The sequence below is a fragment of the Vulpes lagopus genome, chromosome 2 (genome assembly GCF_018345385.1).
Source record: "Vulpes lagopus strain Blue_001 chromosome 2, ASM1834538v1, whole genome shotgun sequence".
In the NCBI taxonomy this organism is placed as follows: domain Eukaryota; kingdom Metazoa; phylum Chordata; class Mammalia; order Carnivora; family Canidae; genus Vulpes; species Vulpes lagopus.
The window spans coordinates 59,687,323-59,809,218 of record NC_054825.1 but is presented as its reverse complement, the minus strand read 5'-3'; the positions used below and the strand labels follow the sequence as shown (position 1 = coordinate 59,809,218).

The following is a 121,896-nucleotide window of genomic DNA, read 5'->3' as shown; positions in this document are numbered from 1 at the left end:
TAATACAAGCACGTATAGAAGTCAAGTACAACATAACCAGCAGCACCACATAGATTCTCATCTTTTCTCAAGTCACAACTATAGGGAAAAAATATGTATTCAAGGTGAATTGACATATTGAAATAAAAAGCACCATGGCCTTTCCAATCTTGCCATATTTGTATCTCAAAAAAATGGAGTGTATCAGGCAAGATACAGGAAAGCAATAGATGGCTCATTCAGCCTTGAATAAAGACCAATTTTTAAAGACATGCACAGAGCATAGAGAACCACGGGGTTATATACTGCCCCTAGACCTGAAGTTGCAAGAGGAAAGAGTCTGTTATAGACTGAATGTTTGTGTTCCCCCAAAATTCATAGCATTGAAATTCTAACATCCCATATAATATCAAAGGATGGGATCTTTGGGAAGTAATTAGGTCATGAGGGTGGAGTCCTCATGAATGGAATTGGTGCCTTTATAAAAGGGACCCCAGAGAGCTCTCTCACCTTTTTTTCCATCACATGAGGGTACAGCAGGAAGTCAGCAGTCTACAACCAGGGAGTGGGTTCTCACCAGACACCAAATCTGTCAGCACCCTGATCTCAGACTTCCAGCCCCGAGACCTGTAAGAAACAAATTTTTTTAATAGTTTTTTTTGTTTTTTTTTTAAAGATTTTTATTTATTTATTCATAGAGACAGAGAGAATGAGAGGCAGAGACACAGGCAGAGGGAGAGGCAGGCTCCATGCAGACAGCCCGACGTGGGACTCGATCCAGGGTCTCCAGGATCACGCCCTGGGCTGCAGGCGGCGTTAAACTGCTGCGCCACTGGGCCTGCCCAAGAAATAAATTTCTGTTATTTATTGGCCACCTTGTCTGCAGCATTTTGTTACTGCATCCCAAACAGACTAAGAGCGACTATGGAAACCTGGAGACAGTTATGTAGAGAGGATGCCTTCCAGGAGCTGTGACCTTTGGTTGAGGGGTGATGCTAGCTCATGACAACCTCACAGGTAGTGAAGGGGAAAGAGGTGACCTCACACTCTGCCCTCCTTTCATTTTCCTGCCCGTTCACTGAATCCACCTGGAAGTTAGAAGACGAGGACCTGTGTTGTAGTCCTCACAGGACAACCTTCCATGGTGCAGAACAGTGGAGAGTCCATCATGGAGCAAATGAGAGATATCCAGTGTAGCAAGTAAAAAATCAGCAACACCCAGTGCAGTGAGAGATCATGGAGATTGTAGGTCAAAGTGTTTTAGTGCTACTGAATGCTTTAATGCTCACAGGTTGAGTGTATTCGTTCTTTTTAAAGATGGTCAAGGGATCCGTGGGTGGATCAGAGGCTTGGCGCCTGCCTTCAGCCCAGGGCATGATCCTGGAGTCCTGGGATGGAGTCCCGCATCGGGCTCCCGCATGGAGCCTGCTTCTCCCTCTGCCTATGTCTCTGCCTCTTTCTCTCTCTCTCTCTCTCTCTCTCTCTCTCTCTCTGTGTGTCTCTCATGAATACATAAATAAAATCTTTAAAAAAATAAAAAAATAAAAATAAATTTAAAAAAATAAAGATGATCAATAGGGTCTGCTCTGTAGACTCGGCGGCATTTTATTCAGGTTCACATGGAGCATCATACAGTGGGAGAAGTAGAAGGCACCTTAGAGATCTCGATGGACATTTCTCATTTCATAGATGAGGAAACTTAGAGAAATGAAACAAATTCCTCCAAAGTCACATGTCCAGAAACTTGCATAACCAGGTGGCACACTCAAATCTAATGATGCCCAATGCAGGGCTTCTTCCACATTCTGCAGCTAAAATCCTTGCTGCACACAAATTATGCTCATTACAAAGTGCCAGACTGTAATGTGGCAGTGGTCTCAATCTTGAGCATCCCTCTGCCTTGGTTTTATTTTTCTCTTCATTTTTGAAAATTTACCTGAAAGGCTGCATTTCAAAGATACTTTTCCTAAAAATAACTAAAAGATATGCAGGAGGAAATTAGCATAATGTATTTTATCTATAATTTACAGTGTGTAATCTAAAAATGTACAACAAAGCAATGCTAGTAGTGCAGAGAAAATTCCCCTGGGATATTTGGTTCCATTTAAAAACACCTCAGTATGGGGGGATGTGGGAGCAGCAGCCTGTGACACACTTCCATCAGGGCAAAATGTTATTCTAGTGATTCACAGCAAGAGGCCTGACAAACACTTTGAGTCGATATAAAGGTTCTTGCCATCAGGATAAAATGAGAATTGCAGTGGGTGGTCCCATTCAAGCCTCATGTCTCCTACTTCTGTCCTGGCTTAGGTGGTTGCCCTGGAAACAGTAGGGTGGCAAACGAAACCATTTGGAACAACTTTTAGGAAGCCGTATGCATGAAGGCCTAATTTTTATTTGCTGCTGCCTTTTTTCCCTTCTTAAAGGGTAACTTTTCCAAGGCTATCATTCCCCGAGAGGGTGTACTCTTTGGACTACCTTGGAAGTTGATTCATTCTAAAGTTTTTGGCAAGGTCCAGTTGGAGGGCTGGCCAGAGTCTGGCAGATAGCAGGGGGAAAGGGGCTTTATTTCTCATTATTCAGCTCTGGATCCCAACACAGATGGTCCTGATCTCCTCCTCCCCCACCTAAGAATTTTTCTAAAATGACACCCAAGTTTTTCTTGGCAGAAGTTATCATTCCTGGCAAACAGTTCACTGCAGCTCTAATTATGATGACAGCTTTAATGGAGAAGATAATCATATTAAATGGTTCTTATTCAATTCCATGTGATGAATTAGTGATTACCATGAAATGTGTTAAGCAGCCAAAAGTCAGGGGAAAGGATAATGCACTGAGCTACAAGTTGAGGTTCGAGGGATTCCAAAACTTGTGGGAGGTAGGACAAAATGACCTTTAAAGACGAGACGCTGACATTGTCTCTTGTGGCTCATATACAAAGAAAAAAAAATGCTTTTTCCTGATGTGTCTGTTAAAGAAAAAAAATCATACTGACACTTGTTAAAATGGTAAAGAAGACTTTATGCAAGACTATTGCAATAGGAGCTGACTCTATTGCAATGAGAGAGATCGATTAACCTCCCAATGCAACAAAGACAAGTGGGTATTTACTAGCCAATGTGCAGAGGAAGAGGTCAGTGGATGGGAAACCACTAACAGGAGATACCAAGAGTACAGGGATTCATTTTTAACAGGATTCCTGCAAAAGGCTGGTCATGGACCTACACATCAACAATGAGGGATGAGGGACTTGACCAGGCACGGGGTGGGGTGGGGGGGCGTGGTGATTAGGTATCAATGGTGGGGATACTCTTGCTAAACTTACTGAGCAGGATTTTTTTTAAACTGAGATAGGCACACCAAAGACAGGACAGGGCCAAGACTGATGCCTGAGAATCTTTGTCAGTCCCACCTCCTGCTCAAGGAAAGGAGAGACCTTCTTTCCTCTGAACAATTTAAGTCCATTTCTTTGTCAGTCTCCTTTTGTTATTAAGGACCAGCTGAACCATCTGTTAGGACTTGGTAGTAGAGGATATTTACTGGATAGTGCAAATAATAAGGCATTCAATGCCGGAAATTTCTATGAAAAGAAAAAGAAAAAGAAAGATTAGGTTGAAGCAGACTATAAACCCAGTTTCTGAGTCCAGAGGGCAGCCAGTTGAGAAGCTTTCACAATGCTGTACTTGAAGCACCTTTAGGTAGTGAAGTGAAGGTAATGGTTGAAATCTGGTAGATTTCCTAGACTGTAGTTTGAATATCTCCAGTGGTGGTATAATATTAGGGTTGTGGTTATTTCCCAGAACAGAACATGGAAAATGTGTAACTTTCCATAAACTTCCTGAATGGCCTACACAGCAGCAGCTCCAACCTTAAAGGCTTCCCCATCTTCCAGCATCAGCTTGCAGGACAAGCTAGGATCCCAATAAAGATCCAGGTAGTCGGGTTTTTGTTCTCAGTGGCACCAAGTTAGGCAAGTGGGAGAAAAACTGGAAACATTCATTTGGACAGTTGGATGGCCAGATATTGGAGAAAATTAGAAGACTTGAGTATTTGGGAGGGACTGACCAAATGTGCAAGTTGGCAGGATTCAGTCCAATCTGTAAGTATATAACAAAACCTCAAAGACAGTGACCAGGACTAGAGTCTGATAGTTCACAAAGGTGTGCTATAGTTTTTCACTGCACCATAAAAGTTTCCTCTATATTCACCCTTTTTTTTCAAAGTTAACCAAAGTAAGATATTCTTGTTTACAAAATGAGTCTGATCACATTAGATTTGACCTATTACTTATATAAGTGCAGCAAGAATAGTAGTAACTGGCCACATAGACCTTTGAAAGTTTGCTTTGCTGGAATTTTTCATAAGGAATCTCAAATTAGACTTTTAAAAGCCTCTCAAGGCTAGGAAGCCAAGTCAAGAATTTGCCACCAGATTTCACTGGCAGTATCTACAGATTTGGGTGCATTTCTCTGTTTTCCAGGCCCCCAAAATATCCTGTTTCTTGGGCCTGCCAGGAAGTAACTGTCCTTCCTCACCTACAATGCTGGGAACTTTGTCAGCCATACCCGTCCAGTTTTCCCAAAAGGGCTTTGTAAGCATTAGCTCCATAAAGTCAATCTTAGTTCCTTAAACTATTTGGTCAGAACGGATTCTATGCACATCAGTCTGAAATATGACATTCCACTCAAAGCCTCAGTTATATAACCAATGTTTCCAATTATGTCTTGTGCAAGGAGGACAGATTCTTATTGAACTTATGCAAATAATTATATCGTCATGAAAATAAGAATACTCAGTAAGAGTTTCTGAATTCTAGAGGAATCAGGCAGAGAGAAAAGATAAATGTTTCATTTCTGTTTATAATAAGTGTTACCTACTAAATTGTTGTGAATTATAGCTTAAAAGAAAGGGAAAAGGGGCAAGCTTCCGAACAAAAACTATAATCCTCCTTCATCTGTTCATTCAGTGTTATGTAATTAATTCTTGTTCTGCTTGGTCTTGGGTTAGCAGTCTGATGAGCCCATCAAACTTTCCACCAGAGTTCTAGGATACTTGCTCAGTCAAATGATGTGGTTTCAAAGTAACTTAAGCAATGCCATCAGAACCTTATCTCCCAGAAACCTTTCCTAGTACTTTCCATGGATCTCTTTCCATTCCTTTCTGTTGAAGATGAAGAACTCTGGCCTATAGCTGATTGCAAGTGCTTTCTGAGAAGAACCAAAGTAAAACAAAAACTGTCTATTAATGACAAAAGATTTTAAATGGTTAAAGATCTGAGTAGAATTCTTATAAAAAGGATGCAATTGACAAGGGAATTCGGTTATTTCTGTGGTATAGAACATTTACAATGATAACTAGAATTATAACTGGTAACATTATGCTAGAACATATCATGGACAATGAGGGTATTGACAAACCTCATACGATTTCTGAAATATTTGTACTGGTAATATTTTATCCATACAAATATAACCTAGAGAAGGTTAAAGTATCTTTTCTTTCAAAATACTTTTCATGCAACTGAACATATCAAATAAATGTAATTGATTTTTGGCATCTCTCTTTTTCAAAATAAGAAAAAATCCTCTAAGATTTTTTTCTGAGAAATCTCAAGGTCAGTTCGAGATCAAGATTTCATTTAGGGTTTTTTTTTTTAATAATAAATTTATTTTTTATTGGTGTTCAATTTACCAATACAGAATAACACCCAGTGCTCATCCTGTCAAGTGCCCCCCTCAGTGCCCGTCACCCATTCACCCCCACCCCCCGCCCTCCTCACCTTCCACCACCCCTAGTTCGTTTCCAAGAGTTAGGAGTCTTTATGTTCTGTCTCCCTTTCTGATATTTCCCACACATTTCTTCTCCCTTCCCTTATATTCCCTTTCACTATTATTTATATTCCCCATCATCTAGGGTTTGATTCTAGGAGGACAAAACTGTCCAAAAGGTCAAAGGATTTGCATACTATGATCCCATACTACTGCAAACAATACTTAGCTACCTATTTAATCAAAGTTATAATAAAAGAGTTCAAAAGTAAATACAGGACAGAACATAACCGTAAAATTTTTTAAAAGTTCTTTCGGAAATGAGAAGACTTGGATGCCTGGGAGGCTCAATCAGATAAACATCTGACTTTGGCTCAGGTCATGATCTCAGGGTCCTGGAATGGAGCCCACTCAGTTGGGAGTCTACTTCTGCCTCTATCTCTCCCCCAGCACACACACTTCAACCCCCAAACCTGCTCATGTATATGTGTGTATATACATGCACACTCTCTCTCAAATAAAATAGAAAAAAAAAAGGAAGTAAAAAAAAAAAAGAAAAAAAAGGAACTAAGAAGACTTGGTTCTCTTAATTAAGTATATGATAAAGGTTAACATAAAGCACAGGAAATTATTCTGATAAGACACAGAATTATAGGAATTCTTCTAGGAGAAATACCTAAAAGGTAAAAACAAAAACAAATAAACCAAAAAATCCCACCAAAACCTTTTACAATCTCTTAATAAGAGCAGACCAATAAACCAAGAAAGCCTTGTTATTTCAACAGAGAGAAAAACAAACTCTAGCTCTGTATCAGTGTACTTTTAATATTAAAATGCATTTTCAGGGACACCTGGGTCGCTCAGTGGTTGAGCATCTGCCTTTGGCTCAGGGTATGATCCCAGGGTCCTGGGATCAAGTCCTGCATTAGGATCCCCCCAGGGAGCCTGCTTCTCCCTCTGCCTATGTCTCTGCCTCTCTCTCTCTGTGCCTCTCATGAATAAATGAATAAATATCTTTTTTTAAAAAAAAATGCATTTTCAGAGACCTTATAAACAAGCCTATCCAATCAGCCAGCCTTGACCACATTAGATAAAATTCCTTTTCCAAGATTTCTTTCCCAAAAGCCTTCTAGGGCTTTTTTTTTTTTTTAAGATTTTATTTATTTATTTATTCATAGACACAGAGAGAGAGAGAGGAGACACAGGCAGAGAGAGAAGCAGGCACCATGCAGACAGCCCAACACAGGACTCGATCCAGATTCTCCAGGATCACGCCCCAAGCTGGAAGCGGCACTAAACTGCTGCGCCACCAGGGCTGCCCTCTAGGGCTTTTTATATCCATTCGGTATCCATCCTGCATATACTGTATACTTTTCTTTATTAAAAATACATTCTACTTCCTTGCATACTTTTCTTGCAAAGTTATTTCATTTCACCCTTATTGTTTCTAGTAGCTTCATTTACAAATATTGATTATACTTTATAATCATTAAAAACCCTTTTTAACAGACAAAACTACAAAGTAGACAATTGCAAACTGTCTCTCATGTTTCAGCATTCTATAACAGTCTAGCAAATTTTATGAATATACCATCTCACAATTTTTTAAGTCTATGCTTCCTGATAGTATTTTTCAACGTGTCGAAAAAGATGTTATTAACAGACTCAAATATAGTTAGCCTCACTCTATCATATAAAAATAAGAGGCCAAAGATATATAAACTGAAACTTGTGCTTAGTAATCTAATGTTTAATAGTTTCTCTTAGAAAAGATCTCAATATTTAATGAATATCTCTAACATCAGATATTCTAAGATTGGGAGTTATAAAAAACAAAAGATTGTCTTTAGGCAGATATATCACAACATTAAACAAAGCTAGTCCTCGTCTCAAGTTATTTCCCTGTTAACTATTTTAAAAACACATGCATGTTAGGCGAGTATCCAAAGGAAAAAAAAAAGAAAGAAAAGAAATAAAGAAATCACAAAAGCAAAGAAACCTAAAAATGGTTAAATACCAAATGTATACTTGTATTATACTTAATACTGAAGACATAGCTGCTGTTTTAAAACAGTATTAAATTAGTCTTATTTACCAAAGATTTTCCCAAACCACATAACCTTGAAAAACATTTGGGTTAGTTTCTATATTTCTGGGAGATTTAGGAATATTTCATTTATATAAGCACTTACTTACCTCTAAGCCAATTTATGAATCTCTTTCACAAGATTTTATAATTTTTTTGGTAATACCATCTAGAGGTAGAAAAATATCACACATACAAAACATATATATACAAATATAACTATGTAAACATACAGAAGCAAATAGAGATCTTGTTGCTTTCATTCTAAAATTGTAGGCACGAGTCTGGTAAACACCGCAATAAAAAACTCATTGGTTTATATAAAATAACTGGCTCTTGTTTTTGCTCCACGTTATATTTTTATCCCAAATTGTTTTTCTGACAGATGCAACAAGTTAAGGTTACCTGCTCAATTGACAGTTAATGCTTTTTATAAATACTTCTGGAGGAAATTTTTAAGATTTTGTTTTGCCCTGCATGTAGTTTCTCTGGGTGGTCCCTGAGTCTCTTGAGAGCCCCCAATGGAGGATGGAGGACCTAAGTTTAAAGTTTAAGTGACTACAAGAAACTGAGAGGCTGGAATGGGAAAGAGAAAGTCTTGCAGAGGTGGACAGAGAGATGGAGGAAGTAGGGGCTTGAAGGCAGTCCAATCAACGGAATCAAAGGAATGGAGGATTGAAGGTGGTAAAAGGATGGCGGAATGGAAACAATGCTGAGAGATAAGTCTTAGAGGAACCAGTTTGGGGAAATCATTGAAGTTCCCAATTATCCTAAGTAAAAGTATTCCAACAAGAAAGCAAGTAGAGAGCTAGTGCCAGGATGGTGGAACATATAGTTAACACGGGTATAAGAAAGGGGTTTGAGTCTACTGAGAAGCTCTCTTGTTCTTAACCCATGATACCTTGCTAACAAAGAAGCCTGGGACTTTAACCCAGCCTCCATATGCCTGGGACTCTCACCCATTTTCTAGTGTAGAGGCCTCCAAAAGAGTCAGGAATTTGTTACTTCAAGAGTCAGTGAGTACGGACACCTGGGTGGTTCAGTGGTTGAGTGTCTGCCTTTGGCTCAGGGCCCAGGGATCAAGTCCTGCAATGGACTCCCTGTGGAGAGCCTGCTTCTCCCTCTGCCTATGTCTCTGCCTCTTTCTCTGTGTCTCTCATGAATAAATAAATAAAATCTTAAAAAAAAAAAAAGAGAGTCAGGGAGTAAATTCCTACTCAGAAAGATCCCAGAGGACATCCATCCAGAAAGATGCTTGCTTATGCAGTCACTTTCCAACCAAATGGAGTCCCACTTTCCATCCTGGGACTCTATCCTAGCTTCAAAGAGTATACTCAGAATCTTAAGAATCAAAATCTGCCCTTACCATGCTTTAACAGTCTGTTATCCAGAGCATTGGGTCAGGAGTTGGACTCACCAGTGGATCTCTAATCAGTCAGGAGTGAAACAGTCTTCAGAAGCATACACTTGGGGTCCTGGATGAGAGGTTCCAGGAGTCCGATGATGAATTTAATCCTGTCTGAGTCACGACATCATAACTGTTAAAGAAAAGAATTATTCAGACACTTATTAAAATGGCAAGCAAGGGGCATCTGTGTGGCTCAGTCAGTGATTCTTGATCTTGGCTCAGGTCTTGATCCCAGGGTCATAAGTTCAAGCCCCACATTGAGCTCCCCACTGGGCATGAAGCCTACTCAAAAAATAAAAAAGACGGGCAGCCCAGGTGGCTCAGTGGTTGGGCATCTGCCTTTGGCCCAGGGCGTGATCCTGGAGACCCGGGATTGAGTCCCACGTCGGGCTCCCTGCATGGAGCCTGCTTCTCCCTCTGTCTGTGTCTCTGCCTCTCTGTGTATGTGTGTCTCTCATGAATAAATAAATAAATAAAAATTTAAACAAAAGAAAAAGAAATAAAAAGGAATATATTGGCAAGGAAGACTTTATTCAGGACAATTACAATAAGAGCACTGTAGTAGGGGAGAGATTACAGCAAAGGCAGCAGGGGAGTTTTAGCCAATAGGCAGAGTGAATGTGTCAGCAAATGTAGAATTACTAAGAGGAGATTCAAGGGTAAGGGGACTCTTACTAAACCAACTTAAGGGAGACCTGGTTGGCTCAGTGGTTGAGCGTCTTCCTTTGGCTCAGTCATGATCCCAGGGTCCTGGGATCAAGTCCCACATTGAGCTCCCCCCAGGGAGCCTGCTTCTCCCTCTGCCTATGTCTCTGCCTCTCTCTGTGTGTCTCTCGTGAATAAATAAATAAAATCTTAAAAACAAAAACAACATAATAGCATTTTTGCTAACACTGGGATAGACAGGCCAAAGACAGGATGGGGGTCAAGGTGGAGACCTAGCAGAGAAGAGGGCTCAGAGGAGCCTGACAGGACTATGGTTAAAGAGAGAGTATATCACGTTCACCACTAACACACATACTTTTACAGACAGTAACCCAGATACGGAAAGGTGAAAATGGAAAGGAAGGAAGGAAAGAAGGAAGAAAAAGTTTATAAAATTGCCTTCTGAGGGACACCTAGGTGGCTCAGCAGTTGAGCATCTGCCTTCGGCTCAGGGTGTGATCCTGGAGACCCAGGATCGAGTCCCACATCGGGCTCCCTGCATGGAGGCTCTCTGCCTCTCTCTCTCCATGTTTCTCATGAATAAATAAATAAAATCTTTAAAAAAAAAAAACTTTAAAATTGCCTTCTGAACTCAGACTATTTTGAGTGCTACCCCATATTTGTTTGTGGATGAGAAATTTGATCTTTTGCAATAGCCAAAAGATAGTTAGAGCCAAGTCTTTAAAAATAAGGAGGGGATCAAATTGAGTAACAGTGTTACAACTATAAAGCAATGAGCTGGCATTTCTTGTGAGGTTTACAAGTAGGATGACCAAACTCAACCCATTTTGCCTGGCACTCTCCCAGTTTTAGGAGTGAAATCTCCTTCAGTTCTAGGTAACCCAGGAAAGTTGACACAAGGCTACTCAGTTTTAAAACCCAAAGTCCCACATCCTGGGAAACCCTTCAGTCCCAGGAAAACAGATGGTTGATCACCCTATGTGTAAAGAGAGCTCTGAAGGTACTTCAAATAAGAAGTTCCTAAAGCATTTGAGTCATGGCACACGACAAACTAAAGGTTTGGCTTTCAATATAAGGAGTGTTTAAAAAAAAAAAAGCCTCATTTGTTTAGTCACACATTATGTAGGAAAATAAATATTCACCCTGACTCCTATTTAGCTAGAAGTATATTTATTTAGCTACCTTAATTCAAATAAAAGCCCAAATACCTCTCCAGAAACGTTTGGCTAAAGAAAACTTGTTTACCAAATGAAGATACTTGTGTATAATTGTGCATGTTTTCTTTTTAAATTAATGTATCTCTTTATGTTTTGTTGTAAAATTCTTGCTAGAAAAAAAAAAGACATTCAAACTTGCTATTCATTCATCTGTATGGTACAGTATTGTAGCTGCTACGTATGGTAACCAAAGTGTGTGTACATGTATGTGGTTTTCCATGGGGAAGCAACATTCTTTCCCCTTATTGTCTGCAAACTCTATCTGTACTTTGACTCATTTTCCCAAGGGGTGTGTTGTTCCTGTAGAAGGATTTTCTGGGGGGGCTGAGGGCGCTAGAAATGGATAAAGAGGATTAGATGACAGCAAAATCTTGCTCTGTTGTTGCTGTTCTGCTCGGATTAGTCAACAACACCTTACGATGACATAGGTTTATCCTTCTAAAATCTATTTTATAAGCTTTTTTATATGGTTTCCCACTTATGGGAGGACTTTTCTCCCTAACCATGGAAGCCAGGAAACCTGGGAGGGGACATGGTAGCTGGGACCCTGGGATTTGTCTGAGTCTCCCTGGAGCTGAAGAGGAAGAAATTCAAGAGGAAGCAACTTAGGGAGAGGCTAAATTAAAAACCACTTAATGCCAAAGTATCTAAATATGAGGAAATACTGGGAAACCCACTGACAATAAGGAGGTCAGAAATAGAGTATACAGGTAGAAACTAAAAGAAATTAAGGTAGCTAACCAGGCCTTGTTCTTCTTCTACTTTGCACTCTAGACTTCATTGTCCAGTGTGGGTGGCTAAAAAGACTTACATGTTCCGGTTCTGAGTCTGGGTGGGGGAAGTTCCTGTGTTTGGTTCTCTAACTTGCATCACTACTCATGGTCAAAATACCAGAGTTGGGATCCCTGGGTGGCGCAGCGGTTCGGTGCCTGCCTTTGGCCCAGGGCGCGATCCTGGAGACCCGGGATCGAATCCCACATCAGGCTCCCGGTGCATGGAGCCTGCTTCTCCCTCTGCCTGTGTCTCTGCCTCTCCCTCTCTCTCTCTCTCTCTCTGTGACTATCATAAATTTAAAAAAAAAAAATACCAGAGCTGGCTGTGGTACCGCTGGGAATCCAAAACCTTTCATAAAATTCTTGGGTCTTCCAACTCAGTTGTCAGGGTAAATTGATGGCATTCTGGGTTGAGGGCAGAGTGTCAATGAGCTGGGCTAGTGGAGCTGGTGGAAAGAGACTTCATCTCTCCTTTTACTAAGAAAGGAGCAACCAGAAGACAGCTATGACAACTTCACATCATTGCGGTAACTAATTTTTGACTCTTTCCTTCATGGTGAAAGAACTGTACTAGAGTGTAGGTCCTCTTAGACTTTATTTCACTTAAGCCTTGGACCCCTCTAACCTATTCAAAGGCTTTGCACTTTCCATCACTTACTCTCTTTAGGCTTTCCATACTTCCTTTATATGCTCCTGTTGGCATATAAAAATGCTAGAATATCTCCCACCTTAAAAAAAAAAAAACAAAAAACCTGTCCTCCCCTGAATCTATGCCCTCCTCCGTCTACCTCCTCCCCCTGCTCAGATCCACCTCCATCACCATTCCTAAAATTAGTGGTCAATGCTGAATGTCTCCACTTGCTCACTTCAGTCTCTTTTCATCGTTCTCCATTCATTTTCTTCTCTACAGCTCTACTGAAGCCCTTATTCTCAGGATCACCAATGAGCTCCATCCCTCTAAATCCACTGAGCCATTCCCAGTCCTTCCCTCACTGGATCTCTCAGCAGCATTTGACTCAGTAGACCACCCGGCTTCTGAGTGGGGAAGCCTTCCTCCTACATTCCTGCTTGGCTTCTTCCTAGTCTGCTGGCTCCTTCCACTTATTCCTGATTTTTAAATTTGTCTAAACCTCTCCTGTTCTTTAAATACACTCACTCACAGTTTGGAGGAGATTTATCCAGTCCTATGGCTTTCATTTCTATCTCCCTGTCAATAATTCCCAGATCTATATATTCTCCCGTCCTGACGTTTCCCCTGAGCTCCAGACTTAACAAATACATCATGCCACCTTCTTGACATTTCCATTAGATGTCTAATTAGAATTTCAAGTTGAACATTTTTTTAAAATAGAACTTGATCTTATCTCCCAAACCTGTTTCTCCCACAGTGTTCTCCACTGCAGCTATTGGCTTTACCATTCATCCATGCTATGGTCTGAATGTGTCCCCGTGAAAAATCATATGTCAAATCCTAATCCCCAAAAGTGATGGTTTTGGGGGTAGAGCCTTTAGGAGGTACTTAAGAACACTCATGAATGGGATTAGTGCCTTTATAAAAGAGCTTCAGAGAGATCCCTAACCCCTTCCACCATGTGAGGAAACAGTGAGAAGGCGCTGGCTATGAACCAGTAAGAGGCCCTTACCAGAAGGTGACAATGCTGGCGCCATGACCCAGACTACCAGCCTCCTGAACTCTGAGCAATAAATTCTTGTTGTGTAGAGATACTAATTCTGTAGTATTTTGTTACAGAATCCTGAATGGAGTAAGAAACCTCAGAATGTAAATTTAAAGCCCATTTTTAAAAAATAAAGCCCATTTTTAACCACTTTATTCTTCTTACACCTAGATATACTAAAAATCCAATTATTGGGCCCCTATCTGTACCTGATGGCCAGGACTGGGTGTCCTCAAAATTCCCATCCAGATGATTTCCAGGATTGGTGCTGTGGTCTATATTCATGGTTCTATCCTTTCCAGGACTGGGTATGAAATAGTAAACCTAAAGCACTTGAAAAGATGATACTCATGCAAACTGAGTCTCTGCACTTATCTTAGCTACTCTAGTCTCTATGACAAGTAATCTTCATTCCCAAAAAGGATGAACATTTGAATTTTTCCAAAAGCCAATTTTCCAGGAAAGGAGCCCCAAGAGGGTGGAGGCATGAGGGCTGGGTCCTCTGGGGTCTAATGTTTCTCATCTGAATAGCTGCAGACATTCATATAGATTGGGCTGAGTCAGGTAGGCTAGTGGAAGGTTGGAGGAATTATGCAAGGCTTATTGGAAAGCTGGATCTGCCTCTGAGAATGAAAAAAAGCCTTCTTTCCTTTTGACAGTGTCAGTTATTCTAACTGCCAAGGAAAAGAAGTATGTAATTAATTTTGTAATAAATTCAGGAATTGCTAAATATATGTAATGAACAATGTGGGTTCTTACTCTAGGACATGAACATGTGAATCACAATGCAGATGTCTTGGCTGTACAGAACACAACCCAGAAATTCCTCCATTTTCTTGAACATGTACTTCTCAGGGTTGGCCTGCAGGTGGAGATGTAGCCCACAGAGGCACTACATGTTACAGTACGGCAAGGGACTGATGGGATGTTAGATCCAGATAAATAATTAGCATATTGCCCAAATAGATCTTGCCTCCTTGATTCCAGATGTGATTCATTCAGCACTAGTAGATGAGTAAGGCACTGCACAGGCAAAATGACACCATAATCTGACAGACTGAGCTTCTCCCATTGTTCTCAAAGCTCTTGGACCAGTATGCAGAAGTATCTACAACCTTCTCCATGTCCAGGTAGGTAATAAGAGAAAAACTGCCTTCTGGATAGCCCCCAATGAACTGCCCATGTGAAGTTGCTAGTACCTTTGAAGAAAGGACATGTGTCTATGAGTAAAGTGGCCAATTCTCTCATAATGCTGGTCCCTATGTTCAAAACAGCAGGTTAGCATCCTCCCTCCTCTTCCTGCCACATATTCCACCTCTGCTAAAGCTTGTGAACAGAATTGTTGCCTGCAACTGGCTTGGCAGGAAGGCAAACATATTTGGAGTAGAATTACAAATTCACTCACTCTGCCCTTAGATGTGCAAAGAAAATGAAGCTTCTTTATTTCCTTGTAATACATCTGCTCATCCACAGGGAACTATGAAAAAGAATCCTAAATTTATCTCATTCAGTTAAATTTAGTTCAGTTCAATAATACCAATAACTCCTGTATGTGAATTCTCTTTCATTTCTTTAAGTAAAATGGTCTTTCAAATTTTCTCTTCATCTCTTTGTGTCCTTCAAGATAACATCTGTGTGTATTGGGCTCCGTAAGAGTTTTGATGACCCGTGGTAGCAGAGATAGTATCATCTGGATCTTCACTGGTGAATAGTGGAGTGCCTGGATTTTCTGTTCCCTGGACTGGTGACCACTAAGGTATAGTTTTTCTGGTGTGGCTTTCTAAAATGAAGTACTATCTATCTCTGAAATCTGTGGTTCTAAGGGCTTCTCAAAGTTCCTATTCAGCTACGCTTTTGTTTTGACCAGAGCCCTGTGATGTACTTCTGTGCTCTCAAAACACAGGGAACTTACTGGATCCATTGTACACCAGGTCATGTGGGCCCAGGAGGGATGGCTCAAGCTTATCTGTCAACTCACCTCCCACTACACCTCCTCACTATCGGTCCTTGCCTAGACTCTGACCTTTGACCTTGTTTCTTCTTTGTCTTCCTTATTTCTTCCATAATCCTTTAAAACTGGAAGGGGCAGTCTTTAGACAATTCATTCATCCATGTAAGATTTCCCTTCTAGAAATGAGACTCATGGCTTAGCTTTCATTGGTAGGAAGGATATCTTCTCAATACTTGAGAAAAAAAACACTGTGCTTTGAGTTCCTCTATCTAGTTGTAGATATGCCTTATATCTGAATTTTATTTTATTTTATTTTTAAAGATTTTATTTTATTTATTCATGAGAGACAGAGCGAGAGAGAGGCAGAGACACAGGCAGAGGGAGAAGCAGGCTCCATGCAGGGAGCCGGATGTGGGACTCGATCCCAGATCTCCAGGATCAGGCCCTGGGCTGAAGGCGGCGCTAAACCACTGAGCCACCAGGGCTGCCAACATCTGAATTTTAAAAATCCTTTCTGGACAAAGCCTAATTTTAAGTCCTGATGTGCAGTCAGTACAAAATATAATCAAAGTTTCAAAGGTCAGAAATTATTTTTTCTATAGCTACACTGTCCAGTTTGGTAGTCAGTGGCCCCACATGGCTATTTAAAATAATTCAAATTGGGGCACCTGGGTGACTCAGTGGTTGAGTTTCTGCCTTTGGTTCAGGTCATAATCCCAGGGTCCTGGAATCAAGTCCAACATCGGGTTCCCCACGGGGAACCTGCTTCTCCCTCTGCCTATGTCTCTGCCTCTCTCTGTTTGTCTCTCATGAATAAATAAATAAATAAAACCCTTAAAAATAAATAAATTAATTAATTAGTTAATTAATTAATTAAAAATTAAAATTTAGAAATTTCAGGTCCTCATGCTAGCCACATAGCAAGTTCTCAGTAGCCACATGTGGCTGGTGCCCACTACCCTGGACAGCAAGAATATAGAACATTAACATTCTTGTTAATGTAATGGAAGGTCTATTGGACGGCTATTCTAGAGGTGTACCTACCTCCCTTTCCTGAAGCACTAAAATACTTTATGGAGAAGGAAGCTTCCCATAATGTAAGCTCTGCAGGATATGGTACTACACCTAAAAATACTTCTTTTAATAATTACTCCTAATTAATACTTGTTGCCCTGGACTCCTAAGAAGCTGGGTTAGTCAATAAGCACCAGTCCACTTCTCTGAGAGCCTGATGTTCTCTGTTTTTCCTAAGAAGAGGGATACATAGTTTTTGGAGCCTAGTACAAAATTGAAACGTTTAAATTTTATTCAAAAGTTGTTTTAAAATGTCAAGATAGCAGTAGCAGAGTATTAATGCAATTACTGATTTTTTTGAGTGAGGAGCCAGTATAACTGCATTGGTCTTATACCTAGGAAGCTGGCTTTGTTCCAAGATAATCATGCCTAAAAAAGAAATCAAGGCAGCCCTTTGGGCTCACTAGGGAATTTGCTCATGAGTGGCAATGCCAGGAACCACTGCTGGCCAAACTCAGATGTTAACTCAGACAGCTGCCCAGGGAATGCCTGTGACTGGAGGGAGCCACCTAGCCAAAAAGAAGCGACAGGATATAAGGGCCCCAACATGTTATATTGGAAAGCCCAATGCTGGAAGGTCTGGGCATGTCAACTGCTTCCAGGTGGGTATGTTTCCAACAAAACCAGGGCTGTGCGCAGCCAGGAAGGCTGAGATTTGTCACAGCCATCACTTTAGAAACTACTGGAAGACAAGGGAAAGGTCACACACCCAGAAACTTCAGCTTTCCTACCTGGACTATTGGTGTATGATATCCAAGGGCTTGTGCACAGGGCAGCGGGGTGGGTTCCCTGCCTCAATCTGAGAGACAAGGGGATTTGAGGAAAGGCCAGAACAGTCACTTAGAAATTCAAAATGAATCATCAATGCCAAGGAGTAAGATGGGGGAAAAAAATAATAATCTACTTGTAAGTTGGCTAAGCAGAAGCTGAGGAAAACAGACAAAAACTAAAAGATCTGAGGTGGAAGGTGAGACTTGGAACCTATAAACATTCTGTAAGATAAGTAAATTAACTACCACAGCTTTTTAGAGTGTAGCAGATTGATACCTACATGGAAATGCTGGTTAAAATTCAATAAATTTTTTAACAAACAGCTGAGGCCAAAAGGGGGGGAGAAGGATTCAGAATAAAAAGAAAAAACAAAACCATAGTGGGTTCAGTGTGAGTTGACCCTCTGATGTACTTGATCGTCTAAATAGTTCTTGTTCAGGGTTTTATTCAGGTGTCCTTGTCTGTCATATTGACCCCCGGCCTTGGGCAAAGAAGACCTGGCCCTTAGCCCAGCCCAGGCCCTTGGCCACCTTCCCTATTCAAGTTCAGAAACTGAATAAAGGAGCTCCTTGAGCTTCCTGAAACATAGATTCTGGGGACCCAAGTACTGTCCTTGAAGGAAGACCCTTGAAGTATGGAAAGATAAATTGAAAAGTCCAACCACTCAGCTTGGCAAAGTAGTATGGAAGCTTGTGGTTTAATTCTCATGCATGACTTTTTTTTTTTCCATACAGGACTTTTTAATTTTAATCCTAATCCTAGGAAAATAGCAAAGTTCTAGTAGAGAGGAAAATACATTTTAAAACTAAATCAACCAAGGGACTCCTGGGTGGCTCAGTCAGTGTAGCATTCAACTCTTGGTTTCTGCTCAGGTCATGATCTCAGGGTCATGAGATGAGCCTTGCCTCAGGCTCTGCTTTCAGTGCAGAATCGGCTTGGGATTCTCTCCCTTTCCCTCTGCCCTCCTTCCTCACACTACCCCCTTGTGAATGCTCTCTCGCTCTCAAATAAATAAATAAAGTCTTAAAAAAAAAAAAAAACTAGATCAATCTAATAGAAAGTAGAAAAGGAAAAAAAAAAACAAAATTAAAGAATGGTAAACAGAAAACAACATAATGATAGCACAAAGTCCAAATAGGTCAATAATCAAAGTACATATAAATATTAATATATTGAATTTGCCTACTAAAAGAGATTTTCATAAGGGCTTTTAAAAATTCAACTATGTACTTCTTATTAATAAATACACTTAAAACATGATGATGAAAAAAAGGGATGATGGAGAGGTCATTATGCTGAATAACATACTAAAATTTAACAAAAATTTAAAAAATAATATCAAAATCAATTTTTAAACTTTAAGGCAAAAGGAGGGTTATTATATAAAGATACAAGGAGAAATAGAATAGTTCACATTGAAGAAATAGTAATTTGGAACCTCAAATGTGTGTGTGTGTGTAAATCAATATTATAGTTGTAGAAGACATAAACAACATAAGTAATCCTACACCCAAAGTTCAAAATATACATTATTTCTAGCACGTGTGAAACATTCATAAAAATTTACTATAATATGTCAAAAAGCAAATTTCAAATGAATACTAATGACCCAAAATCATATAAAACATGTTCTCTGATAACAATGAGATAAAATTTTAAATCAATATAATACTTAAACTGCCCTACTCATGTTAGAAGCTTCCAAATAATTATTAAGCAAGGGAGAAAAAGTAATGAAAATTACCAAATGTTTAGCACTGTCCAGACACTTAAAATGCTAGTGCCAAAATGTATGTTATGCAATTTAAGCAGTATTTAGTAAGAAATTCAGACCTTTAAATGCATATAATAGAAGAGAAGGAAGCATATACCTCAAAAAGTTAACTACAGAGAATGCAGAAGAAAAGAAATAACAAAAGGAAGAGAGGGATCCCTGGGTGGCGCAGCGGTTTGGCGCCTGCCTTTGGCCCAGGGCGTGATCCGGGAGACCCGAGATCGAATCCCACGTCAGGCTCCCGGTGCATGGAGCCTGCTTCTCCCTCTGCCTGTGTCTCTGCCTCTCTCTCTCTCTCTCTCTCTGTGACTATCATAAATAAATAAAAAAAATAAAAAAAAAAAAAACAAAAGGAAGAGAAACAGATGAAAGGGGAGAATGAATAAGGAATCGAATGACTCAAAAGCTAGTTCTTTCTGAAGGTTAATAAAATAGGCAAACTTGGCAAAATTGATTGATGGAAAAAGAGAAAAAAAAAGTAGGGGGAAAGGGCCAGGACTACAAAGAGAGTCAAAGTTTTTAAAAGCCCTAGAAAATACAGTGAATATCATTACACAAAAAAATTGATGATTTAATGAAATGGACAGCTCTTTAGAGATATACAAATCACAAAATTGATTTGAAAAAGAAATGGCAATCCATATATTTATTTACGCCCATTAAATAATTGAATCTGTAATTTTTTTAATAATAAATTTATTTTTTATTGGTGTTCAATTTACCAACATACAGAATAACACCCAGTGCTCATCCCGTCAAGTGCCCCCCTCAGTGCCCGTCACCCATTCACCCCCACCCCCCTGAATCTGTAATTTAAAAAAATTGTACCCATTAAGTATGTCTCCTCAGGCTAGAGAAACAAAAGCAAAAATTAACTATTGGATTATTCCAAAATAAAAAGCTTTTGTACCATCAACAAAACAAAAGGGCAACCTACTTAATGGGAGAAGATATTTGCAAATGATATAGCCGACAAGGAGTTAATATCCAAATATATGAAGAACTTATACAACTTAACACCAAAAAAACCCAAATAATCCAATTAAAAATGGGCAGAGAACCTGAATAGACATTTCTCCAAAGAAGACACACAGAGAGCCAAAAGATACATGAAAAGATGCTTGACATCACTCATTATCAGGGAAATGTAAATCAAAGCCACAATGAGATATCACCTCATACCTGTCAAAATGGCTGAAATCCAAAACACAAGAAACAAGTATTAGTGAGGACACGGAGAAAAAGGAACACTTCTGCCCTGTTGGTAGAAATGCAAACTGGTGCAGCCCATGTGGAAAATAGTATGGAGGTTCCTCAAGACACTAAAAATAGAAATACCATCTGATCCAGTAATTCTCCTATTGAGTACCCAAAGAAAATGAAAATATTAATTCAAAAAAGTATATATGAGCCCCTATGTTCCTGGAAGCACCATTTACAATAGCCAAGATATGGAAGCAAACCAAGTATCAATTGATAGATGGATGGATAAAGAAGATGAGGTATATACATATGATGGAATGTTACTCAGCTGTAAAGAATGAAATCATGCCATTTGCAACAACATGGAAGGACTCCGAGGGTATTATGCTAGTGAAGTCAGTCAGACAGAGAAAGACAAATACCATATGATTTCACTTGTATGTAGAATATAAAAAAATGAAACAAAGGAATAAACAAACAGGGACTCCTAGGTGGCTCAGCCACTGAGCCATCATGCCCTGCCTTTGGACTCAGGTCATGATCCTGGGGTCCTGGGATTGAGTCCCACATCAGGCTCCCTGCAGGGGACCTGCTTCTCCTTCTGCCTATGTCTCTGCCTCTTTCTCTGTGTCTCTCATGAATAAATAAATAAAATCTTAAAAACAAACAAACATAAGCAGAAACAGACCCATAAATACAAAGAGAATACAATGAATACAATACAAAGAGAACAACCTGATGGTTGCCAGAGAGGAGGGGGGTAGAAGGATGGGCAAAATGAGTGAAGGGGGGTGGGAAGTATAGGCTTCCAGTTATGGAATGAATAAGTCATGGGGATGACAGCATACAGAATGTAATCACTGGTATTATAATAGTGTTGTATGGTAAGAAACAGTAGCTACATGGGTTGAACATAGCATAACATATGAAGTTGTTGAATCACTATATTGTACACCTGAAACTAATATAACATTTTATGTCAACTATACATCAATTTTAAAAAAAAGCTATACCCATTAAAAAAGCACTATGCCAACCAAGTATTTACCCACATAGGTGAGTTCAACCAAATCTTCAAAATTTATTTCCTGTATCATACAGACATTTTCAATGAAAGGATAGAAGAGATCCTTGCTTCATTGTATGAGAGAAGTATATTTTTGATACCCAAATTGTGCAAAGACAATATTAAAAAAGAAAATATTTAGTTATTCTCACTCTTGAACACATGTGCATGAATATTTTTAAATATTATCTTACTAAATTAAGTAATGCATTTATAACACATCATAATAAATAAGGCACAAAGCAAATATAATAAGATTAATTGTAGAATCTAGGTGGTTGATATATGGGTGTTCACTGTGCAGGCCAACTGTTCTAGTTTAAACTTTTTCATTTGAAAACCTTAGGAAAAGTAAGAAATCAAATCTTTGTACATCTACAACCTCTAAAAGTATATAATGACAGAATTCCAAAGATGGCTAAAAGAAATCTATCAATAGAATTCATCTCATCGGTATGGATGAGCAATTATAAAAGTACAGTTTATGGGGGCACTTAGGAGGCTTAGTCAGTTAAACATCTGACTCTTGGTTCACTCAGGTCACAATCTCAGGCTCATGAGAGCAAGCCCCCGGTTGGGGGGGTGGTCCAAGCTCAGCAGGGAGTCTGCTTGGGATTCTCTCTCTCTGGCCCTGCCCCCATGCGCTCGCTCTCGCTCTCTCTCTCTCTCTCTCTCTCTGTCTTTTAAATAAATAAATAAACAAATAAATAAATACTTTTAAAAGTGCAATTTATGGAAAAAACTACTGGCAAGCTGGGAATGGACTACAACCTCATTATCCTGGTGAAGAGTGTTATAGGATTGGGCTTGGCTATTAGTGGCAAAAAAAAACCCTCCAAAATATACAGAATTTTACTTCTCATGTAAAAGACTAGTTAGATGTTCCAGAGCCAAATTCCTTCTATCATTTTGTTATGTGTTATGTAGTCTTTATTTCTAAGATTACTTCAAGTCCAAAATGTTGCTCCCATTCCAATCATCACATCTGCATTCCAGGCTACAGGAAGTAGAAAGGGGGAAAGTGCTCCCCTTTAGGATAGACTGAAATTTGCAAACTTACATTCCCATGGTAGAAACTAAGTTATGTGCCCTCATGTAGTTGAAGGTGGCTGGGAAATGCAGGCATTTTCTTGGCAGACATATCTTCAGATAAAATTGAAAGATTCTGGGGCACCTGGGTGGCTCAGTCAATTAACCAGCTGATTCTTTAATTTCAGTTCAGGTCATGATCTCAGGTTTGTGAGACAGAGCCCCACATCACTCTATGTGCTAGGCTTGGAGCCTCCTTAAGATTCTCTCTAGGGATGCCTGGGTGGCTCAATGGTTGAACGCCTGCCTTCAGCCCAGGGTGTGATCCTGGAGTCCCAGGAGTCCCACATTGGGCTCCCTGCATGGAGCCTGCTTCTCTCTCTGCCTGTGTCTCTGCCTCTCTCTGTGTGTGTCTCTCATGAATAAATAAATAAAATCTTTAAAAAAAAGATTCTCTTTTTTTCAGCCCTCAGCCCTTCTCTCTTTAAAAAGAAAGAAGAAAGAAAGAAAGAAAGAAAGAAAGGAAGGAAGGAAGGAAGGAAGGAAGGAAGGAAGGAAGGAAGGAAGGAAGAAAGAAAGAAAGAAAGAAAGAAAGAAAGAAAGAAAGAAAGAAAGATTGTACTTAAGAAAATAGAGAGAACCAACCAAAACTGAGGGAGTTGGCAGTCTCTTCTATATGTATCTATCAGAAACCCCTAGAAAATATTTTACTTAGTGGTAAAACATTAGACATGTGCTCTTTAGAGTCAAGAGCAAGTCAAGGATACCTGTTATCACAACTTCCCTTAAACACTGTATAGAGTCTTAGCCAGTATGACACTTTAAAAAAGAAGGAGAAGGAAAAGGAGAAGGAGAAGGAGAAGGAAAGAAAATTTCTCATATTTGCAGACCATGGGATTATTTTCATAGAAATTGCAAAAGAATTGATAAGTAAGTAATTCAAACAAATAGGAGAATTCAGCACTCTGGATATATTTAGAGTGTAAAAGAAAAAATAATATACTTATGTATATTTATATAAAATGTCTCATTTACAGTAGATACCTAGGCAAAAATCCAAGGAAATATATTCAAGACTATTTGGTAAAATTAAAAAACATTACGTAAAAGATGCACTGGATAAGTGATAAGCTGAACTGTTCATTCACGTGGCAGGGAAAACAACACCTGAGATTCCCACCTTAGTTCTTTGGCATTTAGCAGAAATGGAAAGGAGTATATGCAAGATGAGGAATCAAACAAAGAACTACCCCTAGACCCATATAGTACCAAGGCCTAGTGTTGGACCCAAGGCACTTGCAAATGGTCCCAGAACAGGGCCAGTCTGTTCCACAGTCACTAGGGCAGTTCTAGAAGCCAGCAGGGTGTTGATGCCAGCACATGCCTCCCCACACACACTCTGAGAGCATTTCTCAGATGGCCCTGCTGGAGCCACCTCCCACCATCACCCTGAGGTAATGCTGAGAGCACCCATTAGGAGCAACTGAACCCTCAGAGCCTCTCAGGTAGCTATGGGGACAGGCTGCCCAGGTTCACTCGGGACAGCTATTTGTAGCTCATTTCTTAAACCTCTGCCAAGGGTGGGAGATGGGGCTGCAGGTGATGCCCTGGGCTGATCATGCCAGAAACTGACACTAAATACCCCTCTCCAGAGTAAAAAAGGGATAAAGGAAAATTAGGACGTTGACTATAAATCTGATAAAATAAAAGAAGAAAATAATGAAAAAAGAAAAAAATGAATATTTTTATTTTAGTTTCATAATAAATATAATACATAGCTTGATAAAAAAAATTTATTAGTGGCAAAAAAACCTCCAAAATATACAGAATTTTACTTCTGAAGGATTGAAAGATATTATTGTGTAAATCCAGCAGCTCTCCCCATGAATTTATAATAGATCTATGAATCATTATAATTCCAATCAGAATCCCAACAAGACTTTCCATGGAATTTAACAATCCTACCCTAAAGTTCATGTGGAAAGTAAAAGAAACAAAACTGCAAAGAAATTTTTGAAAAAGGAAACTAAGTGGATATTTGCCCTAATAGGCTAATTATAATGCCACAGTTATTTAAATAGTGCAGTATTGAGACAAGGATATAAAAACAGGCCAAATGAGCATAATGAAAAAAATAAGTCAATACCGACCTATACATATATGGAAACTTGGAATGGTTCAGAGATGGCTTTACATGTCAGCAGGGAATGGTGACCATTAGATAAACGGTGCCAAGAGAACCAGTCATAGCCAGTGCATATCCTGGGAGGAGGGAGTATTTAGATCTCTACTTCATACCATAATAAAAATACAGCTCACACGGATTAAAAATTTTAATGTATGGGGGAAAATCTTAAAAGTTATAAAGAAAGTATAAGAGAATGTCTTCATTACATTTCTTTGGATTTCCTAAAAAAAAAAACTAAAAGCACAAATGATTACAGCAAGAATTTCAATACATTAAAATATAAAACTGCATTAGACAAAAGACACCATAAATAGTAAAAATGCAAGCCACAGACTAGGAGAAATTAATTATAATACAAACTATTATCTGTATTAGTATCCAGAATATAAAATAATCCCTACTACTCAATAAGGAAAAACAAGTAATATGGTAGAAAAATTGTCAAAGTTTTCGATAATTATTTATAGAGTCTACTGAATAGCCAAAAAAGAAAGAAAAGATACCTTCAGAAATAAATGCAAATTAAAACCACAATGAGGTACTATTTCATCCCTATCAGCTTGGCAACATTTTAGAAGTCTGAGAAGCCCAAGTGTTGGTAAGAATGTAGCAACAACAATAACAATAACAGCAAAGAAAGCAAACAATCAAGAAACAAAGAAAAAGAGAAAAAAAAGGAAGCAAGAAAAAAAGTAAGATGAAAGAAAGAAAGAAGGAAAGAGAAAAAAAGAAAGAAAGAAAGAGAAAAGAAAAGGAAAGGAAAGAAAGAAAAGAAAAGAAAAGAAAGAAGAGAAAGAAAACAAAAGAAAGAGAGAGAGAAAGAAAAAAACTTCTAAATGTGGTTGGTGTGAATGTGCATTGCTAAAAGCCACACTGGTGAATAATGTTGCAATATCATATGAAGTTGGTATGCACATGCACTGTGACCTAGAATTCTCCTTGTGGATATACATCCTAAAAAATTCACATACGTGTGCCCAGAGAGACATGAAAGAGAATGTTCATTGTAGCATTGTATTTATTAAACAAAACTTGAAAACAAACTAAAAAATTCACATACGTGTGCCCAGAGAGACATGAAAGAGAATGTTCATTGTAGCATTGTATTTATTAAACAAAACTTGAAAACAAACTAAATGTTCAAAAACACAATTGTGGATAAATTGTGGTGCCAGAGTCTCACAATGAAATACTAAATACAAACATAGTAAATATATGACAACCAGGCAGGAAGGATACATGCTAATTGGGGGATAGTGATTACCTTTGGGCAGAGAGCAACAGAACTGGGCAATGGGGCTGTGGTTAAAATATATCTGTATTGTTAAAACAAAAAAACCCTAAAGCCATTATGGCAAGATGTCAACATCAGTTGAATCTGTTAAGAACAATGAGGCTGGCCATATGTACAGACTATAAGGAATGATTTCCAAGGCATACTGTTAAGGAAAAAAAAGTAAGCTGTGGAGGAATATGACAAGTAGACTACCATTTGTGTAAAAACGAAAAAGGAGGGTCATCTTGTGTTGAATATTTCTGAATGATATAAAATAAATGGATAATGATGATCTCTAAAGGGGGAGGAAGCTGGGGCCTGGGGTCAGGAGTGGAAAAGAGACCTGTTTTATGTACCTTTTCCTACTCTTGGGCTGCTTTTATCACTCGCATTTGTTTCTCAAAAGTAAAACACTAAAGCATTTTTAATTAAAATTACTTGTACCCCAACAATGCATTTAGAGCCAAAATTACTGTTTTGAGGAATATTTTGCATCAAAATATAAGTGTATCCTTATGTTTGCCATCTTACCAAATGACTGATTTTTCCGAAGAGTTCTTAATGAGTTCCTTATGCTCAGGCACACAGAAACGTACACCCTGCCTGCTGCATCTGCCTTAACTGTGCATCTATTTATATGGTATGACAGATACTTTCCCTAATAAATCTTACCATTTCCCCTGCTAAGGAACTAAGTGCTGACTGAATGGTTGATGACACATGGGAGTTATTCCTACATTTTCCACACACAGTAAGACAAATCAATGCAATACCCCCTTCTTCTGTTAGAAACCCTAAGAGCTTTGGGGCATGTCAGAAAGGGTGGGGGCATACAATGAATCCATGGTTTCTAGACTTTCCTATGAGAAACAGACTGAGGCCTGAGGCAGTTTGAGAGCAAAAGCAGGATCTGGAGTTCCGACTCCCGTGAGCTAATTTACAATCAAGAGAGCTCCAACCCTGCTAGATCTAGAACTCAACTATTACTTCCAACAGTGAGTGAACTTCCCTCTATTTTGCTTTGAGCATCTTACGCATTAGTTTGTTTAAAGGCTAAGGACCTCAGCTGAATAGAATGGTGATTTTCAAACCTTTTATCATAGGACCACTTTAGGAAACAAAAGTGATCCTCACTGCCTTCTGTTATCCCCAGCTAGACCCCCAGAGCCCCACACCCCACCTGGTATAAAGTACAAGGTTCGGATTTATACCACTTTACAGGTATCCAGGAGGCAGGAGAGAGATTCAGGGTAATAGGGAAAAACAGGAAAAAGGCTCATAGTCATCTCTTTTTCATGTCTTTCATTTCACAACTTCTTCCTTCCCATGCCTGCTGGTGTGCTCCCTTGCCTTGTTCCAGAGCCAAAAGACAGGTCAACTTCACTGCTTCTTAGCCAAGTTGGCAGAGGTTGTGGCAGCAGGGTGGTAACTCTGCCCGATGTTCTCAAGCTGCACTTGGGACATGTCCAACAGCAAAGTCACTCAGTAAACAGTTCTCTGTATTCTCTTTTCCTTGAGTTGGCTGGAATATCTAGGACCTGGTACCACCCACTCTTTAATTTGAGACAAGCCCACAAACCAGAAACTTCACAGATCACCCTATCCCAAAGCAGTCTTTTGCTAGATACAAAACACCATCTAGAAAATCATTGATATGCTACATAATTTTAATTCCAAGCCCTATTGATGTCCTTGTCAAGGTTTAGTTTTTCTATTTTTAGTAATATTTCCTGTACATCATTCATTCAATATTTAAGAACCTTACTAAATGTCTATTTTGTGCCTAGTTTTGTACCAGGGTTGAGTGGGGTAAAGGAGAGGAACAGATATCACATATAACAGTTCCTTATTTTAAGCTTACAGAGTGACTGGAGAGAGAAAAGTCAATATGAAACAAAGAATAACTCAAGACAAAATATCTTTAAACACCAAAAGCAAGGAATAAATATCAGAGACTCGGAGAGATTAGGAACAGCTTTAAGAAAGATGTTGGGCTGGAGCTGGGTTTTTAAGGAGGGGTGGAAGGTTGGGGAGGGTTTTCTCGGTGTGACATAGTAGCAAAGACCACAGAGGCTGGTTTCAGCAGAGCAGATTGTGGGACTGTCAGAGACCAGTCTAATAAAGCAACTCTGAAACCCAGTCAACAGGTAAACAAACAAACAAAACCAAGGGGCAAAGATAGATTAATAAGTTACCTAAGTATTAGTATTTTGCTACATAGAGAGACTCCTAGAGATCAAAGGGACCTCGTGAATTATATCATCCACCTTCTGCTTCATTTTACAGATGAGAACATGGGATTAGAGAGGTGAGGTGATTTCACCATATCAGGTAACAAATTAGTGCCAGAGCGGAAACTCAACTCCAGAGCTTCTGACTCCCAACACATCACACTCTGGTTCAAACCTCAGACTATTATGCTCAGATGACTCCAGGCCAATTGGGACAAGTGACATACTAACAGTAACAATGTAAGTTCCAAAAGGGAGGATGAGGGATAAAGCTCATTTTCTACACAGATACTTGGGATAGTTCTAAATTTTTCTTTTCTTGAATTGCAGTATGTATTGCGTCATGTTTTACCTCCTTTGCTTCACATCCAAAGTCTTCCACAACATGGCCCTGCCTGCCTTTCTGACCTTATTTCCCAACACTTTCCACTCTACAGCCTCTACTCTAGCCAGATATGATCATCCACAGTCCCCAGCTCTCACCTGGCTCATTCTCCCCTCTGGGGCATTGCTCCTATCATTTCCCCCTTCTCTAAGAACGTTTCCCTTTTCAACATTGACATAAAAGCCAGGGTTCAGTTAGGATCTTCAGCTGCTTTGAGTCTTCTCTACACTCCAACTTAGTAAAATGCAACCCAGTTCATTTCAATAAAATTTTATGGAGGACCTGCTGTATGCCAGGAACTCTTATGAGGCACCCAGGATTCCAAACTAAGTAAGGGCTGGGTACTGCCCACTAGAGGGAGAATGCAGACAGACATTGGGAGCAAATCATCACCACCCAGAATCATAAAAACAAGTACAAAAGACAGAGACAGGGTCGAAAGGGAAGAGACCGTATTGAGAGAGTGATGTCTAAGCTAGGTTAATGGGTGACTGGGAGTTTGTCAGAGCTAAATTGGGAGAAGAGAAAGGAAAGGACTGTTCTTTTTTTTTTTTTAAGAATTTTATTTATTTATTCATGAGAGACACACAGAGAGAGGCAGAGACACAGGCAGAGGGAGAAGCAGGCTGCCTGCAATAAGCCTAATGCAGCACTTGATCCCAGGACCTGGGGATCACGACCTGAGCCAAAGACAGACACTCAACCACTGAGCCACCCAGGCATCCTAGGAAAAGACTGTTCTATGCAGAGAAGACTACCTATGGAGAGTCATAGTATTTGGTAACTTTTTGTTTTGTTTACTAAACTAGCTTTGGAGTTGGTACCAGGATTGGTTTGCTTTCAAAAATAGCACGCAAGTAGACGAGCAAGGGGAGAAAATGGCAAGAGAGTGGTCTGGGCTTCTCACCAGACTACAGAGGCTGGACTGAATCTATCAATGCTAAAGAGCTACTGACGACATTTTACGTGTCAAGTATTAGGCTGAGTGGTTCCAAGGAATGTTGGCCCTACCTTATATTCAATTAATCAAATAAAGCTAAATTAAGGAAAGTTCTGGAAACAGACCCTGCAGAATGAATAAAATGTCAACAGACTGAAATGGAGGGGAAGTCATTACACCAATAGTTGAAACAGCAAAGCTGTCATTTAATTGTTACCTTATTGTTCTAAGTTCTGTTGATTTATTTTCTCCTGAGACATATTACCTAAATTCTTCAAGGACAGGGATTATTTTCAAGTTTTCTTTTAATAGCTGCAAGTACCTAACACATCTCTGGATACCCAGTGGGAGTTTAGTCAATTATCAATGACCTTTGGGATGTGGAAAAAAAAAAAAAGAAGAAGAAGGAGAAGAAGAGAAAAGAAAACCCCTCATATTTGTTCATGACAGAAGCTTGTGTTTATTCCTAAATCTGTTGCTAGGAATGAAAATTCATAAGGTTTTATAAATCCATAATTTGAAATGAAGATGGTGTGTATAATTGGAAGCTTATGGTTGTCTAATAAAGGACAGAAGATTCCAATTAAAGCCAAAATTCCATCTCTAAGCAGCGTTTCTCACTGTGTGGGCATCCCAACTGCTAAGTTTGTTTAATAGATCAAATTAAATGGATGACTGGTTTTGAAGGGCATCTTAGGGATTTGGTGCTTAGCTTTCCTTTGGTGCATGTGTCCCTAAGCTCACTACTGACAGAAGTATTCAGTTTTATTATTGGAAAGTCAAACCACTTTTAGATATTGAGGAGAGTGATAATATGATACAAACACTTCTTGAAGGACTATATATGCATGTCATTTACTTCTTCTTTAAGTAAAAAAAAAGGCAATAATTTCACCAATTCTCTTTTTTTGCTCCAAATCTTATCAGGCTCTGGAAAATATTCTGCCAAAAATATTTGTTTAGGTGTAAAGTAATTTTTGTTCCATAAAAATAAATGTTCTTTTTATGTGTTCAACGGTGCTCATATTGCATTACATATGTTATTTTTAACTCATAAGTGGTGAGATGCTGTCATGCAGGGATGATATTCAAAATAGTTAACAATGGTACAGCATGTACACCAGTCATCGAGAATGGACCCCTGAGCAAGCTGGATGGATGCCAGCTGGTCTCCAGACCTGCATATACAAGCTCCATCTCAGTCCTGGTGTAGTAGACTTTTAAGCTACTTTTGTCCATGCATTTCCCTTCTGATAATAGTCATGCATTCTCCTTTGAAGAACTGCCCTACCCCATTCCAAGTGATCTTGAAGGAACCGGCCATGATGGGACTCTACCTTCCCATGCCCACAAGGCAGGGACTGACGATCCAGATTTAGCCAGTCAAAATATCCCATTCTCTTTTTTTTTTTTTTTCCAAGATCTTATTTGAGAGAAAGAGCACAGTAGGGGGAGGGGTAGAGGGAGGTGAAGAAGCAGGCTCACCACTGAACAGGGAGCCCAATGCAGGGCTCAATCCCAGGACTCCAAGATCATCACCTGAGCTGAAGGCAGATACTTAACTGACTGAGCCAACCCAGGGCCCCAAAATATCCCATTCTTTCACCACAGTAATTAATTAAGAAATGGGTACATGACCCGGTTTAGGCCACGTAGAGTCCTCCCCAGTACTTTTCCTCTGGATGTAATTGGGATGATTCTCCCTACTTTGGAGATTGCTAAACTTGAAGGAATTGAGCTTAAGGCAACTGGAGGCCACATTGCCTTCAGAGACGAGAAATCCTACTGAAGAATGAAACCAAGAAGAAATAAGTGATCCTGAGAAAGGAACACAGAGTCCTGACATTATTTGAACCTCTGGAACCAGCCATGCCTACAGCCACATACAATCTCCTGGACTTCCCATTAACTCAAAGAAATATTTTCTCTTTATCTTTCTCTCTTTCTCTTTCCTTCTTCCATCCTTCCCTCCTTCCTTCCTTTCTTTTCTTTTGCTTAAACTAAATTGGATTGAATTGTTTTCCCTTGTATTCAAATAAGTACTGATTAATAATTATGGCCACATAACATAATTCTATGTAATTTCCATCACACGATGCTGATGAAATCTTGAACTTAATTGAAAACTCTGCTTTTTATTGGATTGTCCTAAGGCTCCAAACCAATATATTATGCAACTAGAAGTCATCATGGGTCCTTAATCAGGGGAATAACAAAGTAAAAATGGTGCTTTAGAAAAGTTTGCCTGCCAGAGATGTGTGGAAATAATCAAAACAACATATGCTTATACATGCTTATACATGCATTAGGAAATATATATACATTATATATATATATATATATAACATATATATGCTTAATTTTCAAAGATGCCAGGTGCCACGTTTTATGTTAGCATAACTGAAAAGAACTATTATTGCCCATACCTTAAGGATGCTTAGAAATTATTATACACTTTGCTTTTTATTATTTGGGGCACTGAATCATGGGTTAACATCATTTACTTATCCTATAAGCAGATATTAGGAAGGGAAGTTGCTATGTGTCAGTGGCTCTAGGGATAAAAAGATGAATTAGACAATTTCTCTGCCCTCCAGGAATTCACATTCCGGTGAGAGAAGCAAAAGTGTAAATAGATAAATAGTGTAACAGTTGGCAGGACTGGAACCCTTCCTTCTGCTGGAAGTCTCCTGTTCACTGGCATTATTAGCTGAGGACTATATGCATGGAGTAGAACAGGTGTACACAGCTCCATAAAAGCAGCTCAATGAATCATGTGGCCCTGGGTTTTCTTGCATTTCAGACAAAAGTCAGATTGCTTTTTTTTATGTAAAGAACTTTCTGGAAATCCCTGGGTGGCTCAGAGCTTTGGCACCTGCCTTGGGCCCAGGGTGTGATCCTGGAGTCCCAGGATCAAGTCCTACATCCGGTTCCCCGCATGGAGCCTGCTTCTCCCTCTGCCTATGTCTCTGCCTCTCTCTCTCTCACACATGAATAAATAAATAAAATCTTAAAAAAAAAAAAAAGAACTTTCTCACAGGAAAAACAAAGAGGTATTCCATGGTTGTTGAATGTGGTCTTAACTCTCTTTACAAGGGCAGGTATATTTAGGAAGTCACTTTGGTTGATTTATCCTGCAAATTGTAAATTAAATTTAAAATTTAAAAAGTTTACTTATGAACAAAATTCTTGAGAACACAGAGAGGGCACTCACTAAATTTACATTTTCAATCATCAAGCCTCTATTTATTTGGAGCCACTCCTTCCTTAAAGCTATGCAGTTAGACCTTTAGAGTGGATTCTGTTACAAGAAATTCCTCCAGGCTGTCTCATTTTCCTCAATTCCTCACTGGAATTTCACAATAACTTAACACATAGCTAGAATTCACTACAAATTCCTAGGAGTTAGAACACAAAAAGACACTGACAACAATTTATTTCACCTTTTTTCTTATTCAAGTTTCTGTATCTTTCTGTGTGTTGTTTGCTTCAGTGGATGATTGGTGTGTTTGAAAACAAGAAAAAAAAGTCTTTATTCTTTTTCCCTTTCTATTTTAACTGGCTCTTTAATTCTCCATGTAGACTTTCAAACTAAATGTAATCTAAAAGGGCCTGGTTGTTACTTCCAGAGTAACTCTTAAAAGGGGAGAAATATTCATTGTGCTAGATTTCTTATTAGAAAGGATTTAGTGCCTGAGTTCCAAATTAAATGATTTGGGAACTTAAAACCTCTTTAGAAATTACCGAGTCTGTGTTGGAAAAACTGGACAGCTACATGCAAAAGAATGAAACTGGGCCACTTTCTTACATGATACACAAAAATAAACTAAAATGGATTAAAGACTTAAATATAAGACTTGAAACAATGAAACTCCTGGAAGAAAACATAGGCAGTGGTTTTAGCAATATATTTTTGGATGTCTCCTCAGGCCAAGGGTAACAAAGCAAAAATAAACAAATGGGACTACATCAAACTAAAAAGCTTTTGAACAGCAAAGGAAACCATCAACAAGACAAAAAGGCAGCCTATGGGGCACCTGGATGGCTCAGTCTGTTAAGCATCTGCCTTGGGGTCAGGTCTTGATCCCAGAGTACCTGGATTGAGCCCTGCTTCTGGCTTCCTGCTCAACAGGGAGTCTGCTTCTCCCTCTCCCTCTGCTCCTCTTCTTGTTCGTGCTCCCTCTCTTTCTTGCTCATTCTCTCTCTCAAATAAAATAAAATCTTTTTTTTCTTAAATGCAACCTATTGAATGGGAGAAGATACTTAGAAATGATGTATTGAATAAGGGATTGATAGTAATACAACTCAATACCCCCCAAATCCAAATAACCTGATTAAAACATGGGCAGAGGACCTGAACAGACATTTGTCCAAAGAAGTCATATATATGGCAAATAGACACATGAAAATATGCTCAACATTACTCATCATCAGGAAAATGTAAATCAAGCCACAGTGAGATATCACTTCCCACATTTCGAATGGCTATTGTCAAAAAGACTAGAAATAAGTGTCAGTGAGGATGTGGAGAAAAGGGAACACTTGTGCACTCTTAGTGGGAATGAAAATTGGTGCAGCCACCATAAAAAACAGTATGGGGGTTCTCATAAAATTAAAAATAGCAATACTATACAATACAGCAATTCCACTTCTGTGTTATTTATCCAAAGAAAACAAAAACACTAACTCAAAAAGATATATGCATCCCTATGTTCATTGAACCTTTATTTACAATAGCCAAGATATGCAAGCAAACTGGATTTCTACTGACAGATTAATGGGTAAAGAAGAAGTGGTAATATATGTACAATGGAATATTTCTCAGCCACAAAAAAGAATGAAATCTTGCCATTTGTGAGAACAAAGTTGGACCTACAGCATATTATGCTAAGTGAAATAAGTCAGACAGAGAAAGACAAATACATATGATTTCCCTCATATATGGAATCTAGAAAACAAAACATGGAATACTATTCAGTCATCAGAAAGGATGAACACCTACCATTTACATTGATGTGGATGGAACTGGAGGATATTATGCTAAGCGAAATAAGTCAATCAGAGAAAGACAACAGTCATATGGTTTCACTCATATATGGAATATAAGAAATAGTGCAAGGGACCATAAGAGAAGGAGGGGAAACTGAATGAGGAAAAACTAGAGAGGAAGACAAATAATGAGAGACCCTTAACTCTAGGAAACAAACTGAGGGTTGCTGAAGGGGAGCCAGGTGGGGGGATGGAGTAACTGGGTGATGGGCATTAAGGATGGCACGTGATATGATGGGCATTGCATGTTTTACTATATGTTGACAAATTGAATTTAAATTTTAAAAAATAAAAAATGAAACAAAACAGAAATGGACTCACAGATACAGGGAACAAACTGGTACTTGCCAAAGGGGAAGAGGGTAGGGAAACGACTAAAATAGGTAAAGGGGATTTAGAGGTATGAATTTACAGTTATAAAGTAAATAAGTCACAAGAATGTATGTGCAGCATATGAAACAGTCAATAATATTACAAGTTTGTACAGTAACAGATGGTAACTAGACCTAACCAAGCGATCACTTCACAGTGTAAAAAATATCAAATCACTGTTATACATCTAAAACTAATATGTCAATTATAATTCAATAAAGAAATCATTTTATCTAAAAAAAAAAAAAAAGAAGTAATGCTATAAGTCCAAATTCCTCACTCTATAAATATTCAAACAGGTTAAATTACTTGGTTAATTCAGAGAGCCAGTAAGGGTCACAGCCAAAACTAGAACCCAGATCTCAACAAGATGTCAACATTGTTGGAAAGTTCCCTACCCATTTCTCATAACTATTACAGATCCTCAAAACTGTTTTCATGAATCTTATACAACTACTTCCCCATCACTCGGGTCCTTACTTCACAGAAAATTAAAAGCTACTGAGTTTGACTCCAGTTTCCAGTTTTAAACTTTCTTATATCTCATCTCAAAGGAACATTATCATTACTTTTCAAGGGGAAATCCTACCATTTGTCATCTGTATCACAGTGAGTCCCTTACTTTCTGAGATCCTATTTTGTTCATTATTTCTTCTAACATATATGGGAATCCTTTCTCCGTTAACTCCTTTTAGCACATAAATATGCTCAAGGACTTGCATTTATAACGACGCTATATTCCATTCCAGAACCATTCTTTCTTTCCTTTTCATCATAACCAAGCACATTTTTAAAAACTGTTCTTAAACAGTTCCTATATATTCTTAGTTCTTACTCCTTCAGCTTCAAAGATAAGACTTTTTGATACTATCATTCAACTGAAAGTATTTGGGCAAAAACCATATATGCCTTTTAAAGACATTTCAATTTCATCCTTTTGAGAATTCTCTTCTCTTTTGACCACCTTATTCCCATCTTAATACTGGGTTTGTTAGTTTTTCCCTTTCCTCTCATTCATTCCTTAATTACTGATGCTTCCTAGCATTCTGTTCTCAGCACCCTTTCTTTCTCATTTTGTACTTTCTCTGGACAAGTCCCACTTATATCCATGCCCAAGTCTGACACGCAAATTTGTATAATGTAAAAAAAATATTTAAGTTTTCAATGTTGATAAAATTAATTTTATTAGAATATTGTTTACTTACTTAAATATAAAAATAAGTATAAATTTCTTATTTTTATAGCTCTTAACAAGTTTACAACCAAATCATTATAAAATAAATTCAAACAAAGCTAAAAATAAACTCCTAAGTTGAAATAAACATTAATTTATGTGGATGGTTATGGGTTTTTTTTTTTTTTTTGAAGCTAAACTGTCAACTCAGAATGTGAATATGGGGCTGGCTGCTGATAGCATACATTCTTTTTAATTTAATTTAACTGTGTACCATGTGATGATTCAGTTCTCCCACCACTGTTCTCTATTCATGCTACTATGAAACCTTCATTCATATGAGTGAGCGCACAATGATACCATTTCATCTTCACTTGACGTGATTGCATCATTTACATAGTAAGCCGGGCTCTGTGATACTTGGCACAAGCAAGATTATAAACATAAATACAAATGCAGACACTGAAGTAAGTTGGCAACACTATTAATAAAGTAGTCATCCAGAGGATCCAGATTATTGTTAAAGGAAAGCATGAATATAATCATTAATATAAAAATCTATTTAGCAAACACATAAGCCTCTGAAAATATATTTGATGGATTCCAGGGTTCTGACATTATCAATTTTATGAACCCTGTATCTATATCTGTAGTCCAAAACCCTCTCCTGAGCCTCTGTCCTGTATATGCAACTGCCTACCAAAAATTTCTCTACCTACATAACCTATAATCACCTCAGAGACATGTCCAAACTGAACTTGTTATCATTCCCCACGCACACACCCACCTTAACCTGTATTCCCAATCTTAGTTAATGACATCATCACCTACCCAGTTACTTAAACCAAAAACTCATACTAGTTTCCTTCCTCTGCCTTACCTCCTACATCCAATTGTTACAGATACTACTTACTAAACTTCCTTCAAATCAGTGGTCATTTTACTTTTGACTCAGAAATCCTACTCAAAAATATCCCCAAGAAATAGGAGATCCCTGGGTGGCTCAGTGGTCTGGCGCCTGCCTTCAGCTCAGGGTGTGATCCTGGAGTCCCAGGATCGAGTCCCACATCGGGCTCCCTGTGTGGAGCCTGCTTCTCCCTCTGCCTGTGTCTCTGCCTCTCTCTCTCTCTCTCTGTGTCTCTCATGAATAAATAAAATCTTTAAAAAACAAAAAAAAACCACGAAAATATCCCCAAGAAATAATAAAAATATTAATAAAGCAACAAATAAACAAGGAGGAAAGATGTTCACTTCACTATTATACTTAATTAAAAAATTAATGAAATAAAAAAGAAAATTGGCATGACAATTTAAGAATAAGGGAAAAATTAAGCTAAATTTGGTAGGGGATATCTTTATTTAGAAATAATATAAAATTCTAGTTCTTGGTAGACTACCTATCAAATTTCTTTTTAAATGCCCAGTGCATGGGGAGCCTGGGAGGCACAATCAGTTGAGCATCTGCCTTCAGTTCAGGTCATGATGGTGGAATCCTGGGATTGAGCCCTGCATCTGGCTCCCTGATCAGTAAGGAGCCTGCTTCTCCTTCTCCCGCTGCCCCTCCCCGCTGCTTATGCCCCCCCCTCTCTTCTCTCTCTCTCTCTCTCTCTCTCAAATAAATAAATAAATCTTTTTTTAAAAAATTGGGGCACCTAGGTGATTCAGTTGGTTAAGCGTCTGCCTTCGACTAAAGTCATGATCCCAGGGTCCTGGAATCAGGTCCCAACATTGGGCTTCTTCCTCAGCAGAGAGCCTGCTTCTCCCTCTCCCTCTGTGGTTCCCTCTACTTGTGCTCTCTTGCTTTCTGTCAAATAAAAAAATAAAATCTTAAAAAAAAAAAAAACAAATAAATGCCCAGTGCAAAACACCTTAAAAATGCTAGTTAGGGGTGCCTGGGTGGCTCAGTCTTTTGGGGTTCTGCCTTTGGCTCAAGTCATGATCCTGGAGTCCTAGGATCAAGCCCCACACTGGGCTCCCTGCTCAGTGGGGAGCCTGCTTCTCCCTCTGCCCCTCCCCCAGTTCATGCTCTCTCACTCTCACTTACTCTCTCTCAAACAAACAAATAAATAATCTTTAAAAGCCTTTCTTTATGCTAGTTAAATGTTTTAAATTTTATTTATTTATTTATTTATTTATTTATTTATTTATTTATTTATGATAGAGAGAGAGAGAGGCAGAAACACAGGCAGAGCGAAAAGCAGGCTCCATGCCAGGAGCCTGACGTGGGACTTGATCCCAGGGCTCCAGGATCGCGCCCTGGGCCAAAGGCAGGCGCTAAACCGCTGAGCCACCCAGGGATCCCCAATTTTAAAAATTCTTTTACACCCTTGATTGACTTACTGATTTATCAAGAATGCAAGAGAGATCCTCAGAAGCCAAAATAAAGAAGAAGGAGATCATAAATCCAAAGAGATATAAGAGATCTGAAGCCAGCTATCTGTCATTTTTGGTGGCCTAGAGTTTTAGTTTTAAAAGGCATTGAGGGGGGATCCCTGGGTGGCGCAGTGGTTTGGCGCCTGCCTTTGGCCCAGGGCGCGATCCTGGAGACCCGGGATCCGAATCCCACGTCGGGCTCCCGGTGCATGGAGCATGCTTCTCCTCCCTCTGCCTGTGTCTCTGCCTCTCTCTCTCTCTCTGTGACTATCATAAATAAAATAAAATTAAAAAAAAAAAAAAAAAGAACTGAAAAGGCATTGAGGGATCCCTGGTGGCGCAATGGTTTGGCGCTTGCCTTTGGCCCAGGCACGATCCTGGAGACCCGGATCAAATCCCACATCAGGCTCCCCGTGCATGGAGCCTGCTTCAGAGAGCCTGCTTCTCCCTCTCCCTCTGTGGTTCCCTCTACTTGTGCTCTCTTGCTTTCTGTCAAATAAAAAAATAAAATCTTTAAAAAACAAAAAACAAATAATTGCCCAGTGCAAAACACCTTAAAAATGCTAGTTAGGGGTGCTGGGTGGCTCAGTCTTTTGGGGTTCTGCCTTTGGCTCAAGTCATGATCCTGGAGTCTAGGATCAAGCCCACACTGGGCTCCCTGCTCAGTGGGGAGCTGCTTCTCCCTCTGCCCCTCCCCCAGTTCATGCTCTCTCACTTCACTTAATCTCTCTCAAACAAACAAATAAATAATCTTTAAAAGCCTTTCTTTATGCTAGTTAAATGTTTTAAATTTTATTTATTTATTTATTTATTTATTATTTATTTATTTATTTATTTATGATAGAGAGAGAGAGAGGCAGAAGAAACACAGGCAGAGCGAAAAGCAGGCTCCATGCCAGGAGCCTGACGTGGACTTGATCCCAGGGCTCCAGGATCGCGCCCTGGGCCAAAGGCAGGCGCTAAACCGCTGAGCCACCCAGGGATCCCCAATTTTAAAAATTCTTTTACACCCTTGATTGACTTACTGATTTATCAAGAATGCAAGAGAGATCCTCAGAAGCCAAATAAAGAAGAAGGAGATCATAAATCCAAGAGATATAAGAGATCTGAAGCCAGCTATCTGTCATTTTTGGTGGCCTAGAGTTTTAGTTTTAAAAGGCATTGAGGGGGGATCCCTGGGTGGCGCAATGGTTTGGCGCTTGCCTTTGGCCCAGGGCGCGATCCTGGAGACCCGGGATCGAATCCCACGTCGGGCTCCCGGTGCATGGAGCATGCTTCTCCTCCCTCTGCCTGTGTCTCTGCCTCTCTCTCTCTCTCTCTCTGTGACTATCATAAATAAATAAAATAAAATAAAATTAAAAAAAAAAAAAAGAACTGTAAAAGGCATTGAGGGATCCCTGGGTGGCGCAATGGTTTGGCGCTTGCCTTTGGTTCAGGTCATGATGGTGGAATCCTGGGATTGAGCCCTGCATCTGGCTCCCTGATCAGTAAGGAGCCTGCTTCTCCTTCTCCCGCTGCCCCTCCCCGCTGCTTATGCCCCCCCCCTCTCCTTCTCTCTCTCTCTCTCTCTCTCTCAAATAAATAAATAAATCTTTTTTTAAAAAATTGGGGCACCTAGGTGATTCAGTTGGTTAAGCGTCTGCCTTCGACTAAAGTCATGATCCCAGGGTCCTGGAATCAGGTCCCAACATTGGGCTTCTTCCTCAGCAGAGAGCCTGCTTCTCCCTCTCCCTCTGTGGTTCCCTCTACTTGTGCTCTCTTGCTTTCTGTCAAATAAAAAAATAAAATCTTAAAAAAAAAACAAACAAATAAATGCCCAGTGCAAAACACCTTAAAAATGCTAGTTAGGGGTGCCTGGGTGGCTCAGTCTTTTGGGGTTCTGCCTTTGGCTCAAGTCATGATCCTGGAGTCCTAGGATCAAGCCCCACACTGGGCTCCCTGCTCAGTGGGGAGCCTGCTTCTCCCTCTGCCCCTCCCCCAGTTCATGCTCTCTCACTCTCACTCTCTCTCAAACAAACAAATAAATAATCTTTAAAAGCCTTTCTTTATGCTAGTTAAATGTTTTAAATTTTATTTATTTATTTATTTATTTATTTATTTATTTATTTATTTATTATAGATAGAGAGAGAGGCAGAAACACAGGCAGAGCGAAAAGCAGGCTCCATGCCAGGAGCCTGACGTGGGACTTGATCCCAGGGCTCCAGGATCGCGCCCTGGGCCAAAGGCAGGCGCTAAACCGCTGAGCCACCCAGGGATCCCCAATTTTAAAAAATCTTTTACACCCTTGATTGACTTACTGATTTATCAAGAATGCAAGAGAGATCCTCAGAAGCCAAAATAAAGAAGAAGGAGATCATAAATCCAAAGAGATATAAGAGATCTGAAGCCAGCTATCTGTCATTTTTGGTGGCCTAGAGTTTTAGTTTTAAAAGGCATTGAGGGGGGATCCCTGGGTGGCGCAGTGGTTTGGCGCCTGCCTTTGGCCCAGGGCGCGATCCTGGAGACCCGGGATCGAATCCCACGTCGGGCTCCCGGTGCATGGAGCATGCTTCTCCTCCCTCTGCCTGTGTCTCTGCCTCTCTCTCTCTCTCTCTGTGACTATCATAAATAAAATAAAATTAAAAAAAAAAAAAAAAAAAAAAGAACTGTAAAAGGCATTGAGGGATCCCTGGGTGGCGCAATGGTTTGGCGCTTGCCTTTGGCCCAGGGCACGATCCTGGAGACCCGGGATCGAATCCCACATCAGGCTCCCGGTGCATGGAGCCTGCTTCTCCCTCTGCCTATGTCTCTGCCTCTCTCTCTCTCTCTCTCTGTGACTATCATAAATAAATAAAAATTAAAAAGTAAATAAATAAAAGGCATTGAACACGGCAAACAAGAGATAATGTAGGCCCAAGGAAAGCAGGATATTATTTTGGACTTTGCACATATCAAGAATCTGCAAAAGCCATATCCTCAGTGAGTAAATTAGAAAACAATCTATCCTACACTCTTGGTTTCAGGTTCAGGTTATGATCTCAGGGTTTTGGGACTGAGCCCCATGTGGGGTCCATGCTCAGCAAGGAGTCTGCTTAGGATTCTCTCTTCTTCCTCTACCCCTCCCGCCCTTTCTCTCTCTCAAATAAATAAATTTTTTTAAAAATAACTAATACAGCTAATAAACTAATTCAACAAGTTACAGGGTATAAGATTAACACTCAAAATCACTTATGTTGCTTTTTACCAGCAGTAAACAATCCAAAAAGGAAATTAAGAAAACTATTCCATTTATAATAGCATCGAAAAACAAAAATAGCTCAGAATACCTTAACCAAGGAGATGAGAGACTTGTACACTGTTAAGTATAAAAAATTACTGAAAAAAATTAAAGAGCTAAATAAATGAAAGATACTCTGTGTTCAAGAATTAGAAAACAATATTGCTATATGGCAATACTACCCAGAGTGATCTACAGAGTCATTGAAATTCCAAAGGCCTTTTTTTTTTTTTTTGCAAAAACAGAAAGCCAATCTTCAAGTTCATGTAGAACTAAAAGGAGCTCTGAATAGCCAAAACCATCTGGAAAAAGAACAAAGATGGAGGCCTCATTCTTCCTGGTTAAGTAATCAAAGCAAGGTTTTACTGACATGAGAATAGGCTGATAGAGCAACAGAATGAAACTAGGAGTCCAGAAGTAAACCTATATATCTGTAGGCAATTGACTGTCCAAAAGAGTGTCAATACTATTCAATGGAGAAAGAAGTCTTTTCAATTAATGGTACTGGGACAAATGAATATCTGTATATAAAAGAATGCAGTTGGACTTCTGACTCACAGCACATAGAAAAATTAACTCAAAATGGATCAAAGACCTAAATGTAAGAACTAAAACTGAAAAAATTTAGGAGAAATCAAAGGGGTATATCTTTATGTACTCAGACAATGGATTCTTAGATGTGCCATTAAATGTATGAGCAACAGGGCAGCCCAGGTGGCTCAGCAGTTTAGCACTGCCTTCAGCCCAGGGCGTGATCCTAGAGACCCAGGATCGAGTCCCACATCGGGTTCCCTGCATGGAGCCTCCTTCTCCCTCTGCCTTTGTCTCTGCCTTTCTCTCTCTCCTCTCTGTGTATTCTCATAAATAATAAAATAAAATAAAATAAATAAAATAAAATAAAATAGTATGAGCAACAGAAGACAAACTAGATAAACTTGACTTCATCAAATTAAAACTTTTGCAAATAAAAGAGCATTATTAAATAAGTAAAAAGACAACCTCAGAATGGAAAAACACTTTCAAATTGTATCTGACAAGAATACAGTGTCTCGAGGGGCACCTAGGTGGCTCAGTGCTTGAGTGTCTGCTTTCAGCTAGGGGCATGATCCCCCTCCCAATTGGGCTCCCCGCAGGGAGCCTGCATCTCCCTCTGCCTATGTCTCTGCCTCTCTCTGTGTGTCTCTCATTAATAAATAAATAAAATCTTAAAAAAAAAAAAGAATACAGTGCCTCGAATATAGACAACTCAAAGAGAGAAAAAACCCAATTTAAAAGTGCACAAAGGACTTGAATAGACATTTCTGTTAAAAAGAATATACAAATGATAAACAAGCACATGAAGAAGTGCTCTACATCATTAGTCAGTAGGGAAATGCAAATGAAAACCACAATGAGCTACCACTTCACACCCACTGGACTATCACAATAAAACAAAAGCACAAAATAAAAAGTATTGATGAGGATGAGGAGAAATTGGAATTCCTATATATTGCTAGGGAAATGTAAAATGGTGCCACTGCTGTGGAAATAGTTCACTAGTTCCTAAAAAATTAAACATTTCATTACCATATGATTCAGCAATTCCAGTCCCATGTATATATCCAAAAGAATTGAAAACAGGGACTCAGACACTTATATACTGATGTCAATACTCATTACAGCATTACTCATAATAGCCAAAATGTGGAAACAGTCCAAATGTCCATCAACAGATGAATGGAAAAACAAAATATGGTGTATATATATTACTCAGCCATAAAAATGAATGAGGTACTGATACATGCTACAATATGGTTGAACTTCAAAAATATTATGCTAAGTGGCAGAAGCCAGACACAAAATGTCATATAGTGCATGATCCCATTTTTATGAACTATCTGTAATAGGTAAATTCATAGAGACAAAAAACAGATTGGTGGTTCCAGAGCTAAAAAGAGGGAGAAATGGGGAATGACTGCTCGATAGGTCCTGGGTTTTCTTTTGGGGTGATGAAAATGTTTTGGAATTAGATAAAGGTTGTGGTTATACAATATTGTGACTGTACTAAATGCCATTGAATTATACACTCTAAAATGGTTAATTTTATACAATGAGTTTCAATTTTAAAAAGATGTATAAATTCATACATACTCATATAGAAATAGAGAAAGCAGGGGATCCCTGGGTGGCTCAGTGGTTTGGTGCCTGCCTTTGGCCCAGGGTGTGATCCTGGAGTCCTGGGATTGAGCCCCACGTTAGGCTCCCTGTGTGGAGCCTGCTTCCCCCTCTGCCTGTGTTTCTACCTTTCTCTCTCTCTCTCTCTCTCTCTCTCTCTCTCTGTCTCTCATGAATAAATAAATAAAATCTTAAATTTAAAAAAAACAGAGAAAGCAAAATGTGACATAATGGTAACAATTTGTGAAAGTAAATAAAAGATGTAGGGATGTTTGTTGAATTATTCTTTTTTAAAAAGATTATTTATTTATTTGAGACAGAGAGACAGATAGTGAGAGAGAGTGTGAGATGAGAGGAGAAGCAGGCTTCCCACTGAGCCTGATGCAGGGCTTGATCCCAGGACCCTGGGATCATGATCTGAGTTGAAGGCAGATGCCTAACCTGACTGAGCCACCCAGGTGCCCCTGTTGAATTATTCTTTCAAATTGTATGTAGGAGTCTCTTCTCAAAATAAAATATTGGGAGCACTTGTACAAACAATAACTTAGCTTCAAAATATAGAATGCAAAAATTGACAAAATCACAAGGAGAAATTGGCAAATCCACCATCAAAGTGAGAGATTTTAATAAACTCTCCTAATTATTGATAAAAAAAATTAGTAAAAGATAAAGAATATTTGAACGAATTTGATTAATAGACATGTAAAAAACATTGCATCCAACATCTGCAAAAATATAACCTTTTAAATATATATTGTTTATGAAAATTGAGTGTGTATTAGGAGATAAAGTCTCAACATATTCTGATGAATCAGTATCATACAGAACACATCCTGACTACAAAGCTAGTATTCATAAACAAATAACAAAAAATATATTTTAAAAAAATCTACATTTAAAAATTTCAAAACACATTTCTAAAGTATTCATGGAATAAAGAAAAATATGATGAAAGAAAAAATGGAGCTGATAACGAAAACAGTACTGATATCAAAACTTGCAGAACTAGAGGAAATATATAACCATATCTTAGAAAAAAGAAAAGCTGAAAATTATTGACTTAGTTGAAAATAATGAAACATAAAAAGAGCAAGAGAATCAAGATATTCAAAGTGAGAAAATAATATAAATTAGTGAAACAGAAAACAAATATATATGAAAGAGCTTCAATAAAGGAAAAGATTGCTTTTGACCACACCAATAAAATTGTCAAAACTCTGGCAAGATTGATCAGAGAAAAGGGAGATACAAGTTAAAGTGCTGTAAATAAGGGAATATAACTACACATAAATTAAAAGCCTAAGAATATTTAGAAATTATTTATGCTAATAAGTTCGAACAAAGAGGACAAATTCTTAGAAATCAGACTTAAGAAAAAATGAAATAAAAGTAGAAAACCCTAAATGATACTACAACCAACACAGAAGTTAAATATCTTGATTATGTCAAGTCTTTTCATACATAGATGGACAGACACACACACACACACACACACACACACATACCATACAATACATTACACATTAGGCCCAAATGGTTTTACCAGCAAATTCTACTGGGAAGAGTTAATTTCAATTTAATCAAACTTTTCCAGAGAATTCATAGAAAGTAAGCACTCCTTAATTATAATAATAGCAGAATTTTAGTGCCAAATTCAAGCAAAGATATTTACGAGAAAGAAAATTTCAGATCAATCTCACTCACACAAATGCAACAATCATAAATAAAGTATTGGCAATTCAGGGGCGCCTGGCTGGCTCAGTTGGTAGAGCATGCAATTCTTGATCTTAGGGTTGTGAGATTGAACCCCGTTGTCGGGTGTAGAGGTTGCTTAAAAATAAAATCTTTAAATAAATTTTTAAAAATAAAGTATTAGCAGTCCAAACCTAGAATCATTCTTAAAAAGCAATTCATCTTAAATAAGTCAGCTCTCCAGTCCAAACAGCCTTGATTTGTAGTTGTTTGCTGATTTCCATGGTGTAAATACTATAGTCTTGGCTAATTTCAAGCTGTCAGTGCAGCTGCCAGTGTGACTTCACTGAATTCAGAACTGAGGAGAGATCATAACAGTTTCTCTGAATTACATGAGCTGGCTCCTATATACCATTGACATGACTCATGTACCATGATGCAGAATACCAATGTATAAAGAAAATCAAGCTGGGATAATTGACTATCCAAATTTTTTTTATTACATTGAATCTCCACCTCATACCAAACGGAATCAATTCCAGATGGATTATGGACTTAAATATGAAATGCAAACTTTAACATATTTAGAATACAGGAAAACATCTTTCTGAACTTGAAGTCAGACATTATTTCTATAAGACATAAAATCACTGTCAATAATGGGAAAGATTTGTGTCTTATTATTAAAATTATTAAATTTTGTTCATCAAAATACACAAGCAAGAGAGTAAAAATACTCACTACTGGGTGAAGTGTGAAAATTCTCATTTGGAGATTTTTTTCCCCTGATACAAATACAATTGGATGCCATTGTCTTCTGCCTCACTAGAGTCCTTGCCTTAACGACTCTTTCTGATGTTTTGTAGCTTTAGTCTTTCTGCTGGCTTTTTTCCAAAACACTTCCCTATCTCTCTTCTTCACAGCCAAGCTTATTGAAAGATTAATATACATTTATATTCTCCAGTTCTCACCCTCACTTCTCACACTCTCATTTCTCAACCCAATTCTTAATCCAGCATTTTCATCTCATTTCCAGTTTACTGATTTCTTGGTTGACACAACTTTCTCTAAGGTGACCTGATAATATGAAACTCAGTGAATGCTTTTCAGTGTTCAACTAACTGCCACTCCTCAGAAGTATTCAATAATGTTGACTACTCCCTTCTTGAAATCAGTTCCTCCCTTTGCTTCTGCAGTAGTACTCATCCTTATTTCTCATTTCTTCTTCTAAATATTCTCTGCAGATCTTCCACTCTTTTTGCTTCTTCCTACCTCCTACCAAATTTAACTAGCCTTTTTTTAAAAAAAGATTTTATTTATTTATTCATGAGAGACAGAGAGAGGGAGAGGCAGAGACATAGGCAGAGGGAGAAGCAGGCTCCATGCAGGGAGCCTGATGTGGGACTTGATCCTGGGACTCCAGGATCACATCCTGAGCTGAAGGCAGGCGCTTAACCGCTGAGCCACCCAGGTGTCCCAACTAGCTTTTTAAAATATATAAAAAAAAGGGGATGTCTGGGTGGCTCATCAGTTGAACGTCTGCCTTTGACTCAGAGCATGATCCCAGGGTCCTGGGATCGAGTCCTGCACTGGGCATCCCACCGGTAACCTACTTCTCACTCTGCTTATGTCTCTGCCTCTCTCTATGTCTCTCATGAATGAATAAAATAAAATCCTAAAAAAAATCAATAAAAATAAAAATAAAAGGAACACCTGGGTGGCTCACCGGTATCATTAGAACAATTCTAGAACATTTAGGAAAACATAAAGAATTAAAATTGCCACTAATGCTAATATCCAAAGATGATAATAATTATTAACATTTTAATTAGTATATACCATCAGGTTTTTTCTAGGAATATAATATTTATTTTCACAAAACGGTAACTACCATACATAATTGTCCTTTTATCACTTAATAAAATGTACATTCTTTCATATCAGTATAGATTAATATTGCTACTTTAATTATCAATAGCCAACATTCATTGAGATTTTACTGAGGGTACTGTGATAAACTCTTCATGTATATTTATTCTTCACACTACAACCTTGTAAGATAGAAGTTCTATTACTATATTTATTTTACAGATGAGAAAACTAAGGCTTTGAAAATTTAAGTAAATAGTCCATGATCTAATACTGGTGCATCCCTAGTAAGAGTTACCCACGATTTGACCTCCAGCTGTTTAACTCCAGAGGTGGAGCTCTTTTCACTATCTATAAAGCTTTATCAACCAAACTAATTTCATTTGTGAGTAACAGGATGCCCAACTAAAATAAAATTAAACAATGAAAAAGTCTTGAATTAGATAGTTTTAAAGCTAGATATAACACTCAACAATGCAAAGGTTTGGGTTGGCATTTCTATGATTCTCAGCTTTCCCTCAGAATCAAAAGATAGCTATATAGTTCCAAGCACCACATTCTTACATTCTCACATGAAATATCCAAAGATAAGAACAGATGGGCAGGGTTCTCTCTTCTTGTAAGTGTTTTTATCAGGATGATAAACCTTCCCAAAAGCTCCAAGAACAAGTTCAGTGTCTTATTGACCAGAAATAGCTCATTTGTTGACCTCTAAACAAAACACAGTGATAAGATCACCATTGTCTTCACAATTCACTCCTCACATTACACCCACTTTCCCTGAGTATTATTATCTCAATATCTGAGGTAAAATGGCAGTCTCATTAACAAGGGAGAAGAGAAAAGTGATGACCATTAGGGTAGCAACTAATATGATGCCAAGAGCCACTTAAAATGTTATGTATGTTTTACATGATTTAATTAAGAAATCCCATGTTGAAGGATATTTCGTTGTTGCTAATTTTACACTATTATAAAGAAAGCTGCAATGAACAGATGCTTTTTAATTTTTCCTTAAGAGAAATTCCAAGAAATAGAATTTCTGTATCAAAGCAAATATTCTAAGGTTAAACATATGTATATACATTGCCAAATCACTCTCCAAAATATTTAAGCAAATACATGCTCTCCCCAGGAGAGTATGAGAGCATCCATTTCTTCACACTTTTAAAAACATTAATTGGCTTTAAATATTTGAAAATATTATTTAAAATTGTATGCATTTTTCTTTTAAAACTTAGTTTTTAAGTTACAAAAGTAAAAGCTGCTTTTTGACAAAAGTTTAACATCCAAATATGTAAAAAGGAAACATTCCCCCAACCACATCCCCAACTGCCACTGTCTCATTCTTCATGGTAATCACTGTTAACAATTTTTTTAACTCTACAATTGCAGGGACTTTATCTACTTGTTCTCTACTGGGTCTCTAGTTAATGGCCCAGCCCCTAGTATATACTGTATTTAATAAATGTTTATTTTTGTAAATGTCATCATACCTGCCGTTTTTCCTGAAAGTTGACCTTTTCACTCAACAGCATATCGTAAATGTCTTTTTATTCTTTGTACATATAGGTGTGCTTCATTTTAAAAATATGAATGTTTTTCCATTGCATGAATATAACATAATTTATAAACCCCTAGTAAAATTATTTCAATTTTTCACTATTATAAGCACCACTGGAATGAATATCCTTGGAAGTATATTTTTATTTTGTGGTACAAATATTTCTAAAGGATAAGGTCCTATAACAGATTCAAGGTCAAAAAATATGTGCCAAATTGCTTTCCAAAAGATTACACCAATTTACAATATGTTTTCCTATTCTCAAGCCAGCATTTAATACCTTAAATATTTTTACCTTTTTCTGCACTGAGTTGGTAAAATTATATCTTAGGATTTGAAATTTAAGCATGACCTCTTAGCCAGTGGTTTAACAATTTCTTACAATCATTAGCCATTTTCATCTTATCTGTAAATTGCCCCTTTAAATCCTTTACCTATTTTCCTCTTTTTTAATATTTCTTTATTTCAGGGGCACCTGAGTAGCTCAGTGGCTGAATAAATCTTTAAAAAGACTTATTTAGGGATCCCTGGGTGGCGCAGCGGTTTAGCGCCTGTCTTTGGCCCAGGGCGCGATCCTGGAGACCCGGGATCGAGTCCCACGTCGGGCTCCCGGTGGGTGCATGGAGCCTGCTTCTTCCTCTGCCTGTGTCTCTGCCTCTCTCTCTCTCTCTGTGACTATCATAAATAAATAAATAAATAAAAAATTAAAAAAAAAAAATAAAATAAAATAAAAAGACTTATTTAGGGGGATCCCTGGGTGGCTCAGCGGTTTCGCGCCTGCCTTTGGCCCAGGGCGCGATCCTGGAGTCCCAGGATCGAATCCCGCGTTGGGCTCCCGGCATGGAGCCTGCTTCTCCCTCTGCCTGTGTCTCTGCCTCTCTCTCAATCTCTCTCTCTATGTCTATCATAAATAAAAATAATCTTTAAAAAAATAAATAAAAAGATTTATTTATTTGAGAGAGAGAGAGTACACATGAGTGGGAGGAGCAGAGGGGGTGAGACAGAGAATCTCAAACAGACTCTACAAAGAGCTGGGCATGGGGTTCAATCTCAGAACCCTGAGATCATGACCTGAGCTGAAACCAAGTGTTGGACACTTCACCAGCACCACTACCCAGTTGCCCCCTATTTTCCTATTTTTTAATTTTTTCTTATTTATCTGAAGGAATTGTTGATATAGTATAGTTACTTTTTTCTAATCTATCCATTTATATTTTAAAGATTTTATTTATTTATTCATGACAGACACAGAGAGAGAGAGGCAGAGACACAGGCAGAGGGAAAAGCAGGCTCCATGCAGGGAGCCCGACGTGGGACTTGATCCCTAGACCCGGGATCACTCCCTGAGCCAAAGGTAGGCGCCCAACCACTGAGCTACCCAGGCATCCTTCTGCTATATATTTTGAAATATTTTCTCCCCAATTTGTTTTTGTTCTTCAATATTGTTTGTGGTATCGTTATCATACATGAATTTCAAATTCAAATCTTTTATTGGTAGAGTATCAGGGTGGCTTAACTATTGGAGTGTCATAACATGATATTTTGCTGTCTTGTATGGCAAAGCCCTCCTCAACACCCATTTAAAAATGTCTTCACTTTTTGCATTTACTTTTTGCAATTTAACTCACAAAATTTTCCTAAAAACTGTTTCTTTTCCTTTTCAAAATTTTGTGAATGAACCACCATGTCAAATCACCCAATTCAAACACTTTTAATTCTTTCTTCTCTCTCCACAGGAGTCTACCTCTTAAAAATTTCTCATATCTTTCCCCTTTCACTGTTCCCACAGTCATGGCTTTAGTTCAGGCCTTTTTACTGCTGAACTGAATTTCTGTAATAAGCTCTCAACAATCTCCAAATCTTCAGTCTCACCCTCATCCAATCTATTCTCTACAATGTATCAGAAATACTTTTATTTAGGGATGCTTGGCTGGCTAATTTGGTAGACCATTCAGAGAACTCAATGTGAGACTCGATCCTGGGACTCCAGTATCACGCCCTGGGCTAAAGGCAGTGCTAAACCGCTGAGCCACTCGGGCTGCCCAAGAACATATGAACCTTAATCTCAGAATTATAAATTCAAGGTCCACATTGGGTGCAGAGATTACTTCAAAATAAAATCTTTATTAAAAAAAAAAAGAAATACTTTTCTTTAAAAAAAAAAAAAAGACCTAAATATATTATTACATTTGAAATTCCTCAGAGTGGAGCTTGGACCTTTTAGTCTGTCATAGCAATGTCTACCTATTACTTTGGTCTCCTCTCTACCCATTTTCTCCATAATTTCTTGCTGATTCTCTTACCAGTCCCTATGAATCTTTCCTCTATCTAGAATCTTTTCCTTTGCTTTTTCATCTAGTCATTTCTTACTCCTCTAAAAACTCAACTCAAGGTTCACCCTCCCCCAGAAACATCCATTTGTGATACCAGAGCATCTAGTACATATATCTGTCATAATATGTATCAAACCAATCTTTATATGAATGTTCTTAACAGTCTTATTCATAATAATCCCAAACAACCTAAATATCCAACAATAACAAAATTAGTAAATAAGTTATGGTTTATTCATGCATGAGAATGCTAAATATCAATAAATAAAAACAAATTATTGATACATGGAACAACATGGATAAATTACATCAATATTGAGTAGAGAAAGACAGACACAAAAGAGTACCTAGTGAAGCATCCCACTAGGTATACTGGAAAACCTAATAAATTACAAGTCATTCGGTCAAGTACACAGAAGAACCACACCTCTGAAGTAGGGAATAATTAGCTATAAATTAAGCACTACTTCAATTTACACAACAAATCTTAAAATCAAAACTAGAAAGGATCAAGTTATTTCAGTTACTTAACTATGTTCAAGAACAAAATTTAAGGGCAGCCCGAGTGGCTCAGCAGTTTAATGCTGCCTTTGGCCCAGGTTGTGATCCTGGAGGCCCGGGATCGAGTCCCATGTTGGGCTCCCTGCATGGAGCCTGCTTCTCCCTCTGAGTCTCTCAAGAATGAATAAATAAAATCTTAAAAAAAAGAACAAAATGTAAGAATATTTATAGGATTATAAAAATATCCAGCATCTAGTTACCATAAAATTCACAATGTCCAGGTTCCAATCAAAACTTGTCAGACGCGAAATATAGCAGGAAAAAAAGCCAGCCCATAACAATGAGAAAATTCAATCAATCAAAACCAACCCAGAACTGAGAGAGATGAAAGAATTAGTAGACAAAGACATAAAAACCATATGCCACATGTTCAATATCCAGTAAAGACATGGAAGATATGAAAAAGACCCACTAAAACTTTTAGAGATGAAAACTATAATATGGGGATCCCTGGGTGGCTTAGCAGTTTAGCACCTGCCTTCGGCCCAGGATGTGGTCCTGGAGTCCCGGGATTGAGTCCCGCATGGGGCTCCCTGCATGAAGCCTGCTTCTCCCTCTGCCTGTGTCTCTGCCTCTCTCTCTGTCTCTCTCTCCAACAAATAAATAAAATCTTTAAAAAAAGAAAACTATAGTACTTGAAAAATACACTAGGTGGTATTAACAGCAATTTTGAAATTATAGAAGAAAAATTAGCGAATTTAGAGTTATAACAATGGAAACTACCCAGAACCAAAAATGAAAAATAATTTTAGCAGTGGAAACAAAAGTAAAAATAAACTATTGGGACTTCATAAAAATAAAAAGCTACTGCACAGAAAAGGGAACAATCAACAAAACTAAAAGACAACCTACAGAATGGGAGAAGATGTTTCAAATGACATGTCTGATGAAGGGTTAATATTCAAAATCTATAAAGAACTGATACAACTCAACACCCAAAAAACAAATAATACATTTCAAAAATGAGCAGAAGATATTAATGGACATTTTTCCAAAAAAGACATACAGGGGGACAACAAACACATGAAAAGATGTTCAACATCACTCATCATCAGGGAAATACAAATCAGAACTACAATGAGATACCACCTCACACCAGTCAGAATGGTTAAAATTTACAACACAGGAAACAACAGGTGTTGGCACCTGTTACTGTTGGTAGGAATGCAAACTGGTATGGTCACTCTGGAAAACAGTATGAAGGTTCCTCAAAAAGCTTAAAATAGAACTACCCTACCATCCAGCAATTGCAGTAGTAGGTATTTACCCAAAAAAGGCTACAAAAATACTGATTCAAAATGATGCATGTATCCCAATGTTTATTGCCACATTATCAAGAATAGCCAAATTATGGAAAGAGCCCAATATTCATTGAGTGGATAAATAAGATGTGGCATATATATATATACACAATGGAATATTACTCAGCCATAAAAAAGACAAAATCTTGCCATTTGCAATAACAGGGATAGAGCTAGAGAATATTATGGTAAGCGAAATAAATGAGGCAGAGAAAAACAGATACTATATGATTTCACTCATATGTGTGTAGATTTAAGAAACAAATGAACACGAGGACTGGTAGAAGAGAGGCAAACCAAGAAACAGACTCTTGAGAACAAACTGACGGTTAATGGAGGGGAGATGTGGGGGTGGGTGGGTTAAAAAGGTGATGGTTATTAAGGAGAACACTTGTGATGAGCATCATGTGTTATATGTAAGTGATGAATCACTAAATTCTACACCTGAAATTAATATTGCACTGTATGCTAACTAGATTTAATTAAAATAAAAACTTGGAGGAAAAAATAAGATAAGTTTAAAAATTAGCAGAACATAAGGGACCTATAGGATAACTTCAAGGGACTAATGAATGTGTAATCGGAGGCCTTAAAAGAAGGAGAAGGTGATAGGAAAAACCGTTGAAGAAATAAAAGTCTAAAATACTTCAAAACTGATGAAAATCATAAACCCAAATATTAAAGATGCTTAACCAATCCCAATGTAAGAAACATGAGGGGCACCTGGCTGGCTCAGAGAGTATGTCACTCCTGATCTTGGGCCATGAGTTCTAGCTCCATGTTGGGTGTGGAGCCTACTTTAAAAAATAATAAAATATTTTTTTTTAATTGTAGAGACTCTTGAAGCCTTAAAAAAAGAAATGAAAAAAATTATATTGTGACACATCATAATTAAATTGCTCAAAATCAGTGAAAAAGAGAAAATACAAAAAGTAGGAGAGGGAAAAAAGACACAGGCAAGAATAACAGCAGATTTCTTTTCAAATAATGCAATAGAAAAGACAGTGATGCAACATTTAAAATAGTAAAAGGAAAAACTATCAACATCTAATTCTATACCTACAAAAATATCTCTCAAAAACAAAAGCTAAATACAGACTTTTCAAACATCCAAGAACTGAAAACATTCCTCATGAGCACTCCTATGCTATAAAAGAAATGTTAGAGGTCCTTAAGGCAGAAGAAAAATGATGCCAGATGGAAATATAGATCTACACAAGAGTACAGAACAATGGAAACTATAATTCCTTGAATAAATACATAAAAATTTAATCTATAAATCTCTTTAAAAGATAACAATTTAAATAAAAATAATAGGGATGCCTGCATGGCTCGGTGGTTAAGCATCTGCCTTTGGGTGTGATCCTAGGGTCCCAGGATCGAGTCCCGCATCAGACTCCCCACATAGAGCCTACTTCTCCCTCTGCCTGTGTCTCTGCTTCTCTCTCTCTCTCTCTCTCTGTCTCTCATGAATAAATAAATAAAATCTTTTTAATAAATAAATGAATCAATTAACAATGTATTGGGGATTTATGTAAAAATGTGACAACAGCAGTTATATAAGGCTTTTATATTATACATCAAGTGGTATAATAACACTTAAGGGTAGATGAAAGAAATGTATACCATAAACCTACAGCATTTTAAAAAAAGAGTTGTAACTTAAAATAACATTAAATGTAAATAATCTAAACACACCCAATCAAAAGACAGAAATTGTCAGATTGGAAAAAAAGCAAGAAAATTATATGATTTCTGTAAGAAGTGTATACATATATATATTTTATTTTATTTTATTTTATTTTATTTTATTTTATTTTATTTTATTTTATTTTATTTTATTTATTCACTAGAGACAGAGAGAGAGGCAGAGCAGGCTCCATGTGGGGACCCTCATGGGGGATTTGATCCCAGGATCCTGGGATCAGGATCTGATCCAAAGGCAGACACTCAACCACTGAGCCACCCAAGTGTTCCACATATACATTTTTTTCTTTGAGTACAGCTGACACATGTTACAATAATTTCACAGCTTAGTGATTTGACAAGTTTATACATTATGCTATATTCACAAGTATAGCTAGCATGTATCCCATTACATTGTTATTACAATATCATTGACTGAATTCCTTATGTTCTGCTTTTTATTCCTATGATTAATTCATTCCATAACTGGAGGCCTGTATCTCCCCCTCCCCTTCACTCATTTTGCCCAACCCCCATCCTCTGTCAACCATCAGTTTGTTCCTTATATTTACTGTTCTGATTCTGCCTTTTTGTTATTTTAATTCCATTTATAAGTAAAACCATAATGGTACTTGTCTTCCACAGTCTGACTTATTTCCCCTCACATAATACCCTCTAGGTCCATCCATATTATCTCAGATGACATAATCTCAACCTTTTTTGTGACTATGTAATATTCCATTATGTATATATACTGCATTTTCCTTATTCATTTGTCTACTGATGGACACTTGGTGCTTCCATGTCTTGGCTACTGTAAATAATGCTGCAATGAGCATAGGGGTGCATACTTTTTTTGTTAGTGCTTTCATTTTGCCTGACTAAATACTCAATAGTGGAATTACTGTATGATATGGTATTTCTATTTTTTATCTTTTGAGGAACCTCAAAAAATTAGTTTTCCACAGTTTTCTACAGTGGCTGCACTAATTTACATTCCCAACAGTGCACAAGGGTTCCTTTTATTCCATATCCTTGCTAACACTTTGTTTCTTGCTTTCCTGATTTTAGTCATTCTACAGGCATGAGGTGATATCTCATCATGGTTTTGATTTGCATTTTCCTGTTGAGTATGTTGAACATTTTCTTATGTGTCTGTTGGCCATCCATATATCTTCTTTGGAAAACATCTATTTAGGTCCTCTGCTCATTTTTTTTTCAGGTTCTCTGCTCATTTTTAAATTGGATTTTTTTTTTTTTTTTGGTGTTAAGTTGTATGAATTCTTTATATATTTTGGATACTCCTTATTGAACACATCACTTGAGAATATCTTTCAGTAAGTTGTCTTTTGTTTTGTTGATGGTTTCTTTCACTGTGCAAAGGCTTTTTATTTTGATGTTGTTGCAATAGTTTGTCTTTGCTTTTGTTTCCCTTGTCTTAGGAAACATATCTAGAAAAATGATGCTACAGTCAATGTCAGAGAAATTACTGCCTGTGTTCTCTTCTATGAATTTTATGGTTTCAGGTCTCACATTTAGGTCTTTCATTCATTTTGAGTTTATTTGTGTGTTATGATGTTGGGAAGTAGTCCAGTTTCATTCTTTTACATGTAACTGTCTAGTTTTCCCAGCACCATCTATTGAAGACTTTTTTCCATTGTACATTCTTGTCTCCTTTGTCATATATTATTTGACCATACAAATGTGGGCTCATTTCTGGTGTTTCTATCTGTTCTACTGATGTACGTGTCTATTTTTATGCCTGTACCATACTGTTTTGATTACCACAGCTTTGTAGTATATCTTGAAATCTGGAATTGTGAGACCACCAGCTTTGTTCTTCTTTCTCTGGATTGTGTTGGTTATTCAGGATCTTCTGTGGTCCCACAGAAATTTTAGTATTATTTGTTCTATTTTTGTGAAAAATGCTCTTGATATTTTGATAGAAATGGCACTGAATCTGTAGATTGGATAATATGGACATTTTAACAATATTAATTCTTCCAATCCATGACCTTGGGATATCTTTCCATTTATTTGTGTTTTCTTCAGTATTTTCATTAGTGTTTTATACTTTTCAGAGTACAGGTCTTTCACCTCTTTGGTTAAGCTTATTCCAAGGTATTTTATTCTTTTTGCTGTAATTGTAAATGGTGTTGTTTTTTAACTTCTCTTTCTGCAATTTCATTGTTAGTGTATAGAAATGCTACTAATTTCTAATATTAATTTTGTATTTTGCTATTTTACTGCATTTTTTTGTTCTAGTACTTAGGATTTTCTACATATAGTATCATGTCATCTGTGAATAATGACAGTTTAACTTCTTTATCAAAATAGATGCCTTTTATTTCTTTTTCTTGTCTGATTGGTGTGGCTAGGACTTCTAGTACTATGTTGAATGAAAGGTGTGAGAGTAGACGACCTTGTCTTGTTCCTGACTTAAGAGGGAAGTTTCTCGGTTTTTCACCAATGAGAATGGTGTTACATATGGATTTTTCTTATATGGCCTTTAATATGATGAGGCCTTATTATGTTCCCTTTAACTCCATTTTGTTGAGACTTTTTATCATGCATGTAGATTGAAAAACATCAATTGGTTAAAACCTTAAAAATGGGAAAAATAGGGACACCTGGGTGGCTCAGCAGTTGAGCATCTCCCTTTGGCTGAGGGTGTGATCCTGGGGTCCCAGGATCAAGTCTTGCATTGGGCTTCCTGCATGGAAGCCTGCTTCTCCCTCTGCCTTTGTCTCTGCCTCTCTGTCTCTGTGTCACTCATGAATAAATAAATAAAATCTTTTTAAAAAATGGAAAAAATATGTTAATATTAATATAAGAAAGAATAACATAACATTAATAATTAGCAAAGTAGATTTCACAGCCAAGAATGCTATCAGAGATTTTAAAGGATCATTTCATAATGATAAAGAGGTAAATTAATCAAGAAGATAACAATCTAAAAACATTTATTTGCTGGGACGCCTTTGGCTCAAGGTGTGATCCCATGATCCTGGGATCAAGTCCCACATCAGGCTCCAGCGACTGGGAGCCTGCTTCTCCCTCTGCCTATGTCTCTTCCTATCTTTCTGTGCCTCTCATGAATAAATAAATAAAATCTTTAAAAAAAAACATTTATTTGCCTAATAAGAGAGCTTTGAAATACATGAAGCAAAAAACAATAGAACTACAAAGAAAAAATAGGAAATCCACAATTCTAGTAAAATATTTCAATAATGCTTTCACAATAATTAATAGCACAGGTAGGCAGTAAATTAGTAATTACATAGACTTTACAAACACTATCAATCAAATTGACTAACATATATAGAACACTCCATCCAACAATATAGAATACACATTCTTTTCAAGTACCTTTGGAAGGTTTTACTAAGGTACATCATATTGTGTGCCATAAAACAAGTCTTAATAACAACATTCAAATTATACAAAGTATGTTTTCAACCTACAGAGAAATTAAATTAGAAATCAATAATAGAAAGATCTCTGGAAAATCCTCAAATATTTAGACACCAAATAAAACACAAGTAACAGATGGATTAAAGCAGTAATACAAAGAATATCAGAAATCATTTTGCAGTGAATGAAAGGGAAAACAAGCAATTAAAACTTTTTGATACTTACTAAAGTAGCATTTAACAGGAAATTTATGGCCTTAATGGCTACATTAGAAGAAAGATCTCAAATTAATGACTTTGGCTTTTACCTTAAGAAACTAGAAAAAAAGGGCACATTAAACCCAACATAAACAAAAGAAATAATAAATATCAGAGCAGAAATCAAGGAAATAAAAAACAAAAACTATGGGACAGAGGGAGAGAATCTCAAGCAGACTACCTGCTGAGCACAGAGCCCAGGGCTGGATTCCACCACCTCAAGATCATGACCTGAGCCAAAATCAAGAATGGGACACTTAACTGAATGAGTCACCCAAATGTCCCATAAATAAATAAATCTTAAAAAAAAAAAACCCTCAGCAAACTAGGAATAAATGGGACCTTCCTTGACCTTATAAAGGGTATCTACAAAAATACACAGCTAGCATGATACTTAAAGTTTTCAAAAAAAAATGTCTTTCCCTAAGATTGGGAAAAAACAAGGATGTCTGCTCTCACTATCTCTACTAAACATTATACTGGGGGTTACAGCCAATGAAATAATGCAAGAAGAAAACATTAATGACATCCAGACAGGAAAGAAGAATTAAAACTGTCAATATTAAAAAAAAAAACCTGTCAATATTTGCAGGCATGGTTGTCTATGTGGAAAACCCTAAGAAATCCACCAAAAAAAAAAAAAAAGGCTACTAAAACTAATAAGTGGATTTGTGACTTTAGCAAACTTGCAGGATATAAGATTAATATATAAAAATCAATTGTATTTCTCTCTATGCTAGTAAATGAACAATTGGAAATAAAATATTAAAATAATATTTATAATAGCACCAAAAATATGAAACATTTAGGAATAAATCCAACAAAAGATATGAAAGATTTATACATTGGCAACTCCAAAACACTTCTGAGACTAATTAATGAAAATCCAAATAAATGAAGATATATACTTTGTGTTTCAGAAGGTTCAATATTGTGAATATGGCAATTCTCTCCAATTTGAGCTATAGAGCCAATGAAACCTCAGTAGGCCTCTTTCTTTCTTCTTTCTTTCTTTCTCTTTCTTTCTTTCTTTCTTTCTTTCTTTCTTTCTTCTTTTTTTTCCTTCCTTCCTTCTTTTCCTTCCTTCCTTCCATCTTTCACTCCTTCCTTCCTTCCTTCCTTCTAGAATTTGGAAAGTTAATTATAAATTTTATATGGCAATAGAAAGGGCATACAATGACCAAAACAATCTTGTAAAAGAACAAATTTGGGAGCTAATGCTACCTGATTTCAACACATTATTTGGAATCAATACAGTGTGGTATTAGAGTGAAGATGACAGAGAAATATTGCAACAGAATAGAGTCCAGAAATAGAACCATACACACATATATGAATCACTGATTTTTTAACAAAGGACAAAAGCAATTCAGTAGAGAAAAGATACTGTTTTCAACAATGAGGCCAGGAGATAGGAGAAGAAAATTTACAGAGAGCTTCTCAGGGAATGTTTGGGCTATATAAAAATTTAGAACTTGGGTATGGAAAAGATAACCTTAACTAAAAGATAAAACAACAGGTCTTCTGAAGAAAAATTATATTTATAGGAAAAGGATTAAATTCCATAATCAAAAAAATAAATAATAAATAAATTCCATAATCTATCAAGAGTTCCTGCAAATTAGTAAGTAACTCTTTTCACCATTAAATATTCTTTACTCTCTTGTCAAATTGTTAGTTGACCATATATGAACAGGTCTATTTCTGGACTTTTGATTCTGTTCCAGTGGTCTATTGTCTGTTATCATACCAGTACCATATTGTATTTTTGTTTTGTTTAGGGGTTTTGGTTTTTTTATTTTTGAGAGAGAGTGAGTGGGTGTGGGGAAGGGGCAGGAGAGAGAATCTTAAGGAGGTTCCATGCCCACTGTGAAGGCCACCATGGGGCTCCATCTCACAACCCTGAGATCATGACCTGAGCCAAAATCAAGAGTCAGACATTTAACCAACTGAACTATCCAGGCACCCCCAGTACCAGACTGTTTCAAACTATAGCTTTGTAGTATAGTTTGAAATCAGGAAGTATGATGCCTCATGCTTTGTTTTTCTTTCTTGAGATTGCTTTAGCTACTCAAGGTCTTTTGTGGTTCCATATGAACTTTGGAATATTATTCAGCCATAAGAAATGAGAAAATCCTACCATTCAAAGCAACATGGATGAAACCTGACGGCATTATTCTAGGTGAAATAAATCAAACAGAAAATGACAAATACTGGATGATCTCAGTTATATGTGGCATCTTAAAAAATCAAGCTCACAGAAACAGAGAATGGATTAGTGGTTTCAAGGTGCAGGGAGAGAGGTAGTGGGGGCAGAGAATGGATGAAGGTTAAAGGTACAAACTTCCAGTTATAAAATGAATAAATTGTGGGGATATAATATACAGATGATGACTATAATTAACAATACTGGATTACATATTTGAAAGTCCCTAAGAAAGCAGGCTTTTTAAAGTTCTTACCACAAAACAAACTGTAGCTTTACAAAGTGATAGATGTGTTAACTAATCTTATTTTGTCAATCACTCTGTAATACATACATATATGAAATCACTACATTGTACATCTTAAACTTACACAATGCTATACTGCCAATTATCTTCAATAAAGCTGGAAACAATAAATGAAAAGAAGTTGTTTAACATCATTAATGATTAAAGAAACACAAATTTTTCCCACAATCTTATTATTGAACCTAGAAAAGGTTGACAATAGTTCCACAAATCCAGGCCAGTTTTCCAGTATGCCCTTGGAAGTAGGGTGTCCCTTCTCTAGGCACAGAAAAGATATCAAAACATGATAAACTTATTCTGTAAACATCTATCTATAGGACCTTGAGAAGAGTATATCAGAGTTGAGCAGTGGGTTTCCGTACTCAACTCTTGCCAATAAGAGAAATAAAGAAGATCCTCCCTCAGTCCTTGCCAACTCTAATATATCTTCTCAGATTGGCTTAAAGACATATTTTCTCTTAATTCAAGGGAAGATAATTCATCCTTCTGAAGTGGCCTCTCAGTGACAAACGCTATACCATACACCTTGCATTAACCATTTCATTTCACTTCTATCACAAGACTACAAAGTTTATATAGATAAGAAAATTGAAGCTCAGAGAATCTAAGTAACAATATACTTCTGTATTCATGTTCTTTCTACAGCATTGGAAAGAATCAGTAAGGTTTTCTCTGATAATATGCAAATCAGAATATGACAAAGGCTCTGAAGAACACCCAAATGGTTAAAATTATAATAATTAGTAGAACTTCCACATGAAATACTGAAAACAACTTTAAGTTGCATATTTCTATGTTAGGCCCTGATATTTATGATATTGTGTGTTGCAATTTTTAAGCAATACAAACAAACAAACACTGGTCTTGGAGACAGACCCGATCTCAAATCTCAGTTCTGTTGCTTCCTGATGGAATCCTCAACAAGAACCTGATTTGCCATGCTGCACCCTGACTTCATGGTGTTCTAATTGTATGCTATCCAAAATGCCATCATTTGACCTGCTTTAAAGCTAGGTATTTTATGACAGTCTTCCTGACAGATGGTGAACTGGACATCTGGATGGTATGTCATCCATCTGGATGGATGGTAGGACAATTACTTTGTGTCACCGATAGTACCCAAATAATTACTTGTACCTAAGAGTTTTACTATACATATTTATTAGATGAATATCTTATTATAAACAAAAACAGGAAAGCATGGCAATACTAAGAGTTGGCAAAAAAATATAGGAAGGCAAATTTGTCAATGATTAATAAAAGAAGTGCTATAAAGAATAAGACTCCAATGCCCCCCCTTCCACATCCTACTCCATGCTTCCTCCACCTATACCTTGTTCCCTTGATTTTCTTTGAATCCTCTGAATTGAGAGGAACTACTTAAGAATAGGGACCATGTTTTATTCGTCTTTGAATTCTCAGAAATAGGATAGTATAATGCTCAATAGAAGACTGTTGAAGTGAACTGAATGGTAATTTTGAGAAGGAAGAGATCATTGTAGACAGATTATTCATCTCAAGAGGCAAAGTTACAGTTTTAACTTATTTTCAGTTGCAATTCCTCTATAACTAGGGAAATTCTATACCAAAGACTGTAAAAAAGCACATCATAAAACGTGGCTCAGTCCATCTGAGTCCTGTTTCAATTTTAGCACAGAATGTGTTGAACTTCAGCATTCTTGATTCACACCTTTCTAATGCAAATACATCAAACTTTCAATTATTTGAGGTTGAATTATCAAATTTGTAGATTAGCAAGGCTTTTTGCTTCTTCTACTCCCTCTGCTACATAGTCCTTTGGGCGCCTTCCTCTTTCCTTGTGCATGAATGGCAGTGGGATTAACTCATTATGAATAAAGGAAACATCTGTGATGCTTAAATGGTGGTAAGGAATGCATAGAAATCCAATACCACCTGTATGTAGCTCTATTACTGGTCATAAATTGTATTGAGAAAAAGCTGTCACAGTATTCAAAATTCAAAGGATATTTCTTGAAGTAGTTCATCAGAGAACATTTTTTCCTCATATCAACCAAAGAACTAGCTAAATGAGGCATTTTATTTACAATAATAAAAAATCTTATACTAATTCAAATCACTGGCAGTGTCTACAGACATACAACGGAAAGTGGATGTCACATCACTGAAAGATTTGGTCAGTCAGGTTTATCCCAGCTTGTCTGTGCTTTTCATTTAGTGGCAGGAAATCTATTAGACCCTATCACTTAGTAGTCAATTAATTTAATGCTTTGGTTCTATTCAAAAACTTTGCTTTGATCCAGTTGTAATCAACATATAAAAGTAAGAAAAAGCAGTCCTGTTTATAAATTCTGAGCATTTTAATGCCTGGCAAATGTGATTTATTCTGTATTTTCCTACTTATATTTTCTATCACTATTAACACTTCACATAGGTATAAATATAAGCTTACATGCTCACAAACACACACAACACCCAGCTGAGTGCCAACACTTTTGGAAAGGAAAAAAAGAGACCTGTATAGGGGAACCAATGTGTAAAGCTTCAATGTGTGTATATTACCTGGTGAGTACACATATTTACATAAATATGAAAAATAAAACATGAAAGGAGTAAGGAAAAGAAATAAAGTTCAAGTGATTGAATGGCAGGCTTCAGCACTACCATGTATGGTTACATAGATTGTCAACTGCACAATCTCAAACTCAAGGATAGCAAGCACTCTGACTACAAGGTGTATGGTGTCCTCTGGAGTTGTGCAACATGGTAGTCTTGGTGGGATTTTTCCTTTCTTTGGGATATAAACATTTGGGTTTATAATAAGAACTAGGCGGTAATTACAGCTTCGGATCACAATTAATCTACTGGCATGCTTGGAAGTAACTTATTTACTCACAAGGGGATAGACAAAGAGGAAAACTAGAAAGGATTGGAAAAAGTATCTATATGGAGGTATCAAGGATAAAATAACAATAGCCAGAAATATTTTGAACATTTGCTACGTGCCAGGAATGGATCAGAGGACTTTGTATATACTACTCTTTTAATCCCTACAGTCATCACAGAAGCAGGCACTATTATTATCCACATTTCAGAGATAAGAGAATTGAAGTCCAGAGATGTTAAATAACCTGCCCGAGACCACATAGCAGTAAGTGAGGTAGAAGTAGCAAAGCAAGAGCTGACTCCTCTCCTTCACAAAATTGTGACTATCAGTTGAAAATCAATTGAAGGCTCCTCTCATTTATTTATTTATTTATTTATTTATTTATTTATTTATTTATTTCTACAGATTTTGTTTATTTAAGAGAGAGAGAGAGCACAAGCAGGGAGCAGCAGCAGAGGCAGAGGGAGAGAGAGAAGCAGGCTCCCCGCGTCGGAGGGAGCCCAATGCAGGGCTCCATGCAAGGCTCAATCCCAGGACCCCAGGATCATGACCTGAGCTGAAGGCAGACACTTAATCAACTGAGCCACCCAGACACTCCACATCTCCTTTCATTTAAATCTCTACTTGCTCTTGCTAAAATAAATGTTTTATGGGGAAAAGCAGTCCCTTAACAAGACTCTCTGTCAGGGTGCCTGGGTGGCTCAGTGGGTTAAGGGTCTCCTTTCAGCTCAGATCAATGTCTCAGGGAGCCCGCTTCTCCCTCTCCCCTCTACTCCCCTTTACTGCTCCAGCCCTGTCCTTCCCGTCTCTCTTAAATAAATAAATAAAATTTAAAAAAAAAAAAAAAGACCCTCTGTCTGCAATCATAAAATCAGATTTAAGAATAGGGAAAAAAATAAGTTCCAAATAAATGCTGACAAAATGATAATTCTTTAAAATAAGCCACAAAATCGAAATATAAAATGCCAAGGGTTACATTTATATTTAGCACAAAGGCTGAAGGATAAGTATTCTTAACTGATCAGTTAGCGTGTTGTGGAAACTTCTGGCTTTTGGAATGAATAAATAGAAATGTTAGGAGAAGATGAGGAAACATCACAGAGGCACTGATAAAAAAGGGGGGGAGGGGAGCAGTAAATAAACACAGCAGTCACAAGAGCCTCTACAGCGAAAGGAAATGGGAGTGGGGGTGGGGGCACAGTTACTAATACATAGCACAGGAGGCCTGAAATATTTCTCAAGTGAGTCATTAGCCTTTGTATATCTAATTGATTCCTTGTTTCATAACTTCCAAGTATTTGAATTTCTGCACATCCAATTTATTACACAGAATCATATTCACGTTGAAATGACTTCAACTTTGTATGAAATTTAAATTTGAAAAACCAACTTAAAGAAATTATGACTTCAAATATAAGAAGAAATTATAATAATTAATCTCTATAAACTATTTGTTTCAACTGTCCCATCCCAATGCAGCTATGTTAAATTATTTGAGCAACTGAAATATTTAGAGCTACAAAGGAAAAATGTAAAGGTAAAGTAATATTTGTAAAATGGCCACTAATCAAGCTCTGTCCTGCAGACTACAGGCAAACAGACTATTCTCCAGGTCGTCAAAACGACCCATTTTCTGAGCATGTTTAGAGCTTGCAGAGATCTTCATTTATACCAAAATGTCAGGATTAGAAGACGAAATAATATTTTCAAAATGATCTGTGATGTACATTGTTTTGTCAAATATCTAATCAAGTGGGGGAAACGTGTCAAAGTCAAGAAATGTTAACTTGGCTACAATGGGTAGGATACAGACCTGGCCACCCACTCACCAGCTGCAGGAAATGAATTTAAAGTAAGTTGGTCATCTGCCTCAGGATAAAAAGCAACTGCCAAATATTTTATCCCAATTTGTCAGCCCTGCTCTATTCTAGTGAATTCCATCAATCCAAGGCCAGTCCCACTGTTTGTTCTCTCCAGAACAACAAGCTTAACCAATAGGTTTATTTAAGTCATCTGGTGAATTCTTTTAAATTAAGCCTTGTTTCTAGTGCCACTTGCATTTTGCTTGCATTTATGTAAGCTTCTGCTGCAGCTGCTTGAGAAGAAAAGGAAAGGTGGCTCTTGTGGAGCAGTGAGAAGAGAATACATTTTTAAACTTGCCTTTCTTTCTCCTAAAATTAGGACCTAGCATATGGAATATCCAGCAGGAGGGACAGGCTTGCTGTTTTTCATACCTGCCACCGAGATGTTTGACATTTTGACTTGCTAAGGGAATAAGACTTTTGAAGCCATTACTGCGGGTGTACATGTGCTTGTGCAAGTGCATGTGTGTGTGTGTGTGTGTGGTGCGTGCTCATGGGCATGCTAAGGACCATCTCAGAGCTCTCTCAGAGGAGAAAGTGCAAGAGACAGAAGCAAAGTTATACAACTGAGAAAAACTAAATACTAGAAAAGAGAGTGCATTTGCATGTGTTTCATACTATTGAAGAACTATTTCAAATCCCACTAGTGTTAGGGAATAAGAAATTACTTTGTGTCTTAAAGAATTCCAGGAATTACACTTTATAATACAATAAGAATACTCTCCAAATATTGTTTGAAGACCCCAATTTAAAATTCACTGCAGGGGATCCCTGGGTGGCTCAGTGGTTTAGTGCCTGCCTTTGGCCCAGGGCCTGATCCTGAAGACCTGGGATTGAGTCCCACATTGGGCTCCCTGCATGGAGCCTGCTCCTCCCTCTGGCTGTGTCTGTGCCTCTCTCTCTCTCTCTCATGAATAAATAAATAAAATCTTAAAAAAAAGTAAAGTTCACTGCAATAACTTCCTCCATCGTCTGAAAGGCAACTATTAAATCAGCATTTTACAAACATTAATAAACACAGTGCATCATGCATTATTTTAGGCAATAAAGGAATTTAAAGAAAAAAAGTGGAGTTTCAAATTCAAAAGAAATTGAGTAAATATAATACACTAACCTTAGATATGGGCAGTGAGGGAGACAAAAGAGTCTCAGGTTTGATGCATAGGTGAATGGTAGAGTCATTAATGATGTCTGATAAAGACTACTACTTGCTTACCTAATATCCACTCCTTGCTTACCTTAATATCCACTCTACCTATTTTCCTACATAATTGACCCCATACAGCATTAAAAGTGGCAACATGACCAGCTAAAAACCATATGAAAACTATATTTTCGGGCAGCCATGGTGGCTCAGTGGTTTAGCGCCGCCTTGAGCCCGGGGCCTGATCCTGGAGACCCGGGATTGAGTCCCACATCGGGCTCCCTGCATGGAGCCTACTTCTCTCTCTGCCTCTCTCTCTCTCTGTGTCTCTCATAAATAAATAAATAAATAAATAAATAAATAAATAAATAAATAAATAAAATCTTTAAAAAAAAAGAAAATTATATTTTCCTGTTTCCACTATATCTAATAAGATATAATGACATAAAACAAAAGCAGACACCTTTGGGTGGAGCATCCAATATGTCCCATGCAAAGTACATTGACCCTGCAGGGTGACCACATTTTTTTCTTGGCCTTCCTTCTCTCTGCCTGGGATGTGATGGTTGAGGCACAAGCAGCTAGTTTGTGATCATGAAGTAACTTGAAGATACACATTTCATGCTAAGGATGGTAAAACAAAAAGATGGAATCCTGAAATTGGTGAGTCACTAAGTTAGCCCTGGTTGCCTAATTCTGGAGTTTTATTTTTGACAGAAAAATAAATGTTTATCTTACTTAAGCTTATTCCAGGTCTCTCTTATTAGTCACTAATCCTCATTCATATCCCAGGATAGAGAATCAAGTTGCTTGGGGCTTTTTGGTAGGTGGCAGGGTTAGGAGAAAGTTTAGTTTTGAATGTGTTGTATGTGAGGTGCTCACTGCTGGAATGCCCAGACATCACTTGGAAACACAAGGTAGAGACAGAGACTTGGGAGTGCTCCAAGTGGGGAGGCTAATATCCACAGCTTATCATTTCCAGCCAGTGGTTCTTTATTTTCTTCAGATTGTCACTATGGTAAGGACTTTCTAATTTTTTATTTCTGAGCATTTAACTTGCACTTTACCTTGAATGCAAAAAAGGCAATCTTCATTTTGCATAGCCATGCAGAACCTCAAAAATGAGCAGGCAAGCTGAAACTGTGCAAAGTGATCTTCATAATCAATGAAAAAAATTGATTGCTTCATGAACTTTAAAATTTTTGTCAAAACACTAAACTCTCTTGTCTATACAAGTATAGAGGAATGAAAAAATAATAAAGCTATCATTTACTTAGTAAATTGAAATTTAAGGCATCAGGAACATTGAGAATTAAAGTGTTTTATTTGTTTTTCTTAAAGGAGAGCTTTGTTTTCTAATTTTTGAAAAGATTTTATTTATTAGAGAGAGAAAGTGAATGAGAGAGAGAGAGAGAAAAAGAGTGGGAGGAGAGGCAGAGGAAGAAGCAAAATCCCTGCAGAGCAGGGAGCCCGGTGCAGGACTTGATCCCAGGGATCATGATCCAAGCTGAAGGCAGACACTTAACGAACTGAGCCACGCAGGTGTCTTGTTTCTTTGTTAAATGCATCAAGAGTAACCTAAACACTACTTGCCTTATTTATTTATTTATTCATTCATTCATTCATTCATTCATTCATGAGAGACACAGAGAGAGGCAGAGACACAGGCAGAGGGAGAAGCAGACTCCCTGAAAGGAACCCAAAATCTTGATGTGGGACTTGATCCCGGACCCCAGGATCATGCCCTGAGCCAAAAGCAGACGCTAATCCGCTGAGCCACCTAGGGATCCCCACTTGCCTTCTTATTGTGTAATTTACAATAGGAAGTAAGGATCTTGTGTTTGCCCTCATGAATGGTTATACTCTTCCCTAAATTTGGATTAACATCCAACATTTTATCCTTGACATTTGTGTTGTGAAATATCTCCAAAAGTTCTATTAACTTCAGAAGTTCTTGGGTTTTGTGTCTGTGTGTGTGTGTGTGTGCGTGTGTGTGTGTTTCTGTGTGTTACTTCTGGGATATCTTCACCCTTTTTTCACAACCACTTTCCTTCTCTACGTTGGTAACTTCTCCTTCACAAAGTTCTTCTAGCTGTGCTTCTAGGGTTTTTCAAGTGGTAGCAGTGCCAACATTCCCACCGTCAGCTATTTCTTCTATAATTCCGTTTATGTTCAACGTGAATTTCACTTCCCGCAGTGTGATTTTTGGGTTATTTGCAGTACTGTTGGCCAATTCCCTCTTTTGATTATCCATTTTTATAAAATGTCATGTGAATTTATCACTGGGAGACAAGATTGCAACACAATTACACACTTTTGCTGTGTGTGTATAAAATGAATAACAGATGCAGAGTGACCCATCACTGACAGACTCTGAAAGAAGTGATTCAATTGGTCACTGATCATAACATGCACGTGTTATTTATGTAGTGATTTGTGGACTGAAGACTCAGCAACAAAGTTTGTAATTATGCAATTACCAAACTCAACCAAATCATAGTAACTGAAATGTGAACTGTGATGTTATAGGGCTGGATTATTTAACTAAACCATGGTAACCAGAAACCATGCATGTCAGAACCATGCAAAGCAAGACCTGTGTGTAATCCAGCTGAGGGCTGGTGAGCAAAATCTAGATGTGTCTCTGCAATATTCATTCTCTTACTTTCATATCTCTTCTTTCTCCCACGTGTCTATGCAATATTCATTCTCTTACTTTCATATCTCTTCTTTCTCCCCACTTTTTAGCCATTTCATTTCTATTAGTATCACCTCTGGAGAGTGATGAGGATAATTTTCAAGGCATCTTAAATCAGTCAGTTTTGCTACTGATAATTTTGGTTAAATAGCTGAGCTAAAATGGGGGTTTAAAATTATCCTCAATCATATATTTTCTGTCCTGTTCTCATATCCTATAACCATGGTCGGCTGAATTAACATTGCTATAATAATGTTCTGTCATAAAGGGCTTTTACCATAACAAATTCTGCTTGCTCAACATCCTGCCAATCAGAATTATCTTTCTATTCATTCATTCGGTAAGTATGTGCTAGGCACTATACCTTGTGCTTGGAATACTTTGCATCAGTGAATAAAACAGGCAATAATCCTTGCCCCTGTAATGCTTACATTTTAGTTGATAGTTGTGAAGGGCTGGAGCATGAGGCAATAATAATGAAGCCTGCTACCATGCTGCCATGTTGTCAAGCTATGATGATATTATAAATAAGAAGATACAGATATTCAAGTATACGTTTTTTCTTAACATTTTATTTACTTATTCCAGAGAGAGAGGCAGAGACACAGGCAGGGAGAGAAGCAGGCTCCGTACAGGAGCCTGATGTGGGATTCCATCCCGGGACTCCAGGATCACGCCCTCGGCCAAAGGCACACACCCAACCACTGAGCCACCCAGGCGTCCCCAAGTATACGTTTTTAAAAAAGGATTAACAATTTTGGCCAGGTCATCAAAATTAATATCAGTAACAAAGTGACATTATGGACATCATGTAGTTTATTTCTTTTTTCTTTTTTTAAAGAACTTTTTTTTTTTTTTTTAAGAAGGAGAGAAAAAGGGGAGAAGAAGAGAGAGAGAGAGAAGAATCTTAAGCAGGCTCCATGCCCAGCACGGAGCCTGATGCAGGCTCAATCTCACATCCCAGAGATCATGACCTGAACAGAAATCAAGAGTCAGATGCTTAACCAACTAAGCTACTCAAGTGCCCCTAACATCATGTATCTTAGATAGGATGTCCTTAAATGGGCATAATATCACTATGTGATATTATGGTCAAATATGTGTGACTTTAATCCAATCATGGTGAAATATTAGAAAAATTCCAAATAATGGGCATTCTATGCAAAAGGAATCCTCCAAAAATGTCAATATCATAAATCCTGAAGGTTTTTTAAATATCAATTTTAGGGCTCTTTATTGCCAAGAATTGTTTTACCAATATTTGAAAGATACTATGTCAGCTATCAATTTATTGCCTCTCAGCTCTAAATTCACCCTTAATTCACTCTCTGCCACATCTTCCCCTTACAGTGAGCACAACTAAAATTTATCAGTAGAGACTGTGGGAAGGAATATTGCAGAAAGAAGAGGGTTTCTCCTCCTGGTTCCTGATTGTTGCATTTTGCTTTTTCTAGTTTCTGCTGTATCATCTATTAATGGTGCAGGTATGTGGGGAGGAACTTCTGGCTCTGCTCCAACTGTGCAACCAAAGTGCACAGTCCCTCAGCAATCTCGTAGACCCTGGCTCAGGCCCAGGCCCACTGGCCAGTGGGCCTCAATTCTCCTTAAGCCTGGCAGCCTTGGCTCACCTTGCACTGCTGAAGGAGACCAGGCAGGATGTTCTTGCAGCAGCCTAAGCAAGATATAATGACATCTTTTAACTAGGGCTATTGAATAGAGATGATGAGAAATGGTTGGTTCCAGATACAATTTGGGATTAGAGCCAATAAAATTTACTGATTGATTGAATGTGGGATGTGGATTTGAGTGAGAAGTCTAGATACTTGTACCAAACAATAGGATAAATGATAGAAGCACAACTTATTGAGAATGAAAAGATTTAAGGAGGTCCATATTTGGGAAATGGGGAAGGCAGATGGAAATCAATTTTTCTATTTTAACCATGTTTAATCTGACTGAAATAACTATTAGACATACAAATAAAGATATTGAATAAGCAGTTCAATATACTAGCCTAGAACTCAGGAAAGAAAACAAGGTTGAAGATATACATTAGAATCATCAGCATATAGATGGTTTATTAAGCCATGGCTTAGAATAAGATAACATGAAGTCTAGATAGAGAATAGAAAGAAGGGGAAAGAAAGAAGAAGGCAACAGAGGGGAGAGGAAGGGAGAGGGTTTTGGCAGAAATATAGAGTTAAGCCTGGGAGAGAGAGTAAATGAACCATTGGCTGTTTGTCATGGTGTTTTGGTAAGAAACTTTCTAAGGGTATCAGTATAAACAAAACCAGTTTAACACTAATATTAGCTCTAGACCTCTGAGGGCTCCTTTTTTCAAATCTTATTGATTGCACTAATATCTTCTCTTCCTTCAAACCAATCATCGCACTATTATACTAAAACACTTGGAACTGTACTTTCCTCCATTTATTTCAGCTATTGGTGTGTCAGCAAATTGGAAAGCACTGATGGGAACTGATGACATTTGAAACATTTTTATTTTCAGGCATTTATACCATTTTTATTACCATTTGAATACCAGGTCTTGCTCCAACAAACTCAATTTTACCTGAACATTAAGTAAATGCAAATCAGCCTGGGAATCGTGAGAATGGATAGGGTTAGGGTTCTCATGGTTGTGACGTTCTTGGCTAAAGCTGAGCTCTATACGATATCACTTGCCCTACCTTGCTTCTCTGAACACTAAGCATACATTAATTGAATTCCTTGCCTTGCTCTGGCTTCTTCATATTATTTATCACTACCTGACATCCTGTTATGTAACTTATTTCCTTATCTGTTTACCGTCTGTCCACCCTCATTCCCATGTAGAATGAAAATTCCACAAAGTCACAGACTTTGTTTTATTCATTCCTGCCCTAGATTCTGTCCTTGGACCAGTGGCACATAATGTGTGCCCAATATTTGTTGAATAAATGAACTTATCAGAAATTAGCTTGGGTTAAAATAGAAAAAAATTGTGTAAAAATGAGCTCACTTCCTCCTCAAAATTAAAGGAGCTATATTATATAATGAATAAAACTATGGTAAAAAAAAAATACACAAAGTACACGAATGTTTGGACAAGTCCTTTTTTTTAAAATTATTTATTTATTTATTTATTTATTTATTTATTTATTTATTCATGAGAGACACAGAGAGAGCGAGAGAGAGGCAGAGACACAGGCAGAGGGAGAAGTAGGCTCCATGCAGGGAGCCCAACGTGGGACTCGATCCCGGGTCTCCAGGATCATGCTGAAGGCAGAGCTAAACCGCTGAGCCACCCGGGCTGAAGGCAGAGCTAAACCACAGAGCCACCCGGGCTGCTCCTGAGCCACCCAGGCTGCCCTGTTAGGACAAGTTCTAACAAAGTTTTTTAAAAGATAGTAGGCACATCAGGAGTCTTCTTTCAGTTAGCGGGTTACTCAGGCCTTGGTCATTCATACTCTCTGAAACTGGACAGTGTGAAAGGGATTTGTCTCTTTTTTTGTTTATATTTGTGTGAGACCAGCAAAAGAGAACAAACATAGTGGGGGAACATCTGAAGGTTGGCTTTAGAGGCACCAGATTAGGAGCTACACAGACATCTCAGAGCCATCATTCATTCATCCATTCATTATATACCTCTCTCTTTCTCCCTCTCCCATTCTCTCCTGTGTTCTGGTTCTCCTCAACCCACTAAAATACCCACCCCAATCCTAATTTGCCTTCAAAACAGTATGCCTGGACAGCACAGGTGGCTCAGTGGTTTAGCACTGCCTTAGGCCCAGGGCGTGATCCTGGACCTGGGATCGAGTCCCACGTCAGGCTCCCTGCATGGAGCCCGCTTCTCCCTCTGCCTGTGTCTCTGCCTCTCTCTCTCTCTCTCTGTCTCTCATGAATAAATAAATAGAATCTTTAAAAAAAAAAAACAGTATACCTTTTCCAGATCAGATGATCTAACCAATACACCAAATTCTGAAGTCTATTAAGCATATTGACTTATTGTCTGTTGTGCACATTGCCCTTTTTTCCCCTAATATTCTGTCTTTTGACTTTGTTTAATTGGCTCCAGCACAGAGATTAGTACTACATAACATGTTAGTTCCTGTTTCTCCCTTAAGACACACCTAGATTAAGGGGCACCTGGATGGCCCAGTTGGTCAAGTGTCTGACTCTTGATTTTGGCTCTGGTCATGATCTCAGGGTTGTGAGGTCCAGTCCAGCATCAGGCTCTGTGCTGGGCATGGAGCCTGCTTGAGATTCTCTCTTTCTCCGTCTACATCTCCATCTCTAAAATAAGTAAATAAAATCTTAAAAAAAAAAAAAAAAGACATATAGATTAGACATCTTCTTCAGACCCAGCTCAGTACTAGGCACTGGAGATACAAAAATTAACAACACAATCTTTCCTTCAATGGGTTGATACTCCTGCCAGGATGATTGCCCTGCTAGTGCTGATGCAAATGAAGTTATTGTGGTTTTACCTCCTGAGCCTTCCTTCCTTCCTTCCTTCCTTCCCTGTCTCCTGGATCCAGGGGAAAGTAGAGGCTTGTTCACTTCTGTCAATTCTCATAAATATTAGCATAGTTTTCTAAATTTTATAATTACATTATTGTACAGTTTGTATTGACCATAGATTTTGTGTACAGATACCTTCAAGGGTTGAATATATAACTTCTTTTTCAAAAAGACTGAAAGTCTGACTACAATCCTGTCACAGTGGCCTGGTTTCAGTTTTTGGAACATTCCAAGCTTCTTCTTCAAAGCCTTATTAATGTTCTTAGTATGAGCCTCTCTGCCTGGAATGCTGTCCTCTTGGCTCTTAGGCACAGTCAGATTCTCCAATATGAAGCCATCATATCCATTCTACATAACAGCAACTGCTACCACTATTTGTTTCCTTTGTGACATTTAACATTATTTATAGTTATTTTGATTACTTGCTTTTATGTTTACTGTTTTCTTCACTAAACTATGAGTCAAATCTTTTCATGTTCATAGCTATATTCCTAATGTATAGCAGAGTATCCGGCCCATAATAGTTGAGTAAATATTTGTCAAATGACTGGTTAAGTAATGAGGAAGACAGCAAAAAAGGGGAGGAAAGATAAAAAAAAAATAGACCTGCACAATTCTCAATTATCTTGCTCTTCTTCTGAAGTCTTGAAGGGTCTACTATTACTCTTCAAAACCCTTTTCTTGTATATCTCCTAAAATAATGTATTTAAGTAATACATGCCCTCATACATGTTTAAGTTGATATCTGTAATTTTATGTTTAAATAAATGCAAACAATAAATGTTCTATGTATTATAAATTGTAGCATTTAAAATAAATTTATTATACAATATTCTTTGAAATGTATCCAATGGGACATAAATACAATAAAGATCTGATATCTACCACTACCCATTTTTTTTATAATTTTTTTAAATTTTTATTTATTTTTGATAGTCAGAGAGAGAGAGAGGCAGAGACACAGGCAGAGGGAGAAGCAGGCAGAGGGAGAAGCAGGCTCCATGCACCGGGAGCCCGACGTGGGACTCGATCCCGGGTCTCCAGGATCGCGCCCTGGGCCAAAGGCAGGCACCAAACCACTGCGCCACCCAGGGATCCCTACCACTACCCATTTTTAAAAGACACAAAGATTCAGACATACCACTCCTACACATCAGATGGAAAGTAGTATAGAGGGCCCCCACAAGACATATACAAATGTATTCACAGCAACTTTAATCCATAATAACCAAAAACTGAAGAAAAACCAACTGTTCCTTAGCAATAGAAAGGCTAAGTAAATTATGGTACATACATACATACATATATATATACACTGGGATATTATGTAGCAATGATTTTCCAACTCTTTGGTCTCAGGACTTCTTTATACTCCTAAAATTTATTGATAACACCAGATTTTAAAAATCTATTAGGGCATTTCTATCAACATGTGTCATGTTAAAAATTAGGACTGAGAAATTTTTTATTTTATTTTTTATTTTTTTTATTTTTTATTTTTATGTTTATTTTTTTATTTTTGAGAATTTTTTAAAATGTTTATTAACCTATCTTTAAAATAACAATAATGACATGGATAAACCCTGAAGAAGTTATGCTAAGTGAAAGCAGTCAGACACACACACACACAAATATTGTATGATTTCACTTATAGGAGGTACCTAGAATAGTCAAATTCACAGAGACAGAAAAGAAAATGGTGGTTGCCAAGGGCTTGGAAGAAGGGCAAACGGAGAGTTTTTAATGTGTAAAGAGTTATAGTTTGGGAACAGAAAAAATTCTACAGAATAGTGGTGACAATTGCATAACAATGTGAATATACTTAAGGTTACTTACCTACACATCTAAAAGTAGTTAAAATGGTGAATTTTGTTATGTATATCTTACCAAATTAAAAATAACAATAACAAAACCATTACATGTTAAGGTGCATATTTTTATGTATGACTATATCTTCTAAATAACATTAGTAAGAAGTAGTAGTATTATTTTTAAATATTGGCAAACCTTTTAACAGTCTGGCTTATAGAAGATAATTGGATTTAATATCAGCTTCTATTTCAATCTTTCACAAAGTTCTTGTGTTCTTTTGTTGAAGTATATGAAGAAAATCTGGCCTTGCAAAAATATATAGCAGAAAAGAGATTATTTTAATAGTCTTTTCAGAAAATTCTGTCTTCTTTAATATTACATCAAAACTTGATAAGTGGTAGTTTTTTAAAATACTGGTTCACTGGGAATCCCTGGGTGGCTCGGCGGTTTAGCGCCTGCCTTTGGCCCAGGGTGCGATTCTGGAGTCCCGGGATCGAGTCCCGCGTCAGGCTCCCAGCATGGAGCCTGCTTCTCCCTCCTCCTGTGTCTCTGCCTCTCTCTCTCTCTCTGTTTGTCATAAATAAATAAATAAATAAATCTTTAAAAAAATACTGGTTCACTAATATATGCAGATCTTCAAAATACTCACACACTGTATGTCAGAAAAATCACATTTGTTAATATCACCATCAATCTCAACAGAAAACTTGTGACTGGGGAGCCCTGGTGGTGCAGTGGTTTAGTGCCGCCTACAGCCCAGGGTTTGATCCTGGGGACCCTGGATGGAGTCTCACATCGGGCTTCCTGCATGGAGTCTGCTTCTCCCTCTGCCTGTGCCTCTGCCCCCCCCCCCCCGTATCTCTATTTAAACCAAGAGTTTAAAACAAATTGGCTGTCAATATAGATCCCACAGACATTAGAAGAATAATAAGACAATACTATAAACAATATTATGACAACAATTTCAACAACAATTTCAACAACAAGATGAAAGAGACAAATATCTTGAAATTTAACATATACCAAATCTTGAAATTTAACATACACCAAAATAGGCACAAAGAAAAGCAGAAAATCTAAACAAACCTACGTCCAATAAACAAATTTTTATGAAAAACCTTACCCCAAAGAAAACTTCAAGGTCAGACAGTTTCACCGGTGAAAACACCTAAGTTACACACATGATTTTCAGATAAGAGTGGAGGAAAGAATACTATCCAACTCATTTTATAAGCCCAATAGTTATGGGCTGAATTGTGTCCCACTCCTCCTCAAAAACTCATATGTTGAAGTCTCAACTCTTAGTATTTCAGAATATAACCACATTTGGAAATAAGGTCTTTATTATGGTGATTAAAACAATACTGTTAGAATCTTAATCTAATATGACTAGTGTCCCTATAAGAGGAGAAAGATTCATCAGGGGCATGAGATTGCACAGAGAAAGGCCATGTGAAGACACACTAAGAAGACTGCCATCTACAAGCCAAGGATAGAGGCCTTAAGAGAAACCAAACCTGGGATCCCTGGGTGGCGCAGCGGTTTGGCGCCTGCCTTTGGCCCAGGGCACGATCCTGGAGATCCGGGATCGAATCCCACGTCGGGCTCCCGGTGCATGGAGCCTGCTTCTCCTTCTGCCTATGTCTCTGCCTCTCTCTCTCTCTCTGTGTGTGTGTGTGACTATCATAAATAAATTTAAAAAAATTAAAAAAAAAAAAAAAGAGAAACCAAACCTGTCAACAACTTGATCTTGGACTTAAAGTATCCACAACTGTGAAAAAATAAGTTCTGTTGTTTCAGCCCAGTCCATGATATTTTGTCACAGAAGCCTTATGAGACACCAACATAAGCTAAATATCAAAACCTGACAAAGATGGTATAAAAAAAATTACAGACTAAGATCCTTCATGGAGATAGAAGCAAAATCCTTAACAAAACACTAGCAAAACAAATGTAGCAAATCACCATACATAAAAAGAATAACATTTCAAGATTCAATAAGATTTATCTGAGAAATGCAAGATTAGTTTAAGAATTTAAAGCCAATCAATGTAATTCACTATCACAATGTAATTCACTAAAAAAGAAAACCAAAATGATCATGTCAATAGATACAAAAAATGCATTTGCTACAATCCAACATTCATTCCTGATAAAAACTTTTAACAAAGCAGAAATAGTAGAGAACTTCCTTAAAGGAACAAAGGGCATCTATAAAACACCTACAGCAATAAATAAATAAATAAATAAATAAATAAATAAATAAATAAACAAACAAATAAAACATCTACAGCATAATTAGCGGTACAGACTAAAGTGTTTTCCCCTAAATGGGAACAAAACAAACATGCCATTATCACTACTTGTATTCAACATTATACCAGAAGTCCTAGTCACTGTAAAAGGAAAAAGAAAAGGAAATAAATGTCGTTAAGATAAAAAAACAAAGGGGTGACTTCATGGCTCAGTTGGTTGAGTATATGCCTTTGACTGAGATCATGATCTCAGGGTCCTGGAATGGAGCTCCTGTCAGGCTCCCTGCTCCATGGGGAGCCTGCTTCTCAATCTCCTTCCCCCCCCCACCCCCCGCCATGTTCTGTCTCTCTGTCTCTGTTGCTATCTCTGTATATCTAAAATAAATAAATAAAATATAAAAACAAAAAATCAAAAAGGAAGAATATTGTCCCTATATGCAAATTACTTGATTATTAATGTAAAAAATCCCAATGAATCTAGAAAACAATCATTAGAAACCATAAGTAAATTTAGCAAGGTCACAGGATACAGGGTTCATATATAAGAATCTGTTTAAAGCAAGCATTAGGGCAGCCTGGGTGGCTCAGCACTTTAGCGCTGCCTTCAGCCCAGGGCCTGATCCTGGAGACCAGGGATCGAGTCCCATGTGGGGCTCCCTGCATGGAGCCTTCTTCTCCCTCTGCCTGTGTCCTGCCTCTCTCTCTCTTTCCCTCCCTGCGTCTCTCACGAATAAATAAATAAAATCTTTTTTAAAAATTTTTAAAAAAGCAAACATTAAACATATATCATTATATACTAACAGCAAACTATTATAAAATGTAATTCAAAAATCCACTGTTTACAGTAGCACACACAAAAAAATAAAATAATTATGAATAAATCTAACAAAGGATCCTTTTTAAAACATTTTATTTATTTACTCATGAGAGTCACAGAGAGAGAGACAGAGACATAGGCAGAGAGAGAAGCAGGCTTCTCACAGGGATCATGCCCTGAGCTAAAGGCAGATAGACGCTCAACCGCTGAGCCACCCAGGCATCCCTAACAAAAGATCTTTATATTAGAAACTATAAAAGATAGTTGAAAGAAATTAAAGAATACCTACATAGAGAAATATACTATGTTCATGGATCAGAGAATTCAATATTAACATAACAATTCTCCTGATACTGTGGTATTATTAAAGGATAGATATATAGATCAATGAAATTGAATACAAAGTCTAGAAAGAGACCAATAAATATATAGTCAATTTGACAAAAGTGCCAAGGTGATTCAAAGGAGAAAGAGTCATTTTGGCAATAAGTATTGCTGTAGAAATTGGACACTGGACAGCCATATTACGAAACAAACAAACAAAAAAGGACTATTGATCCTAAAGTCATGCCTTATGCATAAATTAAGTTGAATTGGGTCATAGTCCTACTCATAAAATCTAAAACTATAAAACTTTTGGAAAAGAACTTTAGAGAACATATTTGTGTCCTCAAGGTAGGCAAAGATATTTCAGAGAAGACACAAAAAGTATGGACTTAAAGGGAAAAAAATTCCATGCTCAAGTGTCAGCAGTTTTAACCATCATTGTTTTTCCATCACAAATTAAAACATCAGTGCACAGAAAAAGGCAGATAAATAAAATCCTAAAGTATTATTCCAACCATTGTGACTCATGGACCCCCCCTAAAAATTCTCAGGCAATCCCCCCACAAGGATTCTCAGACCACACTTTGAGAATAGCTATTTTGCGGTAATTAAAACGAATGAACTGTGATGTATGCAACAATGGATGCATCATACAGACATAAAGTTGAACAAAAGAAGCCTGACACAAAGGAGAGCCTACTGTATAATTCAATTTATACAACGTGCAAGAACAGGCTAAAGTACTCTATGGCATGAGAAGTCAGAATAATGGTTATCTCTGGGATGGGGAAAGGAGATTAAGAAAGTTCATAGTGGGAAAGGGGATCATCTGTATCTTTTTTTTAAGATCTTATTTATTTATTAATGAGAGACACAGAGTGAGAGGGAAAGAGAGAGGCAGAGACACAGGCCGAGGGAGAAGCAGGCTCCATGCAGGGACCCCAACATGGGACTCGATTCTGTGTCTCCAGGATCATGCCCTGGACTGAAGGCAGCGCTAAACAGCTGAGCCACCCGGGCTGCCCTATATCTTGATTTAAGTGGTGGTTTGTATATTTTTTACTGCATGGATGTTATACCTCAATAAAAATATAAAAAGAATTTTATAAATAAGTTCTTAGTCTTTAACAGTTTTATATATTTTCCCCCTTGAATTTATATTTCAATTCTTTTTCCCTTAAGAATATTATTCTAATGAAATATGTTTCTATATTTAAGTCTTTTACTAAGCATACTTTACCAACTAAACACAAAAAAACCATAGGCATATTCTCAAGACAGTCAATTTTAGGCAAGAAGCCATAATGAAGCTGAGAATCTGAGAATTCTAGCTTGAGGATGATGGACCATAACATTGTTTTGGCATTTCATACCTTTATTGTTAAATACCTTTCATTCCATACTGGCTTATTTCACTAGAAAGTTTCTTAAAGGCAGGGGTGCATCTTGGATCTTCCATAGCCCAGAATCTGACACATAGTAGGTGGCTCACTGATTCATTTTTTCATTCATTCACGCAACAAAAATTTCTTCAACATTTTATTTATGTTTAAGGCTTGCTAGTCTCTCTGCCTGTAATGATGAGTGCTCAATAGGTTCCCATTGATAATTATCAGCTACATTTCAGAAACAGTGTAATTCTCTTTTCTCCCAAATTCCAAGTATAGGTGCACTACCTGTCTTATTAACCCTGTTGTAAAAATGAGGACACGAAGGCACTGAGATTAATTAACTGACTCGCTTAGGGTCATGCATTTCATCATGAGTCAACTGAAGATTGAAATCCTTACAGGTTCTTTTCTGGACTGAGGTGCTAAGGGAATTCATTCAGATTGACTAGAGTTCATATTTCATTTAAATGCTCTAATTTCATTTCTGCTACATCCACCTTCTTTGACTTGTATTTTAGGACCTGCAGTCTGAATTGGTTTACTTCTACTTCAGTCTCTGTCAAGATAAATTAGACACTGAGGGTCCTTGACACCACCTGAAGTAGAAGTGCTATTAGTTGAAAATACATAAGCAGTTTTATATTTCAACATAGTATAGAAATTCTTTGCAAAACCTCTTTTCTACTAAAAATGAAAGTGGGCATAATAAACATAGGTGAATTTTGAAAATGTTTAAAAAATTAAAATTTGATTTTACTATACATCCTCAGGTAAGCATTGCCAAAGGAAGGCAGATTAATAGTAAATATTTTTATCTCCTGTCAATGCATCTAGAAGCCATTCTGTTGAATAAGATCTGGCAGGTTCCTGACTGTGAAGAGAGATAGGGTAACAACTCCAATGATACATAAACTTGTATCAGATACAGCCTCTATTTTTGCTGTAATCATCCATCCATAGCCTAGTCTACTCAGCTGACAAGACAAGTTATTAATAAAATGTACTATACCACAAGTGCATTGCCCTACATGGTGTTTATCTTGTTGGAAAGTGTAATTGTCTGAAACAATGGCCTCTGTGAAAAGATATGTTATGAGCTGTGTAAAGATCAAAATAATTTCAACTAATAGTGGGAGCTGTTTGTGAAGAATTAAAACATAGATTATGCTGCATAGAGTTAATAGCTCAGCCTTGCCTTTAAGGTCCCTGTGAGATAGCCTTGAATTTCATGCCATATCTTGTGAAGAAACAAAGATCCTCCACCAGAATGTAAACTAATCCAAGGCAGAGAATTCTGACTTATTCATCAACGTCTCCCTAGCACATAGTGTAGTCCTTGAAAAAAAAATCAACATTTAATGCATGCTGAGAAAAAAAAATGAATGAATATGAGTAAAGAAATGGAAAAAGTTCCAGGTCCAAGCCAAGCCAATACCAGTTTTCCACCAGGTTGTGGAAAAGTAGAGTGGGATCCAGACTCCTAGAGACTAGTATTAGTGGAAAGGGTGAGGGTAAAATGGAAGCAGTCTGAAGTCAAGCAGCTGAGGATACCACATGGCATTCCCATAGTGCTGGGGCAGATAGAGAAACCCTAGGTATAGAAAAAGGTAAAGCTTGTCCTTGGTCTCTACCTCTCCTGCCCCAGCCCGACTGGATAGGATCTGAACAAGTTCTTGGCATCTTTCAATCTAGATTCTTCTGGCACAACAAAAGTAGCTTCAGATCTCTTATTATCACTGGTGGAAGGCTAGGTCGGGACAGCCTGCAGGTAACAGCATGTGGCTTAGGGACCACTGTGAGGAGCCAAGACAATTGGCAAGGTCTTAGGGAGGTAGATGGAGTGCCAGATCCTCAAATAGAGCTGCATTACCTCTCCACTGAGATAGTAAAAAAAAAAAAAAAAAAAAGAATACGAAGGAAGATAGAAAAACTTAAGACATGATGAAGGAGAGCAGATACAGAAATATTTTGAAGTTGAGGAAAGGATAGTTGAAGGAACCTGCTGAGGCCTAAACCACAGCCACTTTCTCTTGTATTTTTCTGAGGCAAATTTGATGTTTGGATTATATCCTCCCACAAGCTCACAGAAAGTGATTTCTCTCCCCACCATGAGGGGTAAAGTATGTTTGGCATCATCCTTTTTTTTTTTTTTTTTAACAAGCAGTTAGTTTAGGATGTGTATGTGACACAAGGGGACTGCCCAGTGGGACTCAGTTCTGTTAGAGGCCTCTAGAAAGGGCTATCCTTCCTTTATTATGAGAAAGAGAGAGACAAAGAAAGACAGAAGGAGGTGGGAGACAACATCCCCCTCTTTGCGCGATGCCCTTACTGCATCAGATGCCAAAAATACAGGAGCTATGGTGCCGCCTTGAAGGGAGATGGGAGGAGAGAGTATCATCTGAGGATGGCAGAGCAGAAAGAAGAAATTCCCCTGGGTCCTCAATAACATCCTTGAGTTACTCAATTAACCAACAGAGGAACCACTTTCCTTCAAACCTCCTATTTTATGAGATAACAAGTTCCTTATCTTTCAAAAGCCACCATGAATCAAGTTTTCTGTTGCTTGCACTTCTGTCGATAGCTTGATCTTTTCTTGTAAAGGTGAGTGTGTGTGTTTGAATGTGAAATATGGGATGTGAAGGCCTGAAAATGATATTTCAGCTTTCTCTATAGCCTTTCTTCATCCTCTTCCTCACCCCCCATCCCTTCCCCCATCCCTTCCTACTGGACTCGGAGGAGGGCTAGGAGACACCAGACTGGATGCAGAAGGACCTCCCTTTTTATCAAGACTTAGTCTTTCCTAGCTGAAGCTCAGTGTTGTGCTCCTTCTTCACTAAGGACATGTTCTGTCCCAGGAAGCTCCTCAGTCACTCCAGGAAACAAGCTTGGGGGCACGGGGGCATCAGTTCCACAGATGTACCCAGAGATATCTGAATCCCAAGCCACAGCTTAGGCTCAAATGAGGAGCCCCAACGCCAGCATCATTCTGTATCTATAGCTAGCAATTGTTCGTGGCCCTTGAACACAAGAGGAGAATAAAAATGGCCAAGACTTAGGGATGGGAATTGGCACAGACATGGGAGAAGGTCTGAGAATGCAGGAAATAGCATGGTTTTACCAGATTATAAGTCTTCTGAAGACCACTTAGCACCCAGCACAGAACACCACAGCTACAGAGTTGGTCTCCCCACACATGTATTAAATTTTTTTTTTAATTTTTATTTATTTATAATAGTCACATAGAGAGAGAGAGAGGCAGAGACACAGGCAGAGGGAGAAGCAGGCTCCATGCACCGGGAGCCTGACGTGGGATTCGATCCCGGGTCTCCAGGATCGCGCCCTGGGCCAAAGGCAGGCGCCAAACCGCTGCGCCACCCAGGGATCCCCACACATGTATTAAATTTAATTGAAATGACCCGTTGGCAGGCTGAAGGTCAAATGGCTTCCTTTCACAGAGTCTTCTGCTCAGAGAATGCCTTTCAACCACCACCACCACCACCACCTTCCCCCCAAAACAAAACCTTCAATGTCTTCACCTCTGTTATCTAAGTCTATGTTTTATAATATACTTGGAGACAGGCAGCAGCAAGAATAGTTTTAACTTACCAGGAGGAAACGAAGACACAAAGAGATGATTTGAGTTGGCCACGGTCCCAGAGGGCATCCGTGGCAGAGCTAGGATGGTCTCTAAGTCCCTGGGGGCTCTCAGGCCATTGTTCTGATGTCCCTGTGTGTAATTGTTTTGATAGCAATTTCCCTGGTTCTCTCTCACTAGCCTGCTAATCACGCATGTCAATCACATTCAGGACGGCCACAGGCCTAAGGGTCAGCCACGGTCTCAGGAGGACGTAATTCAAAAGGAAAAACAAGACACAATAGCGCACTTTCTCCTTCAAGCATGTAAGTCAGCTGTGGCCTCATAAGTCTGGCCGAGTGTGCAGGACAGAGGGTTGCTTTTGCTTTTTGTTTTTTTTGTTGTTGTTGTTGTTGTTGTTGTTTTGGTCTCTTCCCGATGGAGAGAGGATGTATGGAGGGCTCTGAACCACAGCAGAAAACCCAGTGAGAGATCCACCAGGGTTAAGATCCTCTTACTAGAGAACACTCAAGGAGCCTGCAGGAGACTCAGGAGGGACGTCCTCTTCCCTCCTCCTCAGGGGGTCTCCGTAGCCTCGCCCCATCTGTTGGGCAAGCCTGGACGCACATGCTAGCCGCCCTTCCCCTACAGCCCACTCGGCCTGCTTTTCCTCATTTCGCTTTCACTTTAGAGAGCAGCAGCTGCGGCCCAGGAGACGGCGGGGTCCGGGCCTGGACGTGGCGGGGGCCGCGAGGCGAGGCGCGGCGAGGCGCGGCGAGGCGCGGCGCGCGTGCGGCCCACAGGGCGCGGCGCGCAGGGGAGCGTGCGCGGGGCGGAGGCTGCTCGCGTGAGGCGCGGGGCCTGGAATGTGCGTGTGCGCGGCCCTCGAGCACCGCCCGCGCGGCGCCGATTGGCCGGGGGCGCGCGGCGGGGGAAGCCCTTGGCTAATCTCCTGCCACTCAGCCCGCTCGACGTCGGCGCCGGGGCCGCGGCGCGGCGCGGCGCGCGGAAGGACAAATAGTCCCCGCGGCGGCGCCGCGCGCCCCTCCACAGCTCTGCTCGCCCCGCCCGGGGCTGCCGGGGCCCCGGAGGCCCCGGGCGGCGGGGGAGGGGCGGTCTCCGCGGCTGCTCGACCCCCCGCTCCCCTCCTGGCGGCCCGATGAGTGGATGGCGCTCCCTCGGGAAAAGTAATTGGATTCCCGGCTCCCTGCAGCCCGGATCAGCGGAAATCGGAGGCTGAGCCTGCAGGTTGCCGGGGGTGGGTGGGGGAGAAGAGAGGCCGGGGAGCAGCCGCCTGAGGAGGAAACTTGGTGAAAGCCGCGCTCTGCCCTGACGTGTCGGCGCGCTCGTTCCTGCGCAGGCCGCGGCAGAGACCTGGGCGGTGAGGAAGCGTCCACGGAGATTACCCCTGGTGCCCCTTCCCTCCCGGCAGGTGACTCTTGCCCCTCCAAGTTGTCATCATTCTGAAATTCACCTGGTTGCTGATCTCCGGGAAGAGAAATAATCTGGAGCGTTTGAGTCTTTGAGCCACCACCAGCCTCGTTTTTCTCTCAGAGCTCTCCTTGGAGCTAATGGAGGAAGAGCCCTGTCTGGGATTGGAGATCACTCTTGTTAACCGGGTCACTCCGGAGAAAATTACCTTCTCGCCAAAATCATCCAGGAAAGCCTCTGAGGCCCTTGCTTCAGCAGGAGCGAACTTCCCTAAATTCTCTTTCCTCTGGGGAGATGGAGCAGAAGTGGGAGACTTCAGCAGAGTTTTTTGGCTTAAAGGAGAGGAACGTGCTAGGAATTTAAGTGACCAACTCGTCCCTCTTGCGATTGTTCTTTCATCTTACTGTACTTCTTCACTCATTCATCTTCAAACAAGCTTTTATTGGGGGCTTTCTATGTGCCATTCTCTGTTGTATTCACCAAGGACACATCCGTGAATAAAACAAGTCCTTGCACTCATGGAATCTCGTTATACTTCAGACAGTAGATGGACAAACAAATAGATATACAGTATATTGTCTTGGAGTGATGAATGCCATCAGGACAAATAGCAGAAGGACAGACAGATACAGGCGAGAGTAGCATGGTTTTTAATACTTCAGGTAAATTGATCGAGAAAGGCCTCTTTGATGAAGTTAGGTTCAAATGGTGGCCTGAATGAAATGAGAGAGAAAGCCAAGCAAATGCCAGAGGGAGAGGAACTTTCCAGGCAGAGAAAAGAACAAGTGAAAGGCTTTCAGTGTTGGGTGAGCTTTAATTAGTGGGAAGCAAGGAAGCCAACATGAATGCTATGCAATGAGCAGGAAAACAGTTGGAGATGGTCTTTCTGACTTCCTTCTTCCTCTGTTCCCATCTAACGTGTCAGAATAATCATTCTAAATCTTCACCTTTAGTTCATCTCTCTTTGTGCATCAGTAGTTTCATGGCTATATTTTCTATTCCATTCCATTTAAATTCTTTTGACTGATAGTCAAGCTCTTGCCCCAGCCTAGTTCCATCTTAACCTGTGAACCATATTTCAATCTACTCCTTTAGTTCTAGTTAAGTCTGTCTCAAGTATATTCATGTTCATTTATTCTTACGTATTTTTGTTTACGCATATCTCCTCACACAACTTAGTATTGATTCAGTAAGGATGTAGGGACATAAAATCCAACTCACATTGGCTTAAATAGAAGAAGGAATTTATTGGCTCACATAAGTGAATAGTTCGAGATAGTTTTGTTAGACATCGCTTGGCTGAAGAGTTCAAATTATGTCATCAAGATGTGGATCCTTCCTGATATGTTACCTCTTTTCTCTGCTGTTGGCTTCATTCTCAAGCTCCACAAATGAAAAACCAGCAACTCTAGGTCACACTATCCTCACTACCAGCAAAGGTCAAGAGCCCATTCCTAAACCAATCACTGTTGCCAGAGAAAGAGATGCTCAGGTTGGCCTGGACTGATTGACAAGCCTATCCCAAAAGTTGAGTCTATCAGTAACACATGAATGGCACAAGAAGGTGATTTTAGGAAAAGAGTGTGGTCATAAGAGGAACGGTGGATATGTCTTGGATAATGAAACACACCCCTGTTCTTCTCCTGATGTCCTGAAACATTCTTCCACTACAATGCCTTCAAAAATGTTTATGCCTAGTCAATGCAATAATATTATTTGCTACCAAAAATATACTCACTTCCTCCCCAAAGAGAGATGATCCAAATTCTCATGTAGTTACTGAAGATAACTCCCGAGTCCAGGACAGCAGGATGATAAGCATGTTTCTCTATTATACAGTAGTATGTTTCCTCAAGGTCTAGTAACCTAAAGCTACAAGATAAAATTAGCTACAAAATACTTAATACATAATGACAGAAAAGAACAACTACAACAGAAACTCATATTCAGAAAAATGACTAATGGCAAACACATAGTGGTCTTTGATTCATAGCATATATCATGCTGGACAGAAACACCAAGGCTTCTTACCATGAGAAAGGAGAAAGTTCTTTGATCAACACATCTGGCTGCCATATGTTCAACTATTGGAGAATCTCTCATCCATTGTTCCTCCATGCCATATCTGTAATGGACAGTTGGGAGTATAATCCTTCTAGGGACCATACCTCTTCAACATTCTGCTTCCTGATATAGTGGGGGTTGAAAAAAAGCTTGTTACTACAGAGATAATTAGCTTTTACCACCAAATAGCTGAGATCCTCTTCTGTTATGTAGAATTGTTGCTACGAAGTAGCTGCATAGGCAAGGACTACATTTCCCAAGTTCCCCTATTAATCTTGGTAAATTTGTGCAATTAATTATCTCCTTAGGAATATTAGTGGAAGTGGCGTGAATCACTTCTTGCCAATGCGGTTAAGAACTAGGTATGCCTTCTATGGTTTCTTTTTCTTCCTCTGGCTACACTGAAAGGACTCTAGGACCCTAGAGGATAGTCATAAGAGAGCCATGAGATGAAAGGAGTCTAGGTAGCTGAATGACCTTGTAAAATGCCACTTGATGATCAGAAATACTGATATTGGATTTTACAGCAGTGAAAAATAAACATCGGTAGTGTTAAGCCAATCAAACTTTGCATTATGTGTTACAGCAGTTAGTAATAAGGCTAATTAACTGGCCTTTATTCTTCAGACTTAGGATTTCTCTCACCATACAATTTATCTATTTATTTTTTAAGTAGGCTCTATGCCCAGTGTGAGGCTTGAACTCATGACCCTGAGGCCAAGAGTCCCACACTCTACAGACAGAGCCAGCCAGGTGCCACAATTTTCTTTACTTCCTACTAAGCTTCCAGTCTGTTTGCATCTAGCCAATTTTATGGGGGGAAAAAACTTCCAAAGCTGGATGTTATCTTAAGCTTCAGTCTTTGCACCCAGATTCTAATACAGGTATTTTTATCTTTCTGTAATTGACCTTGGTATACTCCTCACTTATGGCCTTCATTTTGGTTTCTGCCTGAGAATGAGTTGAAACAATAGCTACTGAAAAAAATAAAATGAAAAAAAAAAAAAAAAAAGAATAGCTACTAATTTTGCAGGGAGGGACATGGGCATAGTAGTGGTGCCAGAGGGAATAGAATTGGATAATTATTACCTTTCTAAGCAGGCAGGAATTGCTTGAGAGAGGCCTGGGTGTGTTCAGACTTCTCCCAAGTGCCAGTCTTTTCCACTTGCCTTCATTGGCATTAAAATTCTCTTGAGGCTTTTCCAACCCTAATGGCTCTAGATTATTGAAATTTCTGTCATATTTGACTGCAGCCTTTAGCAAAAATGGTCATTTATATCAAAGCAGTATTTTTTCCCCTCTCAGGTTTAGATAAATCAAATTCAATCCTAAACTTGAGTCTCTCTTGTAGGACCTAACTGAAAGCCAACATGCCAACATATAATAATTGGTGTACTCTAGTATCTGACCTTTTAGTAATATTTTTTTTGCATTTCATACTTGTTAGGCACGTTTCAAATTCTAGTATACAACAGGTGCCCTTTGCTATTGAATTCCCAGTCTAGTATAAATGAGGCCTCATCTGAATCAACTGATTCAACATTTTAAGATCTTTCACTTACTAATCCCCACTTCTGGTACCAATTTGTGAATTGTTAAAGCTATTTTAGTTGCAGGTGACAAGATAAAAAACACAAACTGACTTATACAAAAAGGAATATATTGGCTATTGGCTCACATAACTAAGGAACTAGTGATATATTTAGCTTAAGGCATAGCTTGATCCAAGGGCTTAAGCAATGTCATTAGAATTCTATTTTGTTTCATCTCTTGGCTCTGTCTTCTGTGTTGGCTTCATTCTCAGGCTCCATATGGTGGCTCCTGGCAGCTCCAGTTCACATAATCCTTACTGTTAGCAATCTCAGTGGAAGAGTACATGCCTTTTTCCCAGAAGTGCCAGCAATAATCTCCTTATATTTTATTGGCTTTGATTAGGGCATGTGACCAGAAGAATGATTACTCAGGTTAAAAGCGGAGTCCAGTCTCCCAAAAGACGTTAACTGAGAGTAATAGAGGAAAACAGTGTATGGTTATCAAAAGGGTGAATGCTGAGTGGCAAAAAAACCAATGTCTCTCATTAGATACCAATGTGTAGTGATCCCTAATTGCTTCACATGTGTTGGTTTTATCTCCTTCACTGGACTATAAGTCTCTCTGGAGCAGGATCATGTATTATATGTCTTAACGGTGCCAGCCCAGCAGGCAGTCCTTAGATACTGGCTGATTGATTGCCTCTTCGTGTAACACTAAAGATGGCACACCAAAGAGGGTAAAAAGAGCTTAATAAAAGAATGATTTATAGAGATGTGGGAAGGGTTAAGGGAACCAACTAGCAATGGTAAAACACTTAACTGGTAACAATAAGACTTAAGCCTGAAGGAGCAAGGGAAAGGAACTTTTAAGAGTTGTGTTTAGAAGGGGATGTCTGACAAACGCTGAGACTATAAATAGAGAAATGCAGCCACTGCCAAATGTGGCCCAGGAGGGGACTGGGGAGTAAACACTTTTCCTCTTTTACCCGACTCTCCAAACTTCTTTTGGTACCTCCCATTGGCCAAACTCAACCAGAAGCTATAGGGCTTGAATGATATAGTCTGTAGAGATCAGCCTCCAGTATAGAACAAGGCAGATAGGATGAAAATGGATCTGGAGGAGCAAGTGGAAAATAACCAGGACATCCTTGTTATGTTCCTTAGAGCAACCCTCAATAAAAACTATTACTGTTTTGAGAATGTTAACCATATAGCCTGATTTACCAAGAAAATATAATTTTATCTTTTCCAATACATTTTTAAACATATAACTAATGTAGTTTAATTTTTATAGTATTTTAAGGCTTTAACATTCATGAATTAATAAAGCATGAAAAATCTTTTGTTAGCCTATGTAGTTAAAAAGCTATCATTATTGAATTGATATGGAATTCCTCAAGAATATTGTACCTGGTAATCCATCAGAAAGCTGGATAGAACTTGTCAAATAGTGACAAATTTGATAAATGTTGATGATTTGAAGAATGATTAAATGAATAAATTAGAGCATTTAGAGCCTATTCTAAGTGGGAAACTAGATAGGCTTTCCTTGTTAAATGTTGAAGCTAACTATATAACATATACCAATCCTGTCTCTTAAAGTCTGACTCTGGCTTCTTAGCTGTTGATCAAGTTCTTATCTCATAGAAGAGGGAACTGCAATAAATTTTGTCAACCTTTAGAAGTAAGAAGTTTTATAATTAACTGTCATGCTAATAAACTCACTATAAAGTCCATTTTAGTTAAGGACTATCATTTTTTTTCATCTAAAACTGGGTTTTCCTCATGAAATTGTCATTTAAATGTAATAAAAATAAATATGTTTGCTTCAGTACATAAACTGGCATTATAAAATATCAGTCCAAACTGTTTCTTTAACAGATTTTAGTTAAGCCAAAAATGCACACTTCTATTCTTTGGCAATCTCATGTATGTAGGCCTTGAACAGTTTTCAAAATGTTTTCATATGAATCACCATTTATTCATACAACAAATAGTATTGAGTGCCTACTATGTGCCACACATAATCTCTGCCCTAGAATTTAGAGTATAGAGCATTGTTTCTCAAGCCTTAATGAGAATATAAATCACCTGAGAATCTTATGAAACTGCAGGTTCTAAGTCTGAGATGGGACCCAAGACCACATTTCTAACTAGATTTTGGGTGATGCTGCTGGTCCAGGAACAACATTTTGAGTAGCAAGAACCTAATAGGCTCTTTAATTCTCACAACAACTTTGTAAGAAATTAACAGTGTCTTTTTATTTTATTATCTTGAGTTCTTGTACTATGTACAAAGCACTGTGCTATTAATGCTTCAATAAAGATAACAGCTCAAATGAACAAAGGCCTTTTGGAAACTCACCATATAGAAGGGAAAAAACTAGTGTAACAGATAATTATGAATGTGTGGTTCTATATATATGAAATACCCAGGAAAGGTAAATCTATAAATACAGAAGATAACTTAGTGGTGGGAATGGGCATTGACTGTAAATAATCATGAAGGATCTTACCGGGGTTATGCAAATGTTTTAAAAATTGGTTATAGTAATGACTACATAACTCGATAAATTTACTAAAAATCATTGAATTGCATATACTCAAAAAGGGATGAATGTGTTAATATATAAACTATACCTCAATAAAATTGTAAAAAAAAACAATTATAATGAAAAATGCAATAATACACATGTAGTCTTAATTTCTTTTATTTTTAAATTCCCTTTCATAGGCAAGAAAATGGAACTCACAGGGGTTAAGTGATTTGCTCAAAGTGACATAACTAGTTAATTACAGAGTTAGCATATAAATCTAGTTCTCTTAAACCAAGACTAGTCATTGTCAGAAACCTCATCACCAGAAAAGGCATGGAGATGTATGCCAGGAAATAGATACTCTTCCATCAAGAGGAGGTTGTACCTCTCACAGAATTGTCTTCACCCTGTGTGGCAGAGATCATCCTGAGTGGTGACCTAAGTGGAATTTCATACGCGTACTGCAATTGATGCGCTGTGCAAGCCAGCTATCTTCTGGCAGACCCTTTGGCTTCATCAGGGTTCTTAGATTCAAGCAATGAAAATCAATTCTGACTAATTTAGTAGTAAAGACAGTGGCCAACTCACAGAATTATTATGGGGGTTGAGAACCAAGCTCAGAGCTGTGCAGACAAGAACAATACCCAAAGTCATGCTGCAGAGACAAGCATGGTGAGAAGACTGCTATCACTGATCCTGCTAAGCACACTCAACTATCTGCCCCTTTCTTCCACCACTGTCGCTGCCCTGGGAATTTGATTTGGCCATAACTGCACTGTTGCATGAGAATTGATAGCTATCATTGCTTCCTCGTGTTTCTAGTTCTCTATTCAAGGCCATGCAGGTGATTCTGATTGGCCAAAGGCAGGTTTTGTACCTGAATCCAGGCTGCAAAGGCAGGTGGTAAAGTATTTGACAACTTCTCTCAGTTTCTAGATAGTGAGAATGGGGCTTCACTTTCTTCCAAGAGTCACATATCAGTGAATTCCCTAAGGTAAGAGAGTTCAGATGCTGGGCCACCAAAACAAAAACAACCAAGGGCAAAAGACGTCCATGATAGCCTTGCACAAATTATGGTTCATGGAATAACAACATCAATACAAAGCAGCAGGTTGTTAGAAATGCAGAATCTCAGGTCCTATTTTAGATCTGCAGAATCAAGATCTGTTTTCTAACAAGTAGCCAAGGTAATTTGTATGCACATTAAAGTTTTAGAAGTGTTGTTGTGCATTATACAACATGTACTTCTTTTTCATTTTCAAAGATCAGTCACCATTAGGCTCTATTTATCCACAGGGTTGCCAGATTGAATGCAGGATGCCCAATTAAATCTGAATTTTAGATCAAGAACAAATCATCTTTAGAATAAATATGTTCCATGAAATATTTGGTACATATTTATACTAAAAAAGCATTCCTTGTAGGGGCACTTTTTGCTCAGTGGTTGGGTGTTTGCCTTCAGCTCAGGTTGTGATCCTGGGGTCCTGGGATCGAGTCCTGCATCAGGTTCCCCGCAGGGAGCCTGCTTCTCCCTCCACTTCTCCCTCTGCCTATGTCTCTGCCTCTCTCTGCCTCTCACGAGTAAATAATATCTTTAAAAAAATTATTCCTAGTATACTTGAAATTCAAATATAACAGTATTTATTTGGCAATCATAATCATCACAAAAGTCTTTTACCACAATGTTCAAAAATTAGCAGAAAGAAAGAACATTATTGTTATTGCGTATAGGAAAGTATTTACACCAGTTTTCTATCTTGCCATGGTAGGCTCTAAGTATCCTGAGATCAGAACATCAAAATTCTATAAAGTTTCAAACCCACTTTGAGTTCTCCTTATAAGCATTTAATGCTTAAGATTCCCCCCCTATAATATGAAGGTGAATGTTCTGTTAACCCTGAATATTAACTGTTCTGTAGGGTGAGTTAATTTTTTTATCACACCTATGAATTGCAACTAACTTCATATAATGAGTTTTGACCAATAGCACCTTTATCCCACAGAACCTGACCACATGAACTGAGTAAATAAAGGCAATGAGTGATGACATCACCATTGGCTTCCCTCTGAAAACTGCTATTATAATTTCATTTTCTTCCTAAAGGAAAGAGCTTTCAAACATTCTGCCTCAGAAAGAGGCAGATCATATCATCTACCAATTGAAATTAGAAGCATCCCATTCAAAAATTAAAGAAAACTTTTAGTATTCCAAGATGTATACCAATTGTATTTATTGGAAGATGTTTTAAGTCACTTTAACATTTTAGCCAGTCCAAATATTTCCAATCAGCCAAATAGGGAATTTGGGGTGATTGGGATATGGTGACTCTCTTTTTATAACCTTTTGCATAATTATCAGTGAGCCAGCCAATACAGTTTATCAACAAAAATCTTCCATTTATCATACTCTCATCAAGCCTTACCTTATCCTCTTGCCTAGTAATTAAGTGTCCAGGGACTGTGAAAGGGATTGCAGTTCCAAGAAGTAGAATATCCTTAGGGGGTGATGAGTGTTAGGGACTAAAATAAATAGTGTTCCCCCACAGTGATTTTATATTATATTTGCGGCTACCTTTTAATTAATTGTTTGCAAACTCCACCCTAGAGTTAGATATATATAATAGCTGAATGATATGTCATGATTTATAGGCCTGGCCATAAATATACCTATTGATTAGCCTTTCTTTAAACAATAAATAATAGAAAAAAACATTTAGGGGCAGCCCAGGTGGCTTTAACAAATCAATTGAATGAGAAGTAGGGGGATGTCATAGATTAAAATATTTAACACATTACACAATTCGCTCTATGGATCTTATTTGGATCTCATTTTTTAAAAAAGATTTATTTATTTATTTGAGAGAGAGAATGGGGTTGGGGGCAGAGGGAGGGGGAATCTCAAGCAGACTCTCTGTTGAATGCAAAGCCCAAGACAGGGCTTGATACCAAGATCAGGAGATCATGACCTATGCCAAAATCAAGAATCAGATGCTTAACTGACTAAACCACCCAAGTGCCCCAAATTTGGGTCTCAATTTAAACAGATCAACTACAGGTTGGCCCTTGAACAACATCGGTTTGAACTGTGGGGGTTCACTTATATAAGTGGAATTTTTTTGAATAAATACTGTATATGTATTTTTCCTAATAACATTTTCTTTTCTCTAGCTTGCTTTATTATAGTGTACAATATATAATACCTATAATGTACAAAATATGTGTTGGTCTACTGTCTTGGGTTATCAGTAAGACTTCCAGTCAACAGTAAGCTCCTAGTAGTTAAGTTTTGGGGGAGTCAAAGTAAAGGTAGATTTTCAACTATGTGCAAGTTGGCACTCCTAAACTCCACAGTATTCGAGTTTCAACTATATGATTAAAAAATTCATGAGACAATTGGGGTAAATTTTATTTGAAATCATTATGTTGAAGAGATATCTACATTTCCATGCTCATTGTAGCATTATTCACAATATTCATCTACATTCAGTTACTTTCTGAATATTTTATGATATTAAAGCATTTTTATAAACACTGGAGATGTGTTGATGATTTTGTCATTATAGTTCAAAGAAGCATTTTATTTTTTTATATATAAGCATTTTGAATGATTTGTGGATGACCCTATTTAATGTTTGCTTCAAATTCATCTGGAGGTGGGGATGCTTGAATAATTGTTGAAACCACATGGTAGGTTCAAGGGCACTGATTATACTATTCTATCTACCTTTGTAGATGTTTGAAAATGTCTATTAAATAATTAGGTTTTAAAATGGTGTTTAGAGTATGATCTGAATTTTGAGTTTGTCATATAAATGCAGATAATTAGTTCCCATTTGAACATATGTCCTCACCCACTCCCACTTTCTTACCCATTACCAGATCATCCCAATGTTTCCAATAGTTCTTTATGTCCTCTATACATAACCTATCTGCAAATCAGTTTAGTTCTATAGACAGAGCAAAAACAAACATACAGGGATCCCTGGTGGCGCAGCAGTTTGGCGCCTGCCTTTGGCCCGGGGCGTGATCCTGGAGACCCGGGATCAAGTCCCACGTCGGGCTCCCGGTGCATAGAGCCTGCTTCTCCCTCTGCCTGTGTCTCTGCCGCTCTCACTCTCTCTCTCTGTGTGTGTGTGTGTAACTATCATTAAAAAAAAAAACAAAAACATACAGATGATGTTACTGATGAGCCAGTTGCATTCTTTATTCCTTCCTGGGACCAATACTTTTTGAGATGGTCAGGAATAGAAGACTGATCTGTAGTGAAGAGACCCCGTCTTCTCCAAGAGAAGTTAACGGATCCTTTGGGGATGAGCTTATGATTTTGATCTCATTATAATTGTGAGCTTCATTCAGGTGTAACTGACGGTCACACAAGTCAATACAGGAGTACTTTGGGAGAGCCAACTTAGAGAGTTTTTACTTATAGATTAGTGCTTCTGTTCCTACAGAGCTCATCAAAAAACAAATCAGAGCACTTTTGATTCAACAAATGAATGTAATGAAGCTGTGTTTCTAAGAAAACCACATTATCGGGTTAAAAGAGAAATGAAATACTAATCCACTTGTTCAAATAAAAATGTTGAAGAAAATGGAAGTGTATTCTAGATGATTATTAATGCTTTCATTTTCACTTTCTTTAATCCTAGCCTAGTCATATCTAAAGACTAAATACAACCCTAAAATAAATAAAGAATACTTATATCTTTGCCAGTTTTAATCCCATCAAACATAGCTTATTAAAAATAAAGTAAAATCAAGATAGAAATAGAAATTAGAAATAGAGTTGGAAAAGAGGAGCCAAAGACTTGGGGAATAATGAGCCAGTCCCATCTAGTATTTTCCTCAGGTTTCATTCCCAACTCTGGAAGAAGTAAAAGATGTTTAAAATATTCAATGGCATTCTTTTATCATGCTACTGAATATAGTTTGAAAGCTTAAGGTGATATGTTTAAAGATTAGAAACAATAAAAAAATCCTGTAGGCTTATAATGCAAATGAAACAGGAAAAATTATAGTAAGATATTTTGGATTTAGAGAAGAATGTGCCAATCACCAAAATTTAATGTTTAATTGCATAAAAATGCTGGTGAAGTGAAATTAGAAATTCAACAGATGGTCCTAAAATAAAATATTTCTGCAGTATATGAGAACAATTGTTCTCTAACTCCTCTCAAATGAAAGTGCAGATAATTAAGTGCAATCTAAATCATCCAATCCAAGTCAATCAATTCATTTTATCAAACACTCAGGGGAATGAACTCAAGACAAGGCAACTTTCACTGGAAGTACAATTTCTCATTTAATTAATAAACAATTACTGAGGGATTACTAGGGTTAGACAGAAGATACAGTTATTAATAAGAAAAGGAGACTCTAGCCTTTTCCTCTGAAGAGTCCTTAGTTGAGAGAAACTAATGGCACATATACCTAAGACCTTGAGAATATTGACTATGCATTCTCCTGATTTTTTCATAAATGTTAAAATAAGCAGGCCATTTATCATACTAGATTGAATTTGCCTAAGATACCAATGACTTATAAGAAAAAATTCATAGGATCTGACACGTGGTGAAAGCTGAACTTGGCATCTCACCTCTTCCTGGACTTTTCACCAGCAATAACATTTGCTTTTAGCAACCATTTCAAAACAGTTTATGAATCCACACTATTCCTTTCAGCATTGTTCTACCTTGCTAAGTACATTTTCCCAGTGGTCTTTATCTTTTCAAAGTAAATACACACTGGCAATTCATTTCATATTCATCTTTATTGTCCTGAGGCATTAAAGACCTCATAGAATCACCATTCTAGGGTGCTGTTTCTCCAACTTTAGTGTACAACAGAATCACAGAAAGGACTTGTGAAAAATAGATTGGTAGCCCTACCCTCAGGGTTTCTAAGGATGGAGTCCAAGCATTTGCATTTCTAATGAACTGCGAGGAGAACCTGAGGCTACTGGTCCAAGGACCACACTTTGTTGTTGTTGTTTTATTTTTTTCCTCTCTTTCTATTTTAAGTAATCTCTATACCCAACATGGGGCTCAAACTCACCACCCTGAGATCAAAAGTCATGGTGCTCTACTGACTGAGCCAGCTGGGTGCCTCTGGGACCACACTTTGAAAACCACTCTTCTGGGATCCCTGGGTGGCACAGCGGTTTAGCGCCTGTCTTTGGCCCAGGGCGCGATCCTGGAGACCCGGGATGGAATCCCACATCGGGCATCCCGGTGCATGGAGCCTGCTTCTCCCTCTGCCTGTGTCTCTGCCTCTCTCTCTCTCTCTCACTGTGTGCCTATCATAAATAAATAAAAATTAAAAAAGAAAACCACTCTTCTAAGTGCTATGTGTCTGTGCTTATTTTCAGAAGTTAGAGAGCTGAGGTTACAAGAAGAGTTGAGGAAGCCAAAAAAGAATTTTCTTACTCCTGTGAATATTTCAGGCCTGGCTCTGTATGTTCATGTATTTAAGGCCAATGTTTTCCTTTCTGGAGGGTTCTAATACCGAATGTCTTTTTAAGTCAGGTAGCTCCGAACACACATGTGCTCATATAATAGGATGGAAGTCAGCTTACATATTTAGAGGGATGTGCAAGCTACAATCACAGGTTAATGGTTAATTATTTCCAAAATAGATAATGAGATAAAAAACAGAGAACAGAGAATTCTTCCTATAACACATGTAATAAGTGACTCCTTACTCCTACAGAGTAAAACTTCTACATACTAAAAACCTAAGTACGAGAGGGCTGTACATAATTATAATAGAGAAGGAACGGCTCTTCTTAAAATAGTTGTTGAGAGTGTTATCAACTTCAAACACCAGGTTGTCTTTCCAGGTGATAAAAAATGAGCTTGTCACTGATAGTAACAGAATCTTTTAAAATCTTAACCTCTAGGGCAGCCCGGGTGGCTCAGTGGTTTAGCGCCTGCCTTCAGCCCAGGGTGTGATCCTGGAGACCTGGGATCGAGTCCCATATCGGGCTCCCTGCATGGAGCCTGCTTCTCCCTCTGCCTGTGTCTCTGCCACTCTTTCTCTCTGTGTCTCTTATGAATAAATAAATAAAATCTTAAAAAAAAAATCTTAACCTCTAAATTTAGATTTCTCCCGATTATCCTCATTTTCTTTCATCTCCTACTTGTCTTTCTTGATTATTGAGCATTTGTTCTTTAATACAGTGAACTGAATGAAAGAATTAAGTAATTTAATATAGATATCTAATTCAGAGCATTGCATTCAACAAATGATTGGGAATAATCCTATAGCCAACTGGAAAAAAAAAGCTGAATCCCTACCACACTCCTTACATCAAAGTAAATTCTTTTTTTTTTTTCAAAGTAAATTCTAATAGGTTGAAGATTTAAACACAAATAAGTTAAACTACTAGTCCTAGAAAAGAATTATGAGTGAATTTTATTTTATTTTTATAATCACAAAGGGAGATAGACATTCCTAAGTATGATATACACCTCAGATGCCCATACAAGATGAATACATTGACTACATAAATGTGGAATGTCTTCAGTCCCTGTTGGTAGTATACATCAGTTTTCAAACTTTTATTCCAAGCAAAGTTTAAATGGGTAGAGTATAATAAATAGTCTGATGTTTGTCAGCTTTCCCAAGACAGTTCCATTAGTTGGTCTAGTTTCTGGACACCTCCTCTTCAAATACACGGCAAAGACACATTCCAAAACAGGCATTTGGTGTTTGTGATGCTTTCCTCATTGTAGTGAATAAATGACATTTGATGTAAAAGGTATGTATATTGAATTTAACTATATTCAAAAGAGAATATAATACTTAAGATTCTTTGCTAAAAGTTCAGAGGACACTAATATATATATATATATTTTAGATTTTATTTATTTATTCATGAGAGAGAGAGAGAGAGGCGCAGAGGTACAGGCAGAGAGAGAAGCAGGCTCCATGCAGGGAGCCTAATGTGGTACTTGATCCCGGGACTCCAGGATCACACCCTGAGCCAAAGGCAGACTCAACTACTCAACTACTGAGCCACCCAGGCATCCCAGAGGACACTAATATTTTCAAAATGCTTTAGAAATGCTGAAAAAATAGAAAGTAAAAATTGTATGTGTTTTTGCAGGTGATGCCTCTGTGTATTCTTTTTTTTTCTTTCTAAGATTTATTTGTATATTTGAAAGGCAGGGGAGAGGTGAGAGGCTGAGGGAGACAGAATCTCAGACTCTGCACTGAGAGCAGAACCTATCTTGGGACTCAATCCCCAGGACCCACAGATCACGGTCTGAGCTGAAACTAAGAGTTGGACACCCAAGCACTCTGATTCCCCTGTGTGTTCTATTTGACCCAGTTAGGCATATCTCTTTATCCCTAACTCACATTGACTGAAACCAGAGAAAAGCAGTATTTGGTTTAACAATGATTAATATAAAGCTTATTTTAAAGAAACTCCTGGGGGAGCCTGGCTGGCTCAGCCCGAGGAGCATGCTCTTGATCTCAGGGCTGTAAGTTTAACTTCGAGCTGGGTGTAGAGACTGCTTAAAAATAAAAAATTGTAAAAAAAAAAAAAAGACACTTCCAAATCACTAATTCATTTAGCAAATATTTTTTCTTTGAAATATTTGAAGGCCTTGTTCCACTGCCCTCTAGCTTCCAGTATTGTTGTTAAACAGTTGTTGAACGCCATTTGAGTGTTAGTCCTTGGTATTTGTCCTGTTTAATATTTTCTCTGGAAGCTTTAAGGTCTACTTTTGTCTTCTGTGTGCTCAAACTTCTTGATCACAGGCTTTGGTATAGATCTATTTTTACCCATTGTGGTAGGCTCTTGGTGAACCCATTTAATTTGGTAATTCATGTATTTCGGTTCTGGAAATTTTTCTTAGATTGTTTCATAGATGACTATCCCCATACACCCCCTTAAGCCCCCCATCACATTTTGGAGGTCTTATGATTTGGATTTTGAATTTCTTGAACTAGCCCTTTCTTTTTGTTCTGCATTCTAGGGAATTTTCTCAACTTTTTCTTCCAATCCTTTTATGAAGTTTATACTCTCCTATTTTCAAGTTTAAATGTCTAAATGTCTCACATGATAGTGGGTTCCCTTAAGTAATCTGATAATCCTTGGTCATCCACTCAGATTTAAGAATAAGGCAATAAACTGACTGCTGTGATTCTGAGTATACAGATGGGGATTTGTCAGTTGTAAATATATCTTAGAGTAATTTCTTCAGGCTCATAGTTAGGGAACTTCCCACATTAGTATCTTCAGGTCTTTCCTTTTGGGGTGATCAGAGTCCATTTAGAAGGATCTTCTAAAAAAAAAAAAAAAAAAAAAAAAAGAAGGATCTTCTAATCTTCTCCTTGGAAGTTGAAAGCCTAGCTGCTCTGAATCTGGGAACCAAGTTGGTAAACTTATCTGGAGGTCTCAGCATCCAATACACAAATGTTGACTTAATTCTCTTACCCCTGAGATACATCCTGTTTCATCATATGCAGAGAATAAGTTTGCAGTATTTTTACCTCGGTAGGAGAGAGGCATTTGTTTGCCTCACTGCATGGAATTGGGAAGGGAATCTGGGGATCTGATTGCTTCTTAAACAGACTGATAACCAACCCTCCTTATAGTATTATATCCTTTCCTCACTTCAAGAGAAAACTGAAATTGGCTAGTTATGAGTCTTTTGGTGACACTTCAGTATATATAGGTCTGACTATTGATTTACCTCATTGTCCCCTTAAGATTCAGTTTCAATAGTCTGCTACATCTTTTATCATTTTTCTGCTTTTCCAGCTAACAGCCTCCTCAAATTTTGTTGCCATTGTCTCATCTTTGGATTCCCATGATTTCAATACTTAAAAAGTCATTTTATGTTATGACATGATTTACTTTAACATGAGAATGGAAAAGTGGGAGCAAAGATAGATGAAGAATCCATAATTTTTAAAGGTGGGTGATTAAGTACACAGAGGTTCTTAACAATACCTTTTTTTATACTTGAAGCTTTCTATAATAAAAATATTTTTTAAAAATCCCTTTACTGTTTTCTTAGTGTGATATTAGGAAGGAGAAAACTTTAGAACAAGTGTTAAGCTGCCATCTCTACCTAGAAGCACAGAACTATTCATTTTTCAATAATTATTTAGCGAGCATCAACTATGTACAAGGCATTGTGCCAAGATACATACAGGAATATGGGAAAGAATTATTTTACTTGGTTGACTATACTAAGTTTTAAAAAATTAAAATCTGTGGCTACCTAGGTTTGATGTTTTAGAGTGTTTGACAGTATTTTTTTTTCCCTTTTCTGGCTCTGAATTTGTCTTGATTTTGGTATAAATGTATACTTTTATGAAATATGAAAGAAAGCATCCTAAAGGGGAAAAAGGCATTGATATAAGATGGACCATTAGAGGATATCTCAAGTCTGAAAATAGCATTCATACAAGCCATTTAATGGCTTAAGCAATAAATTACAGTAACAAGGAATAGAGAACTCTTTTTACCAATGAACAGAGAGAAAAGGTAAAATTCTCCAACGGATTCTTACAAGAGAATAGAATAGAATGAAGAAAGTGAACTTTTGATGACTAGTAGAATATGGTTTATAATCCAGTGGAAAATCTTGGCTTTTAGTTCATCAGTGATCAAAGTGTCATGAACTGAAGGTAATACTTACAAAACTAATTGTTACATAAAACTGTTCCCTTTAGTCCCAAGAAGATAGCTGTGGAAAAGAAAGTAAGAACTCCTAGCTGCTCTCCTGTGGACTCCAAGGGAGTGCATTACCCTTCAAACTTGGTTCTAGTTAGATTTTGCTACAAGGCCACTCACTCCATCTAGATAGCAACTTGCCATTTGACTTGATTAGTGCTTTTCTCTTTCCTCCTCCTTTTCCTTCTATGAACTTTCTAGAATACTTCCTTCTAAATCAAGGGCCAAGTTCAAGCCAATCTCTCAAGGAAGCAAAGCCCACTGCCTTGGTTACCTTTTCTTTTCTTTTCTTTCTTTCTTTCTTTCTTTCTTTCTTTTTTTTTTTGGTTACCTTTTCTTTTGACTGTAAAGGTTTCTCTGGGCAACACAGATCTCCCTCATAAAATTGTGTACGCGTTTTTGAGTGTAGCGTTGGGGCCCTTAGAAAGTGGGAACTGAAACTTTGTTGACAGAATTGTTGAGTCTGCCCAGTGGCAGGCTAAGGTGAATGGACAGGGAAATAAAGTATATCAGACTATAACATTCTTGAGGCAGGATGGGTTTGAGATTTTCTGTTCCTTGCAGCATTCAGCACCAACTGTACATGTTAGAAATGTTCATTACATTTCAATATTGATTGGTATTAATTTACACTACAGATACAGTACTCTAAATTATCACTGAGTTTGTATCATTAGTTGTTTTTCCCTGAGCTTTTCAATAAAGCCTTCTGGCTTCCTAGCAAGGTCAGCAAAGGCCTAGAAATTAGTTACAAGAGACACAAAACTGTGATTTTTATATTCTGCCTTCCATATATGTTGGAGTATTACAGGAAAAATCCATTGGTGGGAATAATATTCCTTTATCAAAAATGATACATGCAAAAACTACATAACATGAAAAACAAATTCATGTTATAATGTCAAATGATGGGTGGATTTAATTCTAGCCTCCCTTTTCTGAGCATAATGTTAGGTGCATGGTACAGACAGACACATGGCAATCCTACTGCTCAAGGAGTATATAATGAGAAAATAAAGTATAAGACAGTTTGGGCCATAACAGATGTGAAAAACTTCAGTCATTTCTTCAAGGGAGAGAGGGAGCCCCCATGGCTGAGGGTTTGGGAAGATAGCTATTTCTTCTTCTGAATTAGTTATAGAAGAAGAAACTAGTTCTCCTTCCCCTCCTTTTTTTTTTTTTGAAAACACCATGAATCCTTCAGGTGGGCTTACATTCTCCTTTTCCCAATATTTCTCTTCAGTTTTACCACTGAGTGATGGAATTTTATCCTCAGAAGGGGCTCTAAAAGTTCTAGTCAGACTTCCCATCTAATGTTTAGTATGTCTTTGCTACAAAAAATGGCCATTGGGTATATTAGTTAGAACACACTAGATTACAAATAGAAAACTCTAATCCTATTGGTTTCATCAATGAAGGTAGATCTGGGTTCGGAGGCATTTCATCAGAGTCTCAAAAACATCATCAGAGATCACCTCTCTCTCTCTCTTTTTTTTTTTTAAAGATTTTATTCATTTATTCATGAGAAACAGAGAAAGGGGGGGGGGGTGCGCAGAGACACAGGCAGAGGGAGAAGCAGGCTCCATGCAGGGAATCCAATGTGGGACTCGATCTGGGGTCTCCAGGATCATACCCTGGATCGAAGGCGGCACCAAATCGCTGAACCACGGGGGCAGCCCACAGATCATATCTCTGCTTTCTGCATGCCTGCTTTATTTAACCGAGCTGGACCTTTTGCTTGGAAGACAGCTGCCCACACAATCCAGGGGCTCCTTAATTTTTTTTTTTCATACAACATTTTGGTGATATTCCTTCAGTTTTTATTGTTGTTATGCTTCCTGATTTTTGGAATACATGCAGAAAGAGAAGGTTGCCGATGAACTTCTCTTGGAATACGTGAAATAGACAAAAACTTCCCCAAAAGGCCACAGTAAAATTGCTCCTCTCATTGTCCCAAATTGTGTCATGCCCACTGCCAACCAGTGACTGTGGCAGGGATGGGACTATGGCTGCTTTTTTTAGGTTGGCATTATGCTAATTTGCTTATATTGGAACCATATGCTCCATCATGCAGCCAGGGCAGGGATGTGACGGCTAAAAACAAGGGGAGGGGGGTGTTAACCTAGATAAGGGAGAGTGGGTAATGGAGAAGCAACCACAGGATTTGGCACAAGGTCCAAGGTGTGCCCATTGACAACCATGGGAACCCCCAGCCCCAAGCAAGAGTTGCCTTCTCCCTCTGGACAGCTTGGGTTGCAATAAAGCACAACTGCAAATTTGCAGCTGAATCTCCCTCCTTGCTTCCATGCAAGTCTGGGCTTCGCTGACTCCTTCTGGCCTTGTTGTTGCCGTCAAGGCGTTGGCTGCTTCCTTCAGTTCGTTACCTTGGACGTGTCTTCTAAGTTTCTTCTGCCTGGCCCTTTACTGCTCTTTACAGCGCTCACCGAGCCACTGGCTTAAACAGTGGCTGCCACTGGAGAAAACCTCACTTCCATCCCCAAACTGAAAGGAATTGAAGTTTAGTTATTTCTTCGGGCCAAGTTCGGAACTTGGGCCAAGACAGTGGCTGTGCAAGCAAACCTCCCTGGGCCATCCCTACAAAATGAAGGCACTGGCTTGATCCGTTTCCGAGAGCTCGTCCCGCTGTCCAAGTCGGTGGCCCCGAACGGGAAGGGCTCGCGTGGGAAGAGGTGACTGCGGATGGCGGCGGGCTCGTGCGAGTGGCGTGTCTGGGCGGCCGGAGCCCACACCGCTTTGTGTAGTCGCAGGCGGCGGTGGGCCCCTTCTCCCGCGTTCCGCTCCGCACCGAAGGCGACCGCTGCACCGACTCGGGCGCGGACCCAGGCGGCTCGGCCTCCCCTCCCCGCGCGCGCATCTTCCGCGCCCAGCGCGGCGCAGCCTGTTGGGCCGGGACGTCCGGGCCCGAGCCGACCCGACCCGACCCGACCTGACCCGGCGGGCGGCGGGCGGCGGGCGGCGGGCGGCGGGCGGCGCGGCTCGCTCGGGACCCGCGGCTTCCAGGGCTCTGCGGCCTCGGGCTGGGCGGCCCGGGCAGCGGATCCAGATGCGCCCGCAGCTGCGCCCGCCCCGCGCCGCTCCGCTCCGCTCCGCTCCGCCGCCCGAGGCAGAAGCGGGACCGGCCGGAGGAGGCGCCACGGCGCCCGCGGCCCTGCGCCCTCGCCGGGCGGCCCGGCCCTACTTCGCGGGGCGCCTCCGCGCGTCCCCCGCCCCTCCCCGGCGGCCGCGACTCCGTCCCGCCTCACCCCACCGCGGGCTTTGTCCACCGGCCGCGCGGCGGCCCCTCCCCGTTCCCGCCGGCTCCTCCCCGCCCCCTCCGCCGGCCCCACTTCCTCGGCGCAGGCGGCGGGAGCGGCCCGGGGACGAGGGGGTTAACCCGGGGCTCTTCCCGGCGCGGAGGGATCCGGAGCCGAGCCGAGCGCGGTGCTGAGGCCGCCTCAGCGAAAAAAATGTCCGCCTGAGGAGACCCACAAGTTCTATTCGGGGGGACCGCCAGCCCGCCCCGGGAGGAAGGGGCGGCCAGGCCCGAGAGCCGCCTCCCCCGCCCGGATCCGAGCGCTCGCGCGGGGCAAAGTGAGCCTCGCCGCCGGGAGGTGTGAGGGGAAGCCCGAGCCCGCTCTCCCGGCCGAAGTGAACTTTAATCGGGGAGGTTGGATGCGGAGACGGGCGGCAGGTAATTGCGGCGGGGCGGGCGGGAGGGGCGCGCGCCGGCGGCGCGGGGGGCCGGGGGGGCGTCCCCGGCCCGCGCCCCAACTCCGCGCCCCTTTGTACGGGGGCGAGCCCGGGGTCCCTCCAACTTGGGGCGCGGAGTGGGGGCGGAGGCGAGAGTCGCGGGCGGCCAGGCCCGCGGGCGGCGCGCTCGGCCTGCGCGGGGCCCCCTCGGCTCTGGGCGCCGGCGCCCGGGCGCGCGGGGGAGCAGGCAGCCTCGGCCGCCGCGCGGGGCTCATTGTTCGGCAGGTCCGGGGCTGGCCGGCCGCAGGCAGGGCAGCAAAAGTGGGAGGAGGCCGAGCCGGCGGCGGAGGGCGCCGGGCAAGCGCCACACGAGTTGTTGGGGTTTGTATTTTCTTTTTAAAAACGCCCCTCGGGCGCGCGGGGGTTGCTTCCCGGCCCCCCGGGGCCCGCTGGGGACGTCCGGGCGGCGGCGGCGGCGGCGGCCGCGGGCCTGCGAGCGGCGCGTTCCCTGCAACTTGTCAGTTCTATTGTTGCCGAGCCAGTGAGTCACTTCGCATCTCCCCCCCTCGTCGCCGCTCCGCTCGCTGGACGCCCAGTCGCCCCCTCACCCCGCCCCTCGAGACCCCCGCCCGGCCGGGCGCCGCCGCGCCCCCCCGCCCCGGCCCCGGCCCCGGCCCCCGCCCCCGGCCCGGGCTCCGGCCCCGGCCCCGGCCCCGGCCCCGGCCCCGGCGGCCGCGCAGGGGTGGGGGCGCCGGGGAGGGGGCAGGGTTGGGCTCGGAAACTTGCGGGAGAGAGGCGGCGAGTTGCGGGAGCCGCGGCGACGCTCGCGGGCCGCGCGGAGGGAGGGACGCGTGGATCCGCCGCCCCGGCGCGGTGCTGGGCTCTCCTGCCCCCTGCCCGCGCGGCGGAGGGAGCTCCCGCGCCGGCCCTGCGCCCCCACGCATCCCCTCACACACTTTGGGCCTCGGTGGTCTCCCTGAGCCTGTTTCCTCTGCTCTAGGACCTGCTAGAAGTGGCCGAAGATGAATCCCCAGCAGCAGCGCATGGCCGCTATAGGGACCGACAAGGAGCTGAGCGACCTGCTGGACTTCAGTGCGGTAGGAGAGCTTTCCGCGGCATCTCGGGGTTCTGCTGAGGTTTACCAAAAACAAAAAAAAGAAAAAAAAAAAAGAAAGAGAAATAGGAAAAGGGGGGGGGGGGGGCGGAAAGCGACGTGGAGACTAGGCTGCGTGAACTCCATCTGCTTTGAGCAGTAGTTCTCAGGGCTGGAGTCCAGCTCCCCCAAGTTGGACACCTGAACTTTGATGTAATGTCTAGACTTGCAGATTTAAAACTTTAATGCCAGAGGGGTCATTTGATTTAACCAGTTAAAAGGAGAACAATGTAACCATGAGCTTGGGTTGAGTCACCCTCTGACCCTGATGATTGTTAGGGATTTTGAACTTTGTATGAAAAAAAATTTTTTCCTCCCCCCCCCGGACTCCCCATTTCCCTCCCTAAGATGTGATAGAATTTATAATACCTGAAAGATGTCAGTTAGGGGAAAGCCAGTTAAAGGCTAGAATTTTCAGCCTTTTTGGCTGGACACTGTACATGTAATTTTATGCGTGTAAATGTGTGTGTGTACATACATAAGTGTCTGCATGTTTATGAATCTCTTACCATGGGACATAATTGAATGACTTAAAAATAGCTGAAACCGAGGGCCTACTGTCTTTATCTCCAGTGAGTTGAATTCCTTTATTAACTGTTGTTAAGAGGAACGACCAATACCTACTTTATAAAACTGGGCTATAATGGATCCTTACTCTATGTAGTAGTTTCATTGAATGTAATTCTGACTGAACTGAATGGTAATGTAAATGTAATGAGATCTGTCTTAGATAATTGAAGACCATGGACAAAAATTTACAGTTTAAACTTAATGGTCTTAGACTTTCTCATGAAAGTGACTGCGTTTTGAGAGCAGAATATAGCAACTATTTTCAGGTAGCTTTAGGATATAGTATATTAGGTTTTCTGGGTCTGAATGTGTATCTTCAATTTTACCATCACTTCCTTCTGAAATACAGTAACTGATGACTCTCGGTGGACTTTTGTTTACAAGGAGTCTAGGAGAATTTCAGGACTAACAAATGCATTTGGGTTATTTTGTAGATGTTTTCTCCACCTGTTAATAGTGGGAAAACCAGACCAACGACACTGGGAAGCAGTCAGTTCAGTGGATCAGGTAAGATGATATTTAAAATCGGAAACTCGTATTTTGGTGATGTGATACGTTTTGGTAGAAAAATAGAAAGTATTTTAATATCTTCATGCCATTCTGTAGTGTCCATTTCAAATTAGAAGCAAAAGCAAGGCTCAAATGAGGACTGTTGCTTTCAGGATCCATTGATATTTCTGAGAATTTAAGCATTGATTTAAAATTTTTCTGTTTTCTGTGAATTTTTAAGTTGAATTTGTCTTGTTTGAGTACAAGGGATTATATCCTGCATCTATGTTTGGACAAGTACCAGAAGAAAACACTCTGTGGTCCATGTGTGGTCTTTTTTTTTTTTTTTAATGTTTATTTACATGTGTGTATTTTTAAGTTTTGCTAAAATTTCAGCCTTGTTGCATTATTAAACCTTAGGATTCTAAACAATTGGTGAAATAATGTAATTTGATATATGTGTATGAAAAGTGGAATTGAGTCAAGTAATAATCAGTAAAACTTAAAAGATGGCCATTCCCTTGGAAGTCTGCAGCAAATTAGCAATTTTGGGAACAGTTATATTAAAGTACTGTTACAGATAAATGAATAGAGAGATTTATTTTCAAATGACATCTATTAGATGACTGAATTCCACATTCAGATTACATTAGGACAATATTTAGAATAAGTTAGATTCCTATTCCTACACTGGTGCTGTGGTCTTTAAATTTACTTTATGTATATTTATAACTACTCTGTTCCATTATGAACACTTATCCCATATTTCTTAAATATGCATTTTTTTTGTTTTTCTAACTTATTTAAACTCATGTTTTCAAAAGTAAACAGTCCAGAAGCAAGATACATTACAGTGTTCAAAACCTAGGATTTTCTTTTTAAGTTAAACTTACTCCTTAGTTTTCAAAAAAAAAAAGAAAGAAAAAAAGAAAGCAAGCCATGGACAGCATCATCTTAAGAAAACCAGCTGTCAAAGCCCTAGGCTGAAATTTAGTAATTCCTCTTTGACCGGTGCTTTTATTTTCCCTAGTAAAATGATAGTCAATTTCTTAAGATACTAAGAGAACAAAATATCAGGAAAAAATGAAATATAACCGATTAACACCTTATATACCACTTTATATTTAAAAAGTGTTTCAATTTAAAAATAGTTGACTGACATATTTTATTAAAATTTATTTTTCAAAAAAAAATTATTTTTCATGGTGAAATTACAGCTTGTGAGTAGAATATAGTATGTTTTTTAACACTTCAAATAAGCAAAATAAAAGCATTCTACATTTTACTTTCCTTTTTTTTCATTCTACATTCTTCATGCATCCTATGTTTTAAATATGCTAAAGGCTGATATTATCCTTATTCAAAAGGGTATCATAAAATGTCAGCCAAACCCCAACTCTATTCTTAACCTCCTTCCCATTTACTAGTAATCATTTGAAAATTGTCACTTTTTTGGGGAGGGGAAAAATTATTAATGTAGAAGGCCATATTCCTTTCTTCACTACTGTTTTGAGTGTATCTCAATTTTTGCAACTAATAATCCTTTACTAGCACTTTCAAATTCAGTTTGTCTGATACATAGTAGATGCTTAATATATTTCTTTAAATGAGTAGTGACATTGCTGTTCTAGACTGAGCTTGAATTGTAGAAAATATATGTAACTGATACTCATTGATATCAAGGACATGAACTTTAGAAACTTGATATTAGAAATACTTTGTTTTTAGAATAAAGGCAATTATTTTTTTCATTTTTTAAAATTATCCTGTGATTTATGTAGCGTGTGAAACTAAAAAGTATGTGTGAACTTGATATGTATTATTATAAGCATGGCATTGGAACTCTGTGGGCCTTTCTGTTGCATTATGCCAAGAAAAAAATTGTCTATATTGCAGAACTAGTTATACAGTATTTGATTCTTTGGAATAGGAAATTTTTAATTTTAATACTGTTAGATTTGTTACTTACCCATTGAAAGTTTGAACTTAAACACATGTTCAGTGGATGTAGTTATATTTATCTCTCTGGTTTGTTTTACATTCCAGAAAAAAAGAAAAGCAGTGGTCTTTAGTAATTAGTGGATTTAAATTTTTTGGAAAGTATAATGGCATAAGTGATTATTTTATATCAGTATATTGGTAGATGTGGTTTTTCTGTAGTCCGTTTTCTTAAAGGGAATGTCTAGAAGAAATTGGTATAGCAGTATTTTATTTACATATTTTATTGACATTTGAATAATCTTCATCCTGATTTCATAGGATACATAATTCGTCCTAATGCCTGTTTATTTGCAGCATATAAGGAGGTAACGATCTTTCTTTCTGAAGAGCTGACTTAAAAGTTATAGAGTTTTCTTATATTTGGAGTAACACTGTAAAACCCTAGGTCTTTGCCTCATGAAAACTGTAGTTGTATGTTTTCCTTTCTTACGTTTTTTTTGAGGATGACTTAATTTCACATGGGGCTTTTTTTTGAGAAATAATAGAACAGATTTAAGGGTTTTTTTTAGCTGAAAGCATACAATATATTTTATAGTTTTAAAAAACATATTTTTTTAAAAGTCTTATTCCTAAAACAAACCAACACCTTTTATGATAGCTGACACTTCAAGTCATTGGAAAAGATGCAAATGTATTTAATATTACTTGTCTGGAGAAATCTGTTACTATTTCTTCATCAAGGCGTCAATTTTCTTGCATTATCATAAGACTGAATTTGAGATTCAGAGTCTCAAATTCTTTTGAGACTGAGATGAGATGTTCTCTGAGTCTGAGATGTTCTTACAGTGACCTTGAGAGGTGTTTCTCTCTGTAGGAGTTAAAAATGAGATACTGTGTTATGTTAAGCCAGTATCAGGAGAAAACTTGTTGAAAGGATCGATAAAATGGAAGTAGTTCAGGTGTTTAAATCCAGTATTCCCTCCAACTTCAGAGTTTGAATGCATAGTACTAAATTGTGGTATTGGGTTTAATTTTTAGTAGTTTAGATGTTTATAGGATATCAAAAAAAGTTTCCTTTATAAGTTTTTGAATCCAAGTAGTAAGAGATTTTGGAAGGGAATGATTGTATTCATTTTGTAAGCTAGCTAGCTAGCTAGCTATCTATCTATCTATCTATCTATCTATCTATCTATCTATATTGAGTCTATCTTTGATATTTCCAGAAAGTTGTTTCTATCTATCTATATATATGTATTGAGTCTATCTTTGATATTTCCAGAAAGTTGTTTTACTTAGCAAGTAAAGCTTTACTTTTTGTTATTCAATGCAGATTTTTGTAACACAGTTTTTTCTTGCCCAGAATTTTTGGAAATCATTATAAGAACTATTTTCCAGCTCCTAAGTTTTATTTATTTATTTTTTTTAAATTTTAACTTTTTTAAAAATTAATTTATTTATTTATGATAGTCAGAGAGAGAGAGGCAGAGACATAGGCAGAGGGAGAAGCAGGATCCATGCACCGGGTGCCCGACATGGGGTTCGATCCCGGGTCTCCAGGATCGCGCCCTGAGCCAAAGGCAGGCGCTAAACCACTGTGCCACCCAGGGACCCCCTCCAGCTCCTAAGTTTTAAAAGGAATACAGTTTTTCATTCTTCAGTTACTGATCACTTTTTTGGGGGAAATTTTTCATTTTTATGGGCTTTATGCTTTTTGAAAGTATTGATATAGGGCCAGAAAAAATGAATTTTCATCAAATTAAAGTTTTTTAATTATTTTTTTTTCTAGATAATTGTAGATTCATTTGCAGTTGTAAGAACAATACAGAGATCCTGTGTGTACTTTACCAAATTTCCCACAATAGTAGCATCTTGCAAAAGTGTAGTACAATATTGGAAGTTAAGTTATTGATAGTGATACAGTGAGGATACAAAAATATTTCCATTACCACAAGGATCCCTGGTGTTTCCCTCTTATAACTGCATCCACTTCTCAAGTAATCAAAGAAGATCCATGGTAAGGTTAGTAAACACCTGCTCAGCATATTGAACATGGGATGAACTTTTCAGATTGTGTGGAATTATTTGTAACATTTGAAAAAAAATCAAGAAAGAAAGCCAAAATGTTATCAATGTGTGTTTTAACTGTAATACAGGTAGGAATGATAATTTTATATGAAGGGTTAAACTAGGTTTGTTAATTTCAATTAAGGTATCTTAAGGTAACGAGTACGGTGTGGTTCATCGTGTGTACCTATCAGTATTAAAATTTGTAATACAATGTCTAGTAATACACACTTGTTCAAATTTAGTAGTGTTGTGTGGGTAACTGAACGATATTGGACATTTGTTCTTGGCAGGCTGTAGTGATGAATACTGCAGGGTCAGTAGGCATGTAAAGAAAAATATAATATTTTAGGATAAATATGGTTTACTCATTTAAGGTAAAAGCTAAGTAGCAAAGGAGTCTTTTAGAGATAAACTATATATGAAAGTATCAACTTGGAAAAAATAAAAATTAGAGATAAGATTATAACTGAGTATTATGTACTTTTTAGAACAGTCCCTGTAGTTTTCCTTTAAGTGGTCATGGTTTATAATGGATTTGGAGAACAATTCGATTAGATAATGAGACTTGTTAACATATAGTGAGGCATATCTATAAGGAATTTTTTTTAATATTTTCATTAACAATTTAAATACAGATTCAACTGTCTTTTAGATTGTCCTTTAGTACATCTTTTTCTTTGAAATCTAAAATAATTTTTTTGGAATAGGAAGATAAAGTTGAACATACTGAACCTTAAGTGTAAAAACAGTTGCTTTCACATTTTAGATTTGATGGGGGCCGTTTAGAATAATCTCTTATTGAAGGCAGATAGTCTTTTCCATTCTTGAACAATTGGTAATCATGACTGGAATGTCACTGCCTGCTTAGTGTTGTGGAAGACTTGGATATAGCTCTGGCCATAAGAGAGTAAAGCAACACTATTAGAAGGAGTCTCCTGGAAAAAACAGGCTATTTCTGGACAGCATATGTGATACTTAAAAAAAAAAATTTAGTAAGACTGCTTTTGGGTATCATTTGAATATATTTTTTTGGATGAGGATGTTGCAATTAGAAATCTAATGGCTTTTGAGTTTAGGGAATAAAATGAGAAGACAAACATTTAAATATGTCAGTTCAAAAGACTAATGAGTGACTTCTCTTGTTAAATAGTCGAGCCATACATATCTCAGGTTTATCAATTAATTGTATGTTTATTCAGTATCTACTTGGGGCAGCCTGCTATTCTAGTAGCTTTTAGGAAGGTGGGAAAGGGAGTAGGACATAGGCCAAAAAAGGAGGCATTATATGGATAGAATGCTAAAATGTAAAATTGTGAGGGAAACCTCTGTGACATATAAAATGTCAACAACTACACATTAATATAGTTTCGATTGAGTCTGTGAGAATAAGGATGAGCTGAGAAGTCAGGGAACTGATTTAAGGAAAACTCAGAGATGTTGGATTTAGAGTTGATTTTTGAAGGAGATATGGAAAATGAGTTAGGGAAGAGAAGAATTGTCCTCCCAGAAGTGGGGTAGCATGAAAATAGACTCGGAAATGGGAATTCGACTTGCTCCAAAGGGCTATACAGTTCAGGAAAAGAGAAGTTGGTTTTTATTGATCACCACTGCACTCTTGGAAGAGCTCATATTTATATACTATTATCTGAGCCAGAATGTATTATCTTCAAATCCAGTCATTGCCACTTACTAGCTGGGTGATCTTGGGTGAATTACCTAACCTCTCTGTGCTTCTGTTTCTTAATCTGTAAAACATGACTAAAAATAGTAGCTATCTTCACAGGGTGGTTATGAATATTAATTGAGTTAGTACAGGTAAAGCTCCAAGGAAGAACAGTGCCTGGCACCTAGTTAGCTGTGGTGGAGTGAATTATTAGTGCTTAGACAATAGAATAAGGAAAGCATTTGTTCATTCAGGAAGCAGATGTGCTAATACAGGGATGAGTGGCTGGTGAAGTTTGGACTTGATGTTAAAATACGGAGAAGGAAGGAAAAATACCAGAATGAAAGGATTGACAGAATTTGAAGAATTGGATTTCTGTAGGTAAGAGAAATGACTTAAGGTTGCAGTTGTAGCATAACTGGAGTGTGGTAATGCTGGAGGAAATAAAGATGCTGAATTGTTTTGAGCATTTTAAATTTCACATGACCTGGGACTCTTCTGGCTAATTTTGGGATTTATGAGATAAAAGTGCCAGGAGAGGAGTTAAAGATGTTGGTTAAAAAAAAAACAACAGCAGCTCTTTTTTGCTTATAAAATTAATAGTCATCATTGAAAAGAAAGTTGGAAAACAGAAAAAGCGACAAAAGAAAAGAATACCCATTATTTCCCTGTCCAGAGAAAATTGTTGTTTTGATTTATTTCCATTTGGTTTTTGTTTTTCCTGTTAGTCCTGTGTTTGAAAAGTTGAGATGATGGTTTGCTTAATGATGTTTTCAATTTGTGTCCTCTTTTTTAAATTTTACTTAATGAACATTTTCCTCATGCACTTAAAGATTCTTTATAAACTTGGTTTAAAATTGTATAATATTACGCGGAATGGGTATAGGGTAACTTAGCAAATCTGTTCTTTTACTGCTTACATTTAGGGATTGTGTTTGTTAATTTGCTTTTTTGTTATTATAAAAATGTAGTGAACACCTTTTTGTACATACATATATTTCTATCCACACTTCAGTTTCCTTTGGATAGATGTAGATTTTGTTTTTTGTGCCTGCAAGTTATAATTAAAGCTAAGAGAGTGAATGAATACCCTTAGGGAAATGAACTCAGAGGGAGATAAATTATCAGGCCAAGGATTGATGTTAATGGTGGAGTTAGATGTGTAAAATTAGTGACTTTGGATAATTAATGTAAAAATACAATTTTTATTTGTATATGAATGGAGTGTAAGATGACAGTATGTAGAGATTTACAGTCTGTTTGTATATAATTTTGTTGTGCAGTAACTGGGGGGAGTTTCTGTCATTCTTTGACCTGTGCCTATTGAAATGGAATGGAATCTAATTGAAGTCTATCAGTGAGAGAGCCCTTGAATTCTTAAGAGAGGCATTGTAGGATAGTGGGAGGAATTGGGCTCAGGAACCAAAGAGCTGGATTGGAATCACTGCTTTGCAACTTATTAGCAGGGTAGCCTTTGGCAAGTCATTTAAATGACCTGAGCATACTTTTTTTGTGAAAAGTGGCTGATGCTGCCTACCCTCAAAATTTTTGAGGATCAAATAAGATTATCTTTATGTATGGCCTGCTACACATCAGCTTGAAAAATGGTTGCTGTCAGGAGTGCCTGGATGGACCAGTGGGTTAGCTGTCTGACTCTTAATTTTGACTCAAGTCATGATCTCAGGGTCCCGTCCTGTGTCCAGCTTTGTGCTGGGTATAGAGTCTGCTTAAGATTCTCTCTCCCTGGGCAGCCCGGTGGCTCAGCAGTTTAGCGCCGTCTTCAGCCCAGGGCATGATCCTGGAGACCCCGGATCAAGTCCCATGTCCAGCTCCCTGCATGGAGCCTGCTTCTCCCTCTGCCTGTGTCTCTGCCTCTCTCTCTCTCTCTCTCTGTGTGTCTTTCATGAATAAATAAATAAAATCTTAAAAAAAAAATTCTCTCTCCCAACCCCTCCGCCCCGCCCCCCCAAAATGGTAGCTGCCGTTATTATTGTGGTATCTTCTTAAGTAATACTAATGATAATATTAATAATTAATAGTAATAGTTATAACCAGTACTACAGGCAGTGTTTATTGAACTACGAGGAAATGCCTTCACAAGGGTAACCTATCAAAGTTGTTTTTCAGTGCCATAAAATTAAATATATATTGTCAGAAATCTAAGAAAAAATCAAAGAAGAAATCAGGCAGTAGTTTTTTAAAATAATTTTTTTTTTCCCTTTAGAAGAGAAGTTTTGAAAGGATATCAGGTATCTAAGAACTTTACCCCCTTTTTTTTTCCTTGCAGTTGATTTCTTCTTAATACTATTACTTTGTAGATTAGATATATATAGTGTAGAATGGTAGACAGAAATGTGTACACCTTTTGCAAACCCTTTACCATGCTAAAGTGTTGCCACTTAGATGTAGTGTTTTCTTCATATGCTCTCTCAAGCTATTTGAAATTCTTTCTGGAATGAGATGTAGACTAAATAAATAAGTAAAATAAAAATTATGTGATCTGAGAGGATAGAATAGCTGGAAGACAGGTTGGAGAGAATGTTAAGAGTCTCTAGAATAGAGCTTCTCCAATTTCTTTCTTAATAGCAGAGGAGAAGGAACAGAAACTCTCCTGGTAGCCTGAAGCAACGCATTACAAGTGAGCAAAAGAAATTTATCTTAAAAATGTATGTGCATTTTACTTTCTGCTCCTAAGCACAAACATATGTGTTGTAATATAAATAAGTTTTAATTAATCATAATCAGAAAAACTGAGGCTCTAGGAGCATGCACCATGGTTAGTTAGCTTATAGCATTGCCTTCCTTACGTTTTGCATTGTATCTTTGGGATTAGGGGCAAAGGTGGAGTAGAATGCAGGCCTATAGTAAGTATCCTTTCTTTAGTGAGAAGCCCAGTTCTAGAGCGTATTATTCAGCTGTCTTTGTTAGTGGATCTTCTCTTGCTTCCAAAGAAGTCTGTGAAAAGGGATCATTACGTTAGGGGGCAAATGGTTTTGGTAGGGAGGAATTGGTTATTCCATAAAAAGCATGGAGAAAATTGTTAGTAATGTCATTTGTTTTTTGAGCCCTTGTTTTCTCTTTGTCATCCTGTAATTTCTAACAGGTCCATGACTTGAGAAGAACATGTATATTTTTATAGAGAGGTCTTTGGGTTTTTAGGTTTTGGGTTTTTTGTTTGTGTTTTGCTCCATGTTTGAAATGTGCTCTAGTGTGTTCCATGTTAAAAATGTGCTTTCATAAAGACCATGATGAGTCATCCAAGCTACTCTGAGCTGATTGGGGACATAAAGATCATATTTAAAGATCACACTGTAAACAGATTAGGGATTGGTTGCTAATTTTTATTGCATTGGGTAGTGACTCAGGGATGAAATTTTCAAAATAAAATAATAAAAATTTAAGATAAGGTGCAGGACAGAAGAGATTACTTTTTTAAAAAAACAACCACTACCACATCGTACCATGTTTTTGTGTATTAAAAATGTTGGCTGAAGGTGTCATTTTGTCACATCTGTTGTAGGTGCTAGGAAAGTGCCTGAATTTGGACTGAGGGAGTTGTCTAAATTTGAAAGATTATTCCAGTTACTCAAGGGAAGTCTCTTTGGGAACTTCCCTCAAAAATTGTTGATTTTCTTCTGGTGGTTTTACCAGGTAGCCATTGTGAGGCTTTGAAATGAGCAGGATCAACTCACGATTATTAGTCTGCCACTTCATTGGTGGTTAATGTAGAGAACACAGGTTGAATTTTAATATGATCATGCAGCTCCAGTCAATGAGCAAATGTGCTCCTTCTCTCAGCAAGAGTTGTGAGTAGTGGTGGAGCACTGCAGGGATCCCTGCTAGGAGGGAATTACAGTCATCAGGCTTCTTGGTCCTTGAGGCATGTGTTGTTTTGAGGTTTTTGAGGATAAATAAAAGGTTTGCTGTATCACTAGAGAGGAAAAAATGTGAGGCTTCACTTTGAGCTTATGGCAGAAGTGTGATTTGGCCTCAAGTTAATTTAGAGAATCAGTTTGTGTAGGTCCTCAAATAGCAAAAACCTGAGTTAGCAGGTCCTCTTAGGTTTTTGCTTTAAAGACTATTTATTTATTTGACACACAGAACACAAGCAGAGGGGAGTGACAGGTAGAGAGAGAGAGGGACAAGCAGGCTCCCTACTGAGTAGGAAGCCAGATGCAGGGCTCTGTCTCAGGACCCTGCGATTATGACCTGAGCCAAAGGAAGACACTTAACCGACTGAGCCACCCAGATACCCCAGATTTGCTATTTGGAAGCCCTACTGTATCTAGCTGACTTTGTCATCTTGTCAGAGGCCCTTTGTCTGCTTGGCATTGACATGCTAAGGTTTTAGAAAATGTTTTTCAGTGTTGGTCCCAATTTAAAGTTTAAGGGGAAAGTTGTTTCATGTTCATTCTCTTGGTGTGAACTTCCAGAGAGCTTGAATTCATTCATTCATTTATTTATTTATTTATTTATTTACTTACTTACTTACTTATTTATTTGTAGATTCTATTTATTTGAGAGAGAGTGTGAGAGAGCACAAGCAGAGGGAGCTGCAGGGAGGGGGAGAAGCAGGCCCCCTGAAGAGCAGGGAGCTCCATGCAGGCTCCATCCCAGGATCCCGGGATCATGACCTGAGCCAAAGGCAGATGCCCAATTGTCACCCAGGTGCCCCTGATTATGCCCAAGTAGGCAAGTAATTAGAGCCATTTCAGGACCATACTAAATATACTAAATGTCTAAGCATCACCTAGTTCTTTTTATTCTAGGGCATAAATAATTAATTATTATATGTCAAGACCACCTTTCACCTGCCAAAGGTCCACAATCTCTGATTTGTGATTTTGAAGTCCAGGAAAGTCTGAATCAAAATTTTTCCTTTAAATTCAGCATAAATTATTTTAGTGGCAAAATCTGATCTTCTCTGAAGGGAGGCTGTTGACAGTTTGTTTTCCTAGTTCTTTTATGATTACTAGGTGCTGGAAGTTATTTGTAATGTATAGTATGTGCACTGTATTTCTTTTTTTAAATTTGAAAAAGTGAATTCTAAAATCCACTTGTCCCCATGGATTTTTGAAAAAGTATTATAGCCACACACATCCCCCCTCCCCCCCTTGGTGTGTGTCTCCCAGGTATTGTTTACAACTTAAAACAAGAATTTCTTTTTTTGGACTGAAAGTCTAGACCAGAGAATTTGTTATTTTAAATACAGAAAAAATTATGGTGGTGAATTTGTTAATATAAAGGAAATTACAGACTCCCAAGTTCTTCTTGGAATTTGGCTTTTCATGCTGAGCTTTATATTTGAGTATTTTGGCTGGTACATTGATTTAGGGAATCCGTTTCTATTTTGAGGAGAGACACAGCTTTTCATCTTTTGGGCCAAGGAGTGTACTGATATTTCCCTGGTCAGTTTGTGTGGGAATTTTCAGTGTGCTAACAGGAGTTGTATTTGCATACAGATACATAAACCCAAGTATAAATAATTATATGTATATACATAAATAATATGTAAAACTAGCACTATGTGATCACCTTCAAAAGGAAGCCTTAGCCCTGACCGTACCCACTTTTAACTGTTGCATGAGGGCAAATGGAGAAGAAAATCCTACCAAGTCATCTATCTCATCTTCATGAAGAAAAGTAGGAGCTAAGATACAGTTTTGTATGGCACAGATAACAAAATCAGTCTTTGGTAATTTTATTCTCTTCTTTTGTATTGGTTAAAAAAGTCTTTATAGATTTGTAGCATATTGTTTATTTAGTGCAATATACTATTAAAGGCATTTCCATCGTAAACGAATTGTGATTTTAATGAGTGTATGAAATTTTCCTCAGTAGCCTGTCATTGGCTCGGTCCTACTATTAATAAAAACTATGAAAGTAGCAATGAAACTAATTTGTTGTGTATGTTTTGAGGGGCCTGTCAGTTGGCTATTCGGACTTTGGTTGCCTTGCAAACCTATTCCCTGTAGTATTCCCAGTAATGCTGTCTCAGGAACCATGAATACTTAAACAAGTAAACTCAAATAACTAGATTAAATAATAAAATAATTGAATAATTTAATTCACTTAGTTTGTAGGGGTTTGAGATGCTCTGCTGTAGGAACACAGAACAGGCCATATAGCCAGGATCTGTCTTGCCTTCCTATTTATATAATTTCTTGCAGTGCCACAATGAGCAGATTCTGAGTTTGACAATGGAGGTTTAAAACTTGTAATAGTAGTAGGACTTTGCTCAGTGAATGGCTGAAGGAGGAGTCTAACTGTTGGAAAAAAAAATCAATAATAAAGTATTTTGTAAATGTTTAGTCATACATTGTTTTCTTCATAATTCTTATAGGAAGTTGGTAACTTCATTTTGCAGAGGAAATAGAGAAATCAACAGTGATACACATTTGCCTGTGGTTTCTCATTGCCCTTCAGAAGTAGCAAACTGATGACTTGTAGTTGCACCTGCACTGATACCAATCTACACCAGGGCAAGGTTTGTCTTGAGGAGGAATTTAATATCTCCAGAAATCTTTAAAATTTGTTGTTGTAAAAGGAGATTTAAGTGGTGTTATGTTGATATTCTCCAAAAATAAAGTGCTTCAAAATTTATTTTTATTAAAAAGAAAACAATAATCAAAGCCTTTATACAATAAAACTTTTAAAAAAGTATTACAAGATATTAAATATAAATGGTTACAACCTGAAATGTCTTCAGGAGAGTGTAATTCTTTGTGTGTGTGGTCTTATTGTCCAGCTGTCATCAGACTTTGTGCCTTGGGAAGAAGATGAAATTTGAGAGTTGTAAGATACTGGAATAGTCTCAGCTATTATTTAGTTGAGTCCTAAGAAAGAATGGTTGTTCCATAGTATGGAAAATTCTTTATTTTCACTTACCCCCTTTCAAAGATTTATGTTTATTTAGTTCTAAAGGCAGGTAAAAGCAGATGGAAAGTAGTTATTCCAAGCGTAGTTTAAAAATGTTATTAAACATATACAGAAGAGATTTTAATGGAAGTTAAAATTTAATTTTGGGAACAGAACTTTCAGTGCATTAAAATGAAGGGATGAATGCTAACTTTTATAGTATTGAGCGGGGTTGATTAGTCCCATTTTGTATTTTCATCTATTTTAAAGTAGACTGGGCTTTCATTTTGTTGAAGGGCATCTGTAGATTTTTGAAGAGAGCACCTAGTAATACCTGGTTGTTTTTAATTGTTCTTTGTAGGATGGTTTGTTTACATTTAAGGTGGTAGAGAATAGAGACACATTGTTGTATATTGAAAAGAGGGGTTTGGAGTCACAAAGTTTTGGTTCAGTGTTGGTTTTATCGTTTACTAGATCTGTGATCTTAGGGCAGTATGTTAACTTCTCTTAGCTTGTTTATCTAATGTGCAAAATAAGGAAAATAAAAATACTGCCCTAAGAGGTTGTGATAGTGATCAAGTTAAGTAATTTTTAAGGAAATTCCTTTCTAAAATGTGTAGACTTAACAGTTGTGTACAAATATCGGTTGCCTTATTATATTAGGTGGCAAAGCAACTCTTGAAGGGATTCTAAGCTCATAATTATATATGGAGGGAATGACTATTCATACAAATCTCATACATTTCTTACACTTACTCAAGATTACATCAGGTGGTTGAGAGGTAAGAAACTCCGTATAGGGGATCCCTGGGTGGCGCAGCGGTTTAGCGCCTGCCTTTGGCCCAGGGCGTGATCCTGGAGGCCTGGGATCGAATCCCACGTCAGGCTCCTGGTGCATGGAGCCTGCTTCTCCCTCTGCCTATGTCTCT

At 38.5% G+C, this 121,896-nt stretch overlaps 2 protein-coding genes and 2 long non-coding RNA genes across 12 annotated transcripts in view; 3 read left to right on the top strand and 1 right to left on the bottom strand.

Moving 5' to 3' along the window:
- Positions 1-489: 489 nt before the first annotated feature.
- On the bottom strand, positions 490-85,116 carry LOC121485345. Its single transcript, XR_005986252.1, has 3 exons — positions 84,312-85,116; positions 9,200-9,371; positions 490-606 (listed from the first exon to the last, which is right to left on the bottom strand). It is a non-coding gene; the product is annotated as an uncharacterized LOC121485345 (long non-coding RNA).
- A 183-nt stretch (positions 85,117-85,299) lies between these two features.
- Positions 85,300-90,546, top strand: LOC121485637. The gene is made up of 2 exons (XR_005986342.1): positions 85,300-85,527; positions 85,712-90,546. It is a non-coding gene; the product is annotated as an uncharacterized LOC121485637 (long non-coding RNA).
- A 14,690-nt stretch (positions 90,547-105,236) lies between these two features.
- LOC121477313 (translation initiation factor IF-2-like) lies at positions 105,237-105,929 on the top strand. Its single transcript, XM_041731509.1, has one exon. The coding sequence runs from the start codon at positions 105,237-105,239 to the stop codon at positions 105,927-105,929; it is 693 nt and encodes a 230-aa protein (XP_041587443.1).
- A 52-nt stretch (positions 105,930-105,981) lies between these two features.
- The window catches only part of TCF12 (transcription factor 12), a 383,835-nt gene continuing 367,920 nt past the window's right edge, over positions 105,982-121,896 (top strand). For 2 of the 9 annotated variants that reach the window (XM_041743077.1, XM_041743075.1), the window contains exons 1-3: positions 105,982-106,227; positions 107,227-107,323; positions 108,384-108,456. In XM_041743077.1, coding sequence (XP_041599011.1) covers positions 107,249-107,323; positions 108,384-108,456 — 148 coding nt within the window. In that variant the 5' untranslated portion in view covers positions 105,982-106,227; positions 107,227-107,248. Of the gene's footprint in view, positions 106,228-106,470; positions 106,608-107,226; positions 107,324-108,383; positions 108,457-121,896 lie in introns of those variants that run through there. The other 7 variants (XM_041743082.1, XM_041743078.1, XM_041743079.1 and 4 more) reach the window with 6 other exon arrangements.

What these genes read in the sequence shown, in the direction of transcription:
- LOC121477313 (XM_041731509.1), top strand. Translation starts at nt 105,237, where the DNA reads ATGGCGGCGGGCTCGTGCGAGTGGCGTGTCTGGGCGGCCGGAGCCCAC.